The 113,998-nt window shown below is 35.8% G+C and overlaps 11 protein-coding genes across 20 annotated transcripts; 6 read left to right on the forward strand and 5 right to left on the reverse strand.

The window, feature by feature from the left end:
• The first annotated feature begins 14,999 nt into the window (after window positions 1-14,999).
• LOC130712028 (AMSH-like ubiquitin thioesterase 3) lies at window positions 15,000-21,847 on the forward strand. Its single transcript, XM_057561849.1, has 14 exons — window positions 15,000-15,317; window positions 15,628-15,692; window positions 15,811-15,886; window positions 15,988-16,188; window positions 16,429-16,511; window positions 17,142-17,247; window positions 17,631-17,677; window positions 17,926-18,253; window positions 18,372-18,461; window positions 18,560-18,622; window positions 19,536-19,610; window positions 20,609-20,671; window positions 21,035-21,087; window positions 21,314-21,847. Exons 1-14 carry the CDS (start codon window positions 15,219-15,221, stop codon window positions 21,492-21,494), a joined length of 1,530 nt encoding a protein of 509 aa, XP_057417832.1. The 5' UTR covers window positions 15,000-15,218; the 3' UTR covers window positions 21,495-21,847.
• A 2,977-nt stretch (window positions 21,848-24,824) lies between these two features.
• On the forward strand, window positions 24,825-27,030 carry LOC130713687 (myb-related protein 308-like). Its single transcript, XM_057563482.1, has 3 exons — window positions 24,825-25,050; window positions 25,602-25,731; window positions 26,080-27,030. Exons 1-3 carry the CDS (start codon window positions 24,918-24,920, stop codon window positions 26,828-26,830), a joined length of 1,014 nt encoding a protein of 337 aa, XP_057419465.1. The 5' UTR covers window positions 24,825-24,917; the 3' UTR covers window positions 26,831-27,030.
• A 6,298-nt stretch (window positions 27,031-33,328) lies between these two features.
• On the forward strand, window positions 33,329-38,495 carry LOC130711585 (importin subunit alpha-2-like). The gene is made up of 11 exons (XM_057561263.1): window positions 33,329-33,648; window positions 33,836-33,932; window positions 34,016-34,107; window positions 34,196-34,327; window positions 34,408-34,593; window positions 34,701-34,864; window positions 34,952-35,030; window positions 35,463-35,591; window positions 37,469-37,596; window positions 37,677-38,068; window positions 38,199-38,495. The coding sequence occupies exons 1-10, from the start codon at window positions 33,448-33,450 to the stop codon at window positions 38,047-38,049; spliced, it is 1,581 nt and encodes a 526-aa protein (XP_057417246.1). The 5' UTR covers window positions 33,329-33,447; the 3' UTR covers window positions 38,050-38,068; window positions 38,199-38,495.
• A 7,292-nt stretch (window positions 38,496-45,787) lies between these two features.
• Window positions 45,788-48,992, reverse strand: LOC130713294 (uncharacterized). The gene is made up of 8 exons (XM_057563072.1): window positions 48,972-48,992; window positions 48,611-48,878; window positions 48,437-48,533; window positions 48,227-48,348; window positions 48,059-48,143; window positions 47,846-47,981; window positions 47,670-47,748; window positions 45,788-46,167 (listed from the first exon to the last, which is right to left on the reverse strand). The coding sequence occupies exons 1-8, from the start codon at window positions 48,990-48,992 to the stop codon at window positions 45,788-45,790; spliced, it is 1,188 nt and encodes a 395-aa protein (XP_057419055.1).
• A 4,564-nt stretch (window positions 48,993-53,556) lies between these two features.
• Window positions 53,557-54,566, forward strand: LOC130711851 (GATA transcription factor 15). The gene is made up of 3 exons (XM_057561616.1): window positions 53,557-53,747; window positions 53,834-53,968; window positions 54,069-54,566. Exons 1-3 carry the CDS (start codon window positions 53,727-53,729, stop codon window positions 54,345-54,347), a joined length of 435 nt encoding a protein of 144 aa, XP_057417599.1. The 5' UTR covers window positions 53,557-53,726; the 3' UTR covers window positions 54,348-54,566.
• A 4,196-nt stretch (window positions 54,567-58,762) lies between these two features.
• Window positions 58,763-64,485, forward strand: LOC130711467 (PKS-NRPS hybrid synthetase cheA-like). Of its 9 annotated transcripts, none has more exons than XM_057561098.1 (8): window positions 58,763-59,179; window positions 59,974-60,098; window positions 60,175-61,001; window positions 61,265-61,407; window positions 61,524-62,707; window positions 62,811-63,118; window positions 63,191-64,059; window positions 64,154-64,485. In XM_057561098.1, exons 4-8 carry the CDS (start codon window positions 61,267-61,269, stop codon window positions 64,346-64,348), a joined length of 2,697 nt encoding a protein of 898 aa, XP_057417081.1. In that variant the 5' UTR covers window positions 58,763-59,179; window positions 59,974-60,098; window positions 60,175-61,001; window positions 61,265-61,266; the 3' UTR covers window positions 64,349-64,485. The 9 variants fall into 9 exon arrangements, with proteins under 9 accessions (XP_057417081.1, XP_057417080.1, XP_057417084.1 ...); XM_057561097.1 differs by having other exon boundaries at window positions 59,974-60,092; XM_057561101.1 differs by having other exon boundaries at window positions 59,977-60,098.
• Window positions 64,486-64,681: 196 nt separating this feature from the next.
• On the reverse strand, window positions 64,682-66,154 carry LOC130711470 (protein MAINTENANCE OF MERISTEMS-like). Its single transcript, XM_057561106.1, has 3 exons — window positions 65,900-66,154; window positions 65,055-65,815; window positions 64,682-64,963 (listed from the first exon to the last, which is right to left on the reverse strand). Exons 1-3 carry the CDS (start codon window positions 66,129-66,131, stop codon window positions 64,682-64,684), a joined length of 1,275 nt encoding a protein of 424 aa, XP_057417089.1. The 5' UTR covers window positions 66,132-66,154.
• Window positions 66,155-66,293: 139 nt separating this feature from the next.
• Window positions 66,294-67,594, reverse strand: LOC130711472 (uncharacterized). Its single transcript, XM_057561108.1, has 2 exons — window positions 67,386-67,594; window positions 66,294-66,886 (listed from the first exon to the last, which is right to left on the reverse strand). The coding sequence occupies exon 2, from the start codon at window positions 66,879-66,881 to the stop codon at window positions 66,294-66,296; it is 588 nt and encodes a 195-aa protein (XP_057417091.1). The 5' UTR covers window positions 66,882-66,886; window positions 67,386-67,594.
• Window positions 67,595-69,491: 1,897 nt separating this feature from the next.
• On the reverse strand, window positions 69,492-70,586 carry LOC130711471 (leucine-rich repeat extensin-like protein 3). Its single transcript, XM_057561107.1, has one exon. The coding sequence runs from the start codon at window positions 70,388-70,390 to the stop codon at window positions 69,803-69,805; it is 588 nt and encodes a 195-aa protein (XP_057417090.1). The 5' UTR covers window positions 70,391-70,586; the 3' UTR covers window positions 69,492-69,802.
• Window positions 70,587-73,596: 3,010 nt separating this feature from the next.
• Window positions 73,597-76,237, forward strand: LOC130711469 (COBRA-like protein 7). The gene is made up of 2 exons (XM_057561105.1): window positions 73,597-74,171; window positions 74,356-76,237. Exons 1-2 carry the CDS (start codon window positions 73,649-73,651, stop codon window positions 75,765-75,767), a joined length of 1,935 nt encoding a protein of 644 aa, XP_057417088.1. The 5' UTR covers window positions 73,597-73,648; the 3' UTR covers window positions 75,768-76,237.
• A 2,343-nt stretch (window positions 76,238-78,580) lies between these two features.
• LOC130710743 (two-component response regulator ARR2-like) lies at window positions 78,581-83,487 on the reverse strand. 2 transcript variants are annotated; one of them, XM_057560095.1, is made up of 6 exons: window positions 83,045-83,487; window positions 82,508-82,660; window positions 81,886-82,269; window positions 81,033-81,109; window positions 79,710-80,891; window positions 78,581-79,316 (listed from the first exon to the last, which is right to left on the reverse strand). In XM_057560095.1, exons 1-6 carry the CDS (start codon window positions 83,214-83,216, stop codon window positions 79,248-79,250), a joined length of 2,037 nt encoding a protein of 678 aa, XP_057416078.1. In that variant the 5' UTR covers window positions 83,217-83,487; the 3' UTR covers window positions 78,581-79,247. The 2 variants fall into 2 exon arrangements, with proteins under 2 accessions (XP_057416078.1, XP_057416077.1); XM_057560094.1 differs by having other exon boundaries at window positions 78,581-79,319; window positions 83,045-83,486.
• Between the last annotated feature and the right edge of the window lie 30,511 nt (window positions 83,488-113,998).

Consider the following 113,998-nt stretch of genomic DNA (forward strand, 5'->3'; position numbering starts at 1 on the left):
TTATTTTGTTTTATTTCAAAAAAATCATCAGAGCAATCATTATTCTTTATGATTTTTTATATCTATAATAAATTTTGTTCTTTTAATTCGTAAAATATCTTTAAAAAAATAACATAAATTTTAAAAAAATCACACAAAAAACAAAAATTAATATCTCCGTGCATCGCACGGGTCAAAAGTACTAGTTCTATATACAACTTGTGATTTATAATATTGTATAGCTCTCAGCTTGCATGAGTTGAATTTCTATACTTTTCTTTGTCGGTTTTTCCTGCCCTGACAGTATATAAAAAATGTTGGTGATGTTTAGCTCACACACCAAATACACATACGTTTAGATAGAAATAAAAAAAAGTCGTCCCGACAATTAGTTTAAGGGTTGTCTGAATGGCCTAAGAAAAATTTGGATTAAATAACTCATCATTCAATCACATTAAAGATAAGTGAGTTGGAATTTCTATATTCTATTTATTAATTTATTTCCAACTCACTTATCTCCAATGTGATTGGATGATGAACTATTTAACTCAAACTTGCTCATGGGTCATTTAGACAACCCCAGCCGAATAAACTAACACATTTATTTGTCCGAATACACTAACAACTATTATTTGTCTGATTGGGGGAACTACCAAAACACTAGGGAAAAGGTCAGTGACGGAGCTTGACCAAAATATTAGGAGGAGCAAATATAAGATCTTTAACACATAAGCTAATTTTTTTATAAGCTCAAATGTATTAAACAAAGTACAAGGGTGTTTGAACCCACACGCAAGAACAAAATAAAAGGAATTATCTCAATAGCTAATAGTTGATCCTCATAAAAAGACATGTTGCAACCGATTTCAATGGCTCTAGTTCAAAAAAATCTTACTAAACACACACCTACAACAAACCCCTCAACTAGCAATAAATGCATCAGAAGATATGGTTCCCACAAGGATAGTTTAGCCAGCCAAAAAACACCTCCTGAGATCAATTATGAAATTTGGTGAGGATCTCTTCTCAAATATAACCTACACCATGCCAATCACCATGCCACTCCTTTTACACACATTATTATAGATGGAAGTTAAGAAGTAATTACGTGAGAAATAAATGAGACCTTTTGTAGGAAGCTTAAATTTTGGGTTAAAGTTACTTTACTTTCTACTCTCTCCGTTTTATATCTTTTTGAAGTTTTAGCACTTGTGATTTAACTCAAATCTTTTGAAGTTTTAGGAATTCAAAGTTCAATTAATATTTTTTTTCCACATATACCCTTATTGGAAACCACACTAAAATTTGTGATTTTTTATTTTTCAAAACTGAATTAAATCAGTATACCATTACCTATGCTCTCATGTACAACTATCAATGTCATACCATTAAATCAGTATGTCTATCAAGTATCAACGTGGACTATGTATTGTTTAAATCAGTATGCGTAGGAGTACATGGATTAATAAAAAAATTCACGCAGTAGACTATGTATTCATTGCTATTTAATTTTTAGAGCAACTTGAAAATTTCAACACTTAATCCAAAGGTGCAATAAACCAAGAGGCATATATTTATAGTGTTGAAATTGTAACCTAAATTCACGAGGTTTTATTTAGGGTTATTTTTGTCTAAAAGAGAAAAATCTTTGTATACAATTACTTCTCCTTAATCTAAGAGTCAAAGGCTAAAACTTCAAAAGATAAAAAACGGAGGGAGTAATGTTTATCATTATTATAATATATCTAAATGAGAAGATTGGTTTTGGGCCTAGGCCCTCCACATTATCAAAAAAATAAAAAGATTGGTTTGACCGTGGGAGTTGTGATGTGAAAAGCTTCACATTTTTGTCTTATATGTCTGGTCCCATGATAAGTGTCATATTTACCTAGTTTTGATGTGCAATTTAGACACTTATCTTTGTGATTAATGAGTTAAATTTGACAACTTCACCCTCTTTTGATTAGAACTTCTTAATATGTGAAATTTAGTTAAAATATGCACAAGCATTGATTCTAATCTAAAAAAGTGTTGTAGGATTGAAGATGGAAGAAAATGCAAAGCTTTGAGTAGGAAATGCAAATTTGAAGTTCCTGTGTGTCGGGCACTCCTCAGAGAGTGTCGGGCGCTCCTGGCGGTCAAGGGAACTTCACCTTGAAGAATGCAAAGTGTCAGGCGCTCCACAGAGAGTGCCGGGCGCTCCTGACGGTCAAGGAAACCTGACTTTGAAGAAAGCAGAGTGTGGGGCGCTCCTCAGAGGCCGCCGGGCACTCTGTCTGACGAATTTCCTATTTATAGCCCCCTTTTTAGAAATCTAGGAGAGAATTTTGGACCAAAACTGAAACCCATCACTTAGGGAAAGATAGAACTTGAAGGAGAGCATCAAGGGAGATATAGGAGACTAGAGAGAAGGCTTTGGAGCCGATTTCATCGCCGGGGAACCGTCACGTATTCGATTTTTCATCGTTCTTCTTCTCTTTTATGATTGTAAAGCTATCCATGGAAATGGATAGTTAATTTCTCATTTGTTGGGATTAGAACTAGTTGCTTTGATGCTCATGTAATCTATTTGATTTCCTTTCATGCAAATTTCATGTTTCTATGCTAAAGAATCAATGGTTTTCTCTTTTGCTTCATGCTATATCTGAGGTTTGATCCCCTTGGGTATTTTGATTGATTCAAACTTGTGTAGGGAACTCGCACGTTCTTGAGTCTGAACTAGAGTTAATCATATGTTTCTTTTCCATGATTCAATGATTTTTACCTTGTGCTTCATGCTTGTTTTGGATTGATCACCTAAAACATGAATTTAGATTTAATAGGACGGTGGGAACTAACTATTTAAATCTGAATTAGGTAAAATCATCTAATGATTCTAAGGTCTAGGGATGGGGTTAGATCATTAGCCTATTCAAACATCCATGTTTAATGCTACTCACTAGTGTTAATCGTCAAGGGATTGAAGGTTAATATAGGGAGTTGATAATCTTCTACACCGGGGAACTGGGTAGTAAGATAAGAAATGGTGGGAGGAATCAATTGCATAGAACAATATTTGTATGTGAATCAATAGAATACATAGAGGTCGAACAACGAAACTCTAATCCCAGCAAAACTATCTACCTTGGTGAATCCAACTCTTTTTATCTTCTTGATTTATGTTTTTATGTTCTTAAACAAACAATCAATCTCTTTGTAAACCATTATTTGAGTTTGTTAACTATTGAACGACATAAGTATTACACCTCCCTGTGGATACGACAAAACTCTTTACTATACTACAATTGAGTCTTGAGATATTCAAACGTAGAGTGGTAAAAAATCTTTCATCAAAATGGCGCCGTTGTCGGGGAGGTGTGCCAATGCTAATTGCATTGCAATAGTTTTCATTCTTGAATGATTGTGAATATAGTGTATAGTTTTTGTTTTCAGTTTGGTTTTCCTTGTTGTTACTAATCTCTTGTGTTAACTTGTGCTTTCGTTTTCATTCAATCAGCTAGTCAAATAGAAAAGAGCAACAAGAAGCTTCTGAATCACTAACTTCCAAAAATGGAACAATCATTAATAAAAGATCAGGTAATGTGGTGTGATATTTGTTTTAGTACTCATTGTGTGGGTTATTGTCCTTTTCAAGAAGTACAGGTATCACCACCACCATATCAGTCATATTATCCCTCCGAAGAGGATAGGATTTCTAAGCTTGAGGATACCTTGGTTCAATTCATGCAATTGTCAATGATTCATCAAAGGAATACTGAGGCTTCCATCAAGAACTTGGAGGATCAATTGGGAAACCTAGCTAACATGGTAGCTGAACATGGAAGAGCAATGGTTGAAGCACAAGTGGAAGAAAGTGAGGAAGAAGAGAAAAAATCAAAAATAGAAGAAAATGATCCAACCCTTCACCACTTACCGATTTCTTCAAGCCATCCAAAGGTAAAACGTGAAGAGGATGAGGTAAGCTTTGAAGAATTTGATAGTATATCACATCACCAACACAATAATGAAATTCTTAATGTTGAGCATATAGACGTTGTATTTGGTGATAGGTTTGATGAGCTGACTGAATCAAATTCTTCAAAGAATTGTGAATTCGCATTCATTCATATGCATGTAAATAACTCGGCATGTGAGTTGAGTGTAGGTGAATTGGTTTGGGTTGAGAAAATGAAGAAAAATAAAGAACTTTTGCTGGCTTGGAAAGCTTTTGATAGGAAATTAGATGAAATCCAAGTCAAACGACCTAAGAAGCGGAAGGGGTTATATTATAACCCTTGTTTGTGGTCACCATGAAAGTGTTTACGTCAAGCTAGTGACGTTAAAGAAACGCTTCCTGGGAGGCAACCCAGTGTTTTGTGTTTTCAGTTTTTCTGTTTTAGGAACTCGTGTAATGATTTTGTGAAGTTTTTCTTAAATATGTGTTTTCATGTGCTTCACAGTTTTTGATCACCATATTGAGCATGTTCAAAGGCCTATGAATCATTAAATTGGTAAAATTGCAAAAATGAGGTTGTGACTTGTGTTTTAAATGTGAACCGAGTGAAAATTTGGATTCTATAAAATTTCTGTGAAAAATCTGCAATTGAGTGTTGCCACATATCCAAATTGTGTTTTGTAATGTATATAGACGTTTGGTTTGCATTAAAAAAGTGTTTTGCAAAAATTGTGTTATGACATTGTGAGTACAAGTGCAAAACTAGCCATTTCGGGCCATTTTCTGCAATAACTGTGAAGTCTGCATTTTAATCCTTTGACCATGCTCAATTTTGCATTTTGATGTTGATCACTACATTTTAGATAAATTTCATGTTGAGTGTGGTGAGTTTTGAGGTTATGACGGTTGTTTATTCTTGAATGAGTGCTTTTGATGAGCTTGAGAGGTGATTTGAGGGAATTGTAAACAATTGAATTTTTGGGGACTTTCAACATGTTTTGAATGGTATTTGTGACTGTTTGTGAGGTCCTTTTTGAGAGTAAAATGAGGGTTGTAAGATTATGATCATAATGTGGCTTTCTAGTGCAAAATAAGCTTTATATAGAACCTAAGTTGGCTTTTGTGCTAGATGTGAGTGAAGGGTCAATATTAAGCTTTGCACAAGTTTCTTAGGGTCCATGATTATGAATGAATTCATTGGCATGCCCTAAAAAAATGTAAAACTCAAAATTCTACATTTTTGCTGATAGCGCCCGGCACGCTTCTGATAGCGCCCGGCCAAGGTGACCCCTGTAGCTGAGCGCCCGACAGCCTCCAGAGCATGCCCGACGCATAAAAAAATAGTAATAATAAAAGTCATAAGACTCACTTCTCTCTTTCAGAACAAGTTCTTCTTCTTTTCTCAAGTGGAGAACAACGTTTCTCTTCCATTCTTCTCACACTCTCAATTTTCTTCTTCCTCTCAAGGATTCAAGCCCAAATCTTTAGCTTTCTCTCTCTTCTCATGTCTCATCCCTCACTTTCCATCATGTAAGTTCAATTGTTTCTTTTCTCCTTCCTCTCTACTCCATGGAACAAGGTTGAACAATGTGGGGATTTTTGAAAATTGTTATTTATTTCTTGTGATTGGGTTGATCATGATTGGGTTTTGGTTGTTAGATTATGTGAACTTGCACTTTGAACATGATCACTTGGAATATTGAATTGGGAAAACACAGCCTTGATTTGGGTGTGCACACAAGGTGTTTGATGAAATGTGCAAGTGCTTGAAAGTGAACAAGTAATTTGAACCTTGTCGAAACTCAAATTGTACATACCTTGTGATTGAATAACAGTGAGGGATGTGCCTCAATTCTTTTATGAATGGGTTCCATGGTCATGAATGATAAAACTCAAATGCTTCCATGAAAGGAAGTGAGTAAAAACAGTTGTTTTTTTATTAAACCCCATGAGGGTTGTTTTGTATTCTAACATGCTTTGAAGTGGTTGTAAGGCACGTACATAATGATGCTTACATTGTTTGGCCCGAGGACAGGCCAACTGGTAGAGAGGGGGAGGGCAACAGTCAGAGAGCTGGAGATGGAGTTGCCACTTCTGGAGGTGGAGCAGTTGAGATTGATGATCTTGAGGATCGAGGACTCACCACTTACTGAGTGATTTATTTTAGTTTCAGTATTTTTAATACTTTAGTATGTTGGTACTTTAATTTTATGTTTTTGTTTTGGTACTTAGTTTTATGTTGGTACTATGCTTTATGTTTATTTTGGGAAGAGAGCTTTGTTTTGCTCAAACCTTGGATTTTTTTTTTTGGAATTGGTAAGTTTGAGAGCAAGCATGAACTATGAAATGCCAAGTTGAGCATGACTTTGTGTTTTTATATACATGATCATTGTGTTATGCACTCACTTGATGCCATGACATGATATTAATGCATCATTCACATGAGGTCATAGGCTCAATTTGTTTGAAAATGCTTGAAATCAGGGATACATACCTAAGCCGGGTGAGGGAGTGTGACCAAACACTAGTGAGATGAGAGAAAGAGAGAATCATCATTGTTTTACAAAGTTGAACTTGCTTGAGTCTCTAATTGTTTGGAATTGCATGGAAATGAAAGAAAATGATCAAGGCATTTTGTTCTTTAGTATAAATAACAACTTAGCCATATAGCCTACCATTACTTAGGAAATCACTTTGTTACCCCATTCGAGCCAATTTTTTTGATAATTTACTCGTTTTGTGTATGATCCCAAAGCCTAAAAAGAAAAACAATGTCTCTCCCTCACTTTCTTAGTTAAGAGAGCATGGATATGAGATTGTATAAATGTGTAAGTTAGGAGGAATGGAAAACCATTGAACATGTATTTTCTTCTCAATCTTTGTTCTTAAAAAAAATTGTATATGTAAAAAAAAAACACAAAAAAAAAGAAAAAGAAGAGGAAAAAGAAAGATTGAGAAGTGAAAAGGAATGAAAAGGTTGAGGTTTAGTATAAATGATAAAGAAATGGTGACAAAAGAGTGACTCTTCTTGGTTAATGAGGGAGTGAAAGGTGAATAGTTGTGATAGATATCATTTTATGCTCTCTTGGCTTGGAAGTCTTTGAATATCCAGAAAAACCAAGATTCTTTTGAAGCCAGGCCCCATTACAACCCTTGAAAGACCTATGTGATTCTTGATTAACCATGCAGTTCGATGATTACTGAGACAGGTAGCAAGCTTGATTTGTGTGATTCATTGATAGATTTGAGTGAAATACTTACCCTTTGATCTCTTGAGTTTTGCACTTCATGAAAAGTATTGAGTTAATCCTTGATTGAAAAGTAGAAAATTCAAATTGTGCTTGGGATCTCATATTGAATATGCTCTTGTCTCATGATTTTAGTTAATTGTGTGGGGTTCACATGATCTTTCTTGAGAAGTTTGTTTTGCAAAGAAAATCAGGCATATTGAGGAATCATTGGAAATGGTAGTTCATGAGTCATGCTTGTTTGAGAACAATTGTATATATGTGTTTTGATTGCCAATACCTTTTGTTTGAGGGCAAACAAGGTTCTAAGTTAGAGGGAGTTTGATAAGTGTCATATTTACCTAGTTTTGATGTGCAATTTAGACACTTATCTTTGTGATTAATGAGTTAAATTTGACAACTTCACCCTCTTTTGATTAGAACTTCTTAATATGTGAAATTTAGTTAGAATATGCACAAGCATTGATTCTAATCTAAAAAAGTGTTGTAGGATTGAAGATGGAAGAAAATGCAAAGCTTTGAGTAGGAAATGCAAATTTGAAGTTCCTGTGTGTCGGGCACTCCTCAGAGAGTGCTGGGCGCTCCTGTCGGTCAAGGGAACTTCACCTTGAAGAATGCAAAGTGTCGGGCGCTCCACAGAGAGTGTCGGGCGCTCCTGACGGTCAAGGAAACCTGACTTTGAAGAAAGCAGAGTGTCAGGCGCTCCTCAGAGGCCGCCGGGCACTCTGTCTGACGAATTTCCTATTTATAGCCCCCTCTTTAGGAATCTAGGAGATAATTTTGGACCAAAACTGAAACCCATCACTTAGGGAAAGATAGAACTCGAAGGAGAGCATCAAGGGACATATAGGAGACTAGAGAGAAGGCTTTGGAGCCGATTTCATCGCCGGGGAACCGTCACGTATTCGGTTTTTCATCGTTCTTCTTCTCTTTTATGATTGTAAAGCTATCCATGGAAATGGATAGCTAATTTCTCATTTGTTGGGATTAGAACTAGTTGCTTTGATGCTCATGTAATCTACTTGATTTCCTTTCATGCAAATTTCATGTTTCTATGCTAAAGAATCAATGGTTTTCTCTTTTGCTTCATGCTATATTTGAGGTTTGATCCCCTTGGGTATTTTGATTGATTCAAACTTGTGTAGGGAACTCGCACGTTCTTGAGTCCGAACTAGAGTTAATCATATGTTTCTTTTCCATGATTCAATGATTTTTACCTTGTGCTTCATGCTTGTTTTGGATTGATCACCTAAAACATGAATTTAGATTTAATAGGGCGGTGGGAACTAACTATTTAAATCTGAATTAGGTAAAATCAACTAATGATTCTAAGGTCTAGGGATAGGGTTAGATCATTAGTCTATTCAAACATCCATGTTTAATGCTACTCACTATTGTTAATCGTCAAGGGATTGAAGGTTAATATAGGGAGTTGATAATCTTCTACACCGGGGAACTGGGTAGTAAGATAAGAAATGGTGGGAGGAATCAATTTCATAGAACGATATTTGTATGTGAATCAATAGAATACATAGAGGTCGAACAACGAAACTCTAATCCCAGCAAAACTATCTACCTTGGTGAATCCAACTCTTTTTATCTTCTTGATTTATGTTTTTATGTTCTTAAACAAACAATCAATCTCTTTGTAAACCATTATTTGAGTTTGTTAACTATTAAACGGCATAAGTATTACACCTCCCTGTGGATACGACAAAACCCTTTACTATACTACAATTGAGTCTTGAGAGATTCAAACGTAGAGTGGTAAAATATCTTTCATCACCCCACTCATTTTACACATATAATATTATATGTCAAATATTACTACTAGTACTCAATTTTTTTTTTGGAGACTTTGGGGGAGCTGAGGCTCCTCCCTGTCATATAAAAGCTCCCTTACGGAAAGGTGGAAGGAGAAGGAAACAGTGGAACGTTGAGCTGAGGAGAAGGGGTGAAACGTCTCGGATTGAGAAGGATGAGAGGTTGAGTCCAAGTATTGTAGTTGAGCCTGGGATGGGTTCCTACAAAGGTACTCGGATGCCTAAGTTAGTTCAAGAACCATCGTTGGGAAATCACTAAGTGTTATGTTGAATACCTGCATGAGGTCTTAGTGACCGAGCCTTATATACATGTCTGATGGGCTAGGGTATCCCTAGGTGGAGTCCTGATGAATGACTAGATTTTGGGCGCCCCTCCGTCGTTGGATCCTTTTCAGGCTCCTAGTAGGCAGAGGCTAAACCTCGAGCCTCGTTCCTAACCCCTGCAACTAGTGTCTAGGGTCAGCGATGGAATGGTTGAGGTGATTCGGAGCTTACATCCAGTTGGCGACAGTCGCACTCGATACGTCTAGTGTCTAGTATGGTCGGCCAAGCTCCATCGTCTCAGGTCTCGAGTTGGTGGTCGGGCTTGGTTGGATGGTCAATTTTGCCGCCTTATAAAAACATTGACTATTAAAAAAAAAAGATTTTGAACACTTAGAGAACTAATATGGTCAATTTTGCCGCTTCCAGAAACATTGACTATTAAAAAGAGATTTTGAACACTTAGATTGTTGGAATCAAGTGTTAGAGTTAAGTCCCACATCGGAGAAGTCAGGGCAAGAGGGGGAGTTTATAAAGAGATAGACCCATAAACCTAATGCCTTAAGGTTTTGGGTTAAGATGTGGTGTCCAAGATCTCCTTGGTGTCTCCCCTAGACCTTGACTCATGGGTCCTCGCCGTGACTCTCCCAACAAGTGGTATCAGAGCCGATGGTTCGTGGGACCATGGTAACGACTCCTTGTGTCGAAAGTCTTCCTAGCATGTGGCTAGGTGGCGGGTTCCGTTGAGCAACGAATGGCGTTACAAAGGTGGATAGCTTCCGCAAACGGGAGGACCATGGATGATGTGGTTGAGGGACTCACACTTGAGGGGGAGATTGTTGGAATCAAGTGTTAGAGTTAAGTCTCACATCGGAGAAGTCAGGGCAAGAGGGGGAGTTTATAAGGAGATGGACCCATGCGGGTTCCGTTGAGCAACGAACGGCGGTACAAAGGTGAATAGCTTCCGCAAACGGGAGGACCATGTATGATGTGGTTGAGGGACTCACACTTGAGGGGGAGATTGTTGGAATCAATTGTTAGAGTTAAGTCCCACATCGGAGAAGTCAGGGCAAGAGGGGGAGTTTATAAGGAGATGGAACCATAAACCTAATGCCTTAATGTTTTGGGTTAAGATGTGGTGTCCAAAATCTCCTTGGTGTCTCCTCTCGGCCTTGGCCCATGGGTCCTCGCCGTAACTCTCCCCAACATAGATAACTAATATGGTCAATTTTGCCGCCTTCCAAAAACATTGACTACGTCTGGTGTCTAGTATGGTCGACCAAGCACCAACTGTGAATGATGCACTTATAATGTTAACTATGAATCTTTAGACAATTTTAGATATTATTCTTAACTTTCTCTTCTATTATATTCTTGTAATTTTTTTTATTTCAATCACTTTGTTTTTTTCATATTATTTTATTAGATATATCTTTTACTTTTTTCTTTTATTTTATCTCTACAATTGGAATAAGGGTGAAATGTTTTTTTTTTTCATTTTTATATTATAATCTAATTTTGTCTTAGGTGAATGGTTGGTGAATACATGTAGGAGGTAAATAAGAAGAGTGAGAAAACAAGAGAGAAATAAGAGTCTATTTTTAGGGGCGGAGCTAGGATTTTGACACTCGGGTGACTAAATATCAAACAAAAAATTAATTTTGCTATCCAGGACCAAGAAAAAATTCATTCATGTGCAGACCGCTATGCCATTGACTGTTCTATGATCTGTCTTACCTTGTAAAATATATTAATTATCATCTGGGCTAGAAGAAAAATAGACATAGTATTGGGATGAATATCGAAAAGATTCGGGGGCGCGGAGCACCGGTAAACCACTCCGGTGGCACCGCCCCTGCCTATTTGTATATCAATTAAAAAGTATAACACATCACAATGCATTTTTTTGTTGGAATGTATTGAAATGTATTATTTATTCTTACACTTATTGATTGTATCTAAACATACTATAAATAATATGTTATATGCATAGAGAAAAGTGATATAAGGTTGAAGTGTTTAAAAATCAGAATTATATGTGTGTTAATAGACTGATTATTTTTATGTGACACACTCACGTGTTTCATGAAGTTTATGTGGCTTTTTTTAACACATTTTTAGTTTGGATTAATGATAAAACTTAGATCAAGTTCTTGTATATCTTCATTTTGTCAAGTTCTCAATTTAAACAATGATAAATGGACTTCTTTTTTTGATGATAAATGATAAATGGACTTTGTTTCAAGTAAAAGAGAAAATGAGATTGAAATATTATGTAATGAATCCAAGCGCTTTTCAATTCATCAAAAACATGAAGAAAAAAAAAAGTTTTTGAATCATTTCTCGATTTGTTCGTGTCATCCTTTTCTTTTTTGTTATTAAGCCGTTTTCATATATGGACATGCAATTGGGCCTAATCCGGAGAAAAACTACACACTTTGGGCTTCAAAGTGTTTGGGCCATTAATCAAAAAGAGACCAAAATAAAAACAAAAATTTAATACCATTATTGAAGGGGGTCGCGCGAACGCAGGCCCCCACTACCACAAATTATGACGTAGGCTCCACCACTTGGGTAGACCTTAAAATAGCACCCCTCCTAAGAGCATCTTCAATGGTAGAAACTTATTTTGGGACTTTACTCATTTTTTGTGGGTCCAGATTGTCACATAGGATTTAAGACATTCATAAGGTCTCTATGCACATTTCACTATAGTGGTTGAGATCTTATTTTACTTTTGACCGGGCCCACAATATCTAATATATTAATATTATTTATTTCCCTCCTTATTTTTCACTTTGGTTATGGTATTAGAGGAGAGAGAAAAAAATATTATTTTATTTAAGATCTCACATTTGTGAGTACCTGAGCTAAGGCACGGATCTTAGCTTTTGCTAAAATCTCATGTCATGTAAGATAGTTCCAATGGTGGGATATAACAAGATCCGAATCTTATTTTAAGATATCAAAATAAGGACTTCATTAGAGATGTTTTAAGTGCAATGTAGGTCACTACCCTAGACCATGGGCTTTCTTGATCACCCATAGATCCCGTCCAGGTAAGTATGTTGCTTGAATACACGCATTTCGTTTTTATAACCAAACTTCCTCATAATTGGTCTGCTGTTTTCGATGTGGGACTGGATTCTCCTCACAACTTTTTCTCCTCTTCCATGTGGTATATGCTACTGTGCTATCTTGGGTTCTTCCATCAACAATTGTTGCAAGAGCTTTGCTTTGGTGATCAAAACAACAAATAATTACAAAAGACCAACATCTAACTAAATACTACACCAAAATTCAACCGTAAACTCAAGTGATGAGTGAAGAAACGAAATGGCTTGTACTAGTGGTGTCACAAGTAAACATAAATGCTTATGTACCTTTCCAGTAGCTGTATTTGTGAATTTTATTTCATTATGAATGGAATAGCAGTTATTGAATGTTTTTCTTCTCTTTGAGGAGTGTGAATTCCATTTATATGTGGAGCATTGTGGTTAGTGATGATAGACTGATAGAAAAAATCAGATTTTTGTCAGGCCTTTAACAATCTATTTTTGGGTAAATTAAAACTTTTTTAACCAGTTTCATTATTAAAATCACTGTGGGGTGATCCTGTTGCAGATCATCATAAGTGTTGGCATAGACCTGAAGCCACGACTGACGAATGGCCACTCGCAGAAGTGAACGTTGAAATACAAGAGTGAATACTGAACTCCCACATTGGATGGAAAATCAAGGCTGGATACTTTTGCTGACAAGAATGGAGGATCTTATAGTGAGAATTTACCTGAAGTTACATATTGTAACTTAACTGGATGTGGGGGTGAGCTTTTATTGGCAGCTAGTTGGTTGTATCATGCTACAAATGATGATTCTTACCTTGAGTATGTGATCGACTGGCGAAAATGGAGGAGAGTGAGCTCAAATACTAATTTAATTTTGATGTCTAAAACATGACTGAATGGATAGGATCAGAAAAATCAACCAAGTCAATTAAGAATCTGGATGATTTAATATTATAGATAGTAGTGCTTTTGTAGCTTCCTTTTATGTTATTCACCAGGTAATGAACAGCATAAAGATTGAACTATGACAGAGGGACTTCGATTACTTGAATAATTCTATACATCAAACTGGTTATTTGATAAATTATATCAGGTTAGACAACATAAAAATAGTACCAGCTTAGGTAGATCCTGCACCTACATTTGACAGCGTGTACATTGTCTCAATTCACTTTCCATTCATTATGCGCACTACATTTTGTACCAACAAGATTTTCTCAACATTGACTAGAGAATCAATAAAATTAACATCAAGATTTAAAACGGTATAAACCCTCCATTAAAGTACCCGAATCGAGAACCAAAAGAGTACTTATGTTTATGGAGTTTATATAAAGAGAATACAGAATGTCCAAATTTAAAATTAAAGCATATACAATCAAACTTCCTTATAGAAAGGTTTTTTGCACATTCAGAAACACAAAGACATTTTTATAGATCTAAATGACAACTAATGTTCAAGATCAGTATGTAAGTCTCAATTTCTTCACTTCAAGCCTTCATCCCGTATCTCGTGTACATAAACATTTCAATTCCTCTTATGGGTCGGATTGGAAGGAATTTATGTGTAACATGCGACACATGAGTAGTTGCACCAAAATCCAACCATAAGGTATTAGTTACTTTAATACGATTTGATTCGAATCTAATTGAAACATAATATTTACATTTCTTTTCGGACAATTTTTCTTGAAATATCCAACCTTGTGCGTGAGCTAGAAAAGCTTACAAAAGTACCATACATTCTCCTTATGGATTCAACCCTCTTTAACATTCATGACTTTGTTCTTCTTCTATTCCTTTTTACTTAGTTTAACCATGTTACTACTGGTGAGTCATGAGATGAATGAAGTGATCTTTCACTTTCTTTCATCTCCCTTCCTCTTGAACCAACACGACCTTAATTTCTTGAAAGTTCCATTTTTCCTTAATGGTGATGTCATTAATGTGAAACTGGTCAAACTCATAATGAAGTGTGTATATAATGAATTATAAAAGGAAAAACTCACTTACATCAATACTTATGAACTTTAGCTCTGCTGCCAGATTCGACATACTTCTAACATGATCATGAATGGGTTGAGACCGATTAAACATTTTAGTCATCAACTCACTCATTAGATCATTCACAATAGACTTAAGAATTATGTCCAATCGGGAGTTCTCCTTGAATTTCTCCATAGTTTCCCTTCCATTGTCTCTTTTGAGCATGAATGGATTAACATTTTAAGTAATTGTCATTCTCATTAAGTTTAAGTACAATTTGTTAGACCTTTATCAAGTCTCATAAAGAGACTCGTCATCATCCATACTAGTTGACAAACTTTGCATCCATAGCTTTAACAAGGTCCAAATCCATAATACCACTCATTTGCTATTGTTTACCCGTCTGTTTTGCTTTTAATGTACTGATAAGTACTCTCTTTTTTTTTAGTTTTATGTGATTTTTTTATCTTAAATTATTTTTTTCATATACAAAGTGTGTAAAAGAAACTAAAATGAAATAAGATATTATTAATAAAATCACAAAACAAAAAAAAGTAATTTAATTTCTTTATGTGCCAAAAAAAACAATTTATTTTTAAATATCGAGATAGTATATATTTAATTTTTAAATTAAATTAATCTTTATCAGTTGAATTATGATATACTAGTTTGATTCTGTGTTACCTCACTATGTCGTAATGTTGAACATAAAAGCAATTCTGCTATATATGAAACGAGTAGCTTCCCTTTCTAAACGACGAGTTTAACAACTTGACTCACACGCACTCTGTCTCTGATGATCCTTCCTTCCTAATCCTCCCTCCACCAAAACCCGCAACCACCGTGCTCGTGAAGAATTCCATAGCTTCCTTCATCGATTTGAACTGTTCGCCGCCGCTGGCATTCCTTTCCGGCGACGATGACCATCGACTTAGATTCAATCACTCGCAGAGTCGAGGTTGACAATCGCATTCCCCTCCGTTATTACTACCGAATCGCCGATAACCTCCTCAAGCAGGTAAACACACAACAACTCCTTCAATTTCGATTTCACATCGTCAATTTTATTAGGGCTTCGCCATGTTATCTGGAATTTTCTCGAGGATGAACGAACTTTTAGTTTCCAGAAACGAATTCATAATCATCTATGAAAGATGCGATCGTAACTGTTGCAAATCAATATGAAATTGATGTATAGTGGAATGCTAATTGCTAAATTCGTCATGCTAGTTTTGTGTAGAATAGCTTGAACTTTGATTTGATGTACAAATGTGTGTTAGTTGCTTTTGGATGTTTACTTGAGTGATGAATTTTGTTATTGTTAACAGGCTAGTATATACCGAGCGGAGAATAATGTAGTCGACTTGTATATCATACTCCTTAGATTTATAAGGTAAAAGAATGAAAGTTTGATGGTTTTTCTTTGTGGTGAACTCGTAAGATTGCTGTGAAATTAAATATAATCAAAGAATGTGTTTTGCCCTTAACATACCTAATTTTATCTTGTGAAGTTTGATTTCTGAAACGATTCCATACCATCGAGATTATCAAGCTTCACTTCCTAATGAAAGAGCAGCATTTAAGAGGGTGAGTAGATGATTTGCCGCTTCTTGTGGTGTATGTGTGTGTTTTTTTTTGTTTTTTTTATTTGATGTTTGGTCTTGTTGTCCTTTTGTTATTGGTTGCAGAGATCATTAGTTGTATTGGATGAGGTTGAGTCTTTGAAGCCTGAATTTAAACGCCGGGTGGAAAAATTGAATGAATCACGTGCAAAAGCTCCGTTGCCTATAGAAAATGGCTTTGATATGGCTTTGCAGAGTTCAGTGAATTCCTCTTTGGACTGGCCAGCTGTCAACAAAAGTTATAAAACGAGCATGGATTTTAAACAGGTTGGGAATGGATCATAATTTTTAAATGTCAATTGCTGGGGGAAATTCTCAATCTACTTTCATCTTTGCCTTGGTAGAACAACTTGAAATGCTTGAAAATTGATCCATTTTATAATTTTCTGTGTGTTTACCAACATACATATTTGATGGAGTTGTTAAAACTTTATACTTTTTTTCTCTATTGTGCTTGCATGTGGTTTAGACTTCTTACTATTATCAACTCTTGTTTTTCCACTGCAGCCTGCTGGGCACTCTGCCTGGAATTATAATAATAATGTGTTATCTTCAAATTCCATGGCTATTGACAAGCAGCTTCAAAAATTGTAAGTTTTTCTACCTAATCATATTCTATTTTTCTGAAACTTTCCAGGGTCCTACTAATAAGAGAAAATTTGAGTGGCAAGTGGCAACTTTTGGGGTTTGGCCATTAATGGAGATTGGAGATAAATACAGTCAAATTAGGAAATTGGGATTACCGATGTTCATTATTTTAACTTTCCTTTTTGTCTGCAATTGAATTTTCTTTTGGGCATTTAGGTGTCTGAGTGAATTTCATGTTGCAGGTTTAGTTGTTGGTTTTCCTTCCTGTCTACATCTCCCCCAGTTATCCCCCCCCCCCCGGCCACCCCAAAAAAAAGAATAAAGTAAAAGACAAAGAATAAACTTAAGAGTATTTTATTTTAACAGTTTATAGGCATGATAAACCTCGTTGTCTACCTTACTGGATCAAATTCTAACGCTTTATCTATGCTTTGTTCGGTTACACACTATTCAATGCCATTTTCATTCATTACACGTCTAGCATGTATTCCTGCTTTGTTGTTTCAACAGCATGTGTGTTTCATATTAACCTTGTGAATTGAGGAGGTTCTGCCTTGCAAATTTTATATATTTCAAAAGAAAAAACATGCTACTGTGGGGGGAAATATATAATTATTCTTTGGACTTTGCAGATCTCTTGGTGTAGCCACTCCTAAGAAGGAGACCTTATCTAGACACTCATTTTTAGGACCAAATGGTCTTCGGGGCCAATGGCTTGGACCTAGTGCAGAAATAAAGGTAAAATGGAAGTGTTTCCTTCTTAGGTTAAGTAACCATGAATTGTCTTTAATTCTGATATAATATTTGTAGAATTTATTGGATTTAAGGCATAAAGCATAAAAAAGGAGATAACAGAGCCTTAATACTCTGAGATTGAAATTGAAATGATATGATATGATGTGTTTCAAATCACAAAACAAATAGCATGACCCTTATTTACGCGAATACTAGTCCCAAAGTCCTAATTAAATTTGGAAATAAATCATGAAATATAAGAAAGTATGGAAACCCATCCTAGGAGCTAATATAAATATAAGATACTTAAAATTACTGTAAATATACTATGATATATTTTCATATATTCTAACGATATTGATAATTGGATATTGGTTTTTGTGCAGGTTCAATATCCTAGCAGTAGTGATCTCACACAGCCCAAAGATTCAAGGTTTTGCTCATTTGTTTTAATTTGTAATTGAAGAGAGTGTCCTTTTTTTTGTTTCATATATTCATGCTATGCAAATTGCATGATTTTCATGTTCTCAATATTTGTTCTTTTTATTAAGTTGTCTATTCCTATTGTCCATTTCAAAGAATAGTTTCTTAACTAGAGCTATATTTTGACATTTCTTATTAAAATGTTGTTTGTCACTTTAACTGCTCAAACACTTACTATTTTGTTGTTCTTGCTGATAGCCTGACTCAGGCTGGACAATATGATCTTGTGGCAGTTAAAGATGATCAAGGACCAGTTACATCAACGATGGACTCGGTACTGTCCTTGGATGATGGAAGATGGATGCGTCCTACTGTTGAGTCTTATGCTCCTCTTGTAACTGAATCAAGGGAGGACCCCTTACAGTTGCTCAACATCAAGCAACCTTTGCCTCCTCCTGTCCTTGCTCAGGTGTACCCAGAGCGTGCCCCTATTCCTCCTTCAAAAGTTGCAGATCCAAGGCCAGGACCAGCAAAATCTTCTCATGATTCTGAGCATGGTCCCACTACATATCAACACCTACATGTGGTAAGCCTATTTTAATTTTCTGGGACAAGTGTGCACCATATATCTTGTACTCTCATATTTGGTTTTGTTTAGTTATTATGCTGGGTAGAAGTTATTATAATTCCACTTTTGATTGCAGCCTGTCAAAATGATGGAAGAGTTTTTGAGATTGGCTTTGGAAAACACACAGAAGAACTTAGAGACATGTGGTGTTCTTGCAGGGTCTCTGGTAAGAGCAGTCTTGATTTTGTGCACTTCCAACTTCTAGAAAATCTTGTGGATTCTAATTTTAATAGTTATTTGTCTTTGCACTTTGGGTGGCTCTAGAAAAACAGGGTTTTCCATATCACGACACTTATAATCCCAAAGCAGGAATCGACATCAGACTCGGTAAGATAATGTTCTTATTTAAGTTATTGCTTTACATTTTCTATTATAAGCTATTATACTCAGGGTTCATAATCCTTTAAAAGGCTACATTTTCTACATTTGTCTTACTCCTATTATATCCTGTCAAACAAAATAAAACTGTAACACTGCTTTGAGGTCGTGATGCATGCACATATGTGGTGATTGGTTAATGTTGCATAAATGGGATTTATTGCTATCTGGGATAATTTCTTAACACTTATAGTGGAAACTGGAAATGGTGCTTTGTTTTTCATTGTTAGTGTAAATTAGAATTTTTTACTTTTATTTTTAAAGATAACTGATGTGTTATTCAGTATTCACTTTTGTTTTTAAAGATAAGTGGTTCTTTAGTCCATTTTGGTGGAGTTATACTTGGGAATTCCAATGACTGTGATAGACCCTGTGGTACTGAGGTTTGTGTAGAGAATGGTACAAAAATCGTGGAGCATAATAGACTGCTTACATGGCTGTGGGAATTTGGTGAGAAGGGGATTCAGTTAGGTTGAGTGGGGACAATTGTGAAGAGAATGGAGGGCAGAAGGTAGGCGAACATTGGGTTAAGAATTGGGCCTTAAGGAGGGTGGAAGCATACCCTCAAAGCTCTATGGAGTTTTCATAATTTGTTTGTTGTTTGTTAGTGTCAGTGATTTTCCAGTGGTTCTGATATCTGTAATTGAGGTTTATTTTTAATTTTATTTTCGATCAAGGAATGAGTTTATATTAGATTGTAAAGTGGAATAATGCATATCATATATCAATTGAGCTAACATGGAGTGAAGTACTCATTTAGGAAACCTGGATTCAGTTTCTCATAGTTCCTTATTTTTTCCCATTTATGTGATGCTATTTTCCATTCAGCAACAACGCATCTAATTGAGAATTCATTTTTCAGTGTCAAACATTGAATGAAGAAGAAATTTTTGAAGTTCAAGACGGCTTATCACTTTTTTCTTTGGGTTGGATACATGTAAGTACTTCATTACCTTAGGCTATCTGAATTATATTCATGAATAATTAATTCTTCTTTCCTGTGCGGCGACAGCATAAAACTACGTAGTAGTGATTTTTCTTCTCCTGTACCTCCTGATTTCAAGGCTTCTTAGATTCTGATGCAAGTAGTGGCCTATAAACTTGGCTATCTTATGTCGCTGTCATGTCTATACAGTAGTAAGGATTATTTATTGATCACGTGCTTCTCTTTGTAATCCTGATATAGACTAATGATAGAACTGGTTATGCTGAAATTCTCCATCAAATAATTTACTTTCTGATCGTGATAACAATTTAATACTACACAGATTAAAAAAAAAAGGTTCAAATTTCAGCTGAATTTAATGGTTCTGTTTGATGGAATAAAGTTGTAGGGGTCAATGACTCATCTATAAGAGTTAACAAGCACGCCGAATCATTTCATAATGTTTCGGGCAAAAAAAAATAGCCATCAATTTTTTGTATCAATATGGCTGTGAGGAAAGCAGAAAAGCATATTGAAATGCACTTTAGTACATCAGATGAGTTGTAGTAATAATAAAAGGATGACTGAGTCCTTTTAATTCCTTTTTCCTCTCGGGGGCTTTGGAGTGTACTCTGATGTAAAATATTTAACACAGAAGAAGAATTGATAGTAAAAACTTGTATGTTACTATTTGGTCCTGGCAAAGGTTGCTCTCTTTTTGTTTTTTAGTTCCACCCCCCGTCTCAGCTATTTTATCTTTATCTTAAAGATGATAATTTCTGTCCAGCTGTTTATGAATCTATTACTACTAAAGTTCCCATCGGCCAGAACATACTGATGTTTTGGTGGTTGGGTGCATCAATAGGTTTTAGCCCATTACTAGGTACAATTGAAGATGACAAGCCTTTTGATTTTATTTCAATCATTCTTTGTTAGCATATTTTCTGTAACTTTTACCTTGTGTGCATGATTAAAATGTCTGTATTAACTTATTTCTCTTTTGATTTCAGACTCACCCGTCACAAACTTGCTTCATGTCATCTGTGGATTTGCACACACATTACTCATATCAGGTAATAGATAGCCGTCTAAGTTGAATTTCCTGGAATATTAATACACTAAAGCTAATATAATATAGACCTCCATTTAAAACACAAATAGTTGTGGTTTAATAATAGTGTTGCAGATGATTGAGTAGGTGAAAGAGAATTTGATAGTGTATGATTTTTAACCTAACTTGTATGAGAATTTAATGTATAATATATGAAGTGGATAATTCCTAATAATTTGAAAGTTGCGTGTAAGACTTAAGTAAAAACAATGGAGAAGCTTTATTTTCTCAATTTGATATAATCATATAAGTACTTATAGCATTCCTATATTTCACTTTAATTGTACTTAACTGGTCGGGTATGTATTTCGTGGTTTCATTTTAGATCATGTTGCCGGAGGCAATTGCTATTGTCATGGCCCCTACAGATACAGCAAGGTAACCCGTTTTTCTCTTGGCATTCATGAATCATGATCATCACACATTAAAAATAAAAATATCTACAATATAACCCATATCTTGATCTTAGCTTTGGGTTTCATTTTAATTAGAATTTGTCCAATAATATATTAAGATGCTTTATTTTAAAATGAATTATTGTTATCTTAATATGTTTTGCTTCCTGTAACTAATTAGAACTCTCTGCATTTGTGCGGCACTGCAGTCCACATGGCATATTTCATCTGTCTGATCCAGGTGGTGTGTCGATAATTCGTAACTGTCAACAAAGTGGATTTCATCCCCATGAGGAGCCTTCGGATGGAAGTCCAATCTATGAGCACTGCTCTCATGTCTATATAAATGCTAACTTGAAGTTTGATGTTGTTGACCTACGAAAGAGATGATTGATCTATCCACAAACTACAAGTACAGTGATTTGCTGCATATTTTCTACCTGAAGACGCCATGCCAAAAAATGCCTTGCTATAGTGGATTCTTTTTTATTTGTAAACTATGATAGAGGATACTTATAGCCAGGTCCATGATTTTGTACTCCACTAGTGAAACAGTGAAAGATAGTTGTATAAATCTAGTGATATTTATTTAATGTGCAGGTGAAGAAATGAGAAACGTAACAAAAAAAATCCTGATATGTATCATTTGGATCTGTGTTATACAGAAACATACTACAAATTTGATATGCCTTGCTGACCAAAGAAGAAATTATGTACAAAAAGGCTGTGTTTGATTAAGAGTATTGGAAAACTCTATGTACATTAAAGCAGTGGAAGGTATTATTTACAGTACCTACATGCGTTGCCACGAAAAATTTAGAAGTCTTTTTTCTTAAATAAAACTATTATTTTGTGTAAATATTGATCATGTTCACCAAATATGTAACATTGTTTTGATTCACCACGGGTGTTTGTGTCGGCTTTCGCACACCTCGACTACGGCCCCGTTTGAAAAAACAGCTTAATTAAGCGCTTATGGTCATAAGTGCTTATGACATAAGCGCTTATTCATAAGTTATTTTTAAAAATTTATTGAAATAAATAAAAAATAAGCTGTATATAAGAATAAGCTGTTTTTCATAAGCTATCATGAGTAGCTTATGAAAATAAGCTGAAAATAGCTTACGGCATGCCATAAGCCCTCCCAAACACTGACATAAGAGCTTATGCTGTCAGATAAGCTCAAATAAGCTCTTCCAAACTGAGCCTAATTGTGCTCGCGGTGCATGAATCCTACTTCCAAGCATTATTTGTTTTTGAAGCGATCCTGGGAGCTCCAATTTGACCCCAAATTGTCCTAATGATAGCCTCTAGGCCAAGAGGCTTGGTTTATGTAACCTTAAACAACTATTATTTACAGCAAAAAATTACATATCAGCTGTGAAATGTGATCTTGGCTGACCCCAGTGTGACAAGTCAACACATTTGTTAGTGAAGGAGTCACCATCAGTGACACATAGTTCTTGGTAAATTTATTTAATTAGATCCCATGCCACCTAGCATAAGGTGAGAGATATGGCTGAGCTAGCTACGTACTGTCCTTTTGAGTAGGAACTAAAATCAGAGTGTGTGTATATCAATATATTTACAGAACAGGAAAAGTATTCCACTGAGAAAGCATTCATGTAAGGGTAACTCTTCAAAAGAATTAAATGACCAAAACAAGAAGGGTGCAACCGTGTGCCGTGTGTCCAATGGCCCAAAGAATGTCTCTATCGGATTATAATCCTCTCATATCATATAACAATGTCACGTAACACATTATTTTCACTTTTTTTATGCACATATATTCTGAGAATTTCACCTCTTTAATGCGTATAAAGAGAATTACGAAATTTCAGCTTAACGATATCAAGTGATTTTTTTACATGAAAGAATCTTGATCGACCTCGGTTCATAGTATAATTGTTGACCAAAAAAGAAACGTTTACTTTCTCCACCCCAAAGGTATGCTGAGTGGTTTTTTGGTACCAGTACCACACAGGTGGAGCTAGACAACTTGCCAATGTGGAGTCATTAAGGTAAAGGGCACTGTCTCCCGGATTCAATTTGACCCCTTAATTGGGGCAGTTTGGTTTGCGTGGCTTCAATTGGAAATTGATCCATGACATAAATTCTGGTTTCAATATTCTTTTTCTGTGACAATTATGTTTGACTAGGTTGTTTTCGTGCATGATAACTGTCTATAACACATCTATGCATGCAAAGGGAGCTGTATATCAAAATAAAAAGATTCAAGCATCAATGCTTCTAAAATCAAATGATCCACAGCATGCTTAAAGATCTAGTTATGAAGTTAGTTGAACTCTGTTAGTTATGCCAAACCAATCTATATATACACCTGTCTGTTAGTTATGCAAAACCAATCTATATATGTACACCTGTCTGTTAAGAAATTGTGCCTGTGAATAATATCTATTTATCTGACTGTCATTCACCTGGGGTATATGTGTATTGAATTTTCACACCAACCTATTAGAAAGGGGTGAAGTGTGTGAACTTTCAAGTCATAAATTCCGTATTAAAAATACTTTGACAATTTAAGGAAGTAAAAAAATGACAGTTCCAAAAGAAAATGGAAACTACACTGACAAAGTGAGGGATCCTTTCTTAGCACTTTTGTAGCTTTTGTCCATGTATTGGATATTCATCTCATCTGAGTCCTATCCCCTACAACTCTGTCACAGATATCTGTTATTTGCAGTGGATGTTGGAGAGGTTAAAATCTCCAGTTAACATGTAAATGTCGATTGAACATCGTCAGTAAACTGTATGTCTGAGAATCATTATCGATCTTATAAGGATGTGTCCATATATTTATTTGAATTAAGCGTATACGAACATTCAAAAGATTAAAAAAAAAAGGACAGAAAACTCTTCTTAGAATATGTTAGTACGCGCAATTTAAAACAAAAAATGAAGAAAACTCTACTTGTAAATTGGGGTGAAGGTCTATTCTCATTGCAATCAACTGTCATATCTAAACACACTTATAAATTTAGTTAAAAGTCTTTTATGTTCTATGTTGAAGTTAAATGATATCCAACCACATACTAAGTCATGAATTGAAAAAGTGAAGAGAGATATAAAGAAGTGAGAGAAAAGAGGCCTGGAAAAATAATAAGGAGTAATTCATGCTATGTACAAGTCATATCTTACTAAATTGTCTTTTGAGTACAGAGTGAATTCAAATATTCACCTTCATGCATCCTTAATCTTCTAGTTTCAATATGAAACCTGGTCAGTTCTAAGTTCTAACTTTTCTAACACCCGGTTGTAAGTTGTTTTACTTACATGAAAAAAGAAGAACAGGTAAAAATGCAAGTTTTGATGATAGTAGGTTTAATGTATGTCCCAAGAATGAACTCCAATTTATTACTCTGACAGAAATAAAGTTATTGCACACCCTATCACACAATTGTAACAAATGAGTTTTTATAAGTTGATCTTGTGGTGGGAAGGTGTCAGTGGAGGCCCAAGTAATTAAGTAGAAATCCCAATCAAAGAGGTAACATGGGAACACAGAGTTTAACCTGCAAAAATCTAACCTTTTTTCTCTGACAAACTCAGAGTTTAACCTGCAAAAACTAACCTTTTTCTCTGACAATTTCACTATGAACTGCAGTTCGATACAGTACTTCTACTGGTTTTAAAGGTCCCACTCCACTTGTATATAACTATATATTGCTACAGTGAGGAAGCTAACTTGTCTTGGTGTGTTGTAGCACACTCTAGTACTATCTCTGTGTTATTGTGTGTGTGAGAGAGAAAAAGAGTGTGTCCCAATCAAAGTCAATTAAGACAAAAATATCAATGGGGAGAGCTCCTTGTTGTGAGAAAGTGGGGTTGAAGAAAGGAAGATGGACTGCTGAAGAGGATAAGATCTTAACTGATTACATCCAACAAAATGGTGAGGGATCATGGAGATCCTTGCCCAAGAATGCAGGTACATACTTACATGCATATCCAATTCCAATATTTCATAAGCATATAAGTGGAAATCGCGGACAGAAAATCCTTGCATTCACGCAGTTACACAATCTGAGTTGTTTGATCAAGATTGTTCAGCTCACATTTTAAATTTATATTTATGGTCAGATCTGGATGAAATATATGAGCCTACCAATCTTCACCGAATGACTCGGATTGCGTAACTGCGTGAATGCAGGGGATATACTAGAGTGTATATATGATTAATGATTTTCATTAGGTGTTTGTCTTATAATAGTATGTTTGAATGAGACTCAAATCAATTTCTGAAACCCGCTTCTCTTGAGAATTGATTTTGTATTTAGACATAGTTCATCTTTGAATCAACTTCTTTTTTCTTAAAATCAATTTTGACACCTAGAAACTATGCATATAAGTTTCTCTCGATAGTTGATTTTAACTTTAGAGTCGATTTTGTAGAAAAATTTCAAACATGCATTCAATTGCACAAAGATTTCGAAAGATGGACTTAATTGGTTGGAACTATGAATGTATGTACATGTGAAGGTTTACTAAGATGCGGGAAGAGTTGCAGACTAAGATGGATCAACTACTTGAGATCAGATGTGAAGAGAGGCAACATCACTCCTCAAGAGGAAGAGATCATTGTCAAGTTGCATGCTATTCTTGGTAACAGGTGTGGCTCTTCCTTCCCAAAATAAACACCATTTGATTATATTTTGTATGTATAGTATATGTGGCTCTTCCTTATATATTTTTTATTTTATTTTTTGGTTATTGTTTCTGTTCAAAACATGGAATTGATTGATCTTCGCACATTCAATTAATTGATACTCGGTTAAACATGGGGTTCCAGTGGTGGTTTGATTGAAAAAACTAGTAGACAGAAAGGTTTCCATATTTATATGGCTTCTCTTCTGATTTCCACTTTCAGCTATACATTGTATACTTATGCAGCAAAATTTATAACAGTAATGATACTTCCCTGGTGAATTGTTTAAACTAAATTTCCCTTTTGTGGTAGGTGGTCTGTAATAGCAGGACATCTACCAGGGCGCACGGACAATGAGATAAAAAACTATTGGAATTCTCATTTGAGGAGAAAGATTTACTGCTTCATGAAGCAGTTAAATGAGTCTCTACCTCCCATTGACTTAGCTGCTATAAACGTTGCTGCTTCTTCCAAGAGAAGATCATCAGGTCGAGGTGCAAATCAGCAAGCACCTAAGCAAGAGGACAATAAGAAAATTCAAGAAGGGAACAATGATCTTCAAGCTCAATCAAAAAGAGAACCAACTTCACAAAGTTATAATGATAATAACAACAGTGTTGGAGATCATGAAATGCAAGGTTATAATTCATTCAACTCAAATAATGGTACAATTGCCTCATGCCCCAATATGGAAGAAATTGGGGACTTAGGACCATATGAGTGGCTAGATGATGAAATCATGAGACTTAGTTACATGTTTGAAAGTGGGGTTCTTGTAAACCCAGATGGCAATATAACCAGTAACGAAGATCAAGTTGGACTAGTTGGTGAAGAAATAATGCAAGGGAGGAATAATGAGGAGAGCAATTTCAGTGGAGAGTGGAACAACACTACTAGCTGTTCTTCAGTGAACTCTGTTTATGATTATCAGTGGCCTGATATGCTATTAGAAGGTAGTAGTGTTCAATCTCATAATCAATGGGAACTTTGTGAAGAAGACCAGAACATGAATTGCTTGTGGGGTAGCAGCAGCAACTGTGAAATGAATGGCTTTTATCAGTGATCTGAAAATCATTTCAATTGTAAGAGTTGAAGTTTCACCATCTTATCATTGATTTTTTTTTCTAATAATTAAATAAATAAAAGAAAGTTATATCAATGGTAAGATGATAAAACTTGATATGATAAACTTTTTTACAATTGAGAGGATATTGATTCATATTCATATAGTAATTTAGTATTTTTATGGTGGAGGGTTAAATAAAAGTCTATCACATGTTGTGAAAATCGTTTATTCATAGGTGTGTATGAAATGTACAACAACAAAAAATATATGTATTATTTATGAGTTCACACATAATGATTTAGTTTTTTTTTAGTAACTAGTTTTGAGCACCACCTTTTGTGTTTTACAAAAGGTCTTTTTTTTGGGCTAAGGAATTCAAAAACAAACACGAAAAGAAACAAAGCAACAACACAAAACAAAGCAAACTAACTAACCCCCTATCAGTGGCTAAGAACGATAACATTGCAGGGGGAGGAGAGTCAAAATAGACAAAAGGGCGATCGGAACTATGGACCAACTTGGCGAGCTTGTCCACAACTGAATTACAGAAACGCTCTTTAAATTATCAATAATATGCAAAATCACACAGGAAATTAAAACATACTTCAATTCATATTCATAGATATATTGTCCACAACAAATTAAGAATAAACTACTTTATGCTACAAGTAGCAAATCAGTTCATATCCAAGTCGAAAGTGAAATGGATGCAATTACACCTTAACATATTTATTTAGCATATCAAAAAATTACATCATATCCTTCTTTGGGCTCTTCAATCATGTTGTTCTCCTCTCGTCCTCGTCCTCTCCTTGCCCCATTGTTATTCTCAATAGCATGGGAGCAGAGGGGAGGGCAAGTTGAGGCTGCCCTTGGTGCTGATGAATATGAGGCTCTGGCTCCTGTTGTGGAGGCCCATGTTGTGGAGCGGGAAAGAAAGTATACTGCCCTCCCGGACGGCCCCGTAAATCATAATGCTGACCCCATGTTGTGCGTGGAGGATAAAAATAATCATCGGTTCCAACATTAGCCATTGCAGGATAGTGAAGAAATAGTCGGGCTCGGGTAGGAGCCTGGCATAGTACCACAAATTTGGCATGCACCTGGCTCAGAACGCTTGAAGAAACCGTTCCAAGTTCAACACACACGCCCGGGCTATGAGCCCCAACTAATTCTGGAAATTCTACCCGCATCCGATGTTGAATCCATGACACGATGGCAGGTGTGTCAGTCATACCCCTTGGAGTAAACAGTCTGATAGCTCTATCAGGGACCAATACAGCCTCTCCAGGGAAGAGAGCCGCTACACAGGAGGTACCACCGTACAAACCGGCAAAATGAGAATGTAACAAAAAAGGTTGTCTCTTCTCCTCCTCATCCTGTCCTTGCCCCATTGTTATTCTCAATGGGGCAAGTTGCTCTTGTTAGGAAATAACACAGCTGAAGAAGTAAAATAAACCAGGAGCGCAATCAACAACACAAGAATATAACGTGGAAACTCCAAAACCGGAGAAAAAATCACGGCCGTTGTCAAAACCGACAACCAGAGAATAAACACTATGTGAAAATTATTATAACACATAGACTTCACTCTCAACCACCCCATAACCCTAGTACACCCACACTCTCCAAAGTAAATATTTGAACTACATCTCACAATGCTCTAAAACAATTGCATAAGAAGAAAAGAAAACACAAATATAAACTTAAAGTGTTTTCAGGTGCTACATCTTTGGTGTTTTGGTGTGTTGAAACAAGGAGCCTGAGATCCCTATATATAGTATTGGACCCTCCCACCCCTCACTAAACTAAGCGATGTGGGACTTCTCCAAGATGCATAACTTGATCTTTTTTCTCCTTCATTAGCAATGTGGGACTTGCATTGCAATCAACCCCAACAATCTCCACCTTGATTGTAATGGTCTTCAATCTTCATTGTCTACACCGACAATCATTGTCTTCACCGACAAACATAATTCTCATTGCCTATATACCGACAAATTAAATTATCATACTCCACCATAAAGAATACACTACACTTGGAACTAAACCATCCCAAGAATTTTCTTCACTTGGAACTAAACCATCCCAAGAATTTCCACATGCTGAAACCTTGCTGAAAATTTATGGTGCAACTTCCATGTTGGCTTTCTCCGGAAGTTCAACAACCATCGACATAACCACGTACCTTGCATCAATGCCAACCAATGCCCGCACGTTATCAGCACACACCTTGCATCTATAACAACCAATGCCTGTGTGCCACCTGGACAATTTCATGCCCAGAACGCCTTGTGTAATCATGATTGCATCAACTCCTCCATCACAGCATCATCGCAGCTGCAGACCACTTCTTTAGTACCTTCGCAATATCACACCAAGTGATATCCATCGAACCGGAAGCTCTGATACCACTGTTAGGAAATAAAACAACTGAAGAAGTAAAATAAACCAGGAGCGCAATCAACAACACAAGAATATAACGTGGAAACTCCAAAACCGGAGAAAAAACCACGGTCGTTGTCAAAACCGACAACCAGAGAATAAACACTATGTGAAAATTATTACAACACATAGACTTCACTCTCAACCACCCCATAACCCTAGTACACCCACACTCTCCAAAGTAAATATTTGAACTACATCTCACAATGCTCTAAAACAAGAGCATAAGAAGAAAAGAAAACACAAATATAAACTTAAAGTGTTTTCAGGTGCTACATCTTTGGTGTTTTGGTGTGTTGAAACAAGGAGCCTGAGATCCCTATATATAGTATTGGACCCTCCCACCCCTCACTAAACTAAGCGATGTGGGACTTCTCCAAGATGCATAACTTGATATTTTTTCTCCTTCATTAGCAATGTGGGACTTGCATTGCAATCAACCCAACAGCTCTTGCTGCTCGTGAGGAATATGGTAGTGATCCCATAAGGCAGCATTCACAGGCATAGGAGGAGCAGGAAAGAAAGCCCCTATCACTCCCGGAATGCCCTGTAAGTGGTAGACCTCCACCCACCTTGTGCGTGGAGGAAAAAAATAATCATCATCTCCGCGATTAGGCCACCCAGGATGATGAAGGTATGGCTTAGCAGGAGCCCTGAATAGTGCCATAAATCTAACATGCACGTTACACATAATGGTTGGTGGAACTTCATCAAGTTCGACACACACACCGGGGCTGTGAACCCCAACTATTTCTGGAAATTCTAGAATCCGAGCGTGAATCCATTGCAAGATGTGATCTATGCGATTCATACCCCTTGGAGTAAACAGTCTAATGACTGTATTAGGGACCTCAACGGTCTCTTGATGAAAGAAAACCTCCGCCGTCACTCCCACTGGCTGCCGTCCATTGTAGACAAAATTTGAATGTATCATAACAGCAGAGATTTAGAAATCAAAATAACTAGGTATCAAACACCTCCCTTTTATAACAAAACGTTCTGACCTTTCTCCATTGTTGGCATTGTGGGACAGAATCCGCGAGTATTTTTTTTTTTCAATTATCATCAATTTAAATAAGTAACAGATTTCGTTTTTTTTAAATCAATATCACTAGATTTAAAATATATCTTTTAACCCTATTTTGAAAAACAATAAAATTGATTTCTTCCTCTCTTGTCTTTCAATTTTCGAATTTCCTGTTCATCTCACTCAAGTAGTTTCGGCTCCATCTTTCCTGTGTGTTTTCGCCCTCTCCCTTTCACGCATCTCTCTCTCTATCAAGTTTTTGGCGTTGTTGTCCAAGTTTGCCGCAACAAGGTCTCCGAAGAGGGCCGCAATAGGAGAGAGGACAACCTGGTCCAGATACGCAAAACCAAGCGCGAGGAGAGCTTGCAGAAGAAGCGCCGTGAGGGCCTTCAACATCAGCAGCGATTCTCCACTCCTCTTCTGTCTTCCACTTAGCTGCTATAAACGTTGTTGTTCTTCCAAGAGAAGATCATCAGGTCGAGGTGCATCTATTCATATAGTAATGTAGTATTTTATGGTGGAGGGTTAAATAAAAGTCTATCACATGTTGTGAAAATCGTTTATTCATAATTGTATATGAAATGTACAACAACAAAAAATGTGTATTATTTGTGAGTTCATGATTTTGTATTTTGTTTTTGTGTGATTAGTTTTGGGCACCACGTTTTGTTTTTACAAAGGCAAATATAGCTTAACCTCTATTAGTCTTTAAAGTGTCATTGAGGTTATTATTATATGCAAAATAAGACAGGAAATTAGTCTCATTTTTTTTCTTAACCTATAGTCTCATTATTTATATTAAAATTTGTGTTTGATTTCCTAATTCACCTTTTATCTTCTTATTATGGGATATTATATATTAACAATTCCCTCACTTCTGAATTAATTAGGTGAAAATAAGAGTACGGTTGAAAAAGTAATAACTAAAGTTATTTTAAACTCCTAAAATAAGAGATAATTAAATATGGAAGAATTCTTTCTCTAAAATGACATTTTTGTGTGTGGATATTAGATAAGAGAGTAAGATGAAAGCATATGGTTGGATATGAGTATAACACTTTTTGGTTTTTCCTTCCAAATGGTTTCACTCCTACTGAACTTAGATTGTAGATGCCTCATGACTCCTAATAGGCTAATAGTACATATCTTCCTTGTTTTTTTGTTTTTTTTTTCTTACACCTAAAAAAACCTCCAAAACTTATTAGAAGTAAGAAACAAATCAGTTTTCTTTTTATTTTGGAATTCAGCTAAAAAATGTTTTAACAAATGGAAGTGCATTCCAGTCATACAAAAATGACATAGGAGATATCTAATGAGTTTTTTTAAAACAAAAAGTATTATTAACATTTCCCATCCTACATAAAAGGAGACCAAAATGGAGTAAACCCAACGGAGACAAAAACCTTCAAATGATAAAAAGGTCCAAACACCAAAAGATACAAGATGGCGCTAAAACACAAGTCCAAAAAGCTGATTTACGAAAACACAACGATCACCAAAACAAAAAAACCTCCAAACAAACATTGTCCTGAAACTCAGCCAAACAACATGGAATGTGTAGAGCACAAATGTTTTGCTAAGCTAGAAATGACATCTTTATCTATTCCATCAGCAACCACATCGAGTCATTTTGCCAGTAGCCAAACACGACTAGCTCTCGTCAAACTACATAAAAATCCCTATACCTCTAGGAGGATCAACATGACAACATATTAGAAAAAGGCTCCTTCTCTGAAGGCACTAGCACCATCCACCCCGAATCCCCTGCATCTTAAACAACCAACCTCTTCAGTTTTGGCTGAGTTATCTATATGAGTTATTGTTGTTTAATATTTTTTTGTAACTTTTATAGGAGTTTAATAACTCTGTAGTACTTATAGTCTAAAAAAGCTTTACACAAATATATAACTAAAATTCACTATTTTATCATACAATAAATAGAATAAAATACCATAAATTACATGAAAAGATATGATATAATATTTTTGTAATTTTTTTTACCCTGTAAGTGTATATAAAATTTAAAACAATTTTAAAAAGTTTTTTTTTTTGTGTACTATAGATATCTTTCACATGAAATAATCATTTTTTTCTTGAAATGGTGAAACAATCATATTTGAATCAATAATATCTACATCATGGTGAGGTTAACTATAAAAAATGACTTTAAAAAAAAAACTCTTAAAAATGAGTTTTTTCCATCCATAAGAACTAATTTCCATTCTTAAAATAAGTTGTTTCTTTCAAAAACTAATTTTTCTAACGTTCAAATTTGATGCTATTTCTTTCAACAACAAAAAAACTGAGGCTAATTTTTTTTTGACTGGAAATTCAACTTATATTAACTTGATCTCGGCAAAACATCCGAAGCAATAAACGATTGGATACAAGGGGGAGTACATCCTAACCAAGTCTCAACCTGAGAAACTTGAGCATGCTTAGCTAGCCAATGGGCAGCATTATTAGCCTCCCTAAAAACATGAGCAAATGGAATAATAGAAAATAAAGGCACCATGCACAACATCTCGTGGATTAGTAGATCAGTGTAAGCTCCACATGCTCCCCTTGTTTGCACCTTCACAATCACAGACTGCCAATCAGCTTATGCACAAAGGTTTCATATACCCAAGTCACGAGCCAACTTCACACCCAAGATAAAACCAACCGTTTCTGCCATTTTCGGTGGCCACTACCTCCCCTCCAGCATCTCTAATCACAGCTGCCAAGCCCCAATCATTATCAGATCCCGCCGCATCAACGTTAAGCTTATAAGACCCCAACGGCGGTGGACACCATATGTGTGATGAAGAAGGTGACTCATGAGACTTAAACCATATAATTTTAGAAAAAAAAAATCCATTAGGTCAATTTTTACATGAAGTTTGTTATGATAAATTGATAACTAATACTAACTGAATATAATTTTTGATATTAGCTGGTTCCTTGGCGGGTCAATGGTTCCGATCCATAAACCCGCACCGAGCAGAAAATTATAAATCCAAAGCCCGCCCGCAGAAAAAATCATAAACCGTTATGAAAAATCAAATTAAATTTTAAATACCTACTAGGGTTTTTCATTTTCACTCATTCGCGGTTTTTATCATTCTTCGAATTCATTCTTCTCTCCAATCGAAACCAAACCATGTCGCTCCGCCCAAATGCCAGAACCGACATCCGCCGCAACCGCTACAAGATCGCCGTCGACGCCGAAGAGGGCCGCCGTAGGAGAGAGGACAACCTCGTCGAGATACGCAAAACCAAGCGCGAGGAGAGCTTGCAGAAGAAGCGCCGTGAGGGCCTTCAAGATCACCAACAGCTCTCCACTCCTCTTCTCGACAGCAAGGTAAATCAACGCATCTTCACTTTTTCTTGCTGCAAAGAACAAATTAGGGCTCGATCGATTGTGTATTTTCATGTTTCTGCAAATTGATTTGATTTGTTAGGGTTCTTGTATGTTAGGTACTGTGAATCTGTGATGTTTAGTTGTATGAATCTTTTTGACGGTTGTTTGTTCATGTCTGTTGATGCAGCTAGAGAGTATTCCTTCCATGGTTAATGGTGTCTGCTCGGTTGATAATAATCTGCAGCTGGAAGCCACCGCGCAGTTCCGCAAGCTTCTTTCAATGGGTAACGTTGAACGATTCGCTTTTAATCGCTATTCTCTGAACCTGTTGTGTGGCTTAGCGGTTTTTATTGATTTTTGGCTGCAGAACGGAACCCTCCGATTGAGGAAGTTATTCAATCTGGTGTTGTACCGCGCTTTGTTGAGTTTCTTGTTAGGGAGGATTTCCCTCAACTTCAGGTTTGTTTTTCCTTGTGGATGCTTAAACCGTTAGTTGAAATTTGTTTTTCTCATTAGTTATTCATGTTACCTGTTATTTTCTTTTTAGTTTGAGGCTGCGTGGGCTCTCACTAATATAGCATCGGGAACTTCTGAGCATACTAAGGTGGTGATTGATCATGGAGCTGTTCCTATCTTTGTGAAGCTACTTAATTCACCTAATGGTGATGTTCGGGAGCAGGTACTTTATATTTGAATGGGTCAATTTGAGCATTTTCATTTTTTAATCTGCTGAACATTAATTCTATGAAATTCTTCCAGGCAGTGTGGGCTTTGGGGAATATTGCTGGTGACTCCCCAATGTGTCGTGATCTAGTGCTTAGCCACGGTGCCCTCGTCGCACTGTTGTCCCAGTTTAATGAGCATGCGAAACTTTCAATGCTGAGAAATGCCACATGGACATTGTCAAACTTTTGTAGGGGAAAACCTCAGCCTGCATTTGAGCTGGTAGCATCTATACATTTCTCTTGTCATTGGTTAATATAAATCAGAGTATCAAACTTTTAAGATAGGTTCTCTCGGCACATTTTTATTGCGAATAATTTTCATGGCAGGTGAGTCCCGCACTTCCAGCCCTTGCGCGTTTAATTTTTTCTAATGACGATGAAGTTTTGACGGATGCCTGCTGGGCATTATCATATCTCTCTGATGGCGCAAATGATAAAATCCAAGCTGTAATTGAGTCAGGTGCATGTGAGCGACTGGTGCAGCTTCTTCTGTGAGTATTAATTCTACTGTACAATATTAAAAAATAATCTATTGTTTCAATTGTTGACTGCCCTGACTTTGTATAATGGCTTTTCAGGCATCCAACTCCTTCAGTGGTGATTCCGGCCCTTCGTACTGCTGGAAATATTGTGACTGGAGATGATATGCAGACTCAGGTAATGACTTGTAAGCAGTGTAATCAAATATCGGCCTTGGTGGAATCTCATGGAAGGTTTTTGGCTCTCCGCCATGACCGATATCCTGCCATGATCCACCATCATTATTTGTCAAATATGGCGGTTTTTTCGCCTCTCCGCCATAGTCCACCATCCGCCATCATTAACAGCTGCTTGTATAGGCGCTGTAATAAGCAATTTTTTGTATGATTAAAAGGAGCGGTGATGCATTTTCATTTATTTGTCCAGATTGTTCCAAATATTTTCTTATTCAACTCTAGTTCTGTTGAAAGTTAAAATCAATAATCATTGCATTGGCAGAATGAACTGAGTTATCTGTCTCTTTGTGCTCACTGTCCTTTTTCATCCTGTTTTGTGCATTTGTATCACTACGTTTAGAGTCTCCTAATTCTGTCAAAATTTTCCCCTCAGTGTATTATCAATCATGGTGCACTCCCTTCCCTTTTGAGCCTGTTGACACATAATCATAAAAAAAGCATCAAGAAAGAAGCTTGTTGGACTATATCAAACATTACTGCTGGAAATAAGGAACAAATACAGGTAAGCCATCAGATCCCAATTTTTTGGCCATTGTTTTTTTATGTTGTCAATGCTTCTATTTTTCTATTCGCTATGTTGAATCTACGTACATATTTAATTGAACTACTCAATGGAGAATTTAAGCTTAAAGTTGCAGGAGTTTGTCTTGTCTTTCCAGGCTTGGATCATACCTCATTGTTTTTGTTGGTCCTATCCCCAGTATTGTAATGGACATTCTAACCAACCTAGATTTAGTTATTCCTTGGGAATGCCAACAGAAAAGAATAATGATCGATTTAGTCTCAACCCCACCTTTTCTATCTTTCTTTCCCCTCTAATTACAAAATGGGAAATCTATTAAATATAATGCGGTGTGCCATTGACCTTTTGTATTCTGCTGTCTCATAAGAATAAGAGTTTGTCTGTTTGTATGAGATCACAACTAGCTCATGAAATTTGGCTGATCTGTGTACTACCACTGGCCTTTTGTATTGCAGCCTCTCGTAAGAAAAGAGTTTGTCTGTTTGAATATGAAGCAGTGTTATCAAATAGCGGCTATAGCGGCCGCGACCCGCTATAGCGTAGCGGATTTTAGGGCCACCGCAATCGCTACGCCGCGACATAGCGGCCACCGCGAGAAATGCAATTGCGGCCGCGACGGCCGTAGCGGCGCTGTAAGCTAAACGGAAATAGCGGATTTTGAGGAATACTGCACGTTTTTTTTAGTTTTAGGGTTTTTAAATATGGTAATTCTTGACTAGTGGGCCACCAAGTGCCCAATTAACTCCCCATTAATTCGTTTTTGTTGCATTTCCTTTTTCTGTTTCACTGCTTTACTGCCCAATTAACTCCCCATTAATTATTTTTTTCTATATTTACGCTTCATCATGAAGAATCACGGCAGAATTGAAAAGGTTTCCAAAATCCTAATTCTCCTTCTCTCATCCTCCTTCTACAAGCCCAATTAACTCCCCATTAATTCGTTTTTGTTGCATTTCCTTTTTCTGTTTCACTGTTTTAAGACTTGTGTTTGGTTTATGTTGTTTTAAGTCCTTTGACATTTGTTTTGAGCTGGTGGCAGCCTTTAATAATTAAAATTTGGTTGTTAAAAATGATGATTTTATGCAGTTTTTATTGTTATGTGATAAGCTGTTGTTTTTTATGCAGTTTTTATTTGTTCATTTCAAATGTTTCTGCTCTAGTATTGCAATAGATGTCTGATAAGCTGCTGTTTTTTTATAATATTTTACTTATTTTAACCGCTATGTGGTTACCGCTATTTGCCCGCGACGCTATCCGCTAAACACAATAGCGGATTTTGGCCTCGCCGCGATTTTTTGCGATCGCGATTTGACAACACTGATATGAAGTCACAGCTAGCTTATGAAATTTGACTTATCAGCTGGATTAGATGGAATGTGTTTTCTGTTTCATCACAAGTTGATTGTTGTTCAGAGATAAATTTGTCTAATAGAAGTTGAGAGAATTGGAGAGGAAAATGAATTGTGTATTGAATTGTGATAGAGAGACAGATTATATATTTTGTTTCCAATAGAGACAGTGATGGAACTGCCTTACTAACTTCTAATCTATCTAACTGAACAGTAACAGAAACTGACTGGTAACAGAGGACTAATAACTGCCTAAGCTAGAATCACATACAATTAACAGTAGTATAACTACAGTGTGCTCTTCGAGTACCTACGCTGTAATAGTCACAAGTTACAACTAGACCACTGAAGGCGGAGGTATTAATCTGGCTGGAAGCATGGCTTTGGATTTTATATTTTCTAATTTCTAATTCAAGAGCTCAAATGGGTTGTGGTCTATATGTTATTATAAACCTTAACATTCAGTTTTTTGTGTTGCTGGTTAGCTTATGCGTTTTATTTATATAGGCTGTTATTGAAGCTGGTCTCATTGCTCCACTTGTCAATCTTCTCCAAAATGCTGAGTTTGAAGTTAAAAAAGAAGCTGCTTGGGCAATCTCAAATGCTACGTCTGGTGGAACAAATGAGCAGATTAAGTAAGTATTTCATTAAACTGGTTCTTTATCATGCAAACTTTGTGAGATTACAATATTCACTTATCTTATGGGTTTACAAGGTACATGGCGGATCAGGGTTGCATAAAACCTCTTTGTGATCTGCTTGTCTGTCCTGATCCAAGAATAGTGACTGTCTGTTTGGAGGGCTTAGAGAACATTCTGAAAGTTGGAGAAGCTGAGAGGAACTTGGGTAACTCTGAAGATGTCAACTTGTATGCTCAGATGATTGAGGATGCTGACGGATTGGAGAAGATAGATAACCTGCAAAATCATGACAACAACGAAATATATGAGAAGGTTGTTAAAATTCTTGAAACATACTGGTCAGAAGATGTAGATGAGACACTACCTTCAAGTGATGGTGCCCCACCGGAATTCAATTTTGGAAGTAACAATCCTTCAGTACCATCTGGAGGATTCAACTTCATCTGAAGACCTTTTTCTTGAGAAGGTAACTGCTTTGCTAGTATTAAAGGGTATAACATGATAATGATTTTGGCTCATTATTTTGTATAGAAAAAATCTCATCATTATTTCTAAGAGCATTATTTCTAAGCAATTTAGTTTCAACATATTTGTAGGGCCTAGTTGGATGGAGCAGGGTTTTGTGCTGGGTGGCTGTTTGGGATCAAGTCAGGAGGGTCAGTCGTTGCACCTTGTGTCTGTTTACAGTATGGTCTAGTGTCCTTTGTGGTTAAATGAGGTGCTGGGGAGGGTTGGTTTACTCGTACATGTCGGAATTAGAATGAGCTGGTTGTTCAGCAGCAGCATAATGGTGCTGTGATTTGGGTGAGTATTGCTCCCAAAACAAATTTTATAAGAAGCTTTGTGTTCAGTTCTTATTGCAACGCCCAAATCTCACAAGTATACTTGAGTAATTGCTTGTGTTTGAGTTTAGTTCTTACGGGTAGATGCCATGGATATGCATTACGTAAGGCCTAGGCTCCTTAGATTTTCTCACTTTTATCTTCCCTCTCTCCATTGTTCAAAAAAAATGCATACACAATTTTAAAATCAATTTTTTGGCTCAATTGCAATTTTAGTCACTTTTCATGTGTGATTTTGTTCTAATAGACTTGTTTGGATAAAAGTTCAATCAAGTGTAACGCCAACAGATTAAAATCCTGCTTTTCACAATTTTTTATTGAAAATCATGATAATCCCTTAAAGTTTTCCCTCGGAAAGTAACAGCGTGAAAATAACAGGTTTTCGAACACTCCATTAAGTTCGTTCATCGTTCATCACTTTTATTAAACTTAAAAACTTTCATAGTCTAATTTTTCTATGCAAAACCTGGTTTATGTCATAGAACAAGGTATGTCTCTTGCAAAATCTTGACAAATTTGAATTTAATTAAAGGCTTAATCCTCATATTAGTTCCTGTCTTTGTCTCGCCGTCTGAGGTAGGTCCCTGACCGGAAAAATTTGTGAAAACGTCCTCATCAATGCAAAACGTTTGGAGTAGGTCCTCGCTGGATGAAGTGGCATGCTGACTGTGTTAATGATGCTTACGTGGATTTTTAAAAAAATTAAAAATAAAAAATAAATAACAAATCAGAATTTTTAATTTAATTAACAAATATAAAAATAATTAACAAAACTAACCCTAATTTAATTAACAGAAATTAAATTAAATTAAAAACCTAAATCCAAACAAAAACACGGTGAAATTGATAAACCTAAATCAACATCTCCTTCTTCATCATCTTCATCTTTTCCATCTCATCATCTTCATCCCTTTCAACCTATGTCTCTTCCTTTCTTCCTCCACACACCTTCTCTGCGGATCTCTCTTTCTTCCCTTTTTTCTTTCTGGCTCCAATTTCAAGTTTCTGGGTGGTGGTGGCTCGGTGGCTGGGTTTGGGTGGTGGTGGTGGTGGTGGCTCGGTTTGGGTGGTATTAGTGGTGGCTGGAGGTTGAGTGACGTTCGCGGTTGGGTTTGGGTAGTGATGAACCCAGATCTGGTAAAGGAGGAACAGAGGCGATCTCTCTCGATCTCTTCCTCTTCTCTTCTGTGGCTGAAACGACAAGGGGATTCAAAGATTGAGCACCGAATCTACCCTTCTTCCCTACAATTCAAGCTTTTTCTTCTTCTTTTGGCATCAATCAATGTTTTTCTAGGTTGAGTTTTTATGGATTGAGATTGGAGGCTAGGGTGGATCGCTGGTTCTGAGGTTGAAGGTGGCTTGGCTGTTGTTGGGTCTTGGAGCTATAGTTTTGGGGTTTTAATCATTGAGGTTGGGGGTTGGGGTGGGGTTGAGGTTGAGGTTGCAGGTGGATGGGGGTGAGGTTGCAGGTTGGGGTGTTGATGTCATTGGGTTTAGGGTTGGTGTTTGTGTTCTGGGTTGATGATGTTTCTAGGTTGGTGATGTTTGTGTTCTAGGTTGCAGGTTGGGGTGGTGTTGGGTTGTTGATGTAGCATGCTTAAGGTATGACATTATCCCCAATTCCAAATCTGTTCATCTTACATCCCCAAATTGGAAATCATCCCCGTATTCAAATTGGGCATATAGAGATTGAAGGAATTGAATGTGAAGAGAGTGAAAGGGAGTGATTGACATTGGAACCTGTTACGGTGGTGTTCATGTTGTTGTTTAGACGAGGTGGCATTGTGGTGGCTAAGTCCATCTTGGGTTCTCATTCATATAGGCAGCATGGTTAGCTTTTGGGTTTGATTGATGATGATAGTAGAGAAGAGAAAAGGAGAAAATAGATTTTGTGATTTTGGGTTGAATATTTTTAAGTTTTTGGAAGAAGAGGAAGATGATGAAGATGAAGATGAAGATGAAGATGGTAGATTAATTTTTTTAATTTGGGGAAATTTGATTTTGTTAATTAATTTAGGATTAGATTTGTTAATTTATTTTACTTTTTTAATTAAATTAAAATTAATTATGTGTTATTTTTTAAATTTTTTTAAAAATCCACACAAGCATCATTAACCCAGTCAGCGTGCCACTTCATCACTCGCCGGAGCTCTGGGCTCCGATGAGGACCTGCTTCAAACGTTTTGCATTGATAAGGACGTTTTTCACAAGTTTTTCCGGTCAGGGGCCTACCTCAGACGGCAAGACAAAGATAAGGACTAATATGAGATTTAAGCCTTAATTAAATTACTTTAATCTCTTCAGTTTTTTTTTGAAAAGCATTTTGATCTCTTCAGTCTTCAGTGAAAACTTTCTAAATAGTAAAATTTCACCTAAAGCAAGAAGGATCCAAAATTCCTCGGTTTTCTCAAACGATAACCTCATCCTATAATTTTCTTAAGTTTTATAAAATTTCAGGAATTTTTTTAATTTTAATATTTATATTCTAAATCTTTCTTTGGCGAGAGCATCTTCAATTAAGTTATTTTGAATTTTTGATTGCCTTGCGGAATTTAGAAATTTTCAATTTTTATGGGTTTATGGTGTTTGTGTGAATGAATGAGTGAACAAGGCTCTTTACTTTGTTCTCAGCTAGCAGACCCGTGCTTTGACTTGTTTTGGTCTTTATTGGGCTTCTGTAGAAAAGCTGTTTGTTTTTGGCTTCTTAGCCTTGGGCTTGACCCTTTATCAATGAGACAACACTCTTTAACCAAAAATAAAAGGTATGTCTCTTTCAAAAAAATAATTGTTTATTCTTATTAGAAAACTAGAATAAGCCATAAAATGTCCATAAAAAAGAGGTAAAGAAAACAAAAAAGGTGAGGCCGCAATAGCGGCGAGTTCACATGTTAATGCAAATCATGTACAAGCCTCTTGCAATGACGAATGTTTTTCCATTTTCATTTCCTCCAACAACACATTCTCCTCCTCTCCAAAAAAGTGGGTGAAGGATGTGGAAATTGTGTAGTGGTTGTGGATGGTGGCTGAGAAGTGTAGGGGAAAGGGGACAAAATGATTCAAAATGACTAAAACCGATGTGAAACTATGTTAAATATATGTGTTATGACATCACATACACTAATTTAAGACATTTTTTAGGGATTAAAAGGTATGCAAATTTAATTCAGTGATCATTTTAGATTTATGTGTTCAAGTGAGAGTCTAAATCCATATTTAACACTTAAATTGAATAAAAAAAGGCAAACCCTCATGTTTGTCAAGAAGAAAAAAGAAACAATACCCGAACACACCAGAATTGATGATTCTAATGTTTTTTTCTTTCTTATTATAGTGAAAGGTATACTCGAGTCCAAGTCCAAATCCTTTCTGAAATAAGTCATTCCAATGGGACAAAAACAATCCAATGCAGCCTTCCAGTTGTTTTGTGTCACTGACTTACTGCACGTTACTTAATTTAGCTTCCCCTGTATTTAGTTGTCTTAGCTTGAGTATTCATTGTTTTAATAAATGCAACTAAATGAGAGAAAAGAAGGAAAAATTTATTATGGTCATCTAAAAACTTGTGTAAAGTTGTACATGTACCTTTTGACCTGCTACTTCAGGTTTTTAAAAAAAAAATCAAAATTCCTATTTTCTTAATTAAACATTTATCTTTAATAAATTTTTTCAAAGTGTTTTTTTCCTTAATCTGTTCCTCTTCTCTCTCCCTTCTTCACCAGATCCAAATCCTGGAAAACTGAAGAACATTGGAGACCCACAAACTTTGATGGTGAAGTCGAAACCCAAAAAGAAAAAAAGAAAAAAAAAACTCAAACAACAAATCGAGACCCACAAACAAAACACATTGATTTGTGAAATCATTCTTCATCCCAGCATTAGCTTTTGGCCCTTCTGATACACTGGACAAGGAACTTGTCTGATTTGATAATTGTTTCGAGTAAAAGAACCAGAAGCTGAATTGAACTTATATTGACAGAAGCACTGTTATCAAATATTGAGTAAATAGAATCAAGCATTGAAATTAGTTGTACACCAAGCGTATGAGACACATAAACACATCAGTCAAGTTTCATTTTTTAGCCTCCAAAGGTGCTTCTACTCACGACATAGTAACTAGTGACTCGAAAAGTTTCAGATCTGAACCCATAAAAAAATTCCAGATCTTAACCCACCGGCAAACGCATGAAGTTGAATGGAGGAGGAGGATGGTGAAGTTGGGTTTCAGATCGTCCTCCTCTCTTCAGATCTAAAGCTTGTGGCGGCGCGAGAGAGGAGCGGCGGATCGGAACTCGTGATCTGCCTCCTTTCTCCTCTTCTGCTATAGCCGCCACCACCATCTCCTTCTCTTCCCTGAACCCGCGCCATCTCCTTTCCTCACCCATAATCACGCACCACCATCTCTCTCTCTCTCTCTCTCTCTCCCTCCCTCCCTGATCACGCAGGAGTTGTCAACGAGACATGGAAGTTTGGCGAAGGTGGTAGTTGGGTCGATCTGTGGTGGGGGTTCTTCCTAGAGAATTCAGCGACAAGTTTGGTTTAAAAATAACCTATTAAACCTGCTACCATAGGTCAAAAGTGATTTGGTGTAACTATGCACAAGTTTTTAGATTTGCATAATAAATTCCTCCAGAAAACAAGCTATTTGACAAATGATTCCCATAGGAATCAAGTAAGGCAAGAGTGCAAGACAATGTATCGTTAAGTTAACCATATGTATCATCTACGGGACAATCGTATTTGACCTGAGTGTGGTAAATATCAAAAATCTCTTTAAAAGTGTGTCTCATAAGAATTGAACTTTCGACATCAGAGATTCAAACAACCACTTTTAATCATTGCAACCATCCACACATACTGAGTTATGGACAAAACAAATGTTAACTATAAGTAAAATTTAAGGCTTTGGCATTGTAATAAGAATGAATATTATTTTATTTTTTTACATCGGAAAGATAAATTGCACCATCTAAAAATTGAACCCAGGACTTCTTCCACTAACGCATATGTCCCTTAGAATGGATATTGTTGTAATAAGAATGAATATTATTTTTCTTGTATTCCATTAAAATTAATATTTAATTTTCTAATATACCATTTATCCATTATTTTATCATTATACCTGTTGTTCCCAAATTATGAACTTGTAGGGTGTGATTGATATTCAACGAAACGCAACATCTTAGTAATATTTTATTGGATTTGTATCCATTTAGAAACAAATTTGTTTTTATTATCAGTAAAGTATTCCCACATCCAGTAACCATGAAACTAATGCCGACAAAAAGTGTTGAAATGTGCAAATCATGTCTTCCACTATTTTTCGTTAAGTATTTTATGTGTATTTCAATATTTGATCATTGGGTGTGCTATGCGAATCAAGCATGACATACAAGACCGACTCGCATATTTACCTTTAGATTTGATTCCTCTATAGTAAAATATTAACTCTAAAGAACAAAGAAAACTATCAGAAACATTTATTAAGAAGCAAACGTTTGTGATTTATAATCTACTATACATAATAAAATATATGATTACAATCATAATCATTAATTTTTAATTAATAATTGTGATAGCTTACTTTATTCTATGAAGTTACTAGTGTTTTTTACCCGTGCGTTGCACGGCGATTAAATTTATTTGAAAGATGAATCAGTAGAAATAAGTTTTAACTTAGTTTAGACTCTTTTTAGTATGTAAAACAGACATGGAACCGAACATATGATACAAACATGTTGATGAATGGACAACATTAAATATATTAATTTGATGAGGTTGTATAAACCTCACACTGTCAACACTTGAATAGTAATAAAAACAAAGTTTTTAGGGAATGCATTCCATTGAAATTGAAATAAGATAAACATAACAATGACAACGACATGAACGCTTATTAGAAGTTGTAGTCCATGATTAATGATAAAAACTCCATAACCGATCTTATTGTCAATCAAGTAAATTTGAGCTATAGAACCTACAAAGGCAAAAAATTATATAAGAGTAATAATAATTAACCAATACAAATATAAACTATGTATAATTTGAAAATGTTAAACAAACCTTATAAAAGCGTCAATAAACCTTCAAATTAGATGATCAATAAACTGCTTGACATCTTTTTATGCTGTCAAAAATAAAATTAATAACCATATCAGTTTTCCTACTAATGAAATTTAATTTGAAATTATTTGTAAGATAAAAAAGCACTTACATGTCAAATATTATCGAAGACTTCTTGATACACCACGTTGTGTGTAGTGTTAGATACAACTCCTTCGTCATCTATGATGAGCATCTTCAACCATTTTCTAGATTTAACTCTAGAAAGTGTAACATATAGCTGCCTGTGAGTAAAGACATGCCTTGGCAGATACAGCCCAACATGAGATAAAGATTGCCCCTGACTTTTATTTATAGTCATTGCAAAACATAAATTAATTGAGAATTGTCTGCGCTGAAATTTGAATGGAATGTCAGAATTAGATGGAGTTAAACTCATCCTTGGAATAAATGTTGTTTCACCCATCTTGTTTCCATTTAAAACAGTAGCAACAATTATATATTTAGTCAAAGTTTTGACTATCATTCGAGTGCCATTACACAACCCTGCAGCTTGGTCAATGTTTTGAATGAGCATGATCGGGACACCAACTTTTAGTTTAAATGCACGGTTTGGAATTCAAGAGCATTTGAAATCATTTAAGAATTCTGATGTAAACCATTCCGCATTGACACCCGAATCTTCGTCTGACTTTCACAGAGTATCACAACTCAAATATTCTGTTTCATCACCAGGAATCATTGCTAACATAAAGTTGTTGATTTCCTCTACACTTTCAAGTGTTGGTGCAAGGATCGCTCTTTCTTGAAAGAAGGATTTTTTTTTGCAAATTATGCGCAAGTTTCGTATATGCAAAATTAACTAATTCAAGCAACGGTTCCTTACACTGTTCAATAAGAATATCTGGAGGAATCTCAATAAGTGTTTCTTCCTCATCAATTGTTTTAACTGTACCATCTCCCACTTGAAGCAACCAATATGCAAACTCTTTTATTTCTGCTGCTGAAGAAGTCGATGTAGCATTTTGCAATCTCATATTAACAGTCAACTTCATTACCTTGCAATGCTTCCACAGATATGAAGAATTGATAGCTGAACCGACAATTTAAGAATGGCTTCCTTTGGAAATAACTGGAAGTATTTGTCTAAAGTCGCCTCCTAGTACCACAACTTTACCTCCGAATGGAATGTCATAACCATGGGTAGACTGAGTCTTCATAATGTCATTTAGAGATATGTCTAAAGCTTCAAAGCAATGTTTGTTTAACATAGGTGTCCCATCCTAAATAATTAGGCTTGCTTTTTTCAATAATTCAGCTTTTGGGGAACCTTGACGAAGATTACAGGTTGATATCTCATTTATTGAAATAGGAATAGAAAACGTTGAATGAGCCGTTCTACCTCCAGGTAACAATAGCGATGCAATTCCGCTAGATGCCACATTTAAGATGATAAGGCCCCTTGAACGCAAAGTAGCAGATAATGTATTCCAAACAAATGTTTTTCCAGTTCCTCCAAAACCATATAGAAAAAAGAATCCACCGTTATCAGACAAAACAACATCCAAAACGTTCTTATAAACAATCTCTTGCTCCGAAGTAAGAGAACTGACCAATTCATCATGAATCTTTACCATTTCATCCATATTATAATTCAACTCATCTGCAACGAATCTATTTTTAAAATTATGAATTTCTGAAAATTTAGGGTATGGTAAACATGGAAATTCCTTGAGCGACCTTCCATTGCCTTGCAATATTTTTTCAATCTCAATCATACATAAGTTCTGTAATTCTTCATCCTCTATACGAAGATCTCAATGACAGCACAATGTATCAGTATACATCAGGTTGGTAAACAACAAAAATTAGGAAGGATTATGTAGTGCCTTAATTATGTTTATTTTAAAGCATTTATACCTTCGTAAGCAATGGGTTAATGCGGTGATACATTTGGGAATAATTTATTTTTGTTTTCACAGCAGGGAATAATTTATTAATGATTATAATGTATGCTATAATTTTCCGCCCATAATTGTAGTTACTTCCATTTTAAATAATTTAAAAAGAGGTATGAATCTTCTGGTATTAATTTATTTTAAAAGTCATTTAATGCTTTCATATTTCTATAAGTTTGAAAAATCTTTGATAATGGAGAGAATGATGCTACTCATAATAAATAATTAATGCTCTTAAATTCATTTAAAAGTGTATCGAATATCACGAATTTTTTTTTACGAAATTAAAACTAAAAATTAATAGCAGCTATGGGTTCATGAAGTGATTAATTTGGGAATAATATATTAATGATTACGAATATACACTCAATATTTTACTTAATATTTTTTAAAAAAAATATTGAGTGTTGGGTTAAAATCTACACTATTAACTTAAATAAGAAAATTAAATGAAATAAGGAAATTAAATTAAATAAGAAATTTATATTATATGATAAATATTGAGAATTTTTTTTTTCCAATTTTAGAAAGAAAATGCACTTAATCAAGTGCAATTTTTTCCTTCTAATCATACTTACCAAAATTTTGTAATCAAATTTGCAATATTTTAAAAAAATGGTAGTATTTTTAACGTGATACTCATGGATAAAACATTTTTTAAAAAAAACTGACACATAAATGGGTTTCCTTAGTGAAGCTCTAAAATAGATTTGTTCCGGATTTTTTTTTTAACCTGAAAGAAATAATAGTGAGATTGGATTTTGGAAAAAAAATGTGTTAATACAGTTTTTTATAAATATATAAAAAAACGAAAAATTTGTACATCATTAAGGTAATACTGATTATTTATCAATTTATCACATTGATTAACCAAATTCTTTTTTTATGGGTTGGAATCAATCAAAAATTAATGCCCAAAGTTTTTCCCAATATTTAAAGCAGAATTAGGCAAGGAATAATAAATCATTTTCGTTTTTTAAATTAATGGAAAAAACATAATACATTAACTAAATTCCCAATTTGAACCTGATCTAGGTCATCATTTCGTTTTCTATATTTATTCTAAAATAAAAAATAATACTTAAATATGTAAAGAATAATAATTAATTTGTCTACTATGAACCACAAATAATTAAAAGAAATGAAAGATTGCAGAAAATTAAATATTAATAATTGTGTCTAAAAAATAAGTTCATCTTCTTGCTACATTTGCAAGCAGGGTAATACCAATCCATACCCTCTGCGATATACTTAACCGTACCAAGAACAACACAATAGGACTTCTTCTAAATTAAATGTGTAAATCAAAACGTGTAATATATGTTGTAACTAAAAATGGAATGGAATATAAATTATTATTGAATTGTAAAGTCAAAAGTATACCTCACCAAAATCTTTGAGTTGCTCAATGGTTTTTCCATCACTAAGTTTTAGGAAATCATCTTCAGGGGTAGATTTTTTTGCCGAGTCCTGCAGCGGGCTAATCACTTGTGCAGCAGTATCATTTGATTCCAAGAACCTGGAAGATAGTCGATTTCATAGTTTGTTATGAATAGAAAAAATGAAAGAGGTTTAAAAAATTAGAATAAAACTCACCGAGCTCGGAGAGGGGCAGCTTCTTGTATGAGAGGATTAAAAAGAACCTTTGTAGCCCCATAAACATTTTGGAGACTTGTCTTACCTGTAAAAAAAAATTAGAATAAAGGAAAATAATATGCGCAACGAAATTTTGATCATTCGACACCAGATCAAACTTTTCAATACCTTTAAAGGGCTTGATCTTTGCACATTGCACCACCACAACAGTATTTGTTGCATCTCCCGATGCAAGATAACCTACGATTTCCGCAACATACTTGCCAAAAAAGGCACATTCAACCCTATCCCTATTTAAAAATTTAGGAAAATATAAAAATGATTTAATAATAATAAATAATGAAAAAATGTGAATAAAATTTAAAGTCAAGAGTGTACCCATCTTGGTCAAGTTGAATAGTAATTCTCTTATGTTTTTCCCCGTCTTTCTCAAATTCTTGCTCACCAGTTGCACCAGTGGGAATCTCAATTACATCTGCTCAATCAAAAAAACACTAATCCAAATTTTAGAGTAGTGATTTAAAAGCAAAAAGATTTGAAAAGAGTATATACCTATAAGAAAAGATGTATCAAGGTCCTTAGAAATTATATCAGAGAGTGGCACAAAAGAATAAGGGCTTAAGTTTATCGCCTTGTTGGGAACCAATCTCACAGAAGTATGAATGTCAAAGTTGATTTTCCATGGATGCGAGGTTGGACGGAAGTCACGACCGCTTTCACCAACACCAAAAAATGAAATCTGATATACCCGACCTTCACTCAGCAAAGATTGAAATCGGTATATAAGAGTCTTTCTTACCGAAGCGTGAATCTTATGACCCTGAAATTTAACAATAAGAGAACATAAGAGATTTACCAACCATTTCAAAAAAATTAACTTAAAACATGGTGATTATAATAAAAAGTGATATACCTTGTCATCCATAAGAATCATGTCCATGGAAAATGGAAGCTTTGAGCCATATAAGCTCGGACTATGCCATAAACGAATAACCTTTGCCACAATAGTCCAATTCTCCTTCGAGGCATCGAGGGTGGCGACATCGTCAATTGCCATGAGATCAGAACAAAGTATATTTCAAAGCTAATTAATTGGTGGATGATGAAAGGACTGATGATGGTGAAGAATAACATTAGGTGATTTATATAGAAATCAGATAAGTGTGGCTCACAATGTAAAGAAAAAGTGCAAAGAATACACCCTTGACTTTTTATTCGAGTATTATAGTAATTCTTATGATTCCTATTACAAAACTGAATATTCGAATTGAATTTGAATTGAATAAGATGAATAAATCTTAAATTTCCAGTCGAAAATATCGTAACATTTGATAGCATTAAATGTAATCAATCCAAATTCAAATTTTCCTCAGCATTTTGCGGTTTTAATTTGGTCGAACATATGGTCAAATTGGAAAGTAGTAAATAGAATCAATGCTAATTTGACAATATCATTCAAATTTGAAGTTTTTATTTAAAAGAATTAAATCAAATAAATAAATAGATACAAATCAATACTTAATTTTAAAAACATAATGCATTAACTGATATAGGTCAGCATTATGTGTAACCGTTTTATTTAGGTTTATTCTTTTATATTAAGAAAGGAAATAAACTAACTCAATTTTAAATTTTTCCTTCTAATTAGCCTAACCTTCTGGAATTTTTTTTAAAATCAGTAGCATTAAAGAAGGATAATCAAGGAGGCCGATTTTTTAGGTTTATTCTTTTATATTCATTTATACATCTATATAATTGCCCCAATCAACGACAATTATTCAATACTCCTGGAATTTTGGCTATAAATTAATTGTGTGACAATTGAAATTTTTGACTCATTGTGAAAGGAAATAAATTTACTCAACTTTAATTTTTTTCATTCAATTTAGCCTAACCTTCTGGAATATTTTTTAAAAATTGTAGCATTAAAGAAGGATAATTAAACTTGGCAATTTTTTGAATGCTGTTTGTATTCTATAGTTGTGGCTCTTCAATTTGACTTTTTCAAATAAATGAGTGGAATCAATTGGCATTGCATTCAAATAAATAGGTTTAATTCAAATAAATGTGTTGCCAACTAATGGGCCTTCATACAAAACTCATATAAAAATGGGTTTGTAATACTTTGGTCCAAATCAATGTCATGGTGACACTTGTCAGGCAAAGAGGGGGTTGAGTGAAAGTTATTCTTGGAGTGTCAAGTGTGCTAGGTGGATCTCACAACCTTCCTCTTTTCTAAAGTATATAGAATAATTCAAATAAATGTGTTGCCAATTAATGGGCCTCCATACCAAACTCATATAAAAATGGGCTTGTTATACTTTGGTCCAAATCAATGTCATGGTGACACTTGTCAGGCAAAGAGGGGGGTTGGGTGAAAGTTATTATTGGAGTGCCAAGTGTGCTAAGTGGGTCTCACAACCTTCCTCTTTTCTAAAGTATATAGATTTTGTCACTTAAAAAAGTCAAAATCCCTAACTTTATAGTCAACGCTAAAGGCTATGTGGGAGAAACTTGATAACACATTTGTGTGATAGACATTGTTTGAACTTTGAAGATATAACATTATTGTTGAGAATTCAAATGCGGAGTTGGAGTCCCACATTGGTTAAGTTTGGGTGAGGAGAAGACTTTATAAGAAATGTGACCCATAAACCTAACGCCTTAAGGTTTTGGGTTAAGATGTGACGTCGATATCTCTTGGTGTCTTACTCATCGGTCAATGGGCTCCCTTGTGAAAATATCTCTCCTCAATCAGATTTCCATAAGGTAACTTTTAGATAAATACGGTTAAAGGCACCCTTTGTAATTAATGGTGATCTAAGGTAACTTTTAGATAAATAAAATACAATACTAGTTGATCAACAAAGTGGTCCCAAGAGACTGAATGGCATCATTTAGAACCACAAAGTTGCTACAGCCTTTCACTTGTTTGTACTCCCAATTATGTCGGCAAATTTTCGTGTATATTTGTTGTGTCTCTACTCATGTCCTTATCCTTCAACTTGTGCTGTGAATCACATATGCCGTTAACGTCTTCTTGATACTAAGTTGAATATAATACCGTTAGCAATAACCTTGTCTTATTTCTTCTTTTGCCATCTCTTACATGCTTTGCTCTTTTCAAGTCAAAATCGACCAAGATGTAATCTTTTTTTGGGTCAATACAAATTTGTGATTAATTTATTGAATTGAAAAATAGAGTTTAATTTCTATGCACAGATGGTGTAAATTTTTTTTTACACCGTCAACCAATCAGATTTTAAGGACGTTAGAAAATCTCATTTTTTTATTTAATTTCATTAATTGACGTGACACATCCTTAAAATCTGATTGATAACGATGTAAAAAAACTTTACACCGTCGAAGCATCATTCATTTTCTCTCGAAGATATCTGGCAAAAACCTTACCTCAAGAAGTAATACGTATGGACTTCATCTTTTTTGCTGAAACAAATTTGATTTTAAGCAACGAGAAATGGTAACAAACTCTTTCATTGATTAAAATTTATGTATGTCAGTATGATTCATTAAATTATATGAATGACAATTATAATTTAGTGGAACCTACGTGGAATTTAACCGATTAAAGAGAGTGTTGACAACGCTCCACTTAGCATGAATTTATCGAGAGTAAATGATTCAAATATTTATTTAAGGTTTCCATTACCTTCGTATGAGATTAATTTATCAATTTTTTGGTACATCGAAAAATTAACAAAAGAAAACTATGATACAACAAGTGAGTCCTTTAGCAGGAGTAGCAAGTGAGAAAACTACGCTTACTCGTCGGCTAACTAATAGCCTGAACACTCAGATTCAAGAGACTATGCCCATGTTTAGCAAGCCAATCCACAGTTGCATTACCACCACAATGCACTCTGATGTGCTCGATCATGATTTCATCTCTAGACAGGATTGCCATGATTTCTTTAAGCATTAGAACCTGAGGGCGGAGATGAACACGATCTTGGTGTGCTCGGTCAAGGAGGGTGACTAAATCTTCACAATCTACGTCACAAGATACCTATTTATAGCCATGTTCCCACGCCAGTAACAGGCGATCTCGCAGTGCCATAGCTTCCGCTGCAAAGGCGTCACCATTGTGAGCAAAGGAAGAAAAACCCGCCAGCCAACAACCAGCCTTGTCTCAGAGCAAACCTCCACCACTCATGCAATTTTCAGCTTCTCTATAACTTCCATCTGTGTTAAGTTTAATAAAGTCATCAGCCGGAGGACGCCAAACATTATTGAGGAGGCCCGCTCCAGTGCAAAGTTGATCTGGTTGAAGAACTAGCAAAAAATCATCATGCTCGCGACACAGTTTACGCCAAGCAACGTTAAGAGGCCATGGGTGAGGATCTAGCACCATAGTGTTTCGCCACTTCCACACTCCCCAAAGTGGACGGTGGAATTACCGGCGGTTAGGACCGTTAGAACTTGTCAGTGGAATTACCGATGAATATAATTGTCACAAGCACCATCGAAAACTTTTCACGACGCTTCCCATAACCTTTATATACATTATCGATGCACTTTAGAATGTGAAATAAGTAATTACAATTATTAATAACAATTATCTATTCAATCAATAGTAAAAATAACTTACTTTTTCTTTTAAAATGAGTCTCTAACTTTAAAGAGTTAATCATAAAAACGATAATAAAGACATATCATATATTATCCAAAGTGACAAAAAAGAGTCATCAAATTTCAAAGGGACAAAAATCCGCTGCAGCTTCTGGTTTTGTCACTGACTTACCGCACGTTACTTAATTTAGCTTCCCCTGTATTTAGTTGCCTTATCTTGAGTATTCACTGTTTTAGTAAATGCAACTTCATGAGAGAACAAAACAAGGGTGTTTGACCAATGGTCAAGTGGGGGCAACCTAGCCTCAGTTTCTTTCCAATCTTAAAAACCATGATAGTAACACCTAGTAAAATAATAGATTTTGATTCATCAAAAGAATCTAGGAAAACAAAAACAAAATATATATCAACCATGACTCCAAATTCACAACTTAAGGGTTAATAAAAGTGAGATATAATCTAGTTGAGGCATGGAGCAAGGAATTTACATTAATTGTCTTCATTGCTTAAAGTTCACTTTCTTTACACAATGACATCAAAACTTTTCCCCATCCTCATCATTATCAATGATCATATCATCATCAATCATACTAGTTGTTGTTCCATGCAAATAATGAAATTTGTAGGGTGTGAATTGGAATTTAGCAAAAGTGCAAAACGCAACAATTTGTTGTCGTTTGAATGAATGATGCTTTTATTGGATTCTTCCTAATTCCTATTCATTCAAAAAACAAAATCTGTTAATAATGAATAAGTGGTTGTTAGAGAGAAGTGGCGCGTTTTTGTTGATTTTTGGAGATTTTGGCGGGTGATGATGGAATTGGAAAGGGTAGGAAGGGGTAAAATAGTAATTTAATAAAGTAGTGATTTAGGGTTTTGGTGTCCCATTTATAAAGGTCTGGTGTTTTTGAGCATTAGATCTGCTACTGCGGCCGGTGCGCGTGTGTTGTTGTTTCCTTCGTGTCGTTTCGATTCTCTCTTCACTTTCTCTCTCTAGTTTCTCTCTCTACCTTCACTCTCACTCACTCTGCAAATTTTCCAAAATCTAGCTACCATTACCTTCAATTTGATCTCAAAAATGGTGGATCCGACTGGAAAAGTGAGTGATTCACCTTCTTGTTACCTCTCCAATCTGGTTTCTGTAGAGTGTTTTAGCTGATCGAGTTTTTTTTTGTTTTGTTTCAGGGATCAGATGCGGAAGACGGAAACCCTAACTCCGCCGCCGCCGCCGCTTCTTCCGGTAGCGAGCAGAAGAAAACCTGCGCCGATTGCGGCACCTCCAAGACTCCTCTCTGGAGAGGTGGACCTGCAGGACCCAAGGTAATGGTGATGATGATCATGATCATGCTTGATCGATCAATTTGATTTGATTTGAGTCTGATCTGATTCTGATTTGGTTGAATGTTTGATTTCTGTGCAGTCGCTATGCAATGCTTGCGGGATCAGGAGCAGGAAGAAGAAGAGAGCGATTTTGGGGATAAGCAAAGGGAACAGCAACAACAATAACAGCAACAATGAAGATGGAATCAAGAAGGGGAAACGGAGCAAACTAGGCGGCGATCGCTCGAGCTTGAAGCAGAAGCTATTGGCGTTAGGGAGGGAGGTTTTGATGCAGCGATCGCATTGGAAGAAATTGGGGGAAGAAGAACAAGCTGCAGTGCTTTTAATGTCACTCTCTTATGGATCAGTTTATGCTTAACATTATCAACAATAACAAGAGGCTAGAACAATTAGAATTTGTTTCATCCAATCCAATCTAGCAGTAACCCTTTTCTTTTCTAAGTGTATATTTGTTAGCTTTTTTTCTTCTACTACTACTGATTGTTGCTATGGGAAGAAGTGAGTGAGTGAGTGTGTTGTAAGAAATCATTCAAATTTCTAAGTCCAATTTTGGTAATATAGTTCTCTCTATTTCTCATTGTTACTAGCAAATCTAATTGAATCAATCCTCCACAACATTCTCAATATATTGCGTGAAATAAATCAAATCACCCTAATTGAAGAATTGATCTAAAACTCTAGATTTTCATGATGAAATTGATTGTCTAATTTTGGGTAACTTCAATTATTTTGGGTTCTAAGGAAATAAGATTGGGTACTTGAGGTGAGGTATGATCCACAATTAGAATTTTAAGTGAGAAATGAAACTAAAATCTGGTATTGGTTGCCGAATTTTTAAAGCGGGGTCTAGTTTTGCTGTTCAAATTTAATGAATGTGTATGTGCATCCCTCCAATTGAATTAACTACTGTTACGTAATGCTTGATTGAAATTGGGTCGGTGGTGAATTTATTTATTTCAAAAAAGTGGAATTGGTGGCAAAGGAAAAACAACTTTAAAAGAAGGAGGGAACGTGAAAATTTCTAGTTCCCGCTAGTTTGACTCTTGAAAAAACATACATGTACAAAAAGCTAGTTAGGAATCTAATGGATTTCGTATTCACACTTTGGTCAAATTTGAAGACAGACATCATATTTGGACAGGGAAGTACCACCAGTACCATATAAGTTTTAGTGTAGTGACCAAAAAAAAAAAAAGTTTTAGTGTTAAAAAAGGGAGGGATCATTATCACTTTGGACGCGTGTTTAGATGGGTTTTTGTGTTAAGTACAGTATTATCCCTGTTTCAACTTTGAACAAAATTATTTTAAAGTTAGCATGCATTCATTTCATTACTTTTGAAATCATTATTTAAATGTATCAATCTACATACTGTTGGTTAAATTTGATTGCATTGATATTTATACAATCTGACCCGAGCATTAATCCATGACCAGATGACCTCAGATTCACAGATGAGATTTCAATTGTATCTATCATTTTGCCTTATGATTTATGACAATATAAGGGTCCGTTTGTTTCAAAGTATGATAAAATTAAAATAGGTAAACTTGAGGTTAAATTAATGAAGTTTGAAAAATTTAAGTTTGAGAGAATAAATTTAGGTTTCATCGTTTACAAGTGAACCGGAGTCTAATCTAGGTCAAATGTGATTCCTTAAATTACCAAAGCTGCTACTAATTCTCATCATAGGCCATAAACCGATCGGTCGGTTGTGTACAGAAATGCGCCAATCTCTTAATAACTCATAAACGATTGACCGACCTGACGCAAGCTCTTATGTCCACATATGAGAGAGTATCCAAATCCATTTCAATAACGAAACTCATAATTGTTTGGTCGGCCAAAAACGCGTCCCTCTATTAGCCAATCCCATCCATGTATGATTAAGAATGATATTATAAAAGTAAGTTAAAAAAATGTTGCCTTATGTCAGCGTCATGATATTATAAAAGTAAGTTGTATCATAAAACTACCATATCTCCGTAAATATAGTCTACTTATTCGACAAACGCTAATGAGTGGTCAATGACATCGGTCAACTTAACAAACGTGTAGTGTCAGTTCATGCGACGCTAGTATAGCGTTAGCCTTCATGACAAATGTTAAGGAACTAACTTCAAGCTATTTAACGTGAGTCACGACACCGATGCTAACTCGGTTTAGTGTCAGGTTTTGCTTCATTAGCGTCGTTTTTTTGCTAACGTTAATCAGTACTTTTTTTGTAGTGTAAAACCTCAAAGCTAATTTAATTCACAAAATTTAATTTGAGGACTATTTTTTTATGTGTGAATATTTTGTACTTACCTATATGAGCTATGTACGTAAATATCAAACAATACATACACCTTATTTTTCATTTATTTATTTCATCTTATCACATCACATCATATATTATTTTTATTAGTGTCCCGCGATTATTTTCTAAACCTATACAATATTTCATAAGATAAGGTCACAAAACTGAAATGTTTTTATTGGAAAATATATTTTTACATGAGAAATATAAAAGTGCAATAAATACTTTTTTTATAAGAACTTTTCACTTTTACATCTTTTATTTTATTCAATGTTACATAGTTTAGAAAAAAAACATAAATAAGCTATAAATTTTGGTATTTATTATGAATCTGATATATATTTCATGATATACTATGTCTAGTCAGGATTGCTGTTTCCCTGAAATATGAATTTATGTAGGTGTCATTTTCAACAATTCAACATCGATATCGCTGGAATCTGGATGACATAATAAAGATAGAAAGGAACTGTCAATATTAGTTGAGCTTTAGATTTATCAATCAATGAAAACGCACTTCAATCCTGATTTGATATCAATTCATTTGACTAAGTTTTGCGGCTCCAGCATTAGAATGTGATTTCATGTCTTTTTGTCTGTATTGTTTTTCTACATTTTCATCTAGCAAAATACGGGCACAATGATTTCAGCATCATGTGTACTGGTGTTGTGTAGACTGAGAAAGACAGATCCATCCCGAAGCAATTACGAATCATTGTTGACTTAATGACATGAAATGCTTATGCTCTATAAGTAACTTAAAAGAGTAAGAATTAATTACCAAATCAACTCTAAATTTTCCTTTCAACCAAGAACTATATCATTCATAATGCTTAATAAGTACTTTATTTTGATGTTGCTAGGGTTGAAGTTCGACCAATTTTACCTATTGATGTATTTATGGAAAGGAGATGATTAACGCTTCAAAACTTATTGAAATCATTGTTCAAAAAATGAGTTCCAATATTGTTCTTATTGTTAGTATTAATAGTATTTTTCTCTTTTTCAATGTGTATTTTGTATTTTGTTTTGGGCTTGTATAATGGCCTGTAATGGGTTCTAGGTTTGGGTAGGTGTTATTGGGCTTTAGAGCTTGTATTCTAGCCCAAATAGGTTTTAGGGTTTGGGGCTTGCACTTATGGTCCAATAGATTAGAATATAAGAGTATCAAAGTATGAGAGAGATAGAATAAGAATTCAACAACCTTGACTTGACGCATGCTAAAAGAATTTAGTGGCTTTCACTCTAGATGGGCTAGTACATTTGCAATTGTTTTGATAATAATTTTAAACACGAGATTGTACAAACTAATATGAAGATAATTGTACATGCATGAGTTTTTTAATTTTCAGAATTAAAACAAGTAAAATTTTATTAACCAAACCTAGAGAGATCTCCATCACGAACCTGCAAACAGGATTGAGAGACATCCTCACCAATGATATGCCAAAACTTTTGATAGAAAAGCGTCGACTCCTAAGGCTTTGGAATGCATCTAAAACAAAGAGTCCTCAGTCTATTTCTTTGTAAACGGGGTAGCTAATATTTGTAAATGCTCAGTAATAATCCTATTAGGCATGATAGAAGTGATCTCCTTTATCCCCACTAGCCTCTAGAAGAAAAAATATCCTGAAAATAACTAGACATAACTTTGAAGATATCCTCCTCCTTAAAAGATCTACCATAATTGTCCTTAATTTTTTTAATCAGATTTCATGACTCAATTTTTTATGAAAAACATTTCTTTGGGGAAGGTTTACACATGTTAATCTAACTTGTTGAGTTGTGAAATTTCGTCTCCACCGTTTTAGTCATCGAAAAATTAACATCTCCAAACAACTTATGTTGGCACGTATATTTTAGGATTGGGCGAGAAATGAAATCTACAAGGAATCGCAGCACAACTAGTAATCATATCCCTACTTCTACCACTACGCATTTGATCATGAACATTGGACTAGATTAGACATTGTAGGTGATGTCGTATCTACACTAACTGTAATAACCGTCTTTCGTTTACATGAAAATCGTTTTTACATCCACAATTCTAAAAAAGGTTAAAATTTAAAAAAGTTAAAAAGACACGTGAATTTAATATTTCATCATTACATTGTCTTTCTCATAGCAATTTCTAGTATAAAAAAAAAATTAAAAAATACATATAAAGAAAAAAAATTCAAAAAGAACAAAAGACAGAAAGAAGAGTTGTACATTTTGCTTTTTTTTCTTGAAAGTGTTTTGCTATTCTTAAGCAAGTGGGTATTTTTCTTTCTTGTAATTTCTTTGCTTTTTCTGTTTTGGTGCTAAACAATACCATGTGGTCTTGGTCTACATGATATATACTCACGCACATGTTGTGGCGAAAAAGCATTTTTATGGTTACAAAAACAGAGGAAGAAGGGTTGGTGGCACAACAGACAAAATAATATATGGAGGACCATTTCTTCAGAAGGCAGCAAAATGAAGAGGTGAAATTAAGGCCCTTCTTTAAACACCTCACCTCCATCCTTTTCTCTATAAGAGCGGAAAACCCTTTTGGCTAAAGCCATGCCCATGAACCATTTCTTCCCTTCACCATATACCATCAACTCTTCCATTCCCTGCTCTTAACCCTACTCAACCTCCATAAACATCACATTGGCAACATCTTCCCCCTTCAGTCTTCCTTCTTCATCCTACCACATTCATTCCTTTCCTATGTCCACCAAGAGAGATCACTCCACTAACACTTAATTTGTTCCTCCTTTCTTGGTCACCTTCCTAGTCAAAAATCAAAACCTCCCTTCTTCCATCTCGGAGCTCCATTGAGTCCACCGTGTTTGCATGACAGGCTACTGCCAAGTCCATCACACCGCCATCAAGGCAAGGCCGTATAAGACCCAGTGTTTATTAGGTTAGCTTAGTTGTTTTGGGCTGTTTGAGTCTTTTTTGGTGCTGTAATGCAAAAAAATGTTGATTTTAAGTTTCTAAAATATCATTTATCCAGAAAAATGCAAAATATATATCCGTTTTCAAAATTCCAAAAAAAGAAAAAAAAATTCCTCTTCATGAAAATCCAAAAATACCATCGCCAGTGTCCAAAAACTTGGCTAAAATTATAAAACCTCATGCTCCACAATAATAAGTTTCATTTTGCTAGGGAGAAGTCACATACAAGACAACAAGAGTAATCAGCCCATAAACTCCAACAAAAGTCCAATAGAGGATAGTGTGATCCTTGGAATTTATTGTAGTTGTACAGAACATAACACATTCACGACATATTCGTTGAAATCTTGCACTGACTTTATTCTGTATAATTTCCCATGAAGCTAGATTGTATTTGATATTATTTGAATCAAATGCAGTCCAACTTCATGGGAACGGAAGAAGTTAGTTGAAGATTTCAATGTATGATTACTTAGCAATCGCGGTGATTTGCCCGATGAGTGTGTTGTGGATTGTCTTCTGTCCAACCACAAGCAATTCCAAGATCCGCTCTATTTTCTATTGGTCTGTCGATAGAGTTCATTTATCTTGCCATATTTTGGAAATAAGCTATCGGTATAAGACACGTATGCTTACCACTTTGGTTATTTATGCTATTCATTCCTCTAATTTTTATGCTTATAACCTTAATTAATTTTTTTCCTTCTTAGAAAGACACCTTAAAATATGTGTACTAACATCAATTTTTGTGGTTGATAGTAGTATGATGCATTTGGTAATTGAGTGAATCTGATTTGTCTGTTTGAAGACGTTCGCTGCATGAGATATCTTGATATGTATGCAAAGGAACAAAAGAAGAGACCAGTCATCAAAAGGAAGTAAGGGTATGCCTGTAGGTTAAGCTGTAGCTAGGAAACCCTTAATCGATGGTATTTAATTTCTTTCCTTGTGGATTCATAGGGGGAGGATCCATGATCCCTAGCCCAAAAAGTTATGCTCGGATGATGGTGGAGGTCAGGAAGAAACATACGACTATGACCATCCTCATATTTTCTCTCGGAGAGGTTGAGAGAATTCAGCCTCATGAGGATGACTTTGTGGTAGTTATGATATGTATTATTATTCATGGAGGGCTTCAATGTAAAGAGTTCGGGGAGTCATTCAATCGAAGCATTTTAGTCTTCTCATCCTAATTGAAAAATTCAAAAGACGAGTATCTCTTTTTACATATTTGAGATGAATCTCTTTTTTTCTTTAATGTCCAATAAGATAATAAAACTCGGACTGATGAACATAAACGCATGTGTGGCCAACTTCTAATCTTCTATCACCTAGTTAGTTCCAACTTATGAGGTGTTTCATGCATGTGAGTCCATGGGCCGGATGCCCAATCTACGTCCTTTGCATACCCCTAAGCGGGAGTTGGGTTTGGGGCCCCCCCTATGGGGCTCCGCGCCCCACCTCTTTTTTTTTAACCCATAAATGCCCTACGGAACTTAAACTTCCGTATTCAATAAAATAGAATACGGAAGTTAAAATTCCATATTATAACTCTGACAGTCATCACCTTTTCCACCATTACTCCTTCCTCCACCAACCCCTCCACCATTACTCCTCCGTCACCAACCCCTCACCAGCCCCCTTAACCCCCTCAATGCCTCCAGACCACCCTCTCTCTCACCCTCTCCTACCTCACTTTCATCCTCACTTCCATTCTTCCTACCACCACCACCAACTCCTTCATTGGCAAGCTCTCCACCATTGGATGCAAAAAGATAGCATTTGAGGTAAGTGTTGTTAGTTGTTTGTTGTATGTTGTTAGTTTAAGTAGTTGAAGTTGTTAGATTAAGTAGTTAGATTAAGTAGATTAAGTAGTTAGAATGATGATTTTCTGAATTCTGAGATGTGTTAAAATACGGAATATAAAGTTTCGGAGTCTATACGAAAATTAATATACCGTATTCAATACGAATTATAAATTTCCGTATTCAATACGAATTATAAAGTTCCGTATGCAATATGGATAATAAAGTTCCGTATTCTCTTCCAGGGATGACAGAATCATTTTTATTTCATGAATCCCAATTGATTGAAGTTGGATTGAACAATGCTCAACCTGAAGAGGTGCCACCACCAGCATTTGTACCCCCGTGTATAAGTATAGATGTCTCGCATTTATTTACAACTGATCAGGTATTCTTTGAACAGATTTTTGCATTGTTTTGAAAGTGTAATATATCAATTCTTATTATGTCTTGATCACCCTTGTTTATGCCTTGTTTGTGTGTTGGGTATGCATCATTGAACAGATTTTCCCTACCCGTGATGATCTTATCAATTGGGTTCATGGAATTGCGATTGAAAATGGATATGTTGTGTTGATCACAAAGTCAGATAGCGGTGGGAATGGAAGCAGAAAAGCTTATGTCATGTTGGGGTGCGAGAAGCATGGTAAGTATGTTCCCTACAGAGACCCTGACCTTGTTGAAGGAACGAGAACACAAAAGACAGAATGTCCTTTTAGACTAAAAGGACGACCTATGAAAAATGACATAGATAGAGATTGGCGGCTAAAGGTGATGGAAGGTACACACAACCATGAACCAGCTAGGTCACTACTTGACCACAATTTTGTTGGTCGTCTAAATTCCGAAGAGAAGGAGCAAGTGGAAAAAATGTCAAAGAGTTGGGTTCCACCGAGAAAGATGCTGTTGACTTTGAAGGAAAACAATCCTTTAAACTTGACTACCATATCTCAGATTTATGGTGCTTGCAAGAGGTTAAGAAAATCCCTCCGCGGGTCATTGACAGAAATGCAACACTTGTTGAAGAAGTTGGACGGTGACAAGTACGTCCACTTTGAAAGACATGAGCCTGGATCGGAAGTCATTAGGGATGTATTTTGGGCTCATCCAAATGCTATCAAACTGTTCAACACATTTCCATATGTAGTGATTATGGATTGCACATACAAGACAAACAAATATAAAATTCCATTGCTTGAGATTGTTGGACTGACTTCCACAGATAAGACATACTCCATAGCCTTTTGCTACATTGTTAATGAGGGCACAGATGACTACGTTTGGGCACTGGAGTGTATGAAGTCTCTATTAGCTGATCAAGCCATGTTGCCTAAGGTGATTGTTACTGACAGGGATCTTGCCTTATTGAGTGCTGCTAAGCAAAGCCTTCCCAACACCAGCCATTTATTATGCTTGTGGCACATCAACAAGTGTGTTTTGGCAAAGTGCAAACTCTATGTTGGTACAGATGATTTTGCTGAATTGGTTATGGGGAAGTGGGGAGAGGTGGTGGATGCTGCAACAGTTGAAGAATTTGAAGTTCAATGGATGCAATTGTTTAATATGTGCAAGGACAAATACAGCAACTTTACCTCCTATTGTTCTACTACATGGTTGGTCCACAAGGAAAAATTTGCCAAGGCATGGACAAATCATGTGATGCACTTTGGAACAACAACAAGTAACAGGTACAAAAATTATATGAGCTTAATTTATGCCTTGTTATATGTTTTTCATTTGATAGATTGTTTACATTGGAGAGTTAATAAGATATCTGTTTGTTGTTTGCAGGGCTGAGGGTGCACATGCCAGTTTGAAGAAGATGTTGCGGGATTGCAAGGGTGACCTAGCCACTTCTTGGGATGCGTCGCATAGTTTGACATGTAATCGACATACTGAAATATTAGCATCGTTTGAGCGCAGTATTCACAGAATTGATCACATTTTCATGTTCCCATTTTACACAAATATTAGAGGATTTGTGTCAAACAAATGTCTGCAGCTCATCGACGATGAACATATAAGAATGAAGTCCTACGGCGGATGCGATTGCTTGTTGAGAGAGACTCATGGACTACCTTGTGGTTGTGAACTTGCAGGTCACCGGTCAACCACTCTCTTGTCAATTAATTCTATTTGTTATTGAAAGTGACACTTTTGTGAACTTGCAGGTTATGAAAGAATTCCATATGAGTCAATTCATCCATTCTGGAAGAGACTGAGTTGGGAGCATGTACCTGAACCTGTTGCAGATACTATCAGCAACCATATTTGCGGCATGAACCATGGAGATATGCAACCAGAAGTTGAGGCATTGACACATTATTTCAGTTCTTTGGATACTGGAGGGCAGAGTATGGTAAGGAGGAAGCTTCAAGCTATCTATTGTCCTGAAAGCAGTTTACTTTGTACTCCTGAGGTTCAGATAAGGTCCAAGCGCACTCTTAAGGCGAACGAAAGAAAACCACCCAAGGTTAAAGCAATAGGATCCTTGACTCGTGATCCTTCAGGTTTTGAGCATGTTGATAGGGAGATCAAAGAGGCAAAGAAGGCTTCGCAACCACCAAAGAAGAAGAAGCGTGTTAAGAAGTCTGATACAAGCTATTTCATGGGTCATTTTCCATCCTTTTTCCACCCATATATACACACAGTTCAGAATGTTGAGGACGATGGTAACTGTGGCTATAGAGTCATTGCTGCATTACTGGGACTACCATCAGGTGAGGAAGGTTGGCCATGTGTTAGGGAAGCGTTGATAGACGAACTTGAACGACACAGAGGATTGTATGATGAAATGTGGTCCAGACATGTGGTTAATGCCTTACATTCTCGACTCACTCTTCCTCCTGGTCATCCGGCTACCGAGGATAAATGGATGCAACTGCCAGAGATGGGATACCTTGTAGCAACCAGGTTCCAAGTGGTTTTCATATCCATCTCTTCTCAGGGTTGTTGGTCATACCTTCCACTAAGAGGAGAAGGTCCACCTCCTGTACATCGTGTTATAGCTGTTGGTCATGTGATAAATCACTTTGTACAGGTATTTTTTTATTGCGTACACTAATATCCAGTTTGTGAATTAATTTGTTGTATTTGTAAGTTATCTAATTTTATTGTTATTCTCTATAATGTAGCTCCATCTAACTCCTGGACATTCTATGCCGCCAATTGCTCTCCAGTGGGAACAGTATGTTGATCCTATATCAGTAAGCTGGTGCGTCCCATATGTTACACGTTTACACAGGTTCACATCAGAATTGGAAGCTTGGTTTGTTACTTTTGGTGTTCCTCTTAGTCACCAAAGCTATGTAGACATCACCACAGACTGACACCACACTTTGTGTAATATTCATTTGTAAACGCTCTGTAATATTAATCTGATGGGCCTTGCCCTTATGTTGTTCATTGCTGCTTTTAATAATAGTAATTTGATGGTCATTGGTATATTGATGGGCCTTATGTTACTTATCTTGCCTTTCATTATTCACGGTGTAGTTATACAGGTTATTTTTCATTATAAGAGTCTAAACATAATAGGTGGAAATAGAAAGCGTGGTTAATATAAAAAGAGTCCATACAATGTCGTCACATGTCATAATATAAAAGTACACAAAAAAAAAATACAAATATACAGTCACTCGCCCCGACCCCTACCGCCACCCCTACCGCCACCCTCCACGAGCGCCCTCTGCAGGTGCACCCTCTCCACGGGCTCTGCCTCCACGGGCTCTGCCTCCACGCGCTCTACCTCCACGACCTCTGCCTCCTGCAGCTCCAGCTCCTCGGACAGCAGCAAAGGCTACTCCCTGGGTACCGATGAATGCGCTGGATCTAATAAGATCCAGCGCCCTCTCAGTGAGGGATCGGGCATGCGTGCCAACTGCAAGAGCATCTGGCACCTCCAGTGACTGCTCCAACAAGTCCACGACCCGACGCACAACCGTCTGCAAAAATAATGTACATAAATGTGAGTGTACAAATAAAATATCATGAACAAAAAATCACAATTGCATGAAAAATAAAATTCAAACTTACCACAGCACTGAACTCCTCCCTCCTATCATCAGGGATGATGAACCGATGGGACACACCGCCATACCACCTCATGTACTCCTCCACAGCCTCTCCCGAATGAGTAGCAGGGATCCCCTGAGGGCGCAGGTGCGGCACAAAATCAGCATAGGCAGCATCTGCGGTCTCAGCAAGGGACCCAGTCGTCTGGATCTCGGAGGGGTGTCGAGGGACATCCTGGATGTAGCCAAACTGGCGCAGAACCCTCTCTGGTAGATGTCGTCGAACAACACGGCCAAATGGCGTCCGGATGTAGCCAGAATACATGGCCCTCTGATCCCGTGGTCGATGAGCCCGATGGTCCTCAAATGGGGTCCATATAATGTCATCCACCGTCAGCTCATCGAGCATGACTCGCCTCTCATCGAGGCCTGCATGCCCGACCCGGGACATAACCCACCGCCGCGCCCTAGGCTGGTCCTGCGAGTACTCCGGATCCGCCCTCCGGATAATGACGCGATCAGAAAGGTACTCGTAGGCCCATCCTAGCAAGAGTGAGCTGAAACCTCCCATCTGGGCCGTCCCCCTCCTGGACGCTCGATCAAGCTGGTCGTACAACGTAGCGAGCGCAATCGCGCCCCACGCGTACTCGGACACTCGACCGAGATCCTGCAACATACCTATCCAGTAGACGGTCGTGTGGTATCCACCGCTCTTGCTAGCAAAGAGCGTCGCGCCTAGCTGGTTCACCAGCCAAATCCGTGCAGCGTCCTCATATCGGTGCTCTACAATGAAATGAATTGAGTTAACAGTTAATAACAATACAATAATAATATATACTATTTAATCAAGTAATAATTAAGACATACCCTCCAACGCAGCATCATACAGGGTCTGCAAGACCCCAAAGCGAATAGTCTGGCTCCTGTTCTTATCAAACTCAGCATGATAACGAGCAACAGATCCTCCCATCAACTCAGCACATAGCGCTGCACACTCGTCCCTCTCCCCCCTCCCAGGCGTATAGAACCTCGACCCCATTGGGAGATGGAGAAGAGCCGACACGTCGTCCAGGGTGATGGTCATCTCCCCAAACGGCATGTGGAAGCTACTAGTCTCCTCATGCCATCGCTCCACAAGGGCCAAAATGAGGCCTGCATCTGTCTCTGAGTAGCTGCACCAGGGTAGCTGATGAAGACCCGTCTACTCAATCAACTCTCGAACCCTCCTGTGACTGTCTGAATCACCATCACAAGCAAGGTTTCAAACCTTCCCCCCAGCTGTGGCCACCCTCAAGTGTCGACGGTCCACATACCGCTCGTCTGTGCGTAGGAGTGCATGCCACGTCCAGGGAGCCTTGTGATCAGCATAATGCGTGAGAAGCGACAGATCAACAGGCCCCCCCGGAAACGGCGGCAACCTCTGGATCAGGTCCTCCTCGCCACCCTGTGCCTCTGGCACGACATCAGCATCAACATTAGGAGGAGGAATACTATCCTCGTCATATGACCCCTCCTCGCCGGATGACTCCTCGTCGGATGACTCATCGCCGGATGACTCATCGCCGGATGACGACTCGCCTGATGACTCCTCGCCTGGTGACTCATGGCGAGGTACCTCAACCATGGGAGACGGCGGAGTAGGAACTCGATCAGTAGGCTCAACTGGAGCTGGAGCTGAAGCCTCTACCATGGGCGACTGCATAGAATCAACTGGAGCTGGAGCTGAAGCCTCAACCGCGTGAGAGGTCGCAGCATGATCGCCGCGCCGGCTAGAAGCATGTAATCGCCGGTGTCTATCCTCTGTAGGCCCCGCATCCTCACTAGCTCGAGACCTCTTTCTGTTCTTCATTCTCACTATATATTCAGAGCAAACATTTTCTAAATAAATTCACTGAATAAATTATACTCGCTCAATTACTAAATTTCTCAATTAAATCTCTAAATAAAATCACTAAATAATTCACGATGTTTATAACTAAATTAAAAACATTTTATAAATTAACTAAGCTAATTAGATTAGGTTTTATAAATAAACTAAGCTAATTATATTAAGTTTTATAAAAACATTTTATAAATTAAGTTTATAACTCTAAACAGACACAAAATACGGAACATTAAATTTCATATCCAATACGGAACATTAAGTTTCATATTGAATACGGAATATTATGTTCCGTATCGAACCAGAACTCCATTAACGACATTGCATGATTGGAACTCGCCCCAAAGACCAATTTATACAATTTCAGCCAACCTAACATCTACTTAAGCATAAATCGACTATCCTAGGGTTGAAAGATTCCATAATTTCAAGTTAAATGGTGAATTCAAGTTGAAATCCAAACTTACTTACCTCTAGGTTCAATGCAATGAATGGGGAGAATGGGGTTGATGATGGAGACGATGGTACCCTGTCCAGATGATGATTGAAGCAAGGAGAGCGTCGGTCTCGAAGATTGCAGAGCAAGGGTTGGGAATGGTTTGGAGCGCTGAAATGGGTTTTGAAAAAACCCCTGTCGATTACATAGTAATATAATACGGAATTTTATATTCCGTATTGAATACGAAATTTAATATTCCGTATTCTTGTAAAGGGGTTTTTTCCGTAATTTCCCCACTTTAAGTGGGGCGCGGAGCCCCATAGGGGGCCCCAAACCCAACTCCCCCCCTAAGCCCAAGCTTTCACTCTTTTTTTTTGTTACACTTTGAAAGTAAACATTTACATCCATTAACAACTTTGTCAATGAATTAATCATATTGAATAGCTGATTAAAAAAAAAAAAAAACTAACCACCCCAATTACAAGGGAAAGGACAAAATGTTATGATGCGACAAAATGTGGAAATAATTAAGGAAGAGGTGTTTGAGTTAATAAACTAAACAATTAGAAGTTTGGTAGCTCCCTCCCTCCCACACAAAATGTGTAAATCTTGAAATTAATAAGAAATATGAATTTCAATTGATTTAAAGCTTCAAATTCTTAAAACATTTCACTTCAAGCTCTTATTAGCTCGATTTTAGCTTGTTAACACAATATATTTATCTATTAATCGATATCATAAAAAAAGGGACATCTATTTTTATGTTAGGGACCAGGTCTATGTGTAAGCACTAGCAGTGGGGGGCACCAGGAATAGTAAAAGAGAGACTGATGATGAGAGTGTTGCTTTGGATATATGGATGACAGTTGCAGTATGAGTCGGGTGGGTCCATTTCAGCATTATAATAGGGGCTAACGTGACTTCCAGCTAATTTTTACCAACACATTTTCTATAATTTTGTTTGATAAAAAAAACGTTTGAATCTTTGCGAAACGTGCATGACATAACCCAATAATAAAAATGAAGAAAATGTTATCGTTCCATGCATCTGTAATCTGTTTCTTCAATAAGCCAAAAACTTCGATACAGAGAAAATCGTGACTACACAGTGGGAAAATGGCGAGGAACAAAATATAAATAAATTATGATAATGATCATCTTTATTTCACTTTATTTAACTTAGGTCCTTCATGTATATGAATCAATATGTTTTGCTGGAGCTCACCCATCAACAGATTGACGACATGGATGGGGAAAACAATCATCACACAATTATGTTCGGACTTGTCTCAAATATAAAATAAAATATTAGGATTAGAGATGCTTAACTCAACTCAAAAGCTAGTTTAAGAGTTGAGGGTTGCTCTACCCTTTATAATCACTTAGTTGGTCAAGTCTCTAGCGAATGTGAGACTTCTAACATAAAACTTCATGACTTGCTATTTTAAGTTGTTAATTATATGAGGAAGGTTAGCTATGATTCCAACATTTGTAAACACAAAGGTGTTCAACATTATCCATTCGATGCAAAACTTAAAAATACAATCCGAACGTTAAGTTAAGGTCTATTTTATTATAATTGTAGGAATCCCGATTCCCGTTAACACACCTCACCTCAGGTAAATACCTCAATCCTTATTTAATATAATTTCCGAGTTCATAAGATTAGTCATATAATTATTGGATAAGCAGCTGATACCTTGAAAACAGAAAGAAAGACGCTCCCACAGTCAGCATCAAGATCGGTAAACTACGCTCCTAGCGCACTAACAATATCTATTGGCACCATCCTCACCCTAAATAGTTGCAATAACAGCTATAGCAGCACCAAAGGGTCAATGAACAAGGACACAAGTTAAACCAAGTGATAAATAAAGAATTGACATTGAACGATTTCAGTGGCAACATTGAATTCAATTAATTAACGGCAAAAATGGGGATCCTTTTTTCCACACAAAGTAGCCTACTTCATCAATTCCTTCTTTTGTTATTAATTTTTGACTGACTAGCTAGCCTCAAATATCATGCCCCAAAAATAAACTCTCAAAATTAACAAACTAGAACCACATCATATTTAACCATAACCACAAAGTAACTTTACTAAACAAAAACAAAAAAAGTATGAGAAGAACATAATATCAATATTGATCATATGCATATTGTTTTATTTAATTATTCTTCATACTAAGGACACCATACATGGGTGTGAGGCTTAACTACAATAAAAATTGTCAGCAAATTGCAGATCCATCCACATACATTGGCATTGAAATTTCAGAGAGAAAACATATATAGAATGAAGGTAAAGAAAGAAAGAAGGTTATGTACGTGTGTGAGTGTTGCAGGGCAAATTGGGAAATTCATGACTGCATCCTTTCCTCACTACTACTCTCCTGTTCTTCTAGATCTGCAAATCTGAGCCGTTATTTGCTATTTTTTGAACATTCTATCAAACCAGCAACAGCAACAACAAGGATGAGAGAGCAACTGCACAGAGCAGCGAGGAGGCTGTTGACGGCGAAGGAGCTGCGGCGGAAGGTGGCGGAGGGCTGTGGAAGTAGAAAGGAAAGTACGGCACTATAGGGTTGGGCGGCGGCGGCCGCGCGTAGTTTCCGTTACTAGATGGAGGAGGGTAATAGTAATAGGTTCCTCCGCCTCCGCCTCCGCCTCCGCCGCCACTACCACCGTTGGATGATGATGGAGGAGGTGGTGAAGAGTAGCTGTACTGAGAGGGTGGGGGCGGAGAGTAGTAATTGTATGTGGTGGGGGGAGAAGTAGAAGGAGAAGGAGGGGGAGGGCAGTTATTGGTGGTGGAAGGAGGTGGACGTGGTGGTGGTGGCGGCGGAGAAGGAACAGGGTTGCAGGGATTCTCACACGAACTGCACATTGTGCACTGGATCTGTTCGTGTGAAGTGGCTTTTAGGTGGTGGTGATCTGCAACTGCATCATCTCCCATTGTTACATGGATATAACAAACCATACTTGTGATGAGCAGCAAGCACAATCTTATCATCTTCATCTTCTTCAATATTCTCATAAGCCAACAGTGAGTGACTCTTCTAGTTCTAACTAGGACACAGTATGATGAGAGTTAGGAAGATTAAGGAAAGTGTGTACTGTTGAAAAAAGAGAAAGTGGGGTGAATGAGTGAGGGGAGAGAAAGCTTGGTTGGGTAGTGACACTAGTGATATGAACTAGCTTAGGTTGTGAGTGTGTTGAGTACTGTCTCGTTTTTTCAAGCTACATTATATCCTTTTCACTAATTAATTTGCCTAGTTTCTTGCATGTTTTTTATTTTAAATGTTTTGTGCAGATTAAAATGATCGATGTAGACAAGACATCGGTGTTATAATAAGATATGATAAAAAAATTTTGCGAGAAAACAAATAGTTAGTGGTGTAGATTCTGTTTTACAGTCTACTGATCAATCCGTCCTAAACTACTACAGGATGAAGAATTAATTAAGCAAAAACCAAAGCTATCGTAAAAGATGAGATCGACACGTATGTTTTGGTTTTACACATCCGTCAGCAGCCATGTTTGAATTGAACACTTGCTTACTTGGAGTATGCCGTTGCTATAGTAGCTAGCTACATTAGGTAGATTAATAAATTTAATTAACTTAACAATCTTTATTTTCTTTTGCATTCACACTATATCTCTAGCAATCTCCTATATTTGTTTACTTTATTTTTCTCTTCATTTTCTTAATCATCATCTTCCACATATTGCACTTTTTTTTATTTGATTTCTCCATGTCTCTCTAGTTCATTTTAAGGGTATATACTTCATGAATGTCTACCAATTATTTGTTCCAACTTAGAAACTTCTGATCAGTATTTTGCTTTTACTGTTTTAATAACGTCATATAGCTATTTGAGTTAAATTTAGCTACCTCACACCTAAACACAAATAGATATTTTGTTATATATCATTGGTGGCTTGGGGGTAAATAAAATGTGGTACTGGTACATATCGTGAGAAAAACATTGGATGCACTTACAATAAGGCTTCAATAACATTTTGGACGGATCTTTATACTTTCTAGATTGTGTTAATGTGGCGATGCAAGAAGGAAAGGTAAAGCAAACGTAAGCTCCACGTGCTTCTTTACTCTTTTCCCCTTTGGCGCTTCCTAGTGCCTTGCCTTAGGTTAATGTTTATAACACTTTCATTCTTTTTACACGATATATAAAGTGAAAACAAAGTTTTTATACTTTATACACACGATCTGAATAAAATAAAAAAAGATATGACAAATGATAAAAGGAAAAAAATATTATTTTCGCTGGTAAGAGAAAAAAATGCAAGGTAATAATTGAAAGTATGATGTTTTATTGAAAAATTATGTGATATTATTCTATACAGAACATTATTTTTTTGTTCTGAAGTGAGGTTAATTGATTGACTGAGAAATTGCAAGGTTATAAAGTGAAAATGCTTGTATAAAAGGCTCGAAGGCCCAGATCCAGGATTTCTTATCATGGACTCAACTAACTTACGGGCTATTTGAATCTTTGGGCTTCAGTCTAGTCTCATGGGCTTCAGAGCATATACAAGAGATAGTGGAACCCACTACCCAAGGATGTCTCCTAATTACGGAAATTATAGATGAAACATTTTAGATTATACCAAAACATTACAAATTAAATTAATATAAGGGTATATATGGAATAATCCTATGATAAAAGAAGGTCTTTCATCTATGAAAGACCCATCAGCTCTTTCATGCTAGTCTCCACCTAACTTTTTATTATTTGATGGTAGACTAGTCTAATTATTTTTACTCAATCAACTTTAATTTTGCTAATGTAAGGTAATGTTCATGGTGAGAATGTGTAACAAAAATTATTATTCAGACAAAGACGTGCCCGCAACTCAAGCCGCGGAATGTTAGCCTCAGAAGAACAGCAAAATTATAATTCCAAGGTATGTATCATTTTGTATTTTGAGAATCTTGGCAAGTATAAACAAAAAAATAAAGGCTATACCGAGTCCTTTACACGGATTCAAACATGAATATAAAGCTTGCACAAAAAAAAAAAAGCATAAACTATATAGCTTGGTCAAAGTTGAGCATTTGGATATGTCGAAATATATATAATTCACATTAAATAAATTAATTTTATTATAACTAAAACTATACTATAGCAGCTCTTTTATGCGATTGGGCCATGGCCGCTGACCAGAGCCGAATTCATGAGTTTGTTTTGTTTATATCCAAGCCAATCAGAGCACAGTCACAACAAAATCAAAAAAGCTCCCTCCTTCTTGGTCATCTACCAATTCAAATTCAGCACCAAACACACACATTAGTCACTACATAAAGTGATAAAAGAGCTGTTGAGAGAGATTATACTTTTTTAATAGAAACCATGGAACGTTTGAGGTGGGGTGACCCTCACAATTTCAAAAACTCAGCTATTTTCAACCCTTTTGTACACACAAGAATGATTTATGAACCACTAAATAGTGCAAACACTTCAAGGCACCTTTTTTTTTTATTTCTCTATTTTTTATTTCTTTCAGTCACATAATATCATATATCACACTCATCATTTATCTTTCATCTCTTCTTATCTCTCTCTAGTGGTCTACAACTTTGAGTGATAACCGATCTTTATTCTTAATTCTTTTACACAATCCACGCTAAATAGGAAGTAGTAGATCTTGTACTAATTGATTTCACTTATAAAATATCAGTCTAAAAGGAATGATTCATTCCCCTCAATACAATAATAACTAATACGGTTTTTGGAAATGGAAAGACACGACGCAATTTGCAACCCTAGCATGCTCTGTCTTCTCTGAATTAATCAAATCACACACGGCATAAAATCAAATTAAGAAAGTTTTAAAAACCATTAAAATAACACGCATAGTAACATGTTCTCATCTCACATTACAGCTTAGAACCAACCTCTAACGTGTAGTTCAACGCGTTTCTTCCACCATTCACTTTCTTACAATTTTTTTTTTTTAAATTAAGAAAAGAAATATTCTTATGTTTGTAACTTTAAATTAAACTTTTTATTTGTATTATATTATAAAACCAAGGGATGATTGGCTCAAGTGATACATGTTTGATCCTTCTTAAGTAAAGTCTCAAGTTTGAGTCTGGTCTCGTGGATAGAAAAAACCGCTGGAAGAGTTAGCTACAATATGACGTGGATATTCACGGCTCGAACAAGATTAACTCGACACCTGTCTTGCACCAAAAATATATAAAAATCCCATTTCTCTGTCTTGGTTCAAATTCGAATTTCATTTCAATCAAACTGGACACAACACAACGATGTTCTCGCTTCTCAAAAGACACTGTTTCTTCGGCATCGCTGTCTTAGCCATCTTCCTCCTCTCAACGCCGCCGTTTACGGCGGCCCAATCCTGCAACGGTATACTCCTCACCTACGCCTACACCGCCGGCAAGCAGTTACCGCCGAACGTCACCGACCCTGCGAAGCAGCCGTACAAGTTCGAGTCCACGCTCACCGTGCTCAACAACGGCCTCGACGAGCTCAAGTCCTGGAAGGTCTTCGTCGGGTTTCAGCACGATGAGCTCTTGGTCTCCGCCTCCAATGCGGTGCTCGCCGACGGGACTACCCTCCCCGCCGCCGTTGGCAACGGTACCGTCTTCGCCGGGTACCCCATGACCGATCTCAAGACCGCTGTGGCCACCGCCGGTGACTTGACCCAGATGCAGGCTCAGATCGACCTCGTTGGCACCGTGTTCGGGGTTGCGCCGCCGAGTATTCCTTTACCCTCGAAAATCGAGCTCGCCGTTGATGGATTTCTCTGCCGCAAAGCCACTGGTCAAGGTAACCATTGTTTTCTAACTCTGATAAGGTTCTTCTTTGTTTCTAGATCAGTGATCTTTAGGTATTTGGTTGAATTTTGAATTGCAATTTACTTGATCTATGAATGGATTAGAATTGGGTTTCAATGAAGTGCTGCAATTTTTGGTAATGAGTGTTGACAAGGGTGTTTTTCTGTGAATTTTAGGGAAGAATGTGACTAATATGTGTTGCACAAGAGATCCCAAGTTCAAAGCAAACATCACTACTGATGAGAAGTTTCTGCCTCGTCAAAATGGTGATCTTACTATTATGTATGATGTGATCAGAACTTATGACTCTAGTTACTGGGCTGAGGTTGCGATTGCGAACCATAACGCTCTCGGTCGCCTTGACAATTGGAGATTGAGCTGGGATTGGATGAATGATGAGTTTATAAACTCAATGAAAGGGGCTTATCCATCTGTTGTGGATGTTTCTGGCTGTGTGTTTGGTAAGCAAGGAACATTCTACCAGCAACTTGATTTTTCCACTGTGTTGAATTGTGAGAGGAGGCCAACCATAGTTGATCTTCCTCCCACTAAGTTCAATGATACAGTCCTTGGGAAAATCCCTTCTTGCTGCCGGAACGGTACCATATTGCCACCATCCATGGACCCTAGCATGTCTGTTTCAAGGTTCCAGATGGAGGTTTTCAAAATGCCGCCGGCGCTTAATCGCTCCCAGCTTTCGCCGCCCCAGAATTGGAAGATTAGCGGCACACTCAACCCTGACTACAAATGTGGCCCTCCCATGCGGGTTAGTCCCACTGAGAATCCGGATCCATCTGGGGTACCGTCGAACAAAACTGTCATGGCCAGTTGGCAGGTTGTGTGCAACATAACAACTACCAAGAGAACATCAAGCAAATGCTGTGTCTCATTTTCAGCTTATTACAATGAGTCAGTTATACCATGCAAAACTTGTGCATGTGGATGCCCCGCGAACACTGGAAGAACTTGTAGTGCTACTGCACCAGCTATGTGGCTTCCACCGGATGCTCTTCTTATTCCTTTTGAGAACCGAACTGCCAAGGCTGTTGCTTGGGCTGACCTTAAACATCTACCAGTGTCTAACCCTTTGCCCTGTAGTGATAACTGCGGCGTGAGCATCAACTGGCATTTATTCACAGACTACAGGAAAGGTTGGACTGCAAGGGTAACACTTTTTAACTGGGGTGGCACTAATTTTGCTGACTGGTTTGCTGCAGTACAAATGGACAATGCAGCTGCAGGTTTTGAGAAAATGTACTCATTCAATGCAACCCTCCTAGATGGCGTGAATAATACAATAATCATGCAAGGTTTGCCCGGATTGAACTACCTTGTAGCTGAAGCTGACGGAGCTAATCCACTGAGAGATCCTAGGGTTCCTGGTAAACAACAATCAGTAATCTCATTCACAAAGAAAGCTACTCCTGGAATCAATGTAGTTCGTGGAGATGGATTTCCCTCTAAAGTCTTCTTCAATGGAGAGGAATGCTCTCTTCCTTCAGTGATTCCAAGCAGTGGTTTCAGGAAGGGCTTTCCACGGGCTACTTTGGCGTTCCTAACACTGTTGTGGATCGTCTTGATCCGGTAATGGTGGCGGTATGTTTGCTTTTGACCCTGGCTTATTTATGTCCTGAGACAATATCTGATTCATACATAGACCTCATCACGGAAACTCAGCGAGAAACGTCAGTGGACCAAGCCGTGCTGTTGTAACATTCATGCTGTGTGTCTGGTTTGGATGCTGTGACGATCCTTGTTCAATTGATATGATTCTTTTGAAGCATGTTATAGTACAGAAGATTGTAGATTTGTGTTAGATGATAGAAAGATTTTCCTATATCTATTAGAAGTTTAAGTGTTTTTATTTATCCCTCATTCGTTTGTTGTCTGAGACTCTGAGTAATTCTAATTTAGGCATTATCCTGTCTGAGACTCTGAGACTCAAATTATTATTTGCCTAGTGCAAGATGATGGGCACCACGATAGAAATGGACCTATGATTAAAATGTTCTGTTTTGTGAATTAAAAATGAACTAGTAGACTGCACAACTTAAAGGATTTCTCTGTCTTGACTATGTTGTTGATTGAAATTACTTATCATAATCATGTCATTGCTGGGATACACACATCTGTCTTGACTCAAATCATAAGCTTGTACATTTTCGTGTCCTGCTGCGGAACAATTAATTGGTCAGGAAACAAATGGATTTGGTGTGGATCTCTAATTTTGAATTCTGAAGGAAATTGCCTGCTTCCGGTGTGGCTGCGTTCTTGTGTTAGGACGCATTAGTCTAGCTTTTCTGTTTAGTCGTTTTTCTTTCAAGTGTAACTAAAAAAATATTTGAATTCGGATTCGCTACAGCTAAAGGATCCTACATTCTGAAGTTAGGGGTTTGTCTGATCCTAAGTCGACGGCTCTGGTTTTAAGAGGTTATTGTGTACTTAAAATCAATATATTTGAACTACAACTGTATGATTAAAGATCGAACGGTCACTGACCCTGACTTCAGTGAATGCAAAATCATATGGCTGCAAGGAATTCAAGTCGAGCATTTCTAAAACAATTGAAAATACATTATGGTCAAACAAAAATATAGGCACCAAAAGCATCTATTTCCGACCAAAAATTGCGTATATGTTAATTGTAAAGATTTACATGATCTCCTTCGTGTCTTGTTTGGTTATCCAGTCCAAACTCATCAGAGATTTTTTTTATCAATTAATATTTTTAAAATACTTTTAATTTTGTCTTTTGCCATTTTATAAAATAACCAGGCGATGTATGTGATGCTTGGTAGTTGGTTTTAAGATAATGATATTTTAATTTGTTTTTTTTTTTTTTTAAGAGAGATATTTTGTGAAGGTAAAACTCTTTTTAAAATGAGTAAGATATTTTAATCACATAATTTCTCTCTTTCCAAAGTAACTAAACAAAATAATAATTTAGCCATATTCCGCGGGAGAGAAATATGGTGGCAGATGAGTTAGCAAAGTATGCAACCTGAGTAGGCGGTACATGACAGGTTTGAAAGTACCCACTTTCTAACGCTGTGCCAAGATGTGTTAGTGTAGTTTTGTTTTAAATTACTTTCTACCGTCAATAAAACAAAAGTTTTCTCTTCAATTCTTCCAAAACCTCCCAGCTAAATTGAAATATATTATAACAAAATAGAAATTGGGGCGATGAAATGAGTCAAACTCATTCAAATAGTTTATCTATTGATGGGAGTTCCAAAAAGGATAGATTGGTGGGGATCATAAGTTTTCTCTTCAATTCTTCCAAAATCCAATTCCTAAACCTCCAGCCGAATTGAAATATAAACCTTGGCTTGTTTGAATGGGAAGTCTACAATGGATAGCTTGGACTAATTGAATATGGGATTAAGACTTGTGGATTACTGGAGTAGAGGGGAGCTTTATCTGTTTGTTGTGGCTCTGTTTTTTATTTAGCCACTACTGTATTTTCTTTTTTCTAGATGCATTCTCTTCTCTTTGTATTAAGGGTTGGGGTACCCCTTGTACTCCCTTTTAATGCATTGTTTTGGCTTATAAAAAAAAATAGAACTTGGGGCCATGAAATGAGTCAAACTCGTTCAAATGTATCTATTGATGGGAGTTCCAAAAAGGATACATTGGTGGGGGTCATCATGAAGGAACATGAGCAAGTAGCTGAAACAATCCTCCCCCCCCCCCCCCCCCCCCAATCTTTAGAAGAGGGAAAAGCAAAAATAGAAACAGGACTCCCCACCTGAAATTGTAGCAGCGAGATTATTTAGAAGGTGAGAAGAGGGTGGGTTGTGGTGAATTAGGTTTGTGCAAGGGACAATTTGAGGAAGAGGATTATGTTGAATGAGATAGTAATAATGGAGTTGTATGTGGCAAAAGAGTGATCTTCATCTCCATGTTAAGTTAATAACAAAAAAAAAAATTCATTCATTTTTTCGTTTTTTTATCATATGCTTTTACCTTGTATTTTTTTCCAATATTCATTTTTAAAATCAAACATGCAACAAATAATTTACACTATTTAATCCCCTAATCGTATTTATATTTACCAGTTTGTCAAATATATTACAAAAACTAAGATTGCCCTTTTTTCAAAGACTAAAATATGACTAAAAAACGCCTTAGTAAAAGTTCAAAGACTAAGAGCAATCTACATTATAGCCAACACTCCCCCACCCATCCTGGCTCACGTGATTTTCTCCCCACCACATAGCCGCAATTACCGTTGAGAAAAGCATCATACTTGTTAAGATGCCTAGGTAGATGTTATGTCCTTGCATGTCTCAAAAGGCTAAACATTATCATAAGCAGCTTTACAAAGGTCACATGATGTGAATGGAAAACAAGTTAACCAAGCACACCACATAGCTTCACAATCACTATCTTACACAGTAGTAGACATAAAAATCCCACATGAGTAACTAATCAAGTTCATTTACAAAGAATGCATAGCATAGTAATGAACAGAGCATATCTCAGCTACTGCTGAAACATGAAAGCACAAAAGTTTCGAGTCACAGACATTACCAGAAAAGAATATCCAGACCAAATGTGAGCAGCAACCAAATTGAAATATTTACATGCTTACCGATGTCATTCACTTTCAAAAACATAAATTGCAAAAGGAACTAGACAAAAAGAATTAAATCATAATTTTTTGTTATTGAAGTTAGAAATGCTCCTACAAGTCTGCAGATGTATCAAAACCTTGCTTCTGCAATTCTTCTCTAAGCCAACATACCTTCATGAAACACCCTAAAATTAGAAGCTTGCTAGGAACTTCGCTACCAAGATGTCAAAAATTGCACATGCTTTGTGCATACATGCAGTTGAGGTTTGCGGCTGATTCTTCTTGATCAACTACTTAAAAGATCATGATTGTTCAGATTAAACCTTCACAGTAAGCTACTCCCAGAAATCTGAATATGCATCAACCAAATTCTGTTTGTGGAACGATTAAGACCCAGTTCCAAAATAGATAATAGCAGAATGATAAGGTGCATATGTAAGAGCAACTATTTACAATGGCAACACAAACAGAATGAACTGGCCAGGGTCTAATCTACACAGGAATGTTGTCCAGAGAATATCCATCAAAGTCAAACTCATTCTCAGATGGTCCAATGCCTTCCTGCTGCAAGAAACACACAAGATTTGTTTAAAATGGAAAATTAAGGGCATTTTTTAATAATGTATTGTAAAACAGTTTTCAGATTTTTAAAACAGAAAAAGAAAAAAAAAACTTGTTTGGTATGAAAACTGTCCTTAAAAACAGTTTCTATTTTAAGTTTTTAAAACTGAAATTCCAAATGTTTTCGTTTTTAGTTTTTACGTCTATCTTTCAGCTTTGAAAAACATATATCGCTTAAACAGTTTTTTTTTTCTTTTCTTCTTTTGAAAACAGAATTAAAATATTGTTTCTGAAAATAGTTTTTACATTCAAAAAATTGAGAAGTTAATCAAACAAGCCCTAAATGCAACATTATAAATATTTCAGGTCTAAAGGAAGGTATAAAGGACCAACCTGTTTAAAAAGTGCACTCATAAGATCCTCCTGCCCATAATGCTCAGGGAAGAGGTTAGTCTGGGAGCTTGCATCAGGAATTCTCTCAGTCTTAACCCTAATTGAATTGTCAACAAGAAGGTTATTGAGGTGTTGACCAGCATTTTGGAAATTACCTCTTTCCAGGCCTTCTCCCATGGAGAAAATAGCTTTTCCATTCAAACTGTGATCTCTGCTTTGTCCACTCTGTTGGTTGGAGGAAAAGCCCTGATGGACTAAAACTGATGGCGGAACATCAAAGTTACCGCCTTGTAAAGGATTTGCATGCCGAGAGGAATCGTACGTTAAGCCCGTATTTGTTACCTCCCAATCCTGGGTCTTCTGATGGTGCAGTTCATTAAAAATGTCATAACTTGGAAACCCAACAGATCCTTTAATTCCCGACGTAACTTCGTCTTGAAATGAGCCTTTGCTTGTGACACTGGATATACCTGGAGTGCTTCCAAGAGGGAAACTATTGATAGACATATCAGTAGTTTGATTCATGGGAAAATTAAACAATGAAGAGTTCTGTGGAACAGGATTATAAGCAGGTGGTCTGTTACTCCCAGCAATCCCGTTTCTGCCTAGAAGACCATCAGAGATTCCATTTGATACATTAGGCTGCCCCAAGGGATTCGGTAGTCTGGAAACACGAGGAGCGTTGTTTTCACTTAGCATCTGACCTCTAGGTTGGGATTGTGTCATCTGCATCAATAAGGGGTTGTTCTGTGAAGCGGGACCATTGACTCGCATGTTCAAGTTGCCAAGGGATTGAGTAGGCTGGTGCAAATTAGCGAGCTGCTTCGGCTCCATGTTGGTAGGGATTCCATGAAGTAGGTTCATTGGTTTACTATTGCTTAAATGGTGCTGTTGCCCTTCTCCAAATCTTAACCTTGGATTTTCAAAACTGAAAAGATTTCTTTGATCCATGAGAGGCATGTGCACACCTGCTTTTGTATTTGACCTGCCTAGTCCTGCTGCTTGAAGAGTGGCTAGACTTTGTGCTGGCAGTTGGCCAGCAACTGCAAGGGTTTGAAGATCAATCCCATTAATTGATGAAATTGTGCCAAATGAAGCGTCTTGTGTGCCAAGAAATGAGTTGTTCAAGTTATTTGGGTGCTGAGAAACTCCACTCAGTCTCCGAAGATACAATCGGTATTTCTGTAACAAAAACAGAAAAACGAATTGTAGCGTCATTAGCATATATTCAAAGAAACATAGATGACCACAACAAGAAGTAGGGATTTAACTTTTTGAGTGCCTCCTAGAGTACACATGGGATAAAAGTAGCAGTATGAATACCTGCAGGTGGCTGGCAACATTTTCTCTAGTGAGCCCAGGAACGTTCATCAATTCCAAAATCTTCTTAGGAACAGCCTCTGCGCAAAAATAAAATTGCAAGACATTAGAGGAGTTTATATACTTTAAACAAATCTCCAACTAACACAACTCAAGAAGACTCACCTAGGATGGTTTGATCTTATATCATAAAACTAATAGAGGCTCTACTAAAAAACTGGGATTAAAAATCAATTTAAAAGGATAGATGGAGAACTAAGAAAACTGTAGGAACAACTATTCTACAGAATATTTTGGTTTTTGAAAGAGCCAAATGGCTAGGAGCCAACCCTGTGGACTTGATTGTTGTACTTTTAAGTCACATTGGGATCTTAATTATCCAATAAAATTAGTTGCGGTCCACAGTCGAAATTGCAGTCCGCAATCGCAATTGTGGCCACAGCGTAACGGGTTTTGGAGTCCCCGCATCAGCATCACAACCGCAATTTGCGGCCACTTCACCCCGTATTTGTCCGCAATTTCGCGACTCAGCGGCAACTCCAACCGCGACCGCAAATTAAAAAAAACCCTGAATAGAATAGTTTGAAAACTGATCCACACGAGTTGAAAGTCTACATAAGCTAGATGCAATGATCCTGAATATGGTAACTAAATACAGACGATGTAAGTAGTAGAAGGGTGGCTTTCAGAACTCAGATAAAAGTGACATCTGAACAAAAGAAAAAATCAAATTTGTTGATGGAGCAAAAGTATTGTGGGGCATTGCTAAGTTGTGTTAGACAGGTCTGCATGGAAAAGAAACAAGAGATAAAAAAGAAAATTTGTTTTCAAGGATGCAGGTGAAGAAGATACATACTATCTATTCCCAGTTGATCCACAGCAGCCACAAATTGTTGATGCAGCTCCACAGACCAAACAACTCGCGGCTTCTTCAATGTGGACGAGTCATCCCGCTCGTCTCCTTCCTCCTCATCGTCCCTTCTCTTCTTCGAGTTTCTCCAGCTGCCTTCGTTTGCCGAGGACGAGTAATCCGCATCATCAGATGGCCTTGGCTGCCTGTCTCCCCCCTCTTCAGCACTGCCCGATTGCTCCGTATCTTTCCACTCATTCTTTCTCTTCCGAACAACATGCTGCCATATGTTCTTCAAAGCCTCAATGCGAACAGGCTTAATCAGGTAATCACAAGCACCATGTGTCACACCCTTCAAAACAACATTTTTACCATCGTCTGCTGACATCACTGCAATCATCAAACAAATTAACATGTCAGTCACAAAAATCAATACAGCCCAGAAGTGGATCTGAGGCATTGTTGTCAATCAAGGATCACGGAAAATAGCGGAAAGCCAAAAATCCGCTATGTTATGCCCTCAAGGCGGAAAATAGCGGCAAATAGCAGCAGATAGCAGTGAGCCCTCAGAGCCGCGATATCCGCTATTTGACAACACTGATCTAAGGTAATCAAATGAGTTGCTTACTAATAACAGGAAGATCCATCTCCAATCCAATGTGCTCTAGAAGCTTAAATCCATCCATGTCTGGCATGTGCACATCACTTATAACAATGTCAAACCCATTCTTCCTCTCTCTGAGCAGTGTGAGTGCTTTCTCTGCTCGATTGCATTTGGTAACTGAAATGGAATCAACAAAAACATTCCTCAAACTTCATTATCAACAAAATAATAACAACTCAATGAACAAAATAAACACAAATCTAGCATCCAACAATTCAAAACCAGTTTCAAAGGAAGTAGAAGACTAGAATAAACTTGAATTGAAGTAGTCAGAGTGAGAAACTGAGAATACCCTTTGGCCCAAAACAAATTTTGAGATAAAACTACATAACATGTGGTGATAAACTTGCGATTTCTGTGTGTTCCTTCCATGGATTTTTCAACTAACTAAGCGACCAAATCGGAGAAGCGAAATTGAAGAGAGAGAAAGAGGTGAAAGAAAGTGCAGTTGAGGAGAGAGAGAGAGAGAGAGAGAGTGATTGATTGAGCAGTAACTAGTACCTTCATAGAGACATGTGCGTAGCATCTTCTCAAGGATCATGAGGCACGTGGGATCATCATCCACCACCAGAACCCGGAGACCCGCCGGAAACTGGTCGGAGACGGCTTCGCCGGAGGATTTCATAACCACCGTTGACATCATGGATCCCTTTCCGTTACAGCTATGATTCATGCTTCAGAGATCCAAACAGTAACAACAACAGCAATCAATCAGAGACAACAAAACGCGATTACAGAACGGAATCGAGTTTGCTTGATTGAGTTCACATAGCTAGTTCGGAATTGAGGTGAGAGCGAACAGAGGATAACATAGGAAGAAGAAGCTGCTTCTCCAAGTGAGTTCGCAATTCAACCATACGCAACACAGAGAACGCAGGAATCGGAGAAGAAAGAGAGAGAGGAGAGAGAAACAGAGAGAGAGAGAGAGAGAGAGAGAGAGAGAGAGAAATGGAATTTTGAGTCTGAATTTTTTTCTTTAAATTAAATAATTCTGAGCCTCAACCTCAAAGGCTTGTCACTGTTAAAACTTACAGGCATAATTACCCGGGTATTTAATAATAAATAATCATAAATTGTTTTTAATCAGTTAATAAAAGATATTAATGTCTTTGTATTGGACTTTCAATATGATAATAAATATTATTTTTTTTTACTGAAAATGAAAACAACTAAACAGCTGGCTCGTTCTATCTAAAACGAGGAGTGACAACGAGTTAAGAGACCATTGAAGGAAATCACATTACTTGTGCGTTGTGCAAAGACAAAGCAGCTAAACAATCAACATATGAGTTTATACTTTATATCAAGATAAATATGCTTGAAAGAAATATTTTATATTTTATAAGGAGTAAATAACAATAGAAAAAACATCTTTCAAAACATTCAAGCAAAAAATGAAGAAAATAGACTATGATAAGTACATAATAATATTTAAAGTTGGGTTTCACTAGCTCTCCTGAAAGAGTGGATCCAGCTCATTCATTGGAGGAAAGGGACCCTCAATCTCATCTCATCTCATCTTTACTCTACATCCCCGACACAGCTATGGTTTCAGGTTTTAGTTACTGCGCCTAAATTTACCGCAGCAAAAAATAACAGCCTTGTTCTCTATGAATAATTTCGTTTTTTTTTATTACAGTCAATTGAAGAGAATTGTGAACGAATAACCATAAATCAAAACGGAAAATAATTAATAAAAAGTAACTTTTATTATGCAGCCGAAAATTACAAAAACAACAAATAAAAATTGATGATCCAATAAGACATCTTATCATAAGAGTCTCAAACTTAAAAGAAATAGTAAACATCCAGGACACGCCCACTTCGATTAGGATAGTGGACACCAAATTAATCCTTCGCAACCAGCTCATTAATTTCTTGAAATCAAAATAATAATACTTTATATTTTAAATGTTATTAGTTATTACCTTTGAAGTACTTATCACTTATCAGTAATTCATAGATTAATTATTTTATCAAGTTCTCATCCATATAATATAAGTGATATTAGGTGTAAAATAGTTAAACAAAAAACATTTTTTCTTAAATTTTTTATGCTACCATCGGAAATATATTGATATTTTATTATATATATTACAAAAGCTCTTAAAACATCAAAAGCAACAAATCCATTCTCACAGTCCACAGATGTCTCAACTTTTTAGATTAATAACTAATAAGTAATGTATTTACCATTTGCTTTTAGATGAGTTGTTTAATTATTTTTGTGACGCCATGTGACACTTCGATTTATTTAATGGTATAGTTGAATGTGCAATAATAACATTTCTTTTGTGCTCTTCCATCTTGCGAAATTATTAATTAAAATGTAGTGTAGCTGTATGTTCCAATAATTTCAAGAAGAAGAGGAAAATACATAATTAGTTGCAGACCAAAAGGAATTAATTTCCATTAATAGGATGCAGGCATGTTGGAACTTTTAAATCAAAAGTTAATTACGAGTAAAGCATGGCAACAATGATGGTGATTTTGGAATGCAATATAAATGGTGTTTAAGTTATTGTGAGAGAGATGTAAATATACATTAATGGTTAAATTCATTTATGGTACATTTATATGCCCTTAAAATGAATTTCAGTAAGGTATGTCATAATTTCCGATTAAGTAAGGTAGTGTCTATCTCATTTATTAGTATGTGTATTGAAAAAGTTTTTATGAAATTGGTGTAAAATATCCAAATATAAAATGTATTTCGAAATTACTACTTTAATTTAAAATATAATTTTAACAATTGTAAGAAACAAATTAAAATGTAAAAATTTAAATGTTGGAAAAATTATATTTTAAAAATAATTTAGTTAATGTAAGATTATCATAATGACCATTTGTGAATAATTTATTGTGCCTGATATTGATTTGAATTTTTTAGGATTAATTAGATAAGTTTCAAAAACAAAAATTACTTATATATACCTAACTAATTAATTAAAGGGAAAATATAAATTTAGTTTAATATGTAAATTCAAAAAATTCGTGTTTTATAAAATGAGATAGACACTTGATAAGAGTGTGTACAAAAATTGATCAGCATCAAAAAACTCAAATTTGTGAAGTGGTAAGCAAGAATAACCCATTAATCAATGGTAGGTAGTGAATTTGAGATTATGAGATCAAGATCAAAGAGGAGAGTCATGATCAAAGAATAATAGAATATGATCAATATACTTACAATAATTATATATTACCACTCATGTATATATGCATTATATGTAAGAAAAATAAAATTGAAAATTTTGGGAGGGGTATGGTAGCAGCATGTCCCCTCTACATTCCGAATTTACACCCATCTTCCTCCCATTTCTTCCCACATTTCTAGCATTACATGTCATTAATTTAGTCATTTACAGAATACAAAACCATTTGTGATTAATTGATGGTGGGTCTTTTTTTATTAATCCTTAAATAAACAAATATTGACAAAGCTATCTCACTTTGGTTGTTTGGGTCAGTACCCACTTTCATGTCACCCATTGCCAAAATTACGTGTTCCTGATCAATTACCAAACAAACACAATTGGATGCTTTAATATACCAACCAGGCAATTCCTCTGCTACAAGCACAAAAATCATGGGTCAAATACAATAGTAACATGTACTAATAGAAAAATTACACATGAATTATTTATTAATTATAGTATTGATTTCTTGAAACTCTGAATCAACCCTTTAGATTTATTGTAGTTATAAACTAACCCCAAAACCTTCTATTTTTTCGAATTAGTCTTTATGTTAGGTGAAAAAATTTAACTCATTAAGCATCCAATGTTAGCATAAAAACCGGTTTTCACCAAAATCATTTTTTTGCATAAGAACCAGTTTTCATCATATCAGTTTTTGTGGAATAACCCATACTGGAATTTGTACATACACCTGGTCGGGAAGCTGGAATTTTGAGACCAGAGCATGAAACAAAACTACATAATTGTGACATCTTATCTACCAAAACTGAAGTAATAGAGACACCAACAATCAAATTAGGGTTTCAAAATTTCCCCAAATTCGAATTTCCCCAAATCCTAACAATTAGGGTTTCAGCATCTCACTCCTGTAGCCTACACTCATTTAAATTTATGGGCACCCAAGTATGCACTACCAACCAAACAAACACATCAAAATTTGGATCAGATTTATATGCAAGCCATTTATTGATTTGACCCCAAAATACTTAATTGGATGAGATGCACCTTGACATGGAAACGTAGCCAAGCAAAAGTACTAGGAAACTGACAAGTAATTTGTTCCTTGCAAATAAATACACAAACAACAATTTTAGTTAAAAGAAAAAACATTGGTGTTCACAAATTCACGTTGCAATTAAGCATATTGCAATAAACTAGCGTTTGCTTTCATACCATTTCTAAGCAATGTTGGCATGGCAACCACCATTTCTATTGTGGTGGCGGTTTCGGTTTCCACTATGATCTACTAAGAGTGGCCATTCTAAATTTTGCAAGCACATGCATTTTCACATAGTATAATACATATTGTTCTTCATTTTAAGTTTCCTTCAAAAAGTAGTATGCTACTTGACATGTTATCTTCAGTCACAACAGGTAACATGAATTGGGAAGGAATTATTATTTTTCAAACTAGTCATAAAATTAGTGTCACATAATGCATATCTGGATACACGTTAAAAATGTAAGATCAAGATTTGGTCATGTGGTACAACTCTATGTTTTGATGATAACAAGTATTTATTTGTGGATGAACAACTATGATACTCTAATGTTTGTCTTGAGTGTTTTGACAAACAGGTTCTGATTCTGACACCAGAAGATATATTCGTCAGAAGTTCTGAAGATCAGAAGATCTGAAGATCAGAGGATCTGAGGATCAGAGGATCAGAAGATCTGAGGATCAGAAGATCTGAAGACCAGAAGCTCTGAAGGTCCAGAAGCTCTGAAGGTCCAGAAGCAGAAGTTACGAAGGTCAGAGGATCCAAGCATCCCTCTGACTCTGATCACCAAGCTTCACAAGTTCCAACACGAAGCATAACTCTGATCAGATGTCATTGGTTAAAGGCAAATGTCTCTATCAAGAAGTACAAGAGCAGTGTACTATTCTGACAAGCCTACCTACCAAGGTTCAGCCACAGCAGGTTCTGGAAGTTCCAGAAATGCCCTCCAACGGTCATATTCTCTCAACAGAAATATCCTTTGCACCTTGGACTATAAAAGGCTGAAGAAAAGAAGAAAGCTAAGAGAGAGAAACCAAGAGCTGCAATACAAGAAAAGATTCAAGCCTCTACTTTCTTCATCTGTTCTTATTTAGTTTACACTCAGCTTATTTATAAGCAAACCTTTGTAAACACCAACCTCAAACAGTTGTTTGATTTTCCTTAAGGGACCGGGTAGGTCAGTATCCTTAAGAAGACTAAGAGAGTGAATCTTAGTGGTGATTCCTTTAGGAGATCAAGGTTGATCGGATCCTAGAGAAGACTAAGAGAGTGAATCTTAGTGTGAGCTAAGTCAGTGTATTGTTAGTCACTTGTAGGTTTCAAGTGCAGTTGTAACAATTATCTGATTAGTGGATTGCCTTCATTCTAAGAAGGAAGAAATCACCTTAACGGGTGGACTGGATTAGCTTGAGGGATTTATCAAGTGAACCAGGATAAAATACTTGTGTGCTTTTCTATCTCTTATCTTTAGCACTTAAGTTCTCGAAAGATTTGTCAAAATCTTTAAGGTGGAAGCTTTATCTTGAAAACGTTATTCAAACCCCCCCCCTTTCTACCGTTTTTCATACCTTCAATTGGTATCAGAGCGCAAGTTCTGATTACCACACCTAACAGTGTTCAGTGATCCGGGCCAGTGTGAAAAACAATGGCTGCCACCACCAGTGAAACTCAAAGAGATGGTTACAATGCAAAGCCTCCTATGTTCGACGGTCAAAGGTTCGAATATTGGAAAGATAGACTGGAAAGTTTCTTTCTGGGTTTCGATGCAGATCTCTGGGATATTATTGTGGATGGCTACGAGCGTCCAGTTGATGCAGATGGCAAGAAGATCCCAAGGTCAGAGATGACTGCAGATCAAAAGAAGCTGTACTCACAACATCACAAAGCAAGAGCAATTCTTCTAAGTGCTATCTCCTATGAAGAATACCAGAAGATTACAGATCGTGAGTTTGCGAAAGGCATTTTCGAATCTCTGAAGATGTCTCATGAAGGAAACAAGAAAGTCAAAGAATCAAAGACGCCGTCCTTGATCCAGAAATATGAATCCTTCATCATGGAACCTAACGAATCCATTGAGGATATGTTTTCCAGATTTCAGTTGCTCGTAGCTGGAATACGACCTCTCAACAAGAGCTACACAACTAAAGATCATGTCATAAGGGTCATCAGATGTCTTCCTGAAAGCTGGATGCCCTTGGTGACTTCAATAGAGCTCACAAGAGATGTTGAGCATATGAGTTTAGAAGAACTCATCAGCATACTGAAATGTCATGAGCTGAAGCGCTCTGAGAAGTCTAAATCTGAGAAGTCAAAAGCTCTCCAAGCTGGAGCAGAAGAATCTGAAGAAGCATCAGAAGATTCTGATGAAGATGAGCTGACTCTGATATCCAGAAAGTTCAACTGCATCTGGAAGCACATGCAGAGCAAATACAAAGGTTCATCAAAGGACGAAAAGTCAAAGAAGCATTTCAAACCAAAGAAAAGTCTGATGGTGACTTTTGATGAATCAGAATCAGAGGATGTTGACTCTGATGGTGAAGTCCAAGGACTCATGGCTATTGTCAAAGACAAAGGAGCAGAGTCAAAGGAAGCTGTTGACTCTGACTCAGAATCAGAAGGAGATCCTAACTCAGACGATGAAAATGAGGTATTCGCTTCTTTCTCTACCTCTGAACTGAAACATGCATTGTCTGATATCATGGATAAGTATAACTCCTTATTGTCTAAGCATAAGAAGCTGAAAAAGGACTTATCTGCTGCTACTAAGACTCCTTCTGAACATGAGAAAATTATTTCTGATTTGAAAAATGATAATCATGCTTTGGTAAATTCTAACTCTGTGCTTAAGAACCAGATTGCTAAGTTAGAAGAAATTGTTGCTTGTGATGCCTCTGATTGTAGAAATGAGTCTAAGTATGAAAAGTCTTTTCAAAGATTCCTAGCTAAAAGCGTAGACAGAAGCTTAATGGCTTCAATGATCTATGGCGTAAGCAGAAATGGAATATATGACATTGGTCATTCTAAACCTTCTGAAGTTGCTCCATCATCTCTTAAGAAAGGAACTTTCTCAATGTCAAAATATCATGCTCAAATTCCTTTATATTATCCTGTTGAATGACCCAAAGTTGTCAGAACTTCTGGGCTAACTAACAAGAAAGGACCCAGAAAGTGGGTACCTAGGGATAAGATTATATATGTTGCAGATATCTTCAATAGGTCCATCGAAACTCCAACCATGGAACCTGGACAGTGGATGCAGGCAACACATGACGGGAGAAAGGCATATGTCCCAAGATCCAAAACTTGAACCTGAAGGTGAAGTTAATCTTGGAGGCATCAGTAGAGTAAGATTTGGTCAAGTCAAAGCTAGCTGAAAAAGCTTGTAGAGATGAGCATGACTGTTTCAGATAGAAACAAAGACTCAGAACTTGTCAAACCAGAAGCAACAACATCAGAAGATGCTACTACAACTTCTGACTTGCGTCATCAGAAGAAGAGTAGGTTCATAGCTTCTCATTCTGAAGTATCTGAAGATGAAATTTTGTCCAGAACGGAGATGTCACCAGAACCACACTTCTGCTCTCATCAGAAGATACACTAATCAGCAGCCAAGTATCCCTTGGTATTACTTCTGAGGGGGAGTATTTCGTCTTTTGCTCTTACTATTTTTTTCCACCTTCATTCTTTTTGCATATGACAAAAAGGGGGAGAACTTATAGTATCTTGACAACTCCTATATTATTTAGCTCAGAATCTAGATATTACTAACATTGATATTAAGTATTAGATTCAGGGGGAGCTTAGCTCAGAATCAAGCACGAGTCTTGGATTCAGAAGGAGCAAGATAAACTATACACATCCGGATAAGTTTTAACTCTGATACCTTATACTCTGAGTGTATTCAGTTTATTTGTTTAGAGTTGTTCATCAAAATACATGGTTTTGTCATCATCAAAAAGGGGGAGATTGTAAGATCAAGATTTGGTCATGTGGTACAACTCTATGTTTTGATGATAACAAGTATTTATTTGTGGATGAACAACTATGATACTCTAATGTTTGTCTTGAGTGTTTTGACAAACAGGTTCTGATTCTGACACCAGAAGATATATTCGTCAGAAGTTCTGAAGATCAGAAGATCTGAAGATCAGAGGATCTGAGGATCAGAGGATCTGAAGATCAGAGGATCAGAAGCTCTGAAGGTCCAGAAGCTCTGAAGGTCCAGAAGCAGAAGTTACGAAGGTCAGAGGATCCAAGCATCCCTCTGACTCTGATCACCAAGCTTCACAAGTTCCAACACGAAGCATAACTCTGATCAGATGTCATTGGTTAAAGGCAAATGTCTCTATCAAGAAGTACAAGAGCAGTGTACTATTCTGACAAGCCTACCTACCAAGGTTCAGCCACAGCAGGTTCTGGAAGTTTCAGAAATGCCTTCCAACGGTCATATTCTCTCAACAGAAATATCCTTTGCACCTTGGACTATAAAAGGCTGAAGAAAAGAAGAAAGCTAAGAGAGAGAAACCAAGAGCTGCAATACAAGAAAAGATTCAAGCCTCTACTTTCTTCATCTGTTCTTATTTAGTTTACACTCAGCTTATTTAGAAGCAAACCTTTGTAAACACCAACCTCAAACAGTTGTTTGATTTTCCTTAAGGGACCGGGTAGGTCAGTGTCCTTAAGAAGACTAAGAGAGTGAATCTTAGTGGTGATTCCTTTAGGAGATCAAGGTTGATCGGATCCTAGAGAAGACTAAGAGAGTGAATCTTAGTGTGAGCTAAGTCAGTGTATTGTTAGTCACTTGTAGGTTTCAAGTGCAGTTGTAACAATTATCTGATTAGTGGATTGCCTTCATTCTAAGAAGGAAGAAATCACCTTAACGGGTGGACTGGATTAGCTTGAGGGATTTATCAAGTGAACCAGGATAAAATACTTGTGTGCTTTTCTATCTCTTATCTTTAGCACTTAAGTTCTCGAAAGATTTGTCAAAATCTTTAAGGTGGAAGCTTTATCTTGAAAACGTTATTCAAACCCCCCCTTTCTACCGTTTTTCATACCTTCAAAAAAATCACGTTAAAACTAAAATCATAAAAAACAATCTAAAAAATTAATAGTTATTTATGTGCATGATAATTTAAGTTCAGATAATTTTTCATTGTATATTCAAACATGCACACAATAGTGCAAATTGGGTACTAAATTGAGAGAGTACTTCATTGGTTCTGAACAAGAGTGAATGAAGCTGTGTCTGCTTTTGAAGCGATTTTTCAGTTCAAGATACATACATACATCCAAGTCCAACCAATCAAGCATGCAACTTGAATCCCTATCCTTTCTTTTTTCTGAGTCTGTGTGTTTGCGTTTCTCAGTGTGCACTCTGACTCACTCTTTGCCTTTTTCATTAAAGAAAATAATTATATTGGTCAGTCATCTAAGCTTGTACCCCCAGTTGACACGTGTCTCGCCACGCTACTGCCTTCGGATAAGGTCTCCTTGGCCTATATTGTTCAGTCGTTCTCTAATCAAAATGCTACCTTCTTCCGTCCGGAAATATAATGGTACCTTATTTTCAACAACAATAAAAAGCAAAAATATAACTAATTTTGCACGCAATCACAGAATCACTAACGCCAATATATAGTTTTTCTATTAGCATCTTTCAAATACAGTCTCATCCCAAAATACACTCATCTCACTAGATAAGTTCATTTTAAACAATAATGACTCAATTAAAGAACAAATCAATACTTGCTTGAAATTCAATAAACGCCACGTCTAAGGGTTGCGTCTCTCCAAAGTAATATCAACTCGGCCGAGGGGTGGATTGAGACCTCAAGCCCAATAAGTACTCATCTTAAAGGCTTGAAAAGCTATGTTTCTCCCGATCAATATAATAACTCGATTGAGAGTGAATTGAGACATCGAGACTTCAAATATGATAAGCGTACACCAGCCCGATTCAGAACCTTATAGTGTTGTTAAGAGAGTATAGTGTTTGAAAATTATAACCTAATAGGGGCATTTTTGAATTTTTCAGAAACGTGGGGTGTGTTTTGGGTGTTGGGGTGTAATTAGCAACCCTTAATTAATATGTCAAGCTATGAAAAGCAATGACAATACAAGTAGCTGTATTGCTTCTAGTAGACGCATCCTAAAATAGATTATCCTTAGTATTGCTCAATACATTATATGAAATTAAAATGAAACAAGTATACAAAAGAATAGTACTATATATGAAAATAGTAAGTAGAAAAAGATAGGACATAGGAGTAAGCGTTGGAATTCCTTTGACAAGCAAGTCACGCACTCTCGAATATTTTAATTCTAATATGAAAAAAAAAACCTGAATTTAACTATATTTTTATATATACTGCAAGAAAAGCAGTGAAGCATAGCCAAAAAGCAGTCATATTCTGCAAAACGTATATTCGCCTTTTCTCTCTTACGATGTATTTATAAACAAGAGCACACTGAGGAATCGCTTTTTACTCTGAAAAAGTTTCGTTTGCTAGAATAAGCAAGAAAACATACAAAATTAAAGCTATCATCATAAACAAAACAAAACTACAAGTTTATGTGTGAGCTTGGAACTGTGACATTGTCATTCCCCAGTGGCCACTACTACTCTCACTCTTAGCTTTCGCTTTGGCTTCTTCCAACAGATTTGAATCTTTAAAGTACATCATTCAATATTATTAATAATTATTATTCTTTGTTCGTTTCGTTTGTTTATTTATTGTTTACTGGATTTTGAGCTTTTTATGGGGTGAAAACAGATGATATGCTTTTAAGGAAAAAATGGAATATTTATGCTGTCACTGTGCAAGAGTGAGAAAAAGAATTCATGCGTGGGATTAAAAAATTACTATAAGGGTTAAATAATTAAGGTTTTGGTCCATGTATAATACACTAAATTTGAAATTGACCCCTTTCTGGAGTAAAGTTTGAACTCAGTCCCTACTGTCTGAAAAACTACCTGACTTTGTTCCTTGTCGAATGTGATCAGGGGCAGATTCAGACCGTATATATCACTGTGGCTAAACATAAAAGAAATTATAGACTAAAATATATTAAAAATATTTTTTTTCAAAAAAAAGAAATATTATAGATAAAACCATGAAAAAAAGTTTCTCACGAAAATAGAAGAGTTTACAGTGCAAGGGTGATTAGATGACAAACACCCTCTGTCACAAAGTGATCTCCTCTATATTTAGAGACATTCTTAAACACATGGCAAACAAAATGCTAGGTCCTTAGATTCACTATAATCAATCGAATCATACAAATCAAACAAATTTAATAATCAGTTATGAGCTATGTAATATATTAACACTGTCTAAAATTATATACAAGGTATCTACAAATAACAATTCTTATTTACTCTCATTCTTATCATTTCTATCTCTGACTTCATGACTATTATTATGTATTAAGAGTTATCACTAATAATATACAATTAAAAAAAACTGGTGTGGCTAGCCACACCTAGCCTTAACATGGATACGTCCATGAATGTGATGCTCCGCTGATATTTACCATTAACTCATTAATTAACATAATTCCGGCAGGATCGGTGAAGACATGTGACAATTACATGTAGGATCGTTGAAGTTATAGGACAAATGTCACTGGGCCACTACCTCCGACAGGGACCAAAATCATGTAGTTTTTCAAATATATATAATATTAGAGACTGCATTCAAATTTTGCTGTGAAGAGAACCATTTTCAAACTTATTTATAGCGTACTATATAGGGAGCAAACATTATTTAACCCTAAATATAATTTATAATTTTTTTTTTTGATAAGCAAAGAAATGCATTAATGAGAGTACAAGGGGTACTCAACCCATAATACAACAAAGAGAGTCTAGAAGGAAAAATAAAAACAAACACCAAACCTCAACAGCTACCCCAGCAGATACCTGATACAGTAAAAGCCACAAACAACCCAATTCTGTTGCCTAAACTGATACTCAAAACCAATATCCATGGACTCAACACTGCAAGGCCAGTGACATTACAGTTCCTTCAAACAAATAATGGGGTAAGAAGACCATTCAAATAAAGAACAACTAAGCCTTCCAGTCTTATGCTTTATCCAAATCCATGATCTCCATTTAATCACTTCCATAATTGTAGGAATATCCAGCACCCCATTCCTAAAAATAAGTTCGTTCCTCATCAACCAAATTGACCACACCACCGCCAACCAAATTGAATCAGCCCCTCTCTGTTGTTTCTGATCCCCGCCAAAATGAAATTGCAATAAATGGTCTCTGGGATTTCTTGGCAGGACTGTACAAATACCCAACCACCGGTAGCACTCCCGCCAAATATCCAAAGAAATTGGGCAAGAGAACAAAAGGTGAGCAGTTGATTCCACCTCCAAAGAGCACAGCTTACAGATTGTTTCTTCTTGAGTCTGTAAAACCTTGCGCTTCCTCAAGTTCATGAGGCAAGGAATTCTATCCAATAAGAGCCTCCACGAAAAAGCCTTCACATTGGATGGTGTAACTGATTTCCAAACCCGGGCAAAAATTTGATCAGGAGGTAATAACATCGGTGCCTGCAAACTGTAAAACCACCATCTGTGCCTGGGAGCCAACACCACTTATCAGTCACCCCCTCCAAAAGACTAATTCTCCCCACTTTAGCTAGCATCATATTTAACCACTGCAATTCTCTCCCCAACAGTGGCCTCCTCCATCTCAACTTCCAACTCCAAGCCCCATCGACCCATTCACCACAATTTTGTACGCTTTCATATTTGAGCCTGGACAAATTATATAATCTATGATACTTAACACAGAGCTTTCCACTAGCAACCCAATCATCATGCCAGAATTTTGTATCATTTCCTCCCCTAACAATCTTTTGAACTCCCAAATCAAACCAATCACCATCATCATCACAACACGAAGCCTTCACATCTTTCCACCACAGAGATTCCTTCATAGTTGACATTCCACCATACTTAGCCTTAATAACCTGACACCAAAGGCTCTCAGGCTCAGTCCAAAATCTCCACCTCCACTTGCCCAACAGAGATTTATTAAAAAGGTCCAAATCTTTTATACCAAGACCTCCTGCTTCTTTAGGCTTGCAAATAGAAGACCACTTCACCCAAGCAATCTTCCTCACCTCACCCCCACCTCCCCACAAGAAATCCCGCATGATCTTATTACAGATGTTCACAATACCAGCTGGCATTCGGAAAAAAGAGAGATAGAAGAGTGCCAAAGCAGACAACACACTCTGAATTAAACAAATCCTGCCCCCAAAGGATATGGATTTCATGTTCCAAGCAGACAACTTAGCCTTAAATTTCTGAACAACTGGATCCCACATCCTGCTACGCCGCGGGCAGCCCCCTACAGGGAGGCCTAGATAAATGAACGGGACACTCATGAGCTTACAATGCAAAATTGACGCCAGCTGATGAGAATCAGCTCCATCCACTGAAATGGCAGCTAACCTACTCTTGTTAAAATTAACTTTCAAACCAGAAATTAGCTCAAAGCACCGTAACACACATTTAATGGTCACTGTATTCTGCAAACTGGCTTCCCCCAGAAATATCGTATCATCTGCAAATTGTAATAAATATACCTCCACAGATTCTTGACCCGCTACCTTGAATCCTCTAAATTTTCTCAATTTGACCGCATTTAAAAACAACCCATATAATCCTTCAGCAACAATTAGAAATAGAAAAGGGGCAAGTGGATCACCTTGCCTTAGTCCCTTCTCCATTTTAAACTCACTACATGGGCTGCCATTAACCAAAACAGAAACAGAAGCAGATTCAAGACAACTTTTAATCCACCCAATCCACCTCTCGTCAAATTTCATTCTTCTCATCATATAAAACAAAAATTCCCACTGAACAGAATCATAAGCCTTCTCATAATCCACTTTGAAGATAATAGTTGGCTTCTTCCGGGTTCGCGCTTCATGCAGAACCTCATTTACTACCACCACACTATCCAACATATTCATACTACCAAGGAAAGCAAACTGTCGATCATCAATAACTTTTCCAAGAACAAGTTTTAGGCGAGCAGCCAATAACTTAGAAATCACTTTATAAATACATCCAATCAAAGAAATTGGCCGAAATTCCCCAAGGTGTTGGGGGGAGGGAACCTTAGGGATAAGAAGTGTGGGTTCCGTTATATTCTAGCTGAACTGAGTAAGCCACGTGGCGGTTCATGGAAGTTGGACAAAAGTCTAAGCAACTTTTGCTAACTTTTCTCCCATCTTTCTTAGCATTTCTTTATTTAATAATAAATAATAAATATTAATAATGCACTCTCACTGTTGCTTGAGCTTATGTTTGCTGATTAAATCATGATTCTCATGTCCAGCAACATCTTTTTCTCGTTTTCGTTTTCTATTTACTTTAGTCGTTTGTTGTAAATTAAAATTGTTATTTCAGCACAATATAATTGGTTGTTTTTCTTTTGCTTAAGACTTGAACTGGTGCTGTCTTATATGAACACCACCATCTCCCGTCGTTTTCCATTAATATATTATTCTTAATTAAATAACTAAACAACCCTAGAATTTGAGCACCAACATAATATTGTTTTCAGTTCTCTTCTATCTATTTTTTGTTATGTTTTGTCAGTTCATAACAGGGTAATTGACTGTCAAAAAAAAAATAACAAGGTAATTAAAATGTAAATTCCTTTCAACGTTGTAGTAGCTGGATTGAAATTACCCTGGCCAAGAATTTACTCAGGAAACTTAATTCAACAACTTAAAAAAATTCTGAAGCCAGTTGGGCCTTTTGACTAGTGCTGCGCTTGCCGCTTGGGGTCGAAGAAGTGGACAAATCCACTAAACCAATGTCTGCCCCATTAATTAACCTCACTCATGTGCCCATGGCTGTAATTGTAGAAATGTGAGTCCTCGCATATAGCTTAATTTGACGATAAGTAATGCACTAGACCGAAAACCGTTAAGTTGGCGAGTCTTTGTGAATCAAATCCAACAGTGAGAGAAATGTGAACTGTGATTCACGTTGATTCTCATGCCAGCAAGACTAGAGTTGTGAGAGAAACGTGAACCCTCACCAACCATATCTAAAGCTTTCGAGCCTGCATAGAGAGAAAATCATTAAGCTAGCTAGCATGAAAATCATTGTGATTCAAATCCAACGAGCAAGTCTAAACTATAAGGACCAAGTCCTCGTCCAACAAGTTTAACCTCCAGAGACCAAGTTCCCCATCGAGCCCCCTTCAAGTACCAAGTTCCTCACAAACAAAGTTTACTCTGAGGTCCAAGTTCCTTGTCGAGCATGTTAACTTCTGAGGACCAAGTCCTCGTCGACAAAGTTTTGCTTCTAAGAACCAGGTTCTTTTCATCGATCAAGTTTAAACTTTGAGTACCGAGTCCTCGTCAACCAAGTTTAATATCTGAGGACTATGTCCTTGTCAAACAAGTTAACCTCTGATGACCAAGTTCCTTGTCAAACAATTTTGAAGAACCCTTAGGTAACAAGTTATGACTCCTAAGTACCGAGACCTCCTCAGGTTACGATTGTCGACTCTAAGATTATTGAGATCTTGTCAAGTCATGGTAGAAGAACATGTGGCCTCAAACTTAACCGTTGACTATGACCAAACATGGAAAATCAGCCATGAAACATAGTACATTCCAAACAGGGGGCTAGCTGCTTCAACATATGTTTTGGCCATTTCCTACTGTGAAGACCTCACACAACTGATGAACTCATGTTCCAAGGTTTATTTAAAATGTTATGTGTACATACAATTTTTTATGCACTAACTTTTTTTTCTTCCCTAAAAAAGTGAAAGTTTTTCTTAATGGACAATTAGTACTAGAACCCACAATAGATGGGTGTTTTTTTCAACATGTGTCAACAAATATCGTGTACGTTTCTTATAAGGCATGTCGTGGATACAAGAGATATATAATTAGAATGAGGAAACAATTGCATCATTGAAAAATTAAGAGAAATAAAATTCAAATACCATAATTTGCATGAGGATCCAGCTACATATCTAACAAGTAAATGAAGTAATGAATCAGATTCAGACCCCCCACGGTTTTGGTACTATGTATGGCCTTCCTTGTGATAGAGAGGTGGAGAGCTTCCAAATGGAGAACAAAATGAAAAAGAAAAGTTATGGTAAGGAAAGCCTTAGTAGGATTTCTTAATGATGTGTATCGTAACTCTACTCTTTTACTAATGACAACGGCGGTTAAAAACCGCCATCAACTAAAATGTTGATTGGATAATGAAAAAATTGTATGTAGACATAACATTTTCAATAACCTTATAATCAATCTATCTATCTATATCTATCTATCTATCTATACTATATATAAAAGCAGAGTTTCTGCAGCCTTGAGGGCAAACTGGTCATTCAATAATCCATTGCACTACAACCTAATTTTCAGCATGGGTATTTTAGTAAAAATCCAAATAATTTTTCAAAGATTCAATCCTTGCCGTTGATAACTTTGTGGCGACTCTTCGGCTTCAGGAGAAAAGTCAGTTTCATAGTAATCTCATTGTCTTTTGACATTCCAAAATGAATTCACTAAGCTCAATTTTTTAGAACCTTTGAAGAGACCTTCAATCTTCTTTAAACCTTAAACTACGAGTATAAATACCCCTTTGCTCCATACTATTTTTTGTGGTTTTCTTACCTTTATTTTGCTTCTTATTTGGTTTAAAGTAGATCAATCATTGACCCTTCAAGCTTGATCAAGCTTCCAAATGGTGAATGTTCTTCCATGTATTTTTTGCTTTTCCCTTCTATTTTATCATTTTTTTTTTATGTTTTCTCATTTTTTAAAAAAGTGAGTGGGTCTAGAAAGGCTTGAGCTTCTAATTTCGAATATTATCGTTTGGTTTTTCTTAATTTCAGGTTCCAATTGTGCGAGTGGAGAAGAGGACAAATGAGTGTGTTATGGGGAAACAAGCAAAGCGAGACAATTGTGTAAAGAAATAACTAATATGTTTGTATTTTTTTCTTTAAAATGTAGTTTTCCTTAAACATCCATGCTTGAATTTACAAATTGCTATTTTGTTGGGAAAGGACTCAACTTACACCTTTTTTGGCATTTTGTTGGAGAGGACTCAACTTGCTCGTTTTTTGCATGGGTTTGAAACACAAAAATAAGAATTTGTGTTTGCAATTTGGTTTAAATAACCAAGATGAAGGATTCATGCTTCCATAGTTGAACAATTTGGAAGACAAACTGTATTGACTAGGAAAATGCACCCTTGAAGGGTAGTTGTTGCAACAATAATGATACGTGTGATGAGGATGATCAAGCTTCCAAATCATGATTGTTATGTTTACCTGATGTTGTATCTATTCCGGCTTTACTCTTCTCATACTTTTTTTATCCTTTAAAATTAATATTATTTTGTCCCATCCATATATTCTTCTATACTTGACAAGAGTTTGAGTTAAATAATTCAAATGATTTCTTCTATCGGTACCAGAAAAGAAGTAGGGATATCCAACTTTAATAGAGACACATACATCTTTAGAGGCGTGGGTTGAAGAAAAATGAAAGAGACAACGGTTAAAGAACCCAAACTTACTCATCAAGGTTTTGTAAGTTCCTTGAAATCATTATGTTCTTGCATCGACTTAAATTGCTCCAAACCAATGTTAAATCTAGAAAAAAAAAATTAGAAAGCAAAAGGTGTATTAAATCTAGAAAATTTACTTAAATTTGATAGAAGAATGTTCAAGTTCATTGGTACATTACTTATTTTTATTTGTATTATTAGTAAATTATAATAGTAAAAGTTGTGCATAATAATATCTCTATTTATTAACATAATAAAAATTTAAGCCTAAAATTGATAACATAATGAGTTGAAGAATATTATAGAGATGTTGATGGAAACTTTTATGTGTTAATAGTACAAAAAATAATAGCAGGCCAAAACATATAAATATAAATAATACTTTTCATACCTTATAACTAAGAATTTAATGGGTATACACTGTCAGTGTAAACTTTGTTTACACAGTCGCCCAATTGAATTCCGCCACATCAGCAAATATATTCTTGTTTTAATTAAAATTTAAGATGAAAGATATTATTTCACTTATATGGCATGTTGTGATTGGTTGTCAGTGTAAAACAGTTTTACACTGACAGTGCATATCCATTAAACTCTATAACTAATTGATAAATCTTAGTGTCGTGTAATTTGAAACAATATCATTTACATGAAATTGGGTGAATTCCTAAAGTTCCATTCTATATTAGTAATTATAATAATTAATGTCATGAATAAATATTATTTATGACGCTCACACACTTTGTTTACTGTAGTGTTAAGGTTGAATAAATGAGATATGCGAAAGTGTTGGAAAAATTAAAATTATAAGAATAATATATGAAACTTGATTAAAAATAATTTAAATTAATAATTTAAAAAATAATAATAGAATGAGTTACTATTTAAGGAAGAAATATCAGATATATAAATATGAATTAGACTTAGGTAAATGTTCAAATTAAAATAAATACAAAAATTTGATTTTTAAAAAAAAATCTTTGAATTTTAATTTTAACTATCCAATATTGAAATTTTAAACTAAAACCAATATAGAGTTAAATCTAAATTGAAAGAAAATTATTTAAACATCATTTACTCATAAAGCTAATGTTCATTAAAAACATAACGGTTAAAAAATTAATTAAATTGAAATTGAAAGAAATCATTTAAATACAATTTAATCTATTTTTATTTTGACTTAGTAATTGAATGGATAATTGAGGTTGTTATAATAATATTTGAGTGTTATTAACCCGTTAATCTTCCAGTAATGCCAAGTGATAAAATTTCCAAGCAATTTTTTAGTATCTTTATAATAAACTTATACTAATTTGTTTTTCTTTTTCTCTATAGATTGAAATTATAATTTCTTATGGGAGATGCGTAAAAAGGAGAAATTTGCATGACCTTTTGCGTGACTTCCTACACTCTATTATTTGGTGTATTATTGTTTTGTACTAAAACATTATGGATGGCTAGAAGTTTTATGTCGGTTTTGATTTTCACCCTCCTCAAAGGGGATCCATAAAGCAAAACCAGCCAAAAAACACCCTCTAAGATTCTGCAGGCCCAACCAAAACCCAACCAGACGGTCAAAAAAAATCTAGCAAAACGGGATTTCCTAATGACTAATACTTGCTAGGTTACTTCTCATACAACAACAGCATTGCATGCTCACATTGTAGTTTATTATTAATCTTTATCCTTTTTTTATTTTACATGTTATTGGGCATTTAGTTCAAAAAAGGTGGATTAATAGAATGTGAAAATGATGGGAAGACAAATAGGCATATAGATGTTACAATACGCGATTCGACGTGAGTCTTTTTCATACATTGATTGATTATATTAAATTTTTTAGACTCTCCTAAATCATTAGGTTTACTTTATTAAAATTAGAATGAAAATTGCGGAGGCAATCAACTGGTGTGTACACTTTGAGGCTTATACGCAGACCAGATGGTGGCGTACTTAAACCAAGAAAATAACGAAGAAATTTTAGTTGTGATAGTTCATCTTTGTAAGATCAAAAACTTGGGATGCTGATGATGAAGTTCGAGATTGGGTACACAGTTGAAAGGAACCATGTTTGATGGAAGACTAGGAATTGAGCGTTAAGTAGCTTACGTGAAAGTTCTGAAGACCTTGCAACTGAGAGAAATTCAAGGTGCAATGATGAAAATACCAAGTGTACAAATTATTTTGGGATTTAGTCAGTCAAGGGCGTCAATTTGTTCTAGGTAAGGTCTTCTTTTCTATGTGAGTTTCATATATACTCTATAGTAAAGTTATTTGGATATATCCAAGTAAAAATCTTTTTTTGGCTTAAAAAAGCGCAAAACAAATCCGCCAGAACTCCAAGATGCATAAACTCCCAAGAACATCCACTAATCTCATCGGCTTCAGGCATAACAACATCGGTGTGAAGCAGATTCAACAATTCTTATATTTAAAATAAATTTTATTCTTTTAATTCATGATTCTTCTTTTAGTAAATCTATAAAAAAATAACTAAGAATATGAAAAAAAATACACATTATAAACAAAAATAAATACCTCAGTGTATTTCACGGGTCACAATACTAGGACTTGAATTAAAACTTCTCGAGTCAAAATCTGTTTATATTTTCCAAATTTATTTTCTTCTGTTTTTGTGATCAATCAACGTAACAATTATTCTATATGAAAATTATTGTTACCTCAAAAAAAAAATTAAAATTACTTTCTACTTGGGTAAGACGTCTTTCTTTTAAGAAAATCATGTTCGAGTCGAGAACATCCATATCACTATGAGGTTATATTTATTAGGGGAAAGTTTCTTTCATTCCACATGAAACAAAAAATAAAAATCTATATGAAAATTACCTAAATGCACATCAAATTTACCTCACATAATTTACCTAGCTTAAAACTCTCATGTATTGTCATTTTTTCTCTTTTTTTTACTCTCTTTTATTTCTTAGATTTCGGTTCATATGTTTATTGTTTGACATAAATAAGGATGAAAGCACACACACACACAGATATATATAATAAATTCTTTTCTGCAAGAGAAAAACAAACACATTTATCATGAAAAAAATACTTACAAACTAATATTTTCTTATATCCAAAATTAAATTTTATCATTTATTAATCGGCAAATTATCTTTGGCCACTGTTAAAAAGTACTACACACACCCTTATTAATACCAACCACCCTAATATGTAGCGGTAGTGAAAATGTAACACACTTTCAAGTGTGGTACACATTGGGGGATGATAATGATAGGTGTGGGTGATATTAATATCAATGTACATTATCTTTTAATACATATAACAACAATAACACAGATTTTAAAATTTTACGCTATAAAAAAAATGAAAATCCCCCCGTGCATCGCACGGGTATAAAATACTAGTAAAATCATAAAAATGTTGTTTTATATGAAACACAATTTATACACTATGATAGTATTTTAATTGTTATGATTATATTTTAATTTTTTAATTTAGATGGTTTGTTATAATTTTTTATTTATCTTTTATAAATATCGTCATCCGTTCAAAAAATAGTTAGATGTCCCATTTAACAAATATTTTTTAGGATTCGAACTCATCTCTTATCTTATTGTGATCTAACTTACTTACTACTAATAACACCTTGTTACTTACTAGTAAATAAGTAAATAACACCTTGTTGGTGATGATTACGTTACGTTATACTATTGAAAAGCACATACTTGTGAAATTTTATAAAAATAGGGGAGGCGATCGACGTGGATGTTTTTCCATGGGCAACATGATTGATTTTAGAGGAGGGTTTATTGACTGATGTTTCAGATAGAACATATAATATTCTCATTTAAAATAGAATGGTGTGTTACATTTGAATTTATTTTTGGTTTCTACATTTTATTTTATAGGTAAAAAAAATTATATTGAAATAAAGTACAATGATCTTCTACTACTAAAATTAACCCACCCCTCTTTGGAAAAAGACCTTAAGAAGGAGGCCTCATTAAATAAACTTAGTTAGATCACATTCCTTTGAAAGTGTCTGAATCTACGTTTTTAGTCTGAAAACATTACATACATCATTATCAAGTCATTTTCCAAACTCAATTATCATATTTTTGTTTATTAATGTTTTTAATATTATAGACGAACCACCTATATAGATGACCACCACTTTGCTACATTTTAAAACATTTGATCCTATAATTTTAAAAAATTGTACTCATAATTTTTATTTTTTGAAATTATCGTACTCATAAATTTACCTAAATTTATATATATATACGACACAATATAAGATAAACTTATTAAATATAAATCATTTAGAATGAAAAGATCATAAATAAACAAAGGATGATAAGGTAATGAAGTAATATAAAATTTCAGTATTGTTAATTAATAATCGAAAAAAATGAATGGAAAGAGATGGTCCTACATGGAAGCGGGCCACATCATCCAACGGGATTGAACGTGCCACGTAGTATTTCCTGAGGCACGCAAGTGTGTGGGGCACTTGACCGGGTGAAGTGAACAAGGTAAAGTGGACCAACGCGGAAGAAGTGGGACCCGCGGCAGCTCATCAGACAAAGAAAAGGGGCCCACTGGTTGTACGTGTGCGTCTCGTACACGTCCTTTTCCTTCCATGCTACCCACCGCCTACCTCACAAGTCACAAGTGCTACTCAGAGTGAGACACACACACCTCTTCTCTCTTGGCTTTTCTCTTTGCCAATTGCCACTACTATTTTCTACTACACATTTATTATTTTAAATCAATTGACTATACACTTTATCATTTCTTAGAAGAAGAATTAATGAAAATAATTTATATGCAATAATTATTATAACATATCTTATGAGAAATGAGAAGGTTAGCAACACATTAAATCATGACTGTGTGACTAATAATAAATGATCATGATTAAAAATAATAAATGATCACATAATTTATTGTCATCATTCGCATATGTATCATTCCTATAAGATACATCATCAAAATTATAAGAGAAAACTAATAGCTGGATGAGAATATTATATAGCAACCTCATCATTTAGCCTAGTGTACTTATCATATAAGATCCATTCAAACTTATCACCATTCTCATATTTATTTTTAATCCTAACTCCTCAACATGATCAACTATATTTACTGCATATTAAATATATTAAAAAAGTCCAAATTAAATTGTAATAGACATGTTATAATTGGGCCAAATGGTTACTCAATTCATTATTATTCTTATCGGCTCAAAAGGCTTATAATTGAAGGGTTAGCCCGCTGCAAGATCAAGTTTGAACTCGCCTAAATTAACTAGTCGAACAAATATTAAGTTTGATGATTCAAGATTGCATAAATAAAACTAACATCCTGCAAGCTACGTTTCATGTACAATATAACCATACAAATTAAATGTTAAACACTTTCACTATCACTAGTATCAAACTCTATAAGTACAGTTTGGTTGTCTATAATTTAAGCATTATTCATTTGCTCACATATTGATTTTTTAAACCTTAAGGCTAGCTCTCTCTGATCTTGAGTTAATTAACTTGAACGTCAATCAACCCGAGCCACTATTCATTCCATTACTGGAGGCACTTATGTAGTGTGGTTTCCAAATTCTCATTTTGTATGCGTTCATTTCTAGCTATGGTAATAGATTATGGGAATTGGTTTATAGAAATTATCACACTTGTCGTCAAATGTTCTTCCAAAAAATGGGAGGGGTGTACCTCTGCTCGAAAAGTGATGGTGCATGGTGGTGGATGAGGCAGAATGTACTACAAAGCTGTAAAATTTCAAGGATGTACCCTCAAAGACACTTTGGCGTTTTTTTTTTTTAAAATTTAAGCATTATTCATGTAATTCGCTACTAAGATAGTCTTGATAAACAACAATAAGGTTCTTCGTAAACATTAGCCTTTTGGATCAATAGCAGGGTCTCTATTTTACAATCCAAGTGTTAATAAAAATGTTTCAATAAATTGCCACTGACAAACGCCCTAAAAATGTACAACCGCCTCTAATTATTTCCTAACCATGTACCTTAAGTGTGTCTTTTATTGCGGTTTGGGCGCAGTTGCCGCATAATAACAACCGTCTTGTGGGGGTGATGGGTAGCTCACATGATTGAGCTAAGGATACTTATAGGTGAATGACATGGTTCAAATTGTGAAGAAGAATAATTTGTACTAATTTACTAACAACTAACATTATATTTAACTATAAAAAATAAAAACAACCGCCATGTTGCAACTTTAATTTTCTTGTTGTGTTGATGAGTCCCTCAAAATTCTCTATCACATTCTTAAAGTATACACAACATGCTTAACTGATTCATATGATAATCAGGGCTTCCATTTGGGTATGTATAATATAGAAGTTATATATACCCTTTGGGTGACGTTGTTGACACTATATCATTTGGATAGGCCACTAGGCACGTCACATATAGGTTGTGTCACAATTTGAGGGTTTAATCCTCAAGGCATCCCCTTAAATAGGATTTCTAGGATTCGAACTATGATTTATATTCTCTTCATTAATAAGCTGAATTTGTAATACCTGACTTGCTATTGGATCGGAGTAGTACTTAACGTTAATTATCATTAGAGAAAAAATCATGAACTGCATAGTGCGGAATTACATCGTTCGAATTTTATTTTCATTAAATTTTGAACCAAATTAAGAATTGTTTTTCTTTAAGAGATTAATTTCTATGCACCGACGGTGTAAATAAGTTTTACACCATCATTTAATCACATTTCTCCATTTTGTTAGCTTACAATTAATTTTGAATTTAAGAATATCTAAAAAGAAATTGAAAAAATGAAGTCTCAAAATCAGAGAGTACAAAAGAAACGGTTTCAGCAAACACCTCCTCCAACCACACTAAAGCGACTAATGAGTAAGCAAAGAATTGTTAATGTGTGCATTTCTTATCATAAGAATTATGCTAATCAGGAGGCACTCTAATCTTCTACTCCCAAATATATAACTTCACAAATTATACGTATATTAGACGAAACTGTCGCTGTTATTATAATTTCTGAATTTATCCTAACTTAAAGTGTTTAGCCAATTTTTCTTTTTCCTTCTAGAAAACTACATCCACCCCTTTACTCTATTATTTCAAAGGAGATGTGTTATGCAGTCTCCATTTATAAATTTAAGTATGATATCAAGTATATATATATATATATGTGTAATTTTTTAAACTAAAAAGAATGTCATGGTGTCAACACATTGCATTAAAAAATACAGGTGTAGTTTTCTAGTTAAAAGGATGTTTAGCTCAATAAGGACTCACTTGTAATTATCCACCAATACATCAATTTAATTTATTTTGAGCCTGAAGTCGCGTACAAAATATTTTTTAAGTCTATTATGGTGCGAAAAGGGACCATGCTGTGTATTTGTCATAAATTTGTGAATTTGTAAGACTAATTAATTAGAATATTTAACAAATGTTTGATCCTAACATTCATGTTTATTAATTATACATACTATAATACGAGTGTGCTAGTTGCATCATTAACTGATACTGGTTTTGCTGTATAATCTAATAAAACAGGGGGAGAAAGAACGGAAAATCACCAGCACATATATCCTCAAGCATTGACAGGTATATATATAATACAGCACAATCTTCCAATAATGATTCTTCACGTTCGGAAATCGTAGCATATATTACATATCATCAAATTTGCTATCTTTCTCATGTGCACGCCCCCTTGCATGTATTGTATTATTCTTCTCAAATATTTGGTCACATGCATGCTGTGAGTCTGTGACATTATCTACAAGTACATGATCGAAACTCCATGGTCATGTTCCTTTTTCCTTTCTTTTTTCCCATCCAATGAAATTGGCCACCAAAATGATCAGTGGACACCTAGTAATATCTGCAATTTCCACAAATCCAACCCAATTGGTTATGTTCCACTATCTCAAAACATTGAAGTGCCAACAAAGGATGGAGGAAAGGTTTCATTTGACAAGAAAGTCATGATAATATCATGATTTCCAGTTCGTTGTTCAAGTATGATACTAACTTTTCACTTGTACGAATCCAACACAATGATTCATCACTCTTAATGTTTACAAGTAAAGCATGCATGTGGTGTGGTGGTCCTTAATTTGACCCCGTCTCCCGTCTCTTGTAGGGTAAACATCTTATATTCCTTTATTGAGATGAACCCCTTTTTTCTCCAATGAAAAAAAAAGAACAAAAACAATCAAAAGTGTCTTCATGGACCTCAAAAACGTCACTCATTTAGACATTACTAGGCTAAGGCCGGTTCAAGGTTCACCGACAAACCTGTAGGTTGATGGAAAGATAAGCTCACTTTTTCTTCTAGCTTTCTCTGTAAACATAATCTTGAAGCTATATATATATATATAAAGTAAATTCTTATACAGCAGGACTTGTTCGAGCAAGTTGGGGTTCTATTGAATCTAATTTGAGTCAGAGCATCTTAAAGTAAAGAAGCAATTTGTTTGCATCTTTCTCACAAACATGCATGTTATTGACCACACAAGGTGCAAACATAAACCAGGATCACTGTTTGTGAACACCATTTTTTAAACGACACATTTGTGGCGTGTAGTACCTTTACTAACTTTTTTCTTAGAATATTATTCGAAGATATATTTCAAAAGTTTAAATTGGATTGCTATTAGTACGATAAGAAACATAAGAATAGAAAATTAAATGCTCTGATTGTTTTAAAAAATAAATAGGTAATAAAAAAATTAAATAAAATTATAAATAAGAGGGTTATAACATTAAAACAACTCTAAGTTTCATTCTTACATTTGTGACCTACTAACTAGCATTTTCCTTTAAATTAACTTTCACATATTCTTTTTGACATAAAAAGTTAGTTTGTTGCACAAGTCTCTCAAACACACGTGCACTAAAAACTGTGTACTATCTTTCTACTTTCTAGTCAGGGCAAGGATATGATGCTTCTTTCTATCCATTTATCATGTCTTCGAACAATAGTGTATATATACATATCACTTCTCATCTCCTACTTTCTTAAGGTACTTATGAACCACTCAAATTTCATTTTTTCTTTTTTTTGAACGCACTCAGTTTTCTTTCTGTACTGGGCATTGGGCTGGGTCCTTTCACAATCAGTTTACTCAACTCTACACCCACTTCTGGACCATTAGTCCAATCGGTCCACAATGCACAATAAATAGCAACCCACCATCACAACCCGGTGACAAAAACTAATTGGAATTGGGCTTTAATATACTACCGTCATTTACCCAATTGGTTTATTCAGTTGAGAAAAAATAGGCTTTTTTTATTAGGGCAAAGGTAGGATTAAATTGTCATGTAAGATTTCTTGTAATAGAAAATGAGGATGTGTCAAATGTTGAGATGGAGCTATGTTAGCCACGCCAGGTTTTTGTTAGGGGAGTCAATGGCAGGGACTAAAATTACCATATTTTTAAATAATGAGATCAAAATGAGGTGTTTTAAAATGCAGGAACTAAAACTAAAACACACTATTTATAGAGACTTAAAACACTTTAAGCTTAATATTAAATAAATATATAATAATACTTAAAGCACGTAAAAACATTAGAAACATTATATGAAAAACTACTCCATATGTTTCAATGTTTATGGGTTTTAGTTTTTATTAAAAAGGTTGGCAATAGTTTTATTAAAAGGTTGGGGAGGTTTAGCGTGTTTTGATTTTCTTCTTTGGGGTTTCTTTTGACAGTTTTTGACTTTTTGTTCCCCTTTGAGTATGGTGTATATCGTGACTATTTCCTCATTTTTATATCAATACAGATTTTGCTTTCGAAAAAAAAGGTTTCAATATTTTGACTAATTTTCTTAATCCATTTTACTCTTTTTTAAGGTCATTTTACTCAATTTATATGTAAGGGATTATCATAAACTGATGAAATAGGTAGATTCTTAAAGTAACACATTTCGCAATTGATTGAAGTCATAATAGTTTTTATTGAAAATTTTATGTATTTTCTTAACCTATTTTAGATTTAATTTAGATGTGTTGATAGTGTAAAGAGTTTTACGCATACATCTCACATATTTTCAAATTTTATTTAAAATATTTTTAAATTAAAATTTAATTAGGACATGATAAATTGACATATTCTAAATGAGTGATTATGTAAAACTTTTATACGTTGTAAGGCCATAATAATTAAACTCGTCTATTTATATGTATGGATTTACTATAGATTGATGAAATGGATTGAAATCATAATTTGGGTTATCATTTATTGAATGTCATATTGTTATGTTTGGGCTTTATAAAGAAAAGCCCAAGGTGAGAAACCCTAATTAATATCTTTAATATATATAGTCGATGCTTAGATATTGTCCGCCGCTCTTTTCTCCTTTCACTCTCACTACTTCAATTTTTCCATTCATCCCCTCTGTAATTTTTCCGACTCTCCAACTACACAAACTACAACCAAATGCCCCAACTAGAGCAATCTGAGACGCTATGAGTGAGGTAAGCACGATCGGGGCGGTGAGAATGGTCCAAAAAGTGCTGAACTGTCATTCATATGAGATGATGTGCTATGGTTGTCAATCAATTGAAATGGTGAGAGTTTTTCACTGTACAACTCACCTTGTTCGAGTCAGATTTCTTCCATATCGATCGATTTGTGCTGGTTTGAATTGACTCTCTTAAATTTGATACATGATGAGTTTTAATTGTACTAATCAAAAGAAAAATAAATATTACTTGAATGTTTTTCTAAGATCTTTTCCCATTTTGTATTTCCTATAGGCTACAATAGTTGCAATTTTTTGAATAATTACCCATATTTTATATTCTTACTTTTATATAACTTTTTTAATCTCCTGTTTTGATTCCTTTGTTGCTGCAGGATGAGATAGCTTAGTTTGTTTTGTTTTCTTCCTTATGTAACAAAAAAAAAATCTTGCATAATTAGGGCAAAATATAACGATTTCAATTCGATAAGGCAAGTAATGAAACTTTTTTGATTGTATCCTTCTATAGATATGAGAATTTTATATGGATCAATGTCATCTATACCTGATTTCTAAGTTGCCAGTCACTATAAATTTCCTTATCCTAATGTTAATTATTTATTATTTGTTTTATTCTACCTACACTTTAACTTGCAAGTTTACCACTGGATCTTATTCTTTTATATGTTGTGCAGTGTGGTACCACTCTTTGGTCTTGCATCTGCCTCTTTGGAGCCGTAAATGCATATGAGGAATTGGCTCACATGAGCACCTCTTATTCATGTTCTGGTAATAACTAGTTTGAGCCTTTTGTTCCATTACTTATGAAACTGCTTTCTGTTGCCTAAAAAAAGTAGTTCAATTTTCAACTCCACCCCCTTTAATGTAGTAATTTCCTAAAATACCCTATATTTTATTGTTTATCGGGTTTTCAAAACCGGGTAGTATCTTTTTAAAATACTGGATTAAAAACTTGGTAGTGTGTGCGTGTTTTTTTAATACCACATTGTGCTTTTCAATATTCTGAAGAAAACCCGGCGATGCACTTAATGTACCAGAATTAAAAAAATGGGTATTGTGTTTTTTTACTTACTGAATTTAAAATCCGATAGTATCTTTTTAATGTAGTGTTTTCTTGGATTTATAACCTGATATATGTTTTGCTTAGGATTTAAAACCCAACAGAGAGGTAAAGAAGAGGTTTTCAAAGAGGTGGAAAATGTCCCTCAAGTCTCAACAAGGTCAATCCATCTGAAGAAGCACCTTGGCTGAAATGTTGGTTTCCCTTACAAGTAAATAAAAGCTGCTAATGTTGACAACATCTATTATATGAATTTTTTTCATGACAAACTTGCTAGTAATGGTAAACTTGCAGCGTAAAATGGTTGGATGTAAGGATTTATTGGAAGTTTCAAAGTTTCTTCCTGCTTCATCTACTGCATTTGGAAGTCTCAAAACAATATTGCGCCACGAAGCACTGCGTGATGATTGATACATGACACCAATTAAATGGGAAAGGGAGTAAGTGAAATGTCTTGATCCAAGGCTGAGGCTGTACGTGAGTACAAAATCTTGAAATATGTTCGTCACAAGAAGTCTTATGATCAAGGCATTTCATTGCCATTATTTGAGGAATGAGAATATCAGTACTTCTTGTGACTAGATTTTGATGTTCTGGTCCTCACATACAACATTTGATCAAGACATTTCACTGCCTTCTTCCTTTCCCATTTAATTGGTGTCATGTATCATCACCCACTGCTTCGTGGCGCAAGATTGTTTCGACGCTTCCAAATGCAATAGATGAAGCATGAAGAAACTTTGAAACTTCATAAACTTCCAATAAATCCTTCCTCCCAACCATTTTTCGCTGCAAATTTCTAGCAAGTTTATAATGGAAACTTTGCCCACAAGTGATGATGTCAACATTAGCGGCTTTTATTTCCTTTTTAGGAACAACAAGCATTTTAGCCAGCATGCTCCTTTTGCAGATGGATTGGGCTTGTTGAGATTTAAGGGGCATTTTCCACCTCTTTGATAATCTATTCTTTGCCTCTCTATCGAGTTTTAAATCCTAAAAAAACACATACAGAGTTTTAAATCCAAAAAAACACGTTACCAGATTTTAAATCTCGGTAGGTAAAAAAAAATACAATATTGATTTTTAAGTCTCAGTATGGTTAAAAATGCACTACGAGGTTTTCTAAAACTCGATATATTAAAAAACACAAATACGAGTATGTTAAAAAAACACACTCATTACCAAGATTAAAATCTCGATATGTTAAAAATATACTACTGTCGACTTTTCAAAAACTAGGAAAATAATAAAGCAGAAAGCATTTTAGAACTATTACATTAAAGGGGAGTTCGAAATTGAGTGATGCGATGGAAAGTCAAACTTCATAATGGATTTGGATCCCCACATGTGTTAATCTCACATGTCATGTGAAATATCAGGACTTTAAGTTACTTTTTAATGAAATTTAATGGGCAATATTCTTTCCTGCACATTTTTTATTTTCTCTCTTCATATATCCATTAAGGGCTCAGATTTCATTAAAATAAAATTAAAGACTCAAATCTTCAGATGACATGATCATGTGAGATTTAACAAATGAGGGAATCTAAATCATCCAAATCCCTCCATAATAGTATATTGGTGCCTCGAGTCTGAAAAGGTGTATATTGGAGCCTCAAGTCAGAAAAGGTATGTAAGTGAGGTTATCCTCATTTGTTATGCATTCCTTATACAGCTGTACTAGTTTATACTTATAAAAAATTTATAGTTTTATATGCTATTGATATATTGTGTAAATTACACTACACTACCTTGAAGTTTCTCTATATTACACTAAACTCTAAACTTACTTAAATATTACACTCCACCCCATTTTTTGTTAGGGAATATTGTTAAGAAATTTGTTATCTACTTGAGAAAAATGAGGTGGAGTGTAATATTTGAGTAAGTTTGGAGTTCAGTGTCATATAAAGAAACCACAAGGTAGTTGAGTGTAATTTACTCATGTTTTTACCTTTGGATACAAATTATCAATGTTCTAAAAAACCGGAGCGGGCCGGTCAGTTAGACCGATTTATCTGGGAATCGGACCATGCACCGGGTCGGAATGCCTCTAAAACCGGCCATATGAAGAACCGGAGTTGAACCAGTGTTAAATCGGAAAAATCGGTGAAAACC

Source organism: Lotus japonicus, chromosome 4 (genome assembly GCF_012489685.1).
Source record: "Lotus japonicus ecotype B-129 chromosome 4, LjGifu_v1.2".
In the NCBI taxonomy this organism is placed as follows: Eukaryota; Viridiplantae; Streptophyta; class Magnoliopsida; order Fabales; family Fabaceae; genus Lotus; species Lotus japonicus.

What these genes read in the sequence shown, in the direction of transcription:
- LOC130712028 (XM_057561849.1), top strand. Translation starts at nt 15,219, where the DNA reads ATGACCATCGACTTAGATTCAATCACTCGCAGAGTCGAGGTTGACAAT. An exon ending in ACACAGCCCAAAGATTCAAG is followed by an intron (nt 17,678 to 17,925) that starts GTTTTGCTCATT and finishes TCTTGCTGATAG; the next exon opens with CCTGACTCAGGCTGGACAAT. An exon ending in GCCCCTACAGATACAGCAAG is followed by an intron (nt 21,088 to 21,313) that starts GTAACCCGTTTT and finishes GCGGCACTGCAG; the next exon opens with TCCACATGGCATATTTCATC.
- LOC130713687 (XM_057563482.1), top strand. Translation starts at nt 24,918, where the DNA reads ATGGGGAGAGCTCCTTGTTGTGAGAAAGTGGGGTTGAAGAAAGGAAGA. An exon ending in ATCCTTGCCCAAGAATGCAG is followed by an intron (nt 25,051 to 25,601) that starts GTACATACTTAC and finishes GTACATGTGAAG; the next exon opens with GTTTACTAAGATGCGGGAAG. An exon ending in CATGCTATTCTTGGTAACAG is followed by an intron (nt 25,732 to 26,079) that starts GTGTGGCTCTTC and finishes CTTTTGTGGTAG; the next exon opens with GTGGTCTGTAATAGCAGGAC.
- LOC130711585 (XM_057561263.1), top strand. Translation starts at nt 33,448, where the DNA reads ATGTCGCTCCGCCCAAATGCCAGAACCGACATCCGCCGCAACCGCTAC. An exon ending in CTCCTCTTCTCGACAGCAAG is followed by an intron (nt 33,649 to 33,835) that starts GTAAATCAACGC and finishes CTGTTGATGCAG; the next exon opens with CTAGAGAGTATTCCTTCCAT. An exon ending in ATGGTGATGTTCGGGAGCAG is followed by an intron (nt 34,328 to 34,407) that starts GTACTTTATATT and finishes AAATTCTTCCAG; the next exon opens with GCAGTGTGGGCTTTGGGGAA.
- LOC130713294 (XM_057563072.1), bottom strand. Translation starts at nt 48,992, where the DNA reads ATGATTCTTATGGATGACAAG. An exon ending in TGATTCTTATGGATGACAAG is followed by an intron (nt 48,879 to 48,971) that starts GTATATCACTTT and finishes GTTAAATTTCAG; the next exon opens with GGTCATAAGATTCACGCTTC. An exon ending in AACTCAAAGATTTTGGTGAG is followed by an intron (nt 47,749 to 47,845) that starts GTATACTTTTGA and finishes CATTTAATTTAG; the next exon opens with AAGAAGTCCTATTGTGTTGT.
- LOC130711851 (XM_057561616.1), top strand. Translation starts at nt 53,727, where the DNA reads ATGGTGGATCCGACTGGAAAA. An exon ending in TGGTGGATCCGACTGGAAAA is followed by an intron (nt 53,748 to 53,833) that starts GTGAGTGATTCA and finishes GTTTTGTTTCAG; the next exon opens with GGATCAGATGCGGAAGACGG. An exon ending in GTGGACCTGCAGGACCCAAG is followed by an intron (nt 53,969 to 54,068) that starts GTAATGGTGATG and finishes ATTTCTGTGCAG; the next exon opens with TCGCTATGCAATGCTTGCGG.
- LOC130711467 (XM_057561095.1), top strand. Translation starts at nt 61,267, where the DNA reads ATGACAGAATCATTTTTATTTCATGAATCCCAATTGATTGAAGTTGGA. An exon ending in GGAACAACAACAAGTAACAG is followed by an intron (nt 62,708 to 62,810) that starts GTACAAAAATTA and finishes TGTTGTTTGCAG; the next exon opens with GGCTGAGGGTGCACATGCCA. An exon ending in TGATAAATCACTTTGTACAG is followed by an intron (nt 64,060 to 64,153) that starts GTATTTTTTTAT and finishes TCTATAATGTAG; the next exon opens with CTCCATCTAACTCCTGGACA.
- LOC130711470 (XM_057561106.1), bottom strand. Translation starts at nt 66,131, where the DNA reads ATGCCGTTTGGGGAGATGACCATCACCCTGGACGACGTGTCGGCTCTT. An exon ending in GTATGATGCTGCGTTGGAGG is followed by an intron (nt 65,816 to 65,899) that starts GTATGTCTTAAT and finishes ATTTCATTGTAG; the next exon opens with AGCACCGATATGAGGACGCT. An exon ending in GGGAGGAGTTCAGTGCTGTG is followed by an intron (nt 64,964 to 65,054) that starts GTAAGTTTGAAT and finishes TTATTTTTGCAG; the next exon opens with ACGGTTGTGCGTCGGGTCGT.
- LOC130711472 (XM_057561108.1), bottom strand. Translation starts at nt 66,881, where the DNA reads ATGAAGAACAGAAAGAGGTCTCGAGCTAGTGAGGATGCGGGGCCTACA.
- LOC130711471 (XM_057561107.1), bottom strand. Translation starts at nt 70,390, where the DNA reads ATGAGAATATTGAAGAAGATGAAGATGATAAGATTGTGCTTGCTGCTC.
- LOC130711469 (XM_057561105.1), top strand. Translation starts at nt 73,649, where the DNA reads ATGTTCTCGCTTCTCAAAAGACACTGTTTCTTCGGCATCGCTGTCTTA. An exon ending in CCGCAAAGCCACTGGTCAAG is followed by an intron (nt 74,172 to 74,355) that starts GTAACCATTGTT and finishes TGTGAATTTTAG; the next exon opens with GGAAGAATGTGACTAATATG.
- LOC130710743 (XM_057560094.1), bottom strand. Translation starts at nt 83,216, where the DNA reads ATGAATCATAGCTGTAACGGAAAGGGATCCATGATGTCAACGGTGGTT. An exon ending in ACGCACATGTCTCTATGAAG is followed by an intron (nt 82,661 to 83,044) that starts GTACTAGTTACT and finishes ATTCCATTTCAG; the next exon opens with TTACCAAATGCAATCGAGCA. An exon ending in ATGTTGCCAGCCACCTGCAG is followed by an intron (nt 80,892 to 81,032) that starts GTATTCATACTG and finishes TTTTTGTTACAG; the next exon opens with AAATACCGATTGTATCTTCG.